Source organism: Meriones unguiculatus (assembly GCF_030254825.1).
Source record: "Meriones unguiculatus strain TT.TT164.6M chromosome Y unlocalized genomic scaffold, Bangor_MerUng_6.1 ChrY_unordered_Scaffold_25, whole genome shotgun sequence".
Taxonomy (NCBI): domain Eukaryota; kingdom Metazoa; phylum Chordata; class Mammalia; order Rodentia; family Muridae; genus Meriones; species Meriones unguiculatus.
In genome coordinates, this window is record NW_026843710.1 from 15,442,646 (window position 1) to 15,586,824 (window position 144,179).

Below are 144,179 nucleotides of genomic sequence, written 5' to 3' on the forward strand. Positions count from 1 at the left end.
CCTCAGAGCTCTGGGAAGCCTGCAGAGAGGAGTCAGGAAGAGTGTCACAAGTAGACAGAATTGAGACACAAGGAGAACAGCGTCTTGAAAATCAGGATGAAGAAGGAAGATGATGCAGCCAGCCTCAATGAGAACTGATAAGCTAGGGTCAAAAAGAAGGGGAATGAAGACCTCCCCTATCAGGGGAATTTTGGAAAGGAAAAAGGTGTAGAAGAAGGAGAGTGGGTGGGACTAGAAGAAGAAGAGAGAGCAGGCAGCAGAGGTGATACAAAGGGAACAGATCCTAATAAATAAATACTTAAGAAAAACTGTGATCAAGGTGATGAAGGATAGAGCTCTTCAGGACTTATGGCTTCTCCTTGGGAGTGGTGCCAGTGTTAAGCAAGGATGAATTCAGTTTTCTTTAAGAAACTTGTCACTCTCCTTATAAGGAGAGTTAAAATTTGAAGTTTTTAAAATGTTAATTATATGTAGTTGGTTATTGTTACAAGATTGTGATATACCTAAATTTATTATCTATCACTCAAGGAAATTTGTAAATCTTATATTAAAATAAAATATACGTTCAGGACAATGTGAAAAACAAAAGAAACTTGTCACTGAGACTCTGATCATGTTCCAATGAGTAGATGAACAACACATAATTTAATTGATGCATTAAAAAATTTTTTTTCATGTGACACAAAGTTAGGATTTTGAACCTGGGATCAATGGAAAAGGAGTTTAATGTTTCTGTTATGAAATTACAATGGCTTTTAACATGGAGAAAACATTCTGCTAATGGAGGGCAGAGTTTGACTTTGTAAAGCATGCTTTCAAAGAACTCTTTATATAGTTGAGAATATTTGCAAGGAACTAGTGTTTATCCTGCTACCTCAGACTCCATGAGCTCAGGTGGCACCTCTGAACAAGCAGTCCTGGAACTAACACTACATTCAGAGGGTGTGTCTGGATGACCACAGCAGAAAACACAACTGCTTTTGTGTCCTAGGTATATAACACAATCTATTTCTCTGTCCTAAAAGACCGTTTTTATCTGTAAACCTCAGGAACAAAAGGAGTGCTCACTGACTACTGGTAGGACAAAGCTGCCAATCAAGATAGGTCAGACAAGGCAACTCTGTTCATAGAGGGTTGCAACACTAATGTGGAAGAGAACTATCTTTCAAATAGTTTTTTGCCCCACTGTTCTATTCTTCTATGCACTGATCTTTAGCTGTTTCAGCCAAACCAGTGTCAGGACTTTTGTTTTCCTTCTATTTTCCTTGCTTTTAAAGACTAATTATCCCAGAGAACTCTAGACCCTGCCATCCTATAATATCAATAACACGGTGAAGGTCCACTAAGGAGTACACAAATAACTGCTTAGATCAAAGTCACAACTTGGAAATTTCAGATCCAAAACCACAATATGAGACCACCTTGTCATTCAGTACATTTCCCTTAATCCATTACCACTTTAAATCTTCCCTACTTAGTAAGCAGTCCAATTAAATGAAGTAATATTATAGTTTAATTTCCTACCTGAGGTTGTCACAGAGGTAAACAGGAGCAAAGGTTTGGGATCTGGATAAAGGGATGAGATAAAGGCTTGTTTGGTTATACAAGAAAAAGTCACATGTGCAGAGGATCAGAGATAGTGAACACTTAGGAAAAGGTTTTTTTTTTTACTCATCTCCATGAAACCTCCAGATTCTCTCAGGTGCTGATTGGTTGAGTTGGAAAATGCTGTCATGCAACAGGTGAAAGCCAGTAAGATTTTCAGGTGCCATTTATTAAAAGAGCCAAGTGGACAGCCTGCTTCGGAGAAAGGCTGAGCAGCCCTTCATGCCTCAATCTGGGCAGCTGAAAGCACACAATCCAGAGATGACAGTTCCTGTTTCCAAGACTCTTAGTTCAGGAAAAGTGTCACATATTTCTTTCAAGAGTTCATTAATAAAGTCAGGTGTCCTTGACATGTGAGTTTCACTTTATCATAGATTTTATTGTTATTTTTTAAATGCCCACATATGTCTTTGGTCAGTGAATTACTTTATAGGCAAAACGTTTCCTGACCAAGGCAATTCTTTGTACAAAAATATTTAATTGGCACCTTGCTTGTATTTTAAGGACCATCCAGGATGTCACATCAGCAAGCAGTTAGTCATCTTATTGTAGTCCTTCAGCAGAACTGAGTTTCTCATATTGAACCACATGCAGTAGGCAGAGACAGGGAGACTGAGAGATATTGAGAGAGAAAGAGCTAGAGACAGATTCAGAAATCAAGAAACCGAGACCAACAGAAACAAACATAAAAAGAGACAGAGACCAACAAAGACTCCCCATTCCATATTTTCAGGCAAATGGATGGAACCAGGAGAAATCATCCTGGTGAAGTAACTAAAATGCAGAAAGACAAATATGGTATATATTGTGTTATTAGGAGGTCTCCTAACAGTGTGGAAAAAGTTCTAAAAGGCCATCTATTGTGAACAAATCATTCTTCCATTATAGGGATTAGTGTCAGTTAATTGAGTTGTTGGGCCAGTGCATCCTATGCAAATTTTCAAGCAATCAATGCTGTTGTTATTAAAATATGGTGCTCTCTGCCCTCAAATGATAGATCAGTTCCATGTTCTTCTATCCACAGAGATGCTTCCTTCCGCATCAAATGAATTGCATATAGGAACCACAGTCCAATCTTATTCAGAGAGGGATCTTAATATACCCAGCTCTAAATGGGATTTCCCTATGAAATTATCCCTGCCCTTCCCTTAGTTCTCTGCTAAGCCCATAGGAGAGGAGGTGGGAAGAGTGTCATAAGTAGAGGCAATTGAAGATACAAGATACACAATGCCTTGAGAATCAGGCCACAAACTTCTTTGTCAGCCTTCTTGACATGTGAGAATCTACAGTAAGATAGAAGGGGGAGGAGCATGGCCCCTATCAGGGAGTAGAAGAAGGAGGTTGGGTGGGATTAGGAGGAGAAGAGGGAGGGGGTTGTAGAGAGGATACAAAGTTAAATCCTAATAAATAAATAAATACATAAGAAAAACTGTCATCAAAGAGAAGTATGGAGCTCTTCAGGACTGATGGTCTCTTCTAGGGGGTGGTGTCAGGGTGCAGCAAAGATGAACTCAATTTTCTTTAAGGGACTGGCACTGAGATTTTGATCATGTTCTAGTGAATATAAGAAAAACACATATTAAAATTATGTATTTTTTTCTGTTAGGAACAAGTTTATTAGCCAATTTGCTTCAGAACCCCACCCTAAAGATGAAGAGCCAGACATGTCAGGTTAACTGTAAATTTGTTCTTTTTTATTTTATTAATTACACTTTATTAACTCTGTATCCCCCCAAAATCCCCCCCTCCTCCCCTCCTGATCCCACCCTCCCTTCCCCTTCTGCATGCATGCCCCTCCCCAAGTCCACTGATGGGGGAGGTCTTCCTCTCTTTCCTTCTGATTAAGTTTATCAGCTCTCATCATGAGTGGCTGCATTGTCATCTTCTGTGGCCTTGTAAGGCTGCTTCCCCCTCAGGGGGAGTAGATCAAAGAGCAGGCTAATCAGTTTATGTTAGAGGCAGACCCTCTTCCCATTACTATGTAACCCACTTGGACACTAAAATGCCATGGGATACATCTTGCAGGGGTTCTAGGTTATTTCCATTTATGGCACTTGGTTGGAGTATGAGTCTCTGGGAAGACCCCTGTGTTCAAATTTCTGGTTTTGTTGCTCTCCTTGTGGAGTTCCTGACATCTCCAGATCTTACTATTTCCCACTTCTTACATAAGATTCCATGCACACTACCCAAAATTTGGCCATAAGTCTCAGCATCTGCTTTGATAGTCTGCAGGGCAGAACCTTTTACAGGCCCTCTGTGGCAGGTTCCCAGGCTGTTCCTGTTTTCTTCCTCCTCTGATGGCCTTCCTCTTTGCCTTTTGGATGGGGATTGAGCATTTTAGTAAAGGTCCTCTCTCTTGATTAGTTTCTTTAGATGTACACATTTCAGTAGGTTCATCCTATATTACATGTCTATATGAGTGAGTATATACTATGTTTTAAAGAAAAAATAATTTTAGTGACTAAAGGGTAGGAATTTGAACATAGGAGCAATGGAAAGCTAGTATAATATATACTATATAAAATTACCACACAATAAAAAATAGTAATATGTTGACAACCTTTACAATTGGTTTCAACCTGGAGAAAAGATTCCACTAAAGGAGGGCAGGCCCTGCAGGCCTATTATATACATATGAATGAGAAAGTACAATTAGTGTGTACTTGAGTACTGCTCAGTTCAAAGTCACAACCTAGGAAATGTCAGATCCAAGACCACATTATGAGACCACCTTGTCATTTGGTACATTCTCCTTAATCCCACATTACCTTGAATCTTCCCTGCTTAAAGAACCTGTCCAATGAAATTAATATTAAAGTTTTTTTTCCTACCTTACATTGTCACAGAAGCAAACAGGAGTGGGATCTGGGTAAAAGGATAAGATAAAGGCTTGTTGGGTTTCACAAGAAAAAGAAAATTGTGTACAGGATCAGAGCTCCTGGGCACTGAGGAAAGATTGTTTACTCATTTCCATGGAAACCTCAAGATTCTCTCATGCACTCATTGACTGTGAGGCAGAATGGTGTCATGAAACAAGTGAAAGCCAGTAAGTGTTTCAGGAGCCAGTTATTAAAAGGGCCAAGGGGACATAAAGGGCCTGCATGAGAGAAACGCTGCACAGCCCTACATTGCCTCAATCTGTGCAGCTGAAATCACACAACCCAGAGATGACAATTTCTGTTTCCAAGACTCTTAGTTCAGGAAAAGTGTCACATAATTCTTTCAAGTGGTCATTATGAAAGTCACATGTCTTTGACATGTGAATTTCACATTATCACTGATTCTGTTACTATTTGCCAAGAGCACAGATATGTCCTCAGTCAGTGAATTACTTAGTATAAAACACTCCCCAACACAGGCAAATTTTTGAACACAAGCTGTTTAGTTGGGACCTTGCTTATACTTTTACAGAGACCATCTAGATACACATCTGCAAGCAGTCTTCTTGTGTTACTTCAGGGGAGCTGAGAGCTTTCCATATTGTACCACAAGAATCAGGCAAAGAGAAGTAGACAGAGAAAGAGAGAGAGAGAGAGGGAGAGAGAAAGAGAGAGAGAGAGAGAGAAAGAGTTAGAGAAACAGATTCATATAGAGAGACTGAGACTGACATAAACAAATACAGAAAGTGTCAGAGCCTGAGAGACAGACTCCATTCTGTCTGGTCAAAATCACAGGCATATCAACCTCAAAGCACACACTCATATCATACAAATCCAAAAGGAATTATATTATCTAACAATGCAATGCCTCAGAATACTTCCCAGTCATTGCCTCACTGAGGACTCAACATGTAAAAATGACCTTCAAGGGGATCAAATCACTGGGAAGTAGAAGAAGATAGAGGGACTTCTAGACTAAAAGAACATACTTATCCTGATAGTTTGTCATTCAATACAATGATTAAAATCCCAGAAAATTTCAAGGAATAAAGAACAGGACAGACAATCACCTTTGGGGAAAATGTGGAATATTTCAATAAGGCAGTATTACTTAGATAAGAAAATAACATCATGATATTTTCAAGCAAATGGATGGAACCAGGAAAAATCATCCTGGGTGAAGTTACTAAAAGGCAGAAAGACAAATATGGTATGTATTCACTTAGTAGGAGGTCTCCTAATAGTGAGGGTTAAGTTACAATAGGCCATCTATTGTGACCAAACCAATCTTCCACTAAGGGGATTGGGTAGCAGTTAATTGATTTGTTGGGCCAGAACATCCTATGGAAATTTTCAAGCAACCCAGGCTATTGTTATTAAAATATGTTTCTTTATGCCCTCAAATAATGGATCAGTGTCATATCTTGTATCCAAAGTGATGCTTCCTTCTGCATCAAATGGGATTGCATATAGAGACCCATAATCTGATCATATGAAGAGAGAGAGCAACCTTTTTCTAAATGGGATTTCTGTATGAAATTCTCCCACCTCTCAGAGATCTGGGAAGCCTGCAAGAGAGTTGGCAGGAAGAGTGTGTAAGTAGAGGAAATTGGGGACACAAGGAGAACAATTACCTGAAAATCAGGCCACAGAATAAGAATATGTAGTCAGCATTGTTGAGACATGACAAACTAGGGTCAGATAGAAGAATGAGGAGGACCTCCCCTATCAGGGAACTACAGAGAGGTCATAGGGGTAGAAGAATGAGGGTGGGTGACTCTGGATGGAAAATAGTGAGGGGGTTGCAGAGGAGATATGAAGTTATCAAATCATAATAAAAATATAAGAAAAACTGTGATTAATGTGATGAACTATAAAGCTCCTTAGGACTGATGGCCTCTTTTTGGGGTTGGTGTTAGAATGTGGCAAGGATGAACTCAGTTTTCTTTAAGGGACTTGGCACTGAGACTCTGATCATGTTCCAATGACTATATGAACCACACATAATAGAATTAATGTATTTTAAAGAAAAAAAAAATAGTATGACTCATGGGTAGGAATTTGAATCTGGGAGTAATGGAAAAGCAGTATAATGTATAGTATATGAAATTCACACATAATCAATAAAAATAATATGTTGACAACTTTTACAGTGACTTTTAACATGGAGAAAAAATTCCACTAAAGGAGGGCAGAGTTTGATTTTGTAAGACATGCTTTTCAGGAACTCATTATGTAGCAGAGAATCCTAGATATGAACTAGTGGTTACCCAGATATCTCAGAACACAGTGACACTTTTGAACAAGAAGTTCTGGTAATAACACTATGTTTAGATCATTTGTCTGCAATACAACAAGAAACACTTGTGCACTTGTATCCTTGGTATATAACAGGGACCCATTTCTCCATCCTAAATGACCAGTTTTAATTGTTAAGTCGAGGAGCAGGAAGATTGCCCACTGACCACTGAGTAGGACACAACGATTGATCCAGCTAGATCAGCCAAGGCAACACTGCTCATAGAGGATTGGCAATGCTAGCGTGGAACAGCACCTGCTGTAAAAGAGTTTATTGCCTCCCAGTTCACCTTTTACATACAAAGATCTTTCTTTGTTTCAGCCAAACCAGTCACAATAATTGTCTGGTTTCCTTGTCTTCTCTGCTCTTACAGACAAACTACCCCAGAGCCTGCCAGCCTATTATATCAACAAGAATGTGAAGGTACATTTAGTGAGTACACTAGTAACTGCTCAGTTCAAAGTCACAACCTAGGAAATGTCAGATCCAAGACCACAGTAGGAGAATACCTTGTCATTCAGTACATTTCCCTTAATCCCACCTCACTTTGAAGCTTCCCAACTTTGGAAACTGTCCAGTTAAATAATATCAAAGTTTCATTTCATACTTCATATTGTCATAGAGGTAAACAGGAGTAAATATGTGGGATCTGGATAAAGGGATGAGATAAATGCTTGTTGGGTTTCATAAGAAACAGTAAATTGTGCACAGGATCAGAGGTACTGAACATTGAGGAAAGTTTGTATGCTCATATTTCCTCCTTTCATTTCCTCCTTTACACATTTCCTTTCCCTTCTCTATGCATGCCCCTCCACAATTCCACTGATAGGTGTGGTCTTCCTCTCCGTTCTTCTGATCCTAGACTATCAGATCTCATCAGGTGTGGTTGCATTGTCTTCCTCTGTAATAAGACTTCTGCTAAGGCTGCTCCCCCATCAGGGTGAGATGATCAAAGAGCAGACAAATCAGTTCACGTCAGAGGCAGTCCTTGTTCCTATTATTATGGAAGCCCCTTGGATAGGGAAATACCATGGGCTACATCTGTGCAGGAGTTCAAGGTTTTCTCCATGCCTGCTAATTGTTTAGAGTATGAATTTCAGGAAAGACCCCTGTGCTCATTTTTTTTTTTGTTCTGTTGCTCTCCTTGTGGAGCTCCTGTCCTCTCCAGATCTTCCTATTTCCCACTTTTTTCATTAGATTCCATGCACTCTTCCCAACAGTTACCCATAAGTCTCAGGATCTGCTTTGATAGTCCATAGGGCATAGACTTTCAGAGGCCCTCCATGGCAGGCTCCTAACTTGTTCCCTGTTTTCTCATTCTAATTTCCATCCTCTTTGCCTTTCAACATGTGGATTGAGCATTTTAGCCAGAGTCCTCCATTTTAATTAATTTCTTTAGATGTACAGATTTTAGTAGATTAATCTTATATTATATGTGTACATGAGTGATTTTAAACCATGTTTGTCTTTCTGCTTCTGGGATTTTTCACTCAGGATGAACTTTTTCAGTTCCCACCATTGACATGTAAATTTCATGTTTTCCTAGTTTTTTGTTTGTTTGTTTGTTTGTTTTTCTAAATAATATTCCATTGGGTAGATATACCACAATTTCTGTATCCATTTTTCAGTTGGGCTGCATCTGTATTTTCTGTTGTTTGTTTTTTTTTTTTTTTATTGTTTTTTTTTTTTCCAGATTCTGGCTATTACAAATACAGCTGATACAAATCTGGCTGAGCAAATGTCCTTATTGTGTACTTGAGCCTATTTTGGATATATGCCTAGGAATGGTATACCTGGATCTTCAGGAAGTGCTATTCCTAGTTGTCTCATAAAGCACCAGATTGACATCCAGAGTGGTTATACAAGTTTACATTCACACCAGAAGTTTTGGGTTCCCCTTTGTCCACAATCTTTACAGCGTGTGTGTTGTCATTTGAGGTTTTGATCTTGTCCATTCTGATAGGTGTAAGGTGAAATCCCAGGGTCATTTTGATTTGCATTTCCCTAATGGTTAATGACTGTGAGCATTTCTTTCAGTATTTCTCATCCATTCGATATTCCTCTATCGAAAATTCTCTGTTTAGCTCTGTCCCCCAATTTTTTATTAGACTACTTGATTTGTTGCTTTTCAACTTCTTTAGTTCTTTATATGTACTGGATATTAGACCACTGTCACATAGAGGCTTGGGAAATATTCTTCCCTAATCTGTAGGCATTCCTTTTGTTTTGATGACAGCATCTTTTCCTTTACAGAAGCTTTTCCATTTCATAAGTCACCATTTACTGATTGTTGCTTTGAGAGCCTGTCAAGTTGATGTTATATTCAGGAAGTTGTCTCCTGTGGCAATAAATTCAAGGCTTTCCCCGACTTTTATTTCTAAGAGATTTAATGTGTGTGATTTTATGTTGAGGTCTTTGATCCACTTGGACTTTAGTTTTGTGCAGGCTGTTAAGAATGGAACTATTTGCATTTTTCTACATGTAAACATCCAGTTACACAAGCAGCATTTGTTGAAGATGCTATCTTTTCTCCATAGTATAGTTTTGGCATCTTTGTCAAAACTTAGGTGTCCATAAGTATGTAGTTTATTTTCGTGTCTTCTCTTTGGTTCCATTGATCCACCATTCTGTTTCTATGTGAGTGCCATGCAGTTTTTATTACTATTACTCTATAATACAACTTGATATCAGGGATGTAGCTAACAGAAGATCTTTTATAGTAGAGGATTGTTTTAACAATTTTGGGTTTCTTGTTTATCCATATGAAGTTGAGATTTATTCTTTCATAGACTGTAAAGAATCGTGTTGGTAATTTGATGGGAATTGCATTACTCTGTAGATTTCTTTTAGTAAGATGGCTATTTTTACTATGGTAATTCTGGCAAGCCATGAGAATGTGAGATCTTTCCAACTTCTGATATCTCCTTCTAATTCTTTCTTCAGAGACTTGAATTTTTTTCATACAAGACTTTCACTTGGTTGTTTAGGGTCATACCAAATTACTTTATGTCTTTGACCAAATATAAGAACACATCAATGATATCATCCACTATGTCCAAGTAGGGTTCATCTCAGTTATGCAGGGGTGATCCACCATATTAAAAAAAAAATAAAAGAAAAAAAAAACATGATATTCTCCTTAGATGCTGAAAAAGAATTTGACAAAATCCAACATCCATTCATGTTTAAAGTATTGGAGAGATAGGAGATAGAAGGCACATATTTAAATATAGTAAATAAAATATACAGCAATCCTATAGGCAACATTAAGCTAAATGAAGAGTATCTTAATGAAATCCCACTGCAATCAGGGATAAGGCAGGGCTGCTCACACTCTCCATACCTCTTTAACATACTTCTAGGAGCCCTTGTTAGCACAGTAAGAAAATTGAAGGAGATCAAGAGAATACAAATTGGAAAGGGTGAAATCAAAGTAGCACTACTTGCAGATGATATGATAGTATATCTGACTGTGACCCCAAAAATTTGACCAGAGAACTCCAATACCTGAAAAACATATTCAGCAAAGTAGCTGGATAGAAAATTAACTTAAAAAAAATCAGTAGCCCTCCGGTATACATAATATAAAAATGCTGAAAAAGAAATTAGGGGAAAAATATTATTTAACAAGGCCATACCTCCTGTCACTAACCAGACAATTCCTCATTGGAGACTCCATCTGTAATTAGATGGGCTTCGAGTGGACATTGCAAATCAAATCACCAGGAAGTGGAAGACTGTAAACCCCAGGATGAGGAGGTTTCCTCACTGACCACTGAGTAGGACACAGCTGCCAATCCAGTCAGGTCAGCCAAAGCAACTGTGCTCATTGAGGTTTGTCAACAATATCGTTGAGCCACACCAGGTGTCAAATACTTTATGCCCCTCAGTTCTCCTTTACACCAACTGATATTTCTCTAGTTCAGCCAGAATAGTCTCAGGAATTGTTAGGTTTTCTGCTCTTTTCTCTGCTCTAAAGACTCAATATCCTAGGAAACCCTAGACCTTGCCTACCTATTATAACAATAAAAATGTAAAGGTACATTTAGTGAGTACAGGAGTAACTGCTCATTTCAAAGTCACAACCTAGAAAATTTCAGATCCACTACCACAGAAGAAGACCACCTTGTCATTTGGTACATTCCTCTTAATCCCACATCATTTTGAAGCTTCCCTACATAGGAAGTTGTCCAGTTAAATAAATATTAAAGTTTTATTTCTTACCTTAGATTGTCAAAAAGGTAACCAGGGGTAAAGGTGTGGGATCTGGATAAAGGGATGAGATAAAGGCTTGTTGAGTTTCACAAGAAAAAAATTCTGAACAGGATCAAAGATACTGGACACTGAGGAAAGTTTTTTCTACTAATCTCCATGGAAGCCTCAAGATTCTCTCAGGTGCTGATTGGCTGAGAGGGAGAATGTCATGAAACAGGTGAAAGCCAGTAAGATTTTTAGGAGCCATTTATTAAAAGGGCCAAGTGTACAGCCTGCATGAGAAATGCTGTGCAGCCGTACATGCCTCATTCTGGGCACCTGAAAGCACACAACACAGTGGCAACAGTTCCTGTTTCCAAGGCTCTTAGTTCAGGAAAAATGTCACATATTTCTTTCAAGTGCTTATTAATAAAGTCATGTGTCCTTGACATTTAATTTCACATTATCACAGATTCCACTACTATTTGTTAAATGCACAGATATATCTTCAATCAGTGAATTACTTACTGGAAAATGCTCCTTGAGCAAACAAATCTTTTAACAAAAAGCTTTTAATTAGGACCTTAAATTTTTTTTAAAGAAATCCCACTGCAATCAGGGATAAGGCAAGGCTGCCCACTCTCTCCATATCTCTTTAATACACTTCTAGTAGCCCTTGCTAGAGCAGTAAGACAATGGAAGGAGATCAAGTCTCCTTGTCATTTGGTACATTCCCCTATGTACATTCAGTACATATTTTTATATGTATATTTTTACAGAGAAAATCCATGATGTCACTACAGCAAGCAGTCATTGTGAAAACAAAAGATTAAAAATCAGCAGTTTTTATTAAAGTCTAAGGCCTGAACTAGCTGGGTGAGGTCCATTAATGCCCTGAGGAAAAGAAACTGTCATATTGCATTCTTTCCCTATTCACTAGAGATGCAGTTGTTAGGAAACTGGCCCATCCCCCAAGGGAGGGACACCAGATCATTAATGGTTTAGGGACCTTCCTATCAATTCAAGATGCAGCATTTTGACCAATAGATGCTTGCCAGGCAGTAATTGCCCCTGCCTTGGTCATGCTGGGAGGGACCAGAATCTTTAAATCACACAACTAACCTGAGCATGGGGCTCCAGGCTCTCATTGCTTTTGTGGTTTTTGATGTGAGCCCAAGATGCAGCTTATAATGATTTATAATACAAAATATCCTCATGTGGTTTGAAACAAACACGGGTCCTGGTGGTAGTATTTGAGGGTATCATGATTCACGTATAACAGGTCTTGGTCCGGGATACCCAAGACCTCCCAGGACTCTTGAGCTGTAGGATCAGAAGCTCAGGTAAGCTCATTTTTCTTGGCCAAGTTCTATCCTTTTAATTTGTGTATTTTTGAAATCTCAAGTAGTATACAGTGAGTGGGCAGTGATTGGTAGTGTCACAGTACACTGGCGGACAAACCAGCAGACTGAGGCCACAGGGATCTTGGGAGACCTCCCAGATCCCAGCAGGGAAGTACTCCCCAATAGCACTGTGAGGGACATGGGATCCCAAATCGGTTTGATAGTCCTAGAAAGTGGGTTGCTCCCATGGAGACAGGAAGTACTGGTGGAATCTCTTGTTTTTTCTCTATGTTTCACTGGTAAGTTGTTTTGCCCAGTTCACAAACCCCAAAAGACCAGGAATAAACAGACACCCCTGTAAATACACTAGGTTCTTTTTATTGTAAATTACAAGCTGCAGCTTGGGCCCACACCCCTCCACTGCCAAAGTGGTGGGAGCCGAGCCCACTATTCCCAGCTTGGTTGGGTGATTCAAAGATTCCAGTCCCTCTCAACATGCCAATCATCCCAAGGCAGGGACGATTCATGCCTGGCAAGCATCTTTTGGTCAAAACGCTACATTTCGAAATGATTGGCTATAGGAAGGTCCGCAAACCTTTAATGATCTGTTGTCCCTCCTTAGGGGGATGGGCCAGTTTCCTAGCAACTGTATCTCTAGTGAGTGAGGAAAGAATGCAGTATGGCAGGTTCTTCAACTCAGGGTATTAATGGACCTCACCCAGATAGTTTAGGCCTTAAACTTAAATAATAATTGCTGATTTTTAATCTTTTGGTCTCTTATTCCCCCATTCTCATTATTATTTGAAGACCTAATCTTGGGTCTTCCATATATGACCCCTTGAATCCTATAGATTTACTTTTTTGCAATGGGATCTGAGTACCATCAGTATATTGCTTCAAAACATTTTTCCAGATCAAATAATACTCTAGATTTTTATGATCTAAACTTCTATCTCCTCAGACCCTACTAACCTACATATTTTATATCCATTTATTTATCTTAAGACACAGGGGGATGACATAAATTCTGTGAGCAAGGTTAACCTGTATTTCTTTTGAAATAAGAGATCTAGTACCTAGTAGTTTATACTGGCTAAGGAACTGATCAATGAGCAAACAGTGGATCTAATTCTCTGCTCTCTACCTGCAAAGCTATCATAAGCTTAGCCTAGCAATCAAAGTAATCAGACCTGAGAAGAATAAAATATAAGATAAATAAATATACCAATCCTTGTGCCAATCAAAATGACAGAGATGTCTAGTTAGTCCATCCCCTAGGAAGTGTCTCTGGCTCTTGTGGTCTGGCATCATGAGCAGAGGCAGTCCAGCCAGGCACATATGAGAGACTGCCTCTGTGGAAAGAGGAGCATGAGAGATTGACCTCACCTTGCCTTTCACAATATGAAATAATGACTCTCCAGGTGTCCATGGTTTTGTCCACAGTTTTGGCTGGGCCATAGAAGTGGGCCAGTTGAGGCAGTATTGCCCAGTGGTTAACATACCACAATTTGGGGTCACCATCATCAGTAGTGCCCAAATCTTCTCGGAGACCTTGGTGGAGCTACTGCCAGGATTTTGGGACTCTGTCACAATACACTGACACATGTTAAAATGCCAGATTCATCAGGTCTCTGACAAGCTTGAGGGCCAGCATATCTGAGTTACTCTTTGTCTTTATCATCTGCTTTAAACTTTGTCCTATAAAACAGAATGCTGTAATCTCTAATTCTGGCATATTCCTAAAATGCATTTTTAGAACTATATTTTAAGTAGCCTAGGCTTAACTTTAAAAAAAACCTAAACAAAGAGACTAGATAAGGCTCAACTGCAGTGTTTAGCATAACTTAGCTAACTTAGAATAGTAATCTGCTCTTTCTGAACTAAAAGTAAAACAAAACTTTTAATCAGGTACAGTTTATAAAGAGGCTAGCAAATCTTGCACTAAAATTGAACAGTAAAAAGCTTTGCACTTAGCACTAAGTGCACTTAGTTCAGATGACTGATCATAACTGAGACCCTAAACAAAGATAATCACAAACTCATGGCTCTACCATCTTTACCTCTGTTCCAGCATGGCAGCTGGCCACCTGTAACTGAACTCTGCTGGGAGCCTTAAACAAATATGGCAGCAAAAAAAAAAAAAAAAAAAAAAACAGTTCCACCCTCTATCCCAGAACCATCATGGCAGCTAGATATGTGTTAGCATAGGCTGTGACTGACAATACCAAACATAGCCATTAAGGGTTACTGATAGCATTGTTACCTCCCATAACCAAAAGTCATAACATTATGATCAAATAAATATTAGAACCCACTGCATAACAGAATAGTACAGAACAATTTTAAACTATATGAATTATTCTAGCCATACCAAACCTATCAGCCTTAAAAAAGCACAAAAAAAGCATTTTGCATGGAAGAATCACCAGCCTTTTCAATGAATTATAACATATTTTTAAATACATTTTTCCTCAAATCATATTAACTCTGGCTTTTTATAATACTTTCACTAACCTTCTGCAACATTCTATATATACCTTCAGGTTCCTAGCTTCATTCTTCTGGTTTAACCAGACATTCTTATTTTAGACAATTTATTTATTTATTTTTTTAAATATCACTTGTTTTTTCCCTTGGATTCATAAAAAATAAAACCTCTCACCAAAATCCTTTCCATTCTGACATGATCATGCTGGAGGCCAGTGACCACAATTTATTTTTTATAGGCAAAGCAAAACCAAATTACATTAATATAAAAAGAAGTTCTGAAACTGCCAAATTCTTTTTCTACAATTACTTTCCTATAGCAGATATGGTAGTCCAAGATCACATAAACAAACTCTAAGGAATTTAGAACAAGTTTTAAGAAACTTGGTGAAACTTACTTATTTCTCTGTCTCAAGGTGAAGACCAGGGTGGGAACATATTTTCCCATAAACAAAGAAGCTTAACAAGCAAACAAGTCTCCACAAGATACAATTGTAATACTGCAATTTTCTCAATTAGTCCAAACCATATGGCTTAGATTTATTTAGTAAAATAAATAAGCACCAATGTTTTATTTATTTATTTATGTACTTATTTATTTATTTATTTATTTTTGCTTCTCCTGCAAAGAATCGAGAAACTTTTAAAAATTCTGTTAGACTACCCAAGATCATTGTCATACCCAAATGCCTGATAAACTTTAAACATTTTATAGCCTTGAACATTTAAACACTTTCTATAACCTGTTTTGCTATATTAAAATTAAGTAACCCTTTTGTAGGAGAGAAATGTCACAAAGTATGACCATAATTGTAAAGATCAAAACCAGATTTTAAAACCAGAATTCACCAGTGAAAACAATCCAATCTCTAAAGCCAATGCCAATTTAAAATAATCCTTCCTTTTAATCTAGAAGGAAACATGTGGCTACCAAGATGGCAGAGCCATACCACGTGGCAGCTATATTGTTGCCTTTAAACATATGTGTTTATTAATCTTATAAACACATAAGCACACATATTTATTTTTAAACAAGTTTGAATTTAACCTAAACATATCCAATTATTTTTGATCATGTTAACCATGACCCACAGAGCATGAGAATAATCAAAGACAGACATGATGACCATACATACAAAAACAAACAAATACTGCATAGACATTGAGACAAAAAAAAAAAAAAAAAAAAAAAAAAAACCAAACCAAAACAAAACAAAAAAAAAAACCCAGCTGTCCAAATTTCCTGGACCAAAACTGATTCTTCTGAGGCAGGCCCAACATAGTGATTCCTCCTGCTGCTACACCCAGTGGGTGCAGGAGGCATGGGCCCTGATGCCCCAGGAGACACCTAGTGGTGCTCACTTGGACCAGCCAGTCTGGACCTGTGAGAGAAGGCCTTCCAGAGTTTACAGTGTGGAGGGGTAACTATGCCCTGCCCTGGAGCTGGGAGTACAAGCTCAACCTGCTCCTCCATGTTGGAAGTGTGTCTGGCAAAGGTCTAAAGATTTCACTCCCAACAGACACACTAAAAAAACAAAACAGACTAGACAGATTACCCACCAAAATACTGATGAAGCCAGAGGTGTCCCCCTGAATTTCGGTAGCTGTGACCACCAGTTTGATCACATTGATCATGTCTTGCTACCCAGATACTGACACCCCGAGCTCTGAGGAATTTTCAGAATAGAGAACAAAGTACTGCACATACAGACATTGTACAGAGACATTTAGACACTTAAGGCCAGCATAAAAAAACTCCAGGTCAGGTTCCTGGAGTCTTGGTGCAGGAGTCTTGGTCAGTGGGAGCAGAGTGCTCTGTGCCCAGGTTAGTTGGGTTATTCAAAGATTTTGGTCCCTCCAAACATGCCCAAGGCAGGGAGATCTCTGCCTGGCAAGCATCTTTTGGTCAAAATGCTACATTTTGAAATGATTGGCTATAGGAAGGTCCCAAACCATTAATGATCTGGTGTCCCTCCTTAAGGGGATGGGCCAGTTTCCTAGCAACTGTATCTCCAGTGAGAAAATAAAGCACTTAAAAAGAAGTGCTGGAGGAAGTTTTGTCTTTCTGTTTAAATTTATGTAATGCCTATCATGTTGTTTTTGACTAATCTTATGCTCTGTAGGTCATGGTTAATTGATCAAAAATAATTGGGTATGTTTAAAGTTTAAATTCAGACTTGTTTAAAAAATATATATGTAACTATGTGTTTATGAGGTCTATGAAGGAATATGTTTAAATAGCAACTTATAGGTTGCCAGGTGGTACATGATGTGCCTCACCACCATCTTGAAATTGCCAAGTGCACTGCAATATGATCTTGATGGTCACATGGTTTGGGTGTGAAAAAAGAAAAGAGAACCTTAGTCAAATAATTTTTGTTTCACTCTAGATTAATGAGTTATTTTATGTTGGTATTAGTTTTAAAAATTAAATAGTTTGCACTGTTAAATTCTGGTTTTAAAATCTGGTTTTGGCTTTTAAAATTATGGTTATGCCTTGAGACTTCTCTCCTACAAAAATGGGTACTTTATTTTGATATTGCAAAAACAGGTTTTAGAAAATGTTTAAATGTTTAAGGCTATAAAATGTTTAAAGTTTATCAGGCATTTTAGACAATGATCTTGGGCAGTCTAACAAAATTTGAAACAGTTTCTCAATCATTTTGGGGAGAAAAAATGGTATTTATTTTATTAATTATACTATATGAAACCAAGCCATATGGTTTGCACTAATTGAGAAAATTACAGTTTTCATAGTGTATCTTGTGGAGAGCTGTTTGTTTGTTAAGCTGCTTTGTTTGTTGAAAAAAAAAAATGTATCCTCCCTGGTCCTCTTCTTGAGTCAGAGAAAAAAAGAATTTTAATCAAGTTCCTTAAAATTTGTTCTAAATTCCTTAGAGTTTGTTTATGTAACCTTAGACCACATCTGCTACATGGAAGTAATTTAAAAAAAAAAAAAGAATTTGGCAGTTTCAGACCTTCTTTTGTATTAATATGACTTGTTTTTGCTTTGCCTATAAAAAACAAATTGTGGATGCTGGGCTCCAGCAGGATCATGTCAGGATGGATAGGATTTTGATGAGAGTTTTTTATGTTTTCTAAAAATTAGAGAGAGAGCAAGTGGTATTAAAGAAAAGAATAGCTTGTCTAAAGTAAGAATGTCTGGTTAAGCCAGAAGAATGAAGCTAGGAACCTGAAGTTATATATAATATTGCAAAAGATTAGTGTATGTATAAATAATCAGAGAGTAAATATGATTTGAGAAAGAACTGTATTTAAAAATATGCTGTACTTCATTTCAAGGCTGGTGATTCTGCACTGCAAAATGTTTTCTCATGCTCTTTTAAGGGGGAAGAATTCTGGCTGATCAGTTTGGTGTGGCCAAAATATTTAATACAGTTTAAAATTTTGTTATGTGGTTGGGTCTGGGGCTTGTTTAGTTACAATGTTAGAACCTTTTGTTATCAGGGATTATGGATGCTCCACAGTGTTTGCTTTCAGTACCTAATGGTATGTTTTATTTTTCCAGCCAGAGCTGTGGCATCAGGTGGCTAAGCCACCATGTTGGTTCAGAGATGAAGGGAGTAGAACCATCATTGTTTTGGTGCCATCTTTGTTTAGGGCAGCTAGCTGTATTCAGTTACCTGTTTAGTGCTAAGTGCAACTTTTGTCCTTTAAGCTTTTTACTGTTCACTTTTATTGCAAGTGGTAGGATCAGCATGATTTGCTAACTTCTCTATAAACTGTATCTGATTAAAAGGTTTGCTCTGATTTTAGTTCAGAAAGAGCAGATTTAAAGTTATGCTAACAACTGTAGTTGGTTAAAATGTTGACTTTGAACCTAGTGTCTTTGTTTAGGTTTTTTAAAGTTAAGCCTAAGATGGGTAACTATAAAGTTTGCCTATGTAGATTTACTTAAAATATATAGTTCCAAAACAGGCATCTTAGGAATATGCTAGAATTAGATTATAGCATTCTGTTTTATAGGACACAGTTTAGAACCGTTGATAAAGATAGACAATGAGTAACTCAGACATTCTGCCCCTCAAGCTTGTCAGAGATCTGATGAATCTGGCATTTTAACATGTGCAAGCTTATTGTGACAGAGTCCCAAAATCCTGGCAGTAGCTCCCCCAAGACCTCTAAGAAGATTTGAGTATGACAGATGATGGCTACACTGGATTGTGCTATGCTAACCATTGGGCAATACTGCCTCAATGGCCCACTGTTAGAGCCCAGCCTAAACTGTGGACAAAGCCATGGACACCTACAGAGCCATTATTTCACAATGCAAGAGGGAAAGTAAGGTCAATCTCTCATGTTCCTCTTTCCACAAAAGCAGTCTCTCATCTTTTGTGTCAAACAGCTGGACTACCTCTACTCATGATGCCAGGGGACCACAGGAACCAGGGACACTTCCTAGGGGATGGACTAACTAGACATCTCATTCATTTTGATTGGCACATAGATTGGTATATATAATTTATCCTTCTCAGGTCTCTGGTTACTTTGAAAGCTATGCTAAGCTAATGGTAGCTTTGCAGCTAAAGAGCAGACAATTAGACCACTGTTAGCTCATTGGTCAGTTCATTAGCTAGCTAGAACTACTAGGTTCTAGATCTCTTACTTAAAAAGAAAAACAGAAGCAGCCTTACCAGGCCACAGAAGATGACAATGCAGCCACTTCTGATGTGATCTGATAGACTAAGATCAGAAGGAAGGAGAAGAGGATCTCCCCAATTAGTGGACTTGGGGAGGAGCATACATGAAGAAGGGAAAGGGAGGGTAAGATCAGGAAGGGAGAAGGAGGGGCTTATGGGGTGATACCAAGTGAATAATGTGTAATTAATAAAAATTTAAAAAAAAAGAAAAAAACAGAAAAACAGGTTTGCCTTGCTCACAGAATTCATGTCAGTTGCCTTTGTCTTAAGATATATAGCTGGATAAAATGATAAGGAGTTTAATGTTTTAAGGTATATAAATATGAGGTAAAAATAGAAAAATAATTTAAAGCATATTAAAATTTTGAGATACTTTATATTCCACACCCCCCTTACTCCTGTTGTACTTATAAGATTTCAGAAGTTCAAAGTTTTGGCATTGATCAATAGAGTTCTGATAAGTTAATTGAGCACTAACTGCTTACTTTTCAGTCACCAACTTGAGATTTTAATTTTCTTTGGTAGTTTTCTAAACATAGATTTAAAGGTGTTTCTCATCATGCTAAAAACATCTTTTTAATGTGTATATCTGACCCCAAAGCCATAGCCTTTACTATAGTATTCTTAATATCTGCCATTTCTGAGGTAGACAGGATTTAGGAATATCTTAAACATATTTCTTCTCTTGCTTTGTTAAGGAAAGTCCAAGCATCCAGGGTTTAGCAATAAATCCATGAATGTATTTTCACCTAACTTCCCATGTGAACATGGAGATGGGGGTAAAAGTAGATACTGAGTGTACAAAATATGGACTAGCTCCATTACTGGCTGATTTCCAACAGCTGTGCCTACAGAAGAAGTGTTAGACTTCCAAACTGTGGACATCCTTAAGTTGTTTATAAAGGTTATAAAACAAAGAGCTAAATGATACTCATTCAGTGGGATGCAATTTTACCCATTACTTTCAGAATGTTGCTGACATGTTACTTTTCTAGTTTTTTGTTTGTTTTTTTTTTTTTTTTAATATATTTTCTTTTGTGTACCAAAATATTCATATGAGGTTCAGGAAATCAAAAAGTTATATGACCTGGATATGGCAGAGGAGTTTTTCCCTGGTCTTGGGATTCCTCACTTTTCACATTTAATAGGAAAATTTTAACTTCTGTCTCCCATCTAAATCTAGCAGATTTCACCTGTTTGACTCTGTTCCAGGATCAGCTATGGACTGCAAGCTGAAATGTGGACTTCCTGAAATCTGACATGTTTGCTCCCTGCCTCTTCTGGTGGATCAACTAACCAGATTCTTCTGAGGAATGCCCCATTGCCCAGCCTTTGACTGGCATTTCAGCCTTCCTACCCCTGATGCCAATGGTCCTACATCAGCACTTAAGCAATTTTAGAAGAAGCTGCAGATTCAGCCACATCAGCCAAGGCAAACAAGCTCATAGAGGGTTGGCAACACTTGTGTGAAACAGGACCAGCTGTCAAACCCTCAGTTCTCAATTTACATATAAAAATATTTTTTGCAGTTTCCACCAAAGATGGCCCAGGAATTGTCTTGTTTCCTTCTCTTTTTGCTGCTTCAGGAGTCACTATCACAGGGAAACCTAGTCCCTGTCAGCCCATTATATCAATAAGAATGTGAAGGTACATTTAGTGATTACATGAGTAACTGCTCAGTTCAAAGGCACAACCTAGGAAATGTCAGATTCAAGACCACAATAGGAATCCACCTTGTCATTCTGCAAATTCCCCTTAATCCCACATCACTTTTAAGCTTTCTCATTTAGGAAGCTGTCCAATTAAATAAACAGTAAAATATCTTTTCCTACTTGATATTGTCACAGAGGTAAACAGGAGTAAAAGGTATGGGATCTGGATAAAGAGATCAGATAAACACTTGCTGGGTTTCAAAAGAACAAGTCATATATGCACAGGATCAGAGATACAAGACACTGAGAAAAGTTTGTTATTCACCTTCATGGCAACGTCAAGAGCCTCTCATGTGCTGATTGGCTAAGAGGAAGAATGATGTCAAGAAACAGGTGAAAGGCAGTAAGATTTTCAATAACCATTTATTAAAAGGGCCAAATAGACAGCCTGCTTGAGAGAAAGGCTGAGCATCCCTAAATGCCTTAATCTGGGCAGCAGAAAGCACTCAACCCAGAGATGTCAGTTCCTGTGTCCAACACTGTTAGTTCAGGAAAAGTGTCACATATTTCTTTCAAGTGGTCATTAATAAAGTATCTTGTCCTTGCCATGTCAGTTTCACATTATCACTGATTCCATTATAATTTGTTAAATGCTCAGATATGTTTATAGTCAGTGAATTAATTACTGGGAAATTGCTGCCTTAACATGGGAAATCTTTAAACAAAAAGAGTTTAATTGAGTACTTGCTTATATTTTGAAAAAGACCATTCCTGATATTATGTCTGCAAGCAGTCATCTTGTTGTAGCTTTCATCAGAACTGTAAGATTTCATACTAAACCACAAGTGGCAGACTGAGAGAGAAAAAAACTAGAGGGACAGATTCAAAGTAAAGAGACCAAGACCAATAAGATCAATAATATAAAGATACATAGACGCCTTTCAGTGTGGTCACAATCATTTGCATATCAACCTCAAAGCACACACTCCTACAATATAACTCAAATAGAAATTACATTACCTGACAAGGCCACACATCCTAAACCTTCCCAGATATGTCCTTACTACTTACTACATACTACAAATATGGTATGTATTTACTTATGAGGTGGTCTCCTAAAAGTGGTGGTTAAAGTTCAAATAGGCCATCTATTGTGATCAAACCAGGGTTCCACTAGGGGATTTGGGTGGCAGTTAATTGAGTTTTTGGGCCAGAGCATTCTATGGAAATTTTCAAGCAACCCACACTGTAGTTATTAAAATACATTGCTCTGTGCCCTCAACTGATAGATCAATGCCATGTTTTTGGATTCATAGAGGTGTTACCTTCTGCATCACATGGGATTGCATACAGATACCCATAGTCTGATATGCAGAGAGAGACCTTAAAACAGCCAGTTCTAAATGGAATTTTGAAATGAAATTCTCCATCCACTCGGAGCTATGGTAAGCATGCAGGAGAGGAGGTAGGAAGAGTGTCAAAAGTAGAGGGAATTGAGGACAAAAGGAGAACAATGACCTGGTGGGAATCAGGCTCTAGAGGAAGATGATGCAGCCAGCCTTGGTGAGAACTGAGAAGCTCAGGTCAGATAGAAGGGGGAGGATACCCCCCTGTCAGGGAACTAGAACAAGGGCCTAGGGTTACAAAAAGAAGGGGGGTGGTAATGGAAGGAGAAGAATGAGGGGGCAGCAGAGGAAATAAAATGTGAACAAATCATAAATGCATACATAAAAAAAAACAACTGTGATCAAGATGATGAAGTGTAAAGCTCTTCAGGACTTATGGTTAGTACCTGGGGGTCTCCCAGAGTGCAACAAGAATGAACTCAGTTGGCCATAAGTGTCAGTGTCTGCTTTGATAGTCTTTAGGGCAGAGCCTTTATGAGGCCTTCTGTGGCAAGCTCCTAACTTGTTGCCTGTTTTCTCCTTTTACTGATGCCTATTCTCTTTGCCTTCCAGGATGTGGATTGATCATTTAAGCCAGAGTCTTGCCTCTTGTTTAGTTTCTGTATGTGTAAAGATTTTAGTAATTTTATCCTATAGTATATGTTCATATGAGTGAGTATATACCATGTGTGTCTTTCTGTTTCTGGGATCACTCACTCATCTTTTCCAGTTCCAACAATTAACATGCAATTTTCAAGATTTGTTTGTTTTTTTTTTTAATTGCTGAGAAATATTCCATTGTGTAGATGTACCACAATTTCTGTATCCATTCTTCAGTAATGGGGCATCTGGTTTTTTTTCCAGGTTCTAGCTTTTACAAATAAAGCTGCTACAAACATGTTTGGGCAAATGTCCTTATTGTGTATTTGAGCCTCTTGGAAATATGCCTAGAGGTGGATAGCTGAATCTTGAGGAAGTGCTATTCCTAGTTGTTTGAGAAAGCACCAGATTGATTTTCAGAATGGTTGTACAAGTTTACTTTCCCAACATCAGTGGAGTAAGGTTCCCCTTTGTCCACAATTTCTCCAGCATGTGCTGTCACTTGAGCTTTTGATCTTGACCATTCTGATGGGTATAAGGTGAAATCTCAGGGTTGTTTTGATTTGCATTTCCCTAATGGCTAATGATGGTGAGCATTTCTTTCAGTGTTTCTGCTTCTATTGAAAATTACTTGTTTAGCTCTGTTCCCCATTTTTTAATTGGATTAATTGATTTGTTGCTTTTCAACTTCTTTAGTTCTTTATATGTACTGGATATTAGACCTCTGTCACATAGAAGCTTGGGAAATATTCTTTCTCGATCTGTAGGCATTCCTTCTGTTTTGATGACAGTGTCCTTTCCTTTACAGGAGCTTTTCTGTTTCATGAGGTCTCATTTACTCATTGGTGCTCTTGGAGCCTCTGCTGTTGGTGTTCTGTTTAGGAAGTTGTCTCCTGTCACAATGAGTTCAAGACTCTTCCTCACGTGTTTTGTAACCAATTTAATGTGCCTGGTTGTATGTTGAGATCTTTGATCCACTTAGACTTTAGTTTTGTGCAGGCTGATAAGTATGGATCTATTTTCCTTTTTCTACAAGTAGACATATAGTTATACCAGCACAATTGGTTGAAAATGATATATTTTTCCATTGTATGGTTTTGGCATTTTTGTAAAAAATCAGGTGTCCATAAGTTTGTGAGTTTATTTTTGGGTTTTCTATTTATTTCAATTGAACCACCATTCTGTTTCTACCCCAGTTCCATTCAGTTTTTATTACTGTTGTTGTATCAAACAGCTTGAGATCATGGATGGAGATAGATTGGACTACCTTTTATTATAGAGGATTGTTTTTTCAATTCTAGGTTTCTTATTTTTTGATATGAAGTTGAGAATTATTCTTTCAAGTCTATAAAGAATTGTGTTGGTAATTTGATGGGAATTGCATTGAATCTGTATATTGCTTTTGTTAAGATGACCATTTTTACTATGTTAATTTTGCCAAGCCATGAGAATGGGAGATCTTTCCAACTTCTGATATCTTCTTCTAATTCTTTCTTCAAAGAATTGAAAATTTTTTCATACAACTTTTTGAGTTGCTTGCTTATGGTCATACCATGGTACTTTATGTCTTTGACTGAATACCTGAATACAAGAACACAAGTAGGCTCAATCCCAGCTATGCAGGGGTTGTTCAATATATGTATATTCTTCAATGTACCCAACATATTAAAAAATGAAAGAAAAAACCACACATTCTCTTTAGATGCTGAAAAAGCATTTGTTAAAGTCTAACATCCATTCATTTAAAATATTGGAGAGATCAGAGATACAAGGCACATATGTACACATAGTAAAGGCAATATAGAGCAAGCTTATAGCTGACTAAACAGAGAGAAACTATATCAAACTAAACAGAGAGAAACTTAATGTAATCACACTGAAATCAGAGACAAAGCAATGCTTCCCACTCTCTTGATATTTCTTCAACATAGTCTGGAAGTCCTTGCTAGAGCAGTAAGACAAATCAAGGAGATAGAAGGGATAAAAATCATAAAGGAAGAAGTCAAACTGTCAAATATTTTATTTCCCCTTAGTTCTCCTTTTTCACTCAATAATCTTTCTCTGTTCCAGCCAAACCAGTCCCAGGAATTGTCTGGTCTCCTTCTATTTTCCCTGCTCTTAAACTCAATACCATAGGGAACCCTAGCCACTGCCGCCTATTATGTCAACAAGAATGTGAAGGTACATTTAGTGAGTCAAGAGTATCTGCTCAGTTTAAAATCACAACCTAGGAAATGTTATATCCAAAACAACCTTGTTATTGGGTACTTTCCCCTTATTCCAAAATCACTTTGAAGCTTCCCTACTTAGGAAACTCTCCAATTAAATATTAAATTTTCATTTCCCAACTAACATTTTCATAGAGTTAAAGATTAGCAAAGTTGCAGGATCTGGATTAAAGGATGAGATAAAGGTTTTTGGTTTGCAGAAGAAAATGTCACATGTGCACAGAATAACAGATACAGGACACCGAGGAAATATTGTTTATTCATCTCTGTGGAAACCTCAAGATTCTCTCAAGTGCAAATTGGCTGAGAGGGAGAATGATGTCATGAAATAGGTGAAAGCCAGTAAGAGTATCAGGAACCAGTTATTAAAAGGGCCAAATAGACAGCCTGCTGGAGAGAAGGGTGGTCAGCCCTCCATGACTCAGTTTGGACAGCTAAAGGCAACAACAGAGAGATGACAGTTACTGTGTCCAAGACTAACTGTCACGTATTTCTTTCAAGTGGGCGTTAATAAAGTCACCTGTCCTTGACATGAGACTTTCACATTATCACAGATTCCATTATTGTTTGTTAAATGCACCAATATGTCCTCAGTTAGTGAATTGCTCACTTGGAAAATGTTCTCTGATCAAGGCAACATGTTCTACAAAAATATTTCATTTGGGCCTTGCTTATGTTTTGACAGGGGATGATGTATACAGCTCTTCATGACTGATGACTTCTTCTTTGGGGCAATGCCATTATGTAGCAAGTATGACTCAGTTTTCTTTAAGGGACTTGGCACTGAGACTCTGATCATGTTCCAATGAGTATATGAAGAACACATATTTCAACTGATATATTTTTAAAAATTGACACATGGATAGGAATTTGAACATGGGAGCATTGGAAAAGGAGTGTAATGTACATAATATGAAATTCCCACATAAGCAATAAAAATAATATGTTGACAACTTTTACAATGACTTTTAACATGTTGAAAAAATTTCTGCTAAAGAAGGACAGAGTTTGACTTTGTAAGGCATGCTCTCCAATAACTCATTTTGTATCACAGAATCCTAGCCATGAACTAGTGGTTAGGCAACTCACTCAGACCCCACGAGCTTAGGTGGCACCTCTAAACAAACATTTCTGGCACTAACACTACATTTAGAGGGTTTGTCTGGAGGACCATAGCAAGAAACAGACCTGCTCTTTTGTCCTAGACATACAGCAGACACATTGCACTGTCCTGAAGTCCCAGTTTTAACTGTAACCCCTAGGAACAAGAGGGTTCCTCATTGACCACTGAGTAGGACACAACTGCCAGTCTAGGCACCCAAGGCAACCTTGCTCAACACTAGTGTAGAACAGCACCGGCTGTCAAATAATTTATTGTCTTTTAGTTCTCGGCTACACACATCAATCTTTCTGTTTCAGCCAAACCAGTCTAAGAAATTTTCTGGTTTCCTTCTCATTTTCCTCAAGACTCTCTCAGGTACAGATTGGCTAGAAGGGAGAATGATGTCAAGAAACAGGTGAAGGCCAGTAAGAGTTTCAGGAGCCAGTTATTAATGAGGTCAAGTGGACAAAATTCTTGTGAGAGAGGCTGAGCAGCCCTACATGCCTTATTCAGGGCAACTGAAAGCACAAAACCAGAGTGGTTGTAAAACTTTACATTCCCACCAGCATGGGAAGAGGGTTTCCCTTTCTCCACAACCTCTTCAGCATGTGTTGTTTCTCATCTTGGCCATTCTGATGGGTGTAAGGTGAAATCTCAAGGTCATTTTGATTTGCATTTCCCTAATGGCAAATCACATTGAGCATTTCTTTAAGTGTTTCTCTGGCATTCAATATTCCTCTACAGAGAGTTCTTTGTTTGGCTCTGTTCTCCAATTTTTAATTGGATTCCTTGGTTTGCCTCTTTTCAGCTTCTTTAGTTCTTTATACTAGATATTAGCCCTCTGTTATACTGGAAATCATTCTGGCACTTTCTCAACCAACTAGGAATAAGACTTCCTCAAGATCCAGCCATACCACTCCTAGGCATATATCCAAACAAGGCTCAAGTACACAATATGGACATTTGCTCAACCATGTTTGTAGTAGGTCTATTTTTAATAGAAGCTGGAAACCACCCTCGTACCCCTCAAATGAGGAATGGATGCAGAAATTGTGGTACATCTACATAATGGAATATTACTAAGCAATGAAAAAAAAAACAAAAGGAAAACATGAAATTTGCAGGTAAATAGTGGGACCTGGAAAGAGTCATCCTGAGTGAGCTGTCCCAGAAGCAGAAAGACACATGGTATATAATTGCTCATATAGACATGTAATATAGTATAAACCTACTAAAATTGTACATCTAAAGAAACTAATCAAGAGAGAGGACCCTAACTAAAACAGTCAATCCCCATCCTGAAAGGCAAAGATTATGGACATCAGAAGAAGAAAACAGGAAACATGATAGGAACCTGCCACAGAAGGCCTTTGAAAGGTTCTGCCCTTCAGACTATCAAAGCAGTTCCTGAGACTTATGACAAACTGTTGGGCAGAGTGTATGGAACCTTATGTAAGAAGTGGGAAATAATAAGATCTAGAGAGGACAAGAACTCTACATGGAGAGTAACAGAACCTGAAAATTTGAACACAAGGGTCTCCCTGAGAGTCATACTCCCACCAAGTATTATGCATGGAGATAACCTAGCACCCCTGCACAGATGTAGCCCATGGCAATTCAGTGTCCAAGTGGTCTCCATAGTAATGGGAACAAGTTCTGCCTCTGACATAATCTGATTGGCCTGCTCTTTGATCACCTCCCCCTGAGGGGGGAACAGGCTTTCCAGGCCACAGAAGATGAGAACGAAGACACTCCTGATGTGATCTCATAGACTAAGATCAGAAGGAAGGAGAGGAGAACCTCCCCTATCAGTGGACTTGGGGAAAGGCATGTGTTAATTTGGGGAGGGAGGGTGGAATTGGGAGGGGAGGAGGGAAGGGTTTATGGGGCGATACAAAGAGAATAAAGTGCAATTAATAAAATTAAAAAAAAGAAAGGACAAAACCCAGAGATGAAAGAGCCTGTGTCCAAACTCTTAGTTTTGGAAAAATGACATATATTTCTTTCAAGTGATCAATAAAAACTCACATGTGTGTTTGACCTGTGAGTTTCACCTTATCACAGATTACATTAGTATTTGATAATGCACATGTATGTCCTCAGTCAGTGAATTACTTACTTTGAAAATTCTTTCTGAAGAAGGCAATTCTTTGAACAAAAACAATTTAATTGGAACCTTGCTTATATCTTTACAGAGACCATCGATGATGTCATGCCAGCAAGCAATCATCTTGTTGTTGTCTTTCAGCAGAACTAATAGCTTTTCATAATGAACTAGAAGTAGCAGGCAGAGAGAGGGAGACATACAGAGACAGAGAAAGAGGAAGACAGATTCAGAAATAGAGAGACTGAGCCCAACAGAACAAAAGATACAAAATGACAGAGACCCAGAGACAGAGACTCCATTCTGTCTGGTCACTTTCATTGGCATATCAACTTCAAAGGACACCATCCTATATCAAAACGCTAATTGAATTATATTATCTAACAAAGCCCTTATTCCTACCCCTCTTGAAACACATTTCTTCACTGGGGACTAAAAATGTAAATAGTTGAGATTCAGGGAGACATTGCAATAGAAATCACCAGGAAGCAGAAGATGATGGAGGGACTTCTATGCTAAATGAACATAGTAAATCAATAGTTTGTTATTCAATACAAAGATTAAAGTCACAACAACTTCCAAGTTCTAAAGAACAGGACTGACAATCTCCTTTGGGGAAAATGTGGAATATTTCCATAAGGAAGTATTATTTTGATAAGAAAATGACATCATGATATTTTCAGGCAAATTGATGGAAGCAGGAAAAATCATCCTGGGTGAAGTAAATAAATGTAGAAAGAGAAATATGTCATGTATTCACTGTCTAGGAAGTCTTCTAATGGTGCTGGATAAAATTCCAACAGGCTATCTCTTGTGACCAAACTAGTCTTGATTGGGTGGCAATGAATTGAGTTATTGCACCAGGGTATTCCATGGAAATTTTCAAACTACTCAGGCTGTTGTTATTAAAATAAGTTTCTCTCTGCCCTAAATGATAGATCAATGCCATGTTCTTGTATCCACAGAGATGCTTCCTTCTGCATCAAATAGGATTGCATACAGACACTCACAGTATGATATTATGCAGAGACAGACATTAAAACACCCAGCAATGAATGGTATTTCCCTATCAAATTCTCCCTTCCCTCAGCAATCTGAGAAGTCTGCAGGAGAGGAAGCAGGAAGAGTGTCGTAAGTAGAGGCAATTGAGTACACAAGGAGAACAATGCCCTGTGAATTAGGCTGAAGAGAAAGATGATATAACCAGACATGTAAAGACCTGATTAGCTAGGGTCAGATACAAGGGGGAGGAGGACCTCTCCTATCAGGGAACTCTAGAAAGGTCCTAGGAGTAGAAGAAGAAGGGTATGTTGGTTTGAAGGAGAAGAGGAAGGGGGAACAGAAGGAGTACAATGTAAATAAGTTGTAATAAATACATAAGAAAAAATGTGGTCAAGGGGATGAAGAATAGAGCTCTTCTGTACTAATAGCTTCTTCTTGGGGGTGGTCCTAGGTTGTGACAAGGATGAACTCAGGTTTCTTTAAGGAACATTGCACTAAGACTCTGATCATATTCCAATTAGTAGATGAAAAACACATACTTGAATTGATCTATTTTAAAGAAAAAAATTACTGTGACATATGGGAAAGAATTTGAACCTGGGAGAAATGGAAAAGTAATATATATGAAATTCCCACATAATCAATAAAAATAATAGGTTGACAACTTTAAAAAATGATTTTTAATATGGAGAAAAGATTCCTCTCAAGGATTGCAGAGTTGGCTTTGTAAGGCATGTTTTCCAGGAACTCATTATATAGCAGAGAATCCTAGATGTAAACTAGTGTTTACCCAGCTACCTTAGACCCCATGAACTTAGGTGGCACCTCTCAGCAAGCAATCATGGCAGTAACACTATATTTAGAGGGTTTACTGGAGGAAACACAGCTGCTTTTCTGCCCTATACATATAACATGGACCCATTTTTCTGTCCTGAAGGCCCAGTTTTAACTTTAAACCCCTGGATCAAGAGGGTTGCTTACTGACTACAGAGTAGGACAGAGCTTCAAATCCAACTAAGTCAGCCAAGGCAATTGTGCTCATAGAGGGTTAGCAACAATACTGTGGAACATCATGAGCTGTCAAAGAGTTTATTGCCCCTTAGTCCTACTTTCATGTACACTGATTTTTTTTTGTTTGTTTCAGCTAACAATTCCCAGGAATTTTCTGGTTTGCGTCTCTTTTCCTGCTCTTAAAGACTCAATACCTCAGGGAACCCTAGACACTGCCAGCTTATTATGTCAATAAGAATGTGAAGGTACATTTAGTAAGTGAGTAACTGCTCAGTTCAAAGTCACAACCAAGGATATTTCAGATATAAGAACACAGTAGAAACCACCTTGTCATTCAGTACATTCCCCTTAATCCCACATCACTTTAAAGCTTCCCACTTAGGAAGTTCTCCAATTAAATAAACATTAAAGTTTCATTTCCTACCTGACATTGTCACAGAGGTAAACAGGAGTAAATGTATGGGATTTCAATAAAGGGAGGAGATAATGGCTTGTTGGTTTTCCCAAAAAAAAAAAAAAAAAAAAACATGTCGCATGTGCACAGGATCATTGATACTGGACACTGAGGAAAGTTTGTTTAATCATCTCCATGGAAATCTCAAGATTCTCTCAGGTAAAGATTGGCCAAGAGGGAGAATGTTGTCAAGAAATAGGTGAAAGCCAGTTAGAATTTCAGGAGTCAGTTATTAATGAGGCCAAGTGGACAGTGTGTGTGAGAAAGGATGAGCAGTCATACATGGCTCAATCTGGGAAGCTGAAAGCACAGGTCAAAGAGATGATAGTTCCTGTGTCCAAGACTATTAGTTCAGGAAAAGTGTGACAGATTTCTTTAAAGTAGTCATTAATAAAGTTACTTGTCTTTGACATGTTAGTTTAAAATTATCACAGATAATATTGTTTGTTAAATGCACAGATATGACCTCAGTAAGTGAATTACTTACTGGGAAAATACTCCGTGACCAATGCAACACTTTGAACAAAAAGCATTTAATTGGAACCTTTCATATATGTTTAAAAAGACCATCAAAGATTGCACGTCAATAAGCAGTTATCTTGTTGTTGTTCTTCTGCATAACAGAGCTTTTCATACTGAACCACAAGCTGCAGACAGAGAAAGGGAGACAGAGAAAGAGCTAGAGAAATAGAATCAGAAATAGAGAGAGAGGGATCAACAGAAACCAAGATATAAAGTGGCAGAGACTGAGAGATCTCTTATCTCTCCATTCTGTGTGCTCACTTTCATTGGCCTATCAAACTCACAGCAAACCCTTCTATAATATAACTACAATAGGAATTACATTACCAAACAAGGCCATAAATCCTAACCCTTCCCAGACATTTCTCTACTGGAGATTCCACCTGTAAATAGAGGAGCTTAAAAATGACATTGCAATTCAAATCACCAGGATTGGAAGAAGATGGAAGGACTTCTGGGTTAAAAGAACATAGTTATATTAATAGTTTCTCATTCAATACTAGGCGTAAAGTCCCAGCAACTTCCAAGGACAAAAGAACTGGACTGACAATCTCCTTTGGGTAAAATGTGAAATATCTCCATTAAGGAGTATTTTTCAGCTAAGAAAATGACATCATGATATTTTCGGGAAAATCGATGGAACCAGGCACAATCGTTGTGGGTTACTAAAATGCTGAAAGACAAACATGGTATGTAGTCACTAATTAGGAGGTCTACTAAGATAAAGATCCAATATCCATCTATTGTGACCAAACCAGCCTTTCACTAGGGGGACTGTGTGGCAACTAATTGATTTGTTGGGCCAGTGCATCCTACCAGACTCTTGTTATTAAAATATGTTTCTCTCTGCCCTCAACTGATAGATCAGTGTGATATTCTTGTTTACACAGAAATGCTTTCTTCTGCCTCAAATGTGCTTGCATACAGAAACCCAAGTAAAATATTATGCAGAGAGAGGCCTTAAAACACCCAGTTCTAAATGGGATTTCCCCTCCCCTTATAGCACCGGGAAGCCTGCAGGAGAAGAGGCATGAAGAATGTCAGAATGAGAGGGAATTCAGGACACAAGGAGAACAATGCCCTGAGAATCAGACTGCAGAGGAAGATGATGGAGCAAGCCTTGATGAGACCTGATAGGCTAGAGTCAGCTAGAAGGAGGAGAAGAACCTCCACTATCAGGGAACTGGAGAAAAGGCATAGCTGTAAGAAAGGGAGCCTGGGTGGTAATGGAAGGAGATGAGGAAGGGGGCAACAGAGGAGATACAAAGTAAACAAATCGCAATAAATTAATTTTACATAGTAAAAACTGTGATCAAGGTGATGAAGTATAGAGCTCTTCAGGATTGATGGCTTCTTTTTTGGGGGTGGTAAAAGAGGGTGGCAAGGATGAACTCAGTTTTCTTTAAGGGACTTGGCACTGAGACTCTGTTCATGTTCCAGTGAGTAGATGAACAGTACGTACTTGAAGTGATGTAATTTAAAGAAAAAAAAATTTAGTGTGACACATGGGAAGGATTTTGAATCTGGAAACAATGGAAAAGGATCGTATTGTATGTTACGTGAAATTATTACATAATCAATAAAAATAGTATGTTGACAACTTTTACAATGACTTGGAGAAAACATTCCCATTAAGGACGGCAAAGTTTGACTTGTAAGACATGCTTTCCAGGAATTCATTATGTAGCAGAGTACCCGAGCCATGAACTAGTGTTCATCCAGTAACCTCAGACCCCAAAAGCTCAGGTGGCATCTCTAAATTATCAGTCCTTGCACTAACACTACATGCAGAGGGTTTGTCTGGAGAACCACAGCAGGAAACACAGCTACTCTTGTGTCCTAGGCATACAACACAACATGGCACCTTTCACTGTCCTCAGGGCTCAGTTTTAACTCTAAAACCCAGGACCAGGAGGATTGTTCACTCTCCCCTGTGTACAACACAGCTGCCAATCCTGTCTAGTCAGCCAAGGCAACCCTGCTCATAGAGGGTTGCCAAAACTAGTGTGGCATAACACCATCTGTCAAAGAGTCTATTGCCCCTCAGTTCTCCTTTTATGTACACTGATCTTTCTCTCTTCCAGCCAATCCAGTGCCAGGAATTATCTGGTTTCCTTCTCCTTTCCATGCTCTTAAAGACTCAATACCCTAGGGAACCCTGAACCCTGAGATCCTATTATACCAATAAAAATGTGAAGTTCCATTTAGTGATTTCACAAGTAACTGCTCAGTTCATAGTCACAACCTAGGAAATTTCAGATCCAAGATCACACTAGGATCCCACCTTGTCATTTGGTACATTCCCCTAAATCCAACATCACTTTGAAGATTCCCCATTTAGGAAGCTATCCAATTCAATAAACATTAAAGTTTAATTTCCTTTTTGTCATTGTCACAGAGATACACAGTAGTAAACATGTGGGATCTCAATAAAGAAATGAGATAAAGGCTTGTTGGGTTTCACAAGAAAGAATCACAGGAACAGAGATACTGGAAAATGAGAAAAGTTTGCTTATTCGAGTCCATGGAATCCTCAAGATTATCTCAGGTGCTGACTGGCTGAGAGGGAGAATGATGTCATGCAACAGGTGAAAGCCAGTAAGAGTTTCAAGAGCCAGATATTAAGTGGTCCAAGTAAACAATGTGGTTAAGAGAAAGGCTGAGCAGCCCTACATGCCTGAGTCTGGCTAGCTGAAAGCAAACAACCTAGAGATGACTGTCCCTTTGTTGAAGATTTAGTTAAGGAAAAGTGTCTCATATTTCTTTAAAGTGGTCATTAAAAAAGCCATGTGTCCGTGACTTGTGGATTTCACACCATCACAGATTCTACTATTATTTGTTAAATTCACAGATATGTCCTCAGTCAGTGAATTAATTACAGAGAAAACCATCCCTGACCAAGGCTAATTTTTGAAGAAAAAGCATTTAATTGGTACCTTACTTATATGTTTACAGAGGCCATCTAGGATGTCAAGTCAGTAAGCTTTCATCTTGCTGTAGTCCTTCAGCAGAACTGAAATCTTTTCATACTGAAACTAAAAGTGGCAGGCAGAGAGAGGCAGACAGAAACAGAGAAAGAGAGAAAGAGATAGAGAGACAAATTCAGAAATAGACCAAGACTGACAGAAAAATGATATAAAGTGAAAGAGACCAAGAGACTCTATTAGGTCTGATCCATTTTATCGTCATATCAACCTCAAAGCACACCCTCCTATATAATATAACTCCAAAAGGAATTATATTATCTAACAAGGCCATAACAAGACATTTCCTCTCTGGGTACTCCACTCTTAAATAGATGAGCTACATGTTTACATTGTATTTCAAATCACCAGGAAGTGGAAGAAGATGGAGGGACTTCTAGGCTAAAAAAAAAAAACAAAATATAGTTATCCTGAATATTTGTCATTCAATACGATGACTAAAGTCCTAGCAACTTCCAAGGACAAAAGAACAGGAATGACAATCTACTTTGAGAAAAATTTGGATTAATTCATAACAGAGTATAATTCTGTGAAATAAAATGACATCATGATATTTTCAGGCAAATTGATAACCAGGAGAAATCATCCTAGGTAAGATAACTAAAATGCAGAAAGACAAATATTTTATATATTTACTTAATAGGAGGTCTCCTAATAGTGGGGGATAAAATTCAAATAGGCCATCTATTGGGATCAAAACAGTCTTCAACTATGGGGATTGGTTGGCAGTTAATTGAGATGTTGGGCCAGGGCATCCTTTGGAAAATTTCAAGCTACAGATGCTGTGGTTATTAAAATATGTAAAATTCTGTGCTGAAACCATTTGGCCCTGGGCTTTTTTTGGATGGGAGACTTTTGATTACCACTTCTATTTCCTTAGGGGATATAGGAGTCTTTAATTGATTTACCTGTTCTTGATACAGCTTTGGTAAGTGGAATCGAACAAGAAAATTGACTATTTCTTTTAGATATTCAAATTTTGTGACATATAGACTTTTGAAGTAAGTCCTAATGATTGTTTGGATTTCCTCAGTGTCTGTAGTTATGTCCCCTTTTCATTGCTGATTTTGTTGATTTTGATGGTATCTCTCTGACTTTTAGTTAGTTTGGCAAAGGTCTTGTCTACCTTGTTAATTTTATCAAGAGAGCCAGTCTTGGTTTTTATTGATTCTTTGAATTGTTTTATTTGTTTCTAATTGATTGATTTCAGTCCTGAGTTTGATTATTTCCAGCCATCTACTCCTCTTTGGTGTGTCTGCTTCTTTGTTTTTCTAGGGCTTTTAAGTGAGCCATTAAGTTGCTTGCATGAGATGTTTTGAATTACTCCTTGAAGGCACTTTAGTGCTATGAACTTTCCCATATTGTGATTTCACAACATTATTATGATATCACAATAATATTATAATGATATCATAATGATATGATAAAATAATTGTGGTATGACATCACAGTGGAATTTTAACATCATGCTTATATGACATCACAAAGCTATTATGACCTCATAATTTTATTATGACCTCACAAGGCTACTATAACCTCAAAATGAATTATGATCTCAACATGGAATTATGACACCTCAAAGGTATTATGACATCACAATTCTATTATGATATTACAAAGCTATCATGACATTGCAGTGGGATGACATCTAAATGATATTATGAAAACACAATCATATGACATCACAGTGGTGTATGGTTTCACAATGGTATGATGACATCTCAATGGTTTGGGGACTTCACAATGTTATTTTGACTTCACAATGCAATCATGACCTCAAAATGGTATTTTGACATCACAATGCTGTTAACACATCACAAAGACATCATGACGTCAATATACATCATTTCATTCCAATGCTATTCTGAAATAACAATGCTATTATGACATCAGAATGCTTAATATGACATCACGAAAGTATTGTATCATCATAGTCTTGTTAAGATGTCACAATGCTATGATTACATCAAAATGGTGTCATGACATACCAATGGTATTATTACAAAGCAATGCTATTATAACATCACAATGCTATTATGACTTCACAACAGGGTGAGTTCACAATGGTATTATGACATCACAATGCTATTATGACATTATAATGTTATTATGACATGATTGTGTTAGGACAACACAATGGGATTTGATATTACAATGCTATTATGACATCACAGTGCTATTATGACCTCAAAAGGATATTATTATGTCAAAATGCCATCATGATATCACAGTGTTATTATGACATCACAATGCTCTATGACCGCAAAATGGTATTAAGTCATCACAATACTATTATGATGTCACAATTGTGTTATGACTTCACAATTCTATTATGACATTACAATGCTATTATGATATGGCAATGGTATGACATCTCAATTCTGTAGTGATATCACAATGGTAATATGGCATCAGAATTCTATTATGATTTCACAATGCTGTTATTATATCTCAATGCTATTATAACATCATAATGATATGATGTCACAATTGTATATGACATGATTGTGTTATGATATCACAATGGAACTATGACTTACAATGCTATTATGACTTCACAACTTTATGAATTTACAATATTATGACATCTCATTTCTATGATTATATCACAATGCTATTATGACCTCAATAATGAATTATGACATCGTAAGATATGACATCTCTATGCTAATTTTATAATGATATCACAATGCTATTTTGACCTCAATAATAAATTATAACATCACAATGCTATGATATTTATATGTTATTTGACATCACAATGATATAATATTACAATAGTGTTGATATCACAATGTTATTATGACTTCATAATGCTATTATGATATCTCAATGGTATTACAAATTCACAATTATATGATATCACAATGCCATTATGACATCAATATATTATGATGACATCACAATGCTATGACAACATTTTTTGATATGATAGTACAATTCTATTATGACTTCTCAAAGGTATGACTTTACAATGGTTTTAGAACATGTCAAGCTATGAAGATATCACAATGCTATTATGACACTATCACAATAATTTTATGACTTCGCCATGCTATTATAACATTACAATACTACTATGGCATCACTATGGCATTATGACTTTATAATGATATTTTGACATCACCATGCTATATCACAATGGTATTACAACATGGATGTGGTATGTCATCAGAATGGATATTTAATATCAAAATTCTATGACGACTTCCCAAGCTATTACTTCACAATGCTGTGATGACATCCCAATGCTACTATGAAATCACAATGGCATCATGCCATCACAATGGCATCATATCAAAATTATTCATGACTTCCCAATGCTATTATGACATCACAATACTATTATGACATGATTATGGTATGACATCCCAATGTAATTTTGACATGACATCAGAAAGCTATTATGACATTGCAATATTATTATAACATCACAATGCTATTATTACTTCATAACAGTATGAATTCAAAATGGTATTAGGACATCACAATGACATGATATCACAATGCTATTGTGACATCAGAATATTATTTGACATCCAAAGTTATTATGACATTAGAATACTGTTAATTTGCTCCTGCACGAGGTAAATCCTCTGATTGAATACCATCAAGCCTCCTTTTAGTTGAGCATTAATTCCTTTTTGTACATCTAAGGCATGAGCTACATTGGCTAAAAGATTATTCAGGGTCTGAGCAGTCTGCACAATATGACTCATGGCTAATGCCGCAGTGGTAGCTCCAACAGCCGCCAATGAGATGGCAGTAACAATTGCAGCTGTAATTCCAAGATCCCTTTTCTGTCTGAAGAGAGTCATAGCGTGAGGGGCATCCACGGGCACAGGCACCCAGCGAGGCATGCGAGTAACCAGGGCATACCTAAATTCACTAGCATTCCAGCATTGGATAAAAAAGCAAATATCATTACCACAATTACTTGGCTCTATCTGGCTAATAATGAATAAAAATGGGGGATATAAACAAACACTGTACTCAGGGTCATCCGGTTTTGACCCAGAGAAGAGCATGTCTGATTGCATGCGGGTTGATACCCCAGGTCCCACCTCTGAGAAAAAGGTATCAGACAGGTCTGATGCTCTTTGGGTGGATGACACCTAAATGAACATCAGTACAAAGTCCCAATTTATTTCTAATATCAGAGATCAGACCTCTACTCTTGCCTGATGCGTCTAAAACAAAAAAAAGGGGAACTGTAGAGAGCTGCGTAATGCCACGCCTTAAAGATTGAGCTGGTTTCCGCCTTCCACCTTCCCGATGGTGAGTGCTCTCTGTCATGAACAATTCCACATTTGGCTAAGGCTGAGGATCTGGCTTGCTTCCATGTATGTGGACCTATCTGCATTGCCCACGTGGCATGCTGGGGTTGGCTACCCAGAGGCTATTTACGCTGTGGGCTGGCTTTCCCCAGGGTCAGATGATTGTTCAAGGTTCCTGAATAAACTGCATTGAAAAAAAAATAGTGTTAAGATACCACAATCCTATGGTGACATCAAATTAGTATCATGACATCCCAATGGTATTATGACTAAGCAATGTTATTATAACATTGCAATGCTATTATGACTTCACAAATGGATGAGTTCATAATGGTATTATGACACCACAATGCTATTATGACATCACAATGGTATTATGTATATCACATGGAATAATGACATTACAATGCTTTTATGATATCACAATTGTATGACATCTCTGTTGTATGTGTCGATTAATATTTACTTTTGATATATCTTATGGTAAAGCTGCTGTTAATCCTCTAGTGATGTATAACCAAATCACCACACAGATTCTGATTTTATTTAGTTAACCTAGAACACAATGCTGGCCAATAGTTAACTCCCTCCTAAACCTCCAAACCCTAATAATTTCCTAACATTTAGATTTTACCCATTTCACTTACTTTTTTCACTTACAAAAATTAAGATTTTTGTAAAACCTTAATTCTGGTTCATTCTCCATTTATTCCTACTTCCCCTTCCATCTCAGCTCTCCTAGTTCTGCCCTTGCCCTTGTTTCCTCCCACTCATTTCCTGTACTCTGGCTCCTCTGCTCTTTCCTGTCATCTGGCTCCTACCCTCTCTTTGCTCAACATTCTGGCTAGTTACTTTATTTTGGCCTGTTTACACAGAGTTGAGACAGGATTCTTAGAATAACTATCAAAATGCAGTATCCGGATTGAAACCAGAGAGTAGGGGGTAGAAATCAGCATTTGAATGAACAAGTCTATGGTGTATATATTTCCAAAGTACATTTTACCAACATTTCCCCCTTTAAGTTCAATAAAAGTCTCCTTTAATTTCAATACAACAATAATTATGAAATTATGAAAACTTTAAGGAAAAATCTACATGTGCAATGTACAGTCTGTGTGTATGTAGCAACTTAGGAGAAAGTATCCAATTGTCCTATCTATGTTGACAAGTTTAGAGTTCTATACCTAAATTGACTATGAAAGCATTTCTCAACTTCTAAACAACTTAAGTTTTTTTTGTGACACTATAACTATTTGGTCTTTAACACTGTCAGAGACTTGAGAAGGAATTAAATTAGTTACTAAAGTAAATAGTAAGTAAAGTAAGTAAGTAAATAGTAAGTTGCATGTTAGCAGCTTCCAAAAAATAAAAAACAAAATTTCAGAAACAGTTTGTTGCCTGAACAGTCACCCATAACTCTCTGTAACATTGGAGCACCATCTTCAACTTTTTGGCGCAGAATATTTGACAGACATATAGGTGAAGGAGGGAGGAACTATTTAGGACTTGCTTAATGTTTCTTGGTGGAGTCTGGTAAAGGTATGACATCTTAATGCTATGATGACATCCCAATGTTATGACATCACAATGCTATTATGATATCACAATTGGATGACACCTCAATGCTATTATGACATAATTGTGGTATGACATCAAATGGAATTTTGACATCACAATGCTAAAACAACATGACAATACTATTACTATAAGATAGTTTCATGAAATCACAATGGAATTATGAAATACTATTACGACACAACAATGATACTATGCAATCACAAAGGTATTTCATCTCAATGCTATTATGAAATCACAATAGTATTATGATGTAAAATGCTATTATGATATCACATGGTATTTTGATGTCATAATGCTATAATGACTGCAAAATGGTATTATGACAACACAATGCTATTATGCTATCACAATGGCGTTATGACTTCACAATGCTCTTATGACATGAGAATGGTAGTATGACTTCATAATGTTAATATTACATCAGAATGCTATTATGACATGACAATATTATGACAAGATTGTGTTATTACATCACAATGGATTTTTGTCATAAAAATGCTATTGTGACTTCACAACAGTAAGGCTTTACAGTCATATAGGACATCACAATGCTATAAGGACAGCACAATGGCATCATGACATCAAAATTCAACAATACATCCCAATGCTATTATAGCATCACAAAGATATTATGACATGATTGAGGTATGACATCACAATGCTATGATGATCACAATGTGATTTGGATATTATAATGCTATTATGACATCACAATGGTATGATATTTAAATGCAGTTATGACAAAACAATGATCAGATATCACAATAGTGTTATGACATCCCAATGGTGTTATAACATTACTATGCTATTATCATATTTCAATGATATTACAATTTCAAAAAGATAAGAAATCACAATGCTATTATGACCTGATAATTCTACTATGACAACAAAATGCTATTATGATATCACAATGATATCAAAACATGATTGTAGTATGACATCACAATGGAATTTTGACTTCAAAATGCTAGTATGACTTTACAATGATATTAGGACATCACATTGCTATTATGAAATCACAATGGCATCATTACATCAAAATTCATCATGACATCCTAATGTTATTATGACAGCACAATTCTCAATTCTATTAAGACATGATAGTGGTATAACATCACACTGGAATTTTGATGTCACAATGGTTTGCTATCACAATAGTGTTATGACTCACAATGCTATTTTGATATTACAATGCTTTGTGACATGATAATATGACATCACAATGCTACTATGACATCACAATTCTATTATGATGTCACCATGTTATAATATCATCAAAATGCTATAATGATATCACAATGTCATTATGACATCAAAATTTATCATGACATCCCAATGCCATTATGCAGCACAATACAATTACAACATGATTGTGGTATGATATCACAATAGAATTTTGATATCAAAATTGTATTATGCTATCACAATACTGTTATGACATCACAATGCTATTATGACATCACAATGGGAATATGACATCACAATGGCATTATGAATTCTGAATAGTATAGTATTAGAACATCACAAAGTTGTTATGATATCACAATGCTATTATGATACCGAAAATTTAAGGAATATGAACTAAAGAAAATTAGGACCAGGGCTGGAGATGTGGCTCAGAGAGAGCAAGCATAGAGACAACATCAAGCTAAATGGACAGAAACTTAAAGCATTCCCATTGAAATCAGAGACAAGGCAAGGCTGCCCACCCTCTCCATATCTTTTCAACATAGTTTTGGAAGTCCTTGCTAGAGCAATAAGACAATTTAAGGGGATGAAGGGAATACAAACCAGAAAAAAAAGTCAAAGTATCACTGTTTGCAGATGAAATGATAGTATACCTGAGTGAAACCAAAAATTCTACCAGGGAACTCCTACAGCTGATAAACACATTCAGCACAGTGGCTGGATACAAAATTAACTCAAAAATATCAGTAAGCCTCCTATATACAAGAGTAAAAGGGCTTAGAATGAAATCAGCGACACAAAAGGAATTATATTATCTAACAAGACCATACCTCCTAACCCTACCCAGACATTTCCTCACAGGGCACTCAACATGTAAATAGATGGACTTCAAGGGGACATTGCAATTCAAATCAACAGGAAGTAGAAGATTGAGGGACTTCTAGACTAAAAGTACATTGTTATTCTCAAAGTTTTTCATTCAATATAATGATTAGGATGTGTCGTAATTGTGGGGGATTAAATTCCAATAAGGCATCTATTGTGACCAAACCAGTCTTCCACTAGGTCGATTAGATGGCAGCTAATTGAGTTGTTGGGCCAGGGCATCATACAGGAATTGTCAAACAACCCAGGCTGTTGTTTTCAAAATATGTTGCTCCTTGCCCTCAAATGATAGATCAGTGCAATGTTCACTTTCTGCATCAAAAGGGATTGCAAACAGAGACTCACAGTCTGATATCATGAACAGGCTCTCTGATCACCTCCTCCTCAGGATTACAGCCTTGGGATGGGGATTGATTATTATAGCCAGAGTCTTCCTTTTGATTAATTTCTATAGATGTATAGATTTTAGTAGGTTTATCCTATATTATATGTCTATATGAGTGAGTATATAACATGTGCCCATGTGCGTCTTTCTGCTTCTGGGATAGCTCACTCAGGATGATCATTTCCCGTTGCCACTTCTGACTTGCAAATTTCATGATTTCCTTCTTTTTTATTGTTGAGTAATATTCTATTGTGTAGATTTAACACAATTTCTGTATCCATTTTTCAGTTGGGGGGCACATGGTTTGTTTCCAGGTTTCGCTTACAAATAAAGCTGATACAAACATGTTTGGGCAAATGTGTATTTGAGGCTATTTTGGATATATGCCTAGGAGTGGTATAGTTGGATCTTGAGGAAGAGCTATTCCTAGTTGTCTGAGAAAGCACCAGATGGATTTCAAGAGTGGTTGTACATGTTTACATTCCCACCAGCAGGGTAGGATGGTTTTACTTTCTGCAATCTCTTCAGCATGTATTGTCACTTCTTTTTTTGATCTTGGACATTCTGATGGGTATAAGGTGAAATCTCAGGGTCGTTTTGAATTGCATTTCCTAAATCTCTAATGAAGGTGAGCATTTTTTAAGTGTTTCTCTGCCATTAGATATTCTTCCATTGAGAATTCTCTGTTTAGCTCTGTTCCCCATTTTTAAATTGAATTACTTGATTTGTTGCTTTTCAACTTGTTTAGTTCTTTATATATACTGGATATTGGCCCTCTGTCACATAGAGGCTTGGTAAATATTTTTTCCCAATCTAGGCATTCGTTTTGTTTAGATGACAGTGTCCTTTGCTTTACAGAAGCTTTTCAGTTTCATGAAGTCCCACTAATTGTTATTCTTAGAGCCTACCCAGTTGGTGTTCTATTCAGGCAGTTTTCTCCTGTGCCAAAAAGTTCCAGGCTTTTTCCCACTCTTTCTTCTAACTGATTTAATCTGTCTGATTTTATGTTGAGGTCTTTGATCCACTTGGGCTTTACTTTTGTGCAGGCTGATAAATATGGATCTATTTGCATTTTTCTACATGTAGACATCCAGTTACACCAGCAGCATTTGTTGAAGATGCCATCTTTTATCCATTGTATGGTTTTGGCATCTTTGACAAAACTCAGGTATCCATAAGTGTGGGTCTTCTCTTCAGTTCCATTTATCTACCATTCTGTTTCTATGACAGTACTATGCAGTTTTTATTACTGTTGCTCTATGGTACAGCTTGAGAACAGGGAAGGAGATACCTCCAGAAGATCTTTTATTGTAGAGGATTGTTTTAGCAAATCTGGGTTTCTTGTTTTTCCATATGAAGCTGAGAATTTTTCTTACAAGGTCTTTAAAGATTTGTGTTGGTAATTTGATGGGAATTGCATTAAATCTGTAGATTGGTTTTGGTAAGATGGCCATTTTTACTACATTAATCCTGCCAAGACATGAGCATAGGAGATCTTTCCAATTTTTGATATCTTCTTCTAATTCTTTCTTCAGAGACTTGAAATTTTTTTTTCATACAAGTCTTTGACCTCCTTGGTTATGGTCACACTAAGGTACATTGTCTTTCACCAAATATAACAAAATGACAAAGATATTTTTCAATATGACCAAGTAGGCTTCATCCCAGTTTCAATATATGGATTTCCATCAATGTGATCCACCATATTAACAAACTGAAAGAAAAAATCACATGATAATCTCCTCAAATGCCAGAAAAGCATTTGACAAAATCCAACATTCATTCATGTTTAAAGTATTAGAGAGATCAGGATACAAGGCACATATCTAATAATGCCAATATACAGGATTTCCCTATGAAATTCTCCCTCCCCTCAGAGCTCTGGGAAGCATGCAGGATGCAAGAAGAGTATCATAATTAGATGGAATTGAGGACACAAGGAGAACAGGAGAATCAGGCCTCAGAGGAATATGATGCAGCCAGCCTTGATGAGACATGATAAGCTAGGGTCAGATATGAGGATGAGGTGGACCTCCCATCTCAGGGAAATAGAGAAAGGGCATTGGGTTAGAAGAAGTAGGGTAATTAGGACTGGAATGAGAAGTGGGAGGGGGCAGCAGAGAAGATACAATGTGAAGAGATCACAACTAATAAGCACATAAGAAATACTGTGATCAAGATGATGAAGTATAGATGCCATGGACTGGCCCAGTCGGGCTCCTGTCATCCCTGGGAGAACAAGGCTTTGGACAGGAAGACACAGTTTTGGCAATGAATTGACAGACAGAGACACCTTGATGGTTTTGACTCTGCTGCAACTTTACTGAAATCAAGCTAGTATTTTTATGCAAAAGGCACCTTAAAATTGGCATACTTCCCAGAACATTCAGACTTTTCACCAAGAATATAAAGTTTACATTTTAACTCAAAATGCAGTCAAACCTAAAGCAGTGCCCACAAGTAATCTTGGCCTAAAAACTTTTTGATCAGAGCAAACAAAGATTAAAAAAGAAACATTAAATGCAGTTTCATTATTGCTAACCAATGAAAAGGAAAGTCAGAGGCCTGCCAAAGTCCCTCTCTATATCAAAATCTAACTACACCTTTGTTAAACATCCTCCCATATGTCCTGCTAAAGATTTATGATCTTCCCTAGAAAGAAGGCATTGAAGGGAGGGGAAACTCTCATGAGCTGCACTTCTCATGCTATTATTTCTTAAGAAGGAGCCTATTATTTTTTCACTATTCTTAATGCCTATTAATACTAAATCTAATTTATTACTTTTTAAACTTATTATTTTTATTAAAGCCTTTAACAATCTAATAATGATAAATTTCTTTATAAGGTTAGTTGTACTATTACATGAGTCACAGAGAAAAATCAAAGAATTCATTATTCCAGCCCCAGAGCCATAACTGAAAAAGCGTAGAAATCCCAGAACACGTCTCTTTTCCAAGTGGCATGATTTTGCCAGGGACCTTCCAGGGGGCGAATTTCCAGAGAAAGCATATCCCCTGCCCTGTAGCTTATGCTTCTATGGCGACAGTGTGCAGGTGTTGGCATATAGACCTCTTCTGGACTGATGGCCTCTTTGTGGGGATAATCTCAGGATATGGCAAGGATGAACTCGTGTTTCCTTAAGGGACTTTGCACTGAAACTCTAATCCTGTTTCAATGAGTAGATGAAAACCACATACATGAATTCATGTACTTTAAAAAAAAATTACTCTTACTCACGGGAAGGAATTTGAACATGGGAGCATGGAAAACTAGTATATTATATGAATCTCCCATATAATCAATAAAAAATTATAGGTTAATAACTTTTATAATGACTTTAAACATGGAGAAAAGATTCTTCTCAAGGAGGGTAGATTTTTACTTTGTAAGGCATTATTTTTAGAAATTCATTATGTAGCAGAGAATCCTACCTATGAATTATTGTTACTCAGCTACCTTAAACCTCATGAGCTCAGGTGGCACCTTAGATCAAGCAGTCCTGGCACTAAAACTAGAGCCTGTACTGTTTGAGAAAGTTGTCTCCTGTGCAAATGAGTTCATGGCTCTTCCCCACTTTTTCTTCTAACTGATTCAATGGTTTTATATTGAGGTTTTTGATCCACTTGGACTTTAGTTTTGTGCAGGCTGATATGTATGAATTCATTTGCATTTTTCTACATGTAGACATACAGTTAAACCAGCACCATTTGTTGAAGATGCTATCTTTTTTCCATTGTATGGTTTTGGTACCATTGTCAAAATTCAGGTGTCCATAAGTGTGTGCGTTTATTTCTCTTTTTCTATTCAGTTTCATTACTCCACCATTCTGTTTCTATGCCAGTACCATGCACTTTTTATTACTATTGCTCTATACTACAGCTTGAGATCAAGGATGGAGATACCTCCTGAAGATATTTTATTGAGATGATTTTTTTTTTTAGCAATTCTGGGTTTCTTGTTTTTCCATAGGAAATTGAGAATTTTTCTTTCAAGGTCTGTAAAGAATTGTATTGGTAATTTGATGGGAATTGCATTGAATCTGTAGATTGCCTTTGGTATGATGGCCAAACCATGAGAATAGGAGATCTTTACATCTTCTGATATCTTCCTCTAATTCTTTCTCAAGAGACTTGAATTTTTTTTCATACAAGTATTTGACTTTCTTGGTTAGGGCCCTACCAAGGTCTTTTATGTCTTTGACTGAATACAAGAACACATGAAAGATACCATCCTCTATGACTAAGTAGGCTTCATCCCAGGTATGCAGGGGGAGTTCAATATGCAGATATCAAACAATTTAATCCCCCATATTAAAAAAGGAAAAAAAAATATGATAATCTCCTTAAATGCTAAAAAAGCATTTGACAAAATCCAACATACATTCATTATTAAACTATTGGAGATATCAGGGATACAAAGCACATATCTAAATATAGTAAAGGCAACATAGAGCAAGCATATAACCAACATCAAAGTATACTGAGAGAAACTTAGAGCAAACCCACTGAAATCAGGGAGAAGGCAAAGCAGCCCACTCTCTCCATATTTCTTCAACATTGTTCTGGAAGTCCTTGCTAGAGCAATAAGACAATTGAAGGAGGTCAAGGGGATACAAATAGGAAAGGAAAAAAAATCAAAGTATCACTGTGTGTATATCATATGTTATCTGCATAACATTTACCTACCAAACATGTACCAGGGAACATCTACAGCTGATAAACACCTTCAGCAATGTGGCTGGATATTAAATTAACTCAAGTAAATCAGTAGTCCTCAGGTATACATAGATAAAAGGCTGAGAAAGAAATTAGGGAAACAAAAGGAATTATGCATTCTAACAAGTCTATACCTCCTAACCCTAACCAGACCTTTCCTCACTGGGAACTCTACATGTAAATAGTCAAGCTTCAAGTGGACATTGCAATTCCAAAGCATTTGACAAAGTCCAACACCCATTCATGTTTAAAGTCTTGGAGAAATCAGGGATACAAGGAACATATCTAAACATAGTAAAGGCAATATACAGCAAGCCTATAGGCAACATCAAACTCAATGGAGAGAAACTAAAATCAGTACCACTGAAATCAGGGAGAAGACAAGGCTGCCCACTCTCACCATACCTCTTCAACATAGTACTTGAAGTCCTAACCAGAGCAATAAGACAACTAAAGGAGATCAAAGGGATACAAATTGGAAAGGAAGAGGTCAAAGTGTCACTATTTGCAGATGATATGATAGTATATATGAGTGACCACAAAAATTCAACCAGAGAACTCCTCCAGCTGATAAACACCTTCAGCAAAGTGGCAGGATACAAAATCAACTCAAAACAAAAAAATCAGAAGCCCTCCTATATACCAAAGACAAAAGGGCCAAAAAAGAAATCAGGGAAGCAACACCCTTCACAATAGCTACTAATAACATAAAGTACCTTGGGGTGACACTAACCAAGCAAGTGAAAGACCTGTTTGAAAAAAATCTTCAAGTCTCTGAAGAAAGAAATTGAAGATGATATCAGAAGATGGAAAGATCTCCATTGCTCATGGATTGGTAGGATTAACATTGTGAAAATGGTCATTCTGCCAAAAGCAATCTACAGATTCAATGCAATTCCCACCAAAATACCAACTCAATTCTTTACAGACCTTGAAAAAAAGATTCCAAGCTTCAAATGGAGAAACAAAAAAACAAGAATCTCCAAAACGATCCTGTAGAACAACAGATCATCTGGAGGTATCTTCATCCCTGATCTCAAGCTGTACTACAGGGCAACAGTACTAAAAACTGCATGGTATTGGCATAAAAACTGGAAGGAGGATCAATGGAACCACATAGAAGACCCAGAAATAAACCCACACACCTATGAATACTCTATTTTTGACAAAGAACCCAAAACCATTCAATGGAAAAAAGACAGCATCTTCAACAAATGGTGCTGGTCCAACTGAATGTCTACATGCAGAAAAATGAAAATAGATCCATAGTTATCACCGTGCACAAAACTAAAGTCCAAGTGGATCAAAGATGGATCAAAGACCTCAACATAAAACCAGATACTCTAAATCTGTTAGAAGAAATAGTGAGGAACAGCTTAGAACTCATTGGCACAGGAGACAACATCCTGAACAGAACACCAATAGCACAGGCTCTAAGAGCAACAATCAATGAATGGGACCTCATGAAACTGAAAAGCTTCTGCAAAGCAAAGGACACCGTCATCAAAACAAAATGACTGCCTACAGATTGGGAAGAATCTTCCCTAACATTTTATCTGACAGAGGACTAATATCTAGTATATACAAACAACTAAAGAAGCTGAAAAGCAGCAAACCAAGTAAGCCAATTAAAAAATGGGAAACAGAGCTAAACAGAGAATTCTCGACAGAGGAATACCGAATGGCAGAAAAACACTTACCTCATTAGCCATCAGGGAGATGCAAATTAAAACGAACCTGAGATTTCACCTCACACCCAGTAGAATGGCCAAGATGAAAAACTCAAGTGACAACACATGCTGGAGAGGTTGTGGAGAAAGGGGAACCCTCCTCCACTGCTGGTGGGAATGTAAACTGGTACAACCACTTTGGAAATCTATCTGGCGCTTTATCAGACAATTAGGAGTAGTGCTTCCTCAAGACTCAGCTATACCACTGCTAGGTATATACCCAAACTTAGCTCAAGTACACAAAAGGGATATTTGCTCAACCATGTTTATAGCAGCTTTATTTGTAATAGCCAGAACTTGGAAACAACCTAGATGTCCATCAATGGAAAAATGGATACAGAAATTGTTGAAATGCTATTATGACATTATTGTGGTATGATATCATAATGGAATTATGACCTCAAAATGCTATTTTGACATCACAATGGTATTATGACATCACAATATTATGTCTTCACAATGGTATGACATCCCAATAGTATTATTATTTCACAATGCTATTATGACTTCGCAATGCTATCATGACATCACAACGGTATTTTTGACATCACAATGTTGTAACACATCAGCGGTATATGACAACACAATGATATGACATAACAATGTTTTTGTGACATCTCAAATATATTATGATATCACAATTGTATTATGACATCACAATTTTTATATGACATCTCAATGGTGTTATGTCATCTCAGTCGTGTCATGAAATCTCAGTGCTATTATGACTTCAAAATGCTGTTAGGATATCTGCTTTTATGTCATTATATGATATGATAGCACAATGGAATTATAACAACCCATTAGTAATATAACAAAATATTGCAGTTATGAAATGACAATGATATTCTGACATAACATGAGTATTATCATATCACAATGTTATTATGACATCACAATGTTGTTTGACATAAAAATGGCAATATAACATCACCGTAGTATTATGACATCAAAATGCTATAATCACATCACATTCATATTTCATCTCAATACTATTATATATCACAGTTTTATCACATAACAATGGTTTTATGGCTTCACAATGATAGAACATGCCAATGCTATTGTGACATCACAATACTCTTATGATATCACAATGATATTATAACATCATAGTGCTCAGATAAAATCACAGTGGTATGACATCCCAATTATATTATGATTTCAAAATAATTTTATAATATCACCATCATATGAAGACACTACTATTAGGACATCACAATGATAGTATAAAATGATTGTGTTATGACATCACAATGGAATTAGGACATCACAGTGCTTTGATGACATCACACTGCTATCATGACTTTATAATGCTTTGGTGACATGATTGTGGTATGTATCACAATGGAATTTTGCTTTGATGACATCCCATAGCTATTATGACATCACAATTATTAGGTGCTGATTGACTGCTAGGGAGAATGATGTCATGAAGCAAGTTAAAGCTATTAGGAGTTTCAGAAGCCAATTGTTAAAAGGGCCAAATGGACAAAGTGCTTGAAAAGAAGGCTGAGCAGCACTACATGACTTAATCTGAGCAGCTGAAAGAACACAACCCTGAGATGACATTTTCTGTGTACAACACTCTTAGTTCTGTTAAACTTAGTTTCTTTCAAGTAGCCATTAATAAAGTCAGGTAGCTGTTGTAAGAATCTAATAATATATACTATGGATTCACCTTTTAGTAAAGTTGTTGTTAATCCAAAACAGCTGAATAACCAAATCACCACACAGAGACTGGGTTTATTTAGTTAATCTAGAACAAAATGCTGGACAATAATTACTCCCACCTAAAACTCCAAGCCCTCTAGTTTCCTAAAATTTAGATTTCCCACATAATACTTGCTTTTAGTGATATCTTAGGTCTGGTTCATGCTTCAAGTCCTCCAAGCTCTCTCCTCCAGCTTCCACTACAAGCTCTCCTTGCCCTTTCTCTTCCAACTCATTTCCTGCTTTCTAGCTCCCGAGCTATTTCCCATCCTCTGGCTCTCCCCTTAGCCCAACATTGTGGCTAGTAGTTTTATTTTGTAATGTCTACACACATTTGAGACAGGATGCTGAGAATAATTATCACAATGCAATATTCAGATTGAAATCAGAGAGTGGGGGGAGAAATCAGCATTTGAATGAACAAGGGTAAGGTATATACATTTCAAAAGAACATTATACCAACATTTCCACCTTTAAGTTCAATAAAAGGGTCCTTTTCTTTCAATACAATAATGATTATGAAAATTTTAGATAAAATCTACATTCACCATGTCTAGTTTATGTGCATTTGCAATTTAGGAGAAACTATATGATTATCCTATATATCTTGACAAGTTAAAAGTTCTATACCAAAATTAACTTTTATCCTTATTGATACTACCTATATGAAAGGATTTCTTGACTTTTAAACAACTTAATCCTAAATGTGGTACTATGAGTATTTGGCCTTTAACCCAATAAATCTCTGGATTTGAGAAGTAATAAAATTAGTTACTTGAGTAAATAGGAAGTGCATCTTAGCAGCTTCCAAGATATAAAAAAAATTGTCAGAAACATTTTGCTACCTGAACACTTACCCATAACTCTATAAAGTTGGAGCATCATTTTCAGCCTTGTGGCTCAGAATATTTGACAGACATATATGTAAAACAGGAACTACTTAGGACTTGCTTACTCTGTCTTGTCAGAGTTCATCAGTCAACTTGTCCTGTATTAGCTTGCTCATTTTTGGCAGAATTTTTCTGTCGAGAAGTGAGGGTATTTTCTTTATCCAAGTGGCTCGATTGCCACATTTGAGGCCATGTCTATATGGAGGTTCTTTGATGCTCATTGTCTTCTTTCAGGCAGACAGGGTGTTGCCAGTAGATGACCTGTCTCATTGTCAAATAATTTTTAAAATAAAAATATTTTTAAATGCCACATTCTATAGATCTCTGAAGTTTTTGAAGACTACCTATCTTTATATAATAAATAGATCTGTCTACAAAATCATATGTATCTGTTAAACCTAGGATGTATACACCTGTGATAAATTAGACTAGTGTCTGTCATGACGATGGGTTCAATAACCAGCAAATAACTTGCATTACCTAATACCCTAACCAGTATTTAATACCAGTTTAAAAGTATTGGAAGTAACCTTGAATTTGTATCAATATACCAAATCTTATACCAATGTATCAAAAATAGAACTATTTTTGAATCAATATACAAAATCCTGTACTAGAGTTAAAATTAACCTAATTTGAGAATAACTAATAAAACTGTAAATTGAGTAGATTCAATAATCTACCTTCTTTTCCATTCCTATAAGATTTCCCTGTATATTCCTTGTTTCACTTTGAATAGCCATTAATAATAAACATCTACCAATGACAATAAAATTTCATAGCCATAGCAAACAACCAAAACCTAACCAACTAAGGTAAATTGGATGCTGTTCTCATGAATTTCTTCTAGTTGACATTTTGGACATGTAGTAATCCTGTAGGGGGCCCGAATAAAGTTGGGGAAAAAACATTTAATTAAGCAAGCAATAACATTTGTGGCCCAGTCTTTGAATGTTGAGAAACTTCAGGCTTAATAAAAGTCCTCTTTGGAACAGTCTAAAATGTTGGACCAAGTAAAATTAATAGCTTTCTTCAAAGGTTTTTGAGACTTTGATGAGAAACGGGCTTTGATGAGAAACAGCAATTGAAGCAGTTTAGGTGGGAACAAGTAGAATGACAGAACACAGAAGATGCTGGAACAGATGAGTCAATGTCTCAGCATGCTGAAGAATTATTCTCTTAGGTTTGATCCAGCATCTCTGCTGTCCAGTTCTTTTGCTCTGCAAATATATAATTTTTCAAAAGCATGATAGTTTTAAAATTAAAATATATGAGATGGGCAGGATGAATCTAAACTGTAAGCCAATTTTATCTATGCAAATTAAAAGGTTAGCATAATACACTTTGAGGATATTATTGCCAAGGAATTATTGGCCAAGTATTGTTGAAGTTTTTAGCTGGAGACACATTTTATGTCTCAGTTTTAGGGTGGTTCCCAAGTAAAGAGATGAGAGCAATATGTTACCATTATTATTACGTTGAAATCAAAACAAGGTTGGAGAGATTAAAATATCTTTTTGGGCTCTTGCATGCCTGTAGTATTTGGCCATGTTGCTGCCTATTTCACCAGAGAAGCTTCCCATTAGAGAGACAAGTTGGTTGCCTTGAGCAATAGAAAATGCATTTTTAAGTAAATTTATATAACCTACTTTTAAATGTAGAATGTAGGCATGCCATAGGTATCTTGTACCTATTTAGAGGGTTAGCCCTAGAATTTAATATATGTTGTAGTTACTTGTCCTATTCCCTTGTTTTTATAGAATGAGTAATTGTGCCTTTATAGCCAAACTTTATTTAAACCCCCTCTTACCTTTAGCATTTAAGCATACCCTAGGCATCTTGTACCTGGGCTTTACATTGATATTGGCTATTTTTTGGTTTGCCCTTTTTTTTTTATACAGATTGGTCAGTTATGCCTTCATAGACGAATTTTATATAAACTCCATTAGCATTAGCATGTAAACTTTCTTACCCTTAGCATTTAACTATATCCTAGGCATCGTGTACCTGGACTTTACATTGATAGTGTCTATTTTTTGGCTTGCTGCATTTTTATACAGAGTGGACAGTTATGCCTTTATAGCTGAACTTTATTTAGACTCTCTTAGTATTAGTATATAAACTCTCTTACATTTAGTGTTAAGTATTTCCTAGGCATCTTGTACCTGGATTTTACATTGGTTTTGGCTATCTTTGACTTCCCCCCCCCCTTTTTTTTGATATAGGATTGACAATATTGTTTTTTAAACACATGAAATAATTTTTGAGTTTTTAGGATTAAACTAGGTTGGCATATACTTTGCCATCTTTAAACCTCTTGTGTCTCTTTTACATAGGCATGATCAACATTTTACCCTGTGAAAATGGCTCACATTTAAAAGGATAAGGAATTTTTCAGAGCAGTGTAACATTATTCTCTTTACATAAACCTAAAACGATGTGAATCCTACCTTTAGAGCAATCCTAGAGGGGACAGGGAGCCCCACAGGTCCAAATATATCTGAGCACAGGGGTCTTCAATGAGACTGTTTATCCAACCAAGGACCATGCAAGGATATAACCTACAACCTCTGCTCAGACATAGCTCATGGTTGCTTAGTATCCAAGTGGGTTCCCTAGTCACGGGGACAGGAATTGTTTCTGACATGAACTCCTGAGCTTAAATGGAATTAAGACAAAAGAATAACAATGCCCTGAGAATCATGCCACAGAGGAAGATTATTCAGCTAGCCTTGATGAGATGTGATAAGCTAGTGTCAGATGGAAGGGGGAGGAGGACCTCTCCAAACAGGGAACTAGAGAAATGGCATAGGGTTAGAAGATGGAGGGTGGATGGGACTGGAAGGAGAAGAGGGAGTGGGCTGCACAGGGGATACAAAGTGAACAAATCATAATAAATAAATACATAAGAAAAACTGTGATTAAGTTGATGAAGTACAGTGCTCTTCAGGACTGATGGCTTCTTATTGGGGGTGTACAGTACCAGGGTGAGGTAACAATGAATTCTCATTTCTTTAAGGGACTTGATATGGAGACTGATCATGTTCCAATGAGTATATGAACAACACATAATTCACTTGATGTATTTTAAAGAAAAAAAATAGTGAGACACATTGTTGGGATCAGTAAGCCGGCATCTCTATGGCCAGCCCAAGGGACCTGACAAACCATTTATCCAGCATTAGTTAAGCCACCAGACCACGTGCTGATCACCTGGAACTACCTGCACATGCTCTGGGTCACCGTATAAGAGAACTCCTGGAGCTCCCCACTCTTCTGCCTCTTCTGCCTCTTCTCTCTGAGACCCCTTTTCCCTTCCCCTAATAAACCTCCCACATGGAACCAGTCTTGTGGTGTGATTTGTGAACCTGTCATATAATCTTCACAGACCCACATTTCCTAACATTTGTGCATTTTGGCCCGGACATGTTCGCTCCAGTGAGCACATGAGTGGGAGTACAGTCACCTCACCAGGGTTGCTGGAGACCTATTTTGCTCCAAACCCACCTGAGATCTGCACTTTCAGGTTACCAGATCACTACCAAGGCATCCAACACTGGAAGGACTGGTGAGTTTCCCTTTTGGTCAGCATAAATGTTTCTCTGGGCAAGAATGACTTTTGAGAGTCCAGCACCTTCCCACTGCTTTTTAAAGCACAGGAACCCCCAAATACAGCCTTTACTGACCACAGTTGATCCCTATTGCTAGACCCCATCTCTATTAGGGCCTCAGTTTTCCCTGGGAGAGCTCTCCCTGTCCCACATTGTCTCTTCTCCTTCCCTCTTGCTCACTCAACTCTCTCTCTCTCGAATTTTTCTCTCGACTTCCTCACTCATGGGAAGACCTAGCTAGGCAGCTGTGTGCTCTTGGCCTTGCATTCTGGCATTGTGCCCTGGTCCCTGGCCAAAAGCTGACAGGCTATTGGATCAGGAAGGACACTTCTTGTTAGAGTCTCACCTTCTTTTGGGTAGCCTTTAGAAGGTCATGTCTCTCTCAACTCCCGATGGGTAATGCCCAGATCCAGCCTGTCACTTCAGTCTCTCTACTGGGATGTCTTCTGGAGAATTTTAAGACTTTGCATTTGAAACCGCAGTTAAAAATGTCCAAACTCAAAAGCCTCTGTAATAAAACTTGGCTTACATACTCTTTAGGTAAGGGTCCAAATTGGATGATTAATGGCACATTAAATCCCAATATCTTAAGGGATCTTCTTAATTACTGTCAGCAATCTGGTAAATGGAAGGAGGTACCCTACATTCAAGCTTTCTTCTCCTCTGGAAACCTCCTTTCTGCTTCTCCTGTTCTCCCACTCAACTCTTCCTAATCATAAAATCTGGCCTGAAGAGTTCTCTACTTTGACTCAGTGGATGAAGCTCTACCCTGCCTCCATCAACCTGCTGTCTCTCCAGAATCTTCACAACCTCAGGTGCCTACCCCATCCTCTCCCCCTCCTGCTCCTCAAGAATCCTCACACCCTCCTGATCCTTCTCCTTCCCCTTCTACTCTTTCTTCCTCTCCTTCAGTTTCTCCAAAACCCTCTCTCCCTTCTCCAGCACTCTGGCACCCACTTTCACCCCACCAACTATCAGCCCATCTACAATCCATTCCCACTCTATAGCAAAGTCTGATACCTCTACTCAACATATGCCCCCTTCTAATCCTTTCCTTGAGGGAAGTGGCAGGTATAGACGGCTTAATTAGGGTGCACGTTCCCTTCTCATTAACTGAATTTTCTCAAGTAGAAAAGATATTAGGATTCTATACCTCTAATCCTGCTAGCTTTATTAAAGAATTTCAATATCTCACTCAATCTTATAGGCTCACCTTCCATGTTATTTATATGATCCTTTCCAATAACCTATTATCTGAGGAACACAGGTGAGTTTGGAACAGGCTAGAAGGCATGCAGATGAGGTTCACCAAACAAATACTTCACACCCTGTTGGAGCTGAGGAGGTACCCAACAAAGATCCACATTGGAATTACAATACCCCGGGAGGCATTCTAGTTAGGTATCAGTTTACAACCTGCCTTCTAGCTGGTCTCAGCAGGGCTGCCCTTAAGCCAGTTAATTATAAAAAGCTCCAGGAGATCATCCAGGACAAAAATAAATACCTGTCTCAATTCCTAGAGCACCTTACAAAGACTCTCTTACAACACATGAATCTAGGCCCTGAAAGTATGGAGGGCAGACAACTCTTGATGAACTATTTCTTCTCCCAAAGTTACCCTAACATCAGGGCTAAGCTTAAATCCAGGGACCTCTGACTCTGCAGGCAGAAGTCTTAGCTCTGGCCTTTAAGGTGTTCCATGGGAGAGATGAAAAAGTCCACAGACAAAAATACCAAATGCTGGCCCAGGCCATCCAACCAGTCTTGGCTACTACCCAGGCTCCCTTGCCTTCTAAGTCACAAGGATCACTGGATCCCTGTTTCAAATGTGTTCAAAAAGGTCACTGGGCCAAGACTTGCCCTATCCCCCAAAAGCCACCAGGGCCATGTCCAAAATGCCACCAAGAGGGACATTGGGGTGTTGACTGACACTGTTTCTCCCATGATATGGGAGCATCACTCCCAGATTGCCCTCCAGCCAATCCTAGGCCTGACTGTGGATGACTGAAAGTGCCAAGGTTCCCTTGACCCAACCACTGTCATCACTAACAGTGAGCCACATGTAATTATGATGCCATCTCCTCCCTTGTGGACACCAGAGCCACTTACTGCTATACCCACACCAGTGTCGCATAAGCTATAGCATAGCTTATACTAGCATAAGCTACAGGGCAGGGGGATATGATTTCTCTGGAATAAGCCCCCTGGAAGGTCCCTGGCAAACTCATCCACTTGGAAAAGGGATGCGTTCTGAGATTATTACGCTTCTTCAGTTGTGGCTCTGGGGCTGGAATAATGAATTCTTTGATCTTTCTCTGTGACACCTGAGACAGCACAACTAACTTTATAAAAAAAATTGTCAGTAGTAGATTGTTAAAGGCTTTAATAAAAAATAAGCTTAAGGAAAGTAATGAATTAGATTTAGTATTAATAGGCATTAAGAATAGTGAAATAATAATAGGCTCCTTCTTAAGAAATAATAGCATGAGAGGTGCAGCTGGCGGGAGTTTCCCCCTTCCTTCAGTGCCTTGATCCTAGGGAAGATTATAAATCTTGGGCAGGACATATGGGAGGAGGGTTGACAAAGGTGTAGTTAGATTTTGATATAGAGAGGGACTTTGGCAGGCATCTGACTTAGCTCCTGACTTTCCTCTTCACTGGTTAGCAATAATGAAACTATATTAGAGGTTTCTTTTCCTTTCTTAGCTCTGATCAAAAAGTTTTTAGGCCAAGATTACTTGTGGGTACTGCTTTATGTTTGACTGCATTTTGAGTTAAAATGTAAACTTTGTATTCTTGGTAAAAGTCTGAATGTTCTGGGAAGTATGCCAATTTTAAGGTGCCTTTTGTATAAAAATACTAGCTTGATTTCAGTAAAGTTGCAGCAGAGTCAAAACCATCAAGGTGTCTCTGTATGTCAATTCTTCGCCAAAACCATGTCTTCCTGTCCAAAGCCTTATTCTCCCAAGGACGACAGGAGCCTGACTGGGCCAGTCAGTGGCAACTTACTCAGTCATAATGAAGTACTGGGGACCAATCTCTCCTTGTAGTTCCTCTATTGTCATGGGAGGCTGACAGCCTTGCCAGCCTTGCCAGACTCCACCACTTAATTGTGTTTTTAGGGGAGTTCCCTTGACTCATTCCTTTTTAGTAACGCCAGCCTGTCCAGTTCCCCTAATGGGAAAGGACTATTTAGCCAAAGTAGGAGATTCTATTTCTTTTATTCCACCCATACTCTTGAGCCAAAGCTTGCCAGAATCCTCTCTCCTCCTCATCCTAGCCACCTTACCTATCAGTTCTAACATGTCACTTCCCTTAAGAGCCTCTCAAGTGGACCCCCAAGTCTGGGATATCCAAAACCCCTCTGTGGCTAGGCACCATTCCCCCTTAGCCATTAAAAGACTCGACCCCACCCGGTATATTGGTATATTGTTCAGGCTCAATACCCTCTTTCTCTTAAGAGTCTTAGGGGACTTAAGCCTATTATCTCTGACCTTCTAAGAAAAAAACTCCTCTGCCCCACTTTCTCTCCTTTTAACACCCCCATCCTCGCAGTTAAAAAGCCCAATGAAACCTTTTGCCTGGTTCAAGATCTCCACCTACTAAATTCTGCAGTCATTCCTCTCTACACTGTTGTAGCTAACCCTTATACCCTCCTCTCCACTATTCCCTCAGGCACTTCCCATTTCTCAGTTCTGGATCTCAAGGATTTATTTTTCTCCATTCCCTTATACACGCAGTCAAAAATATCTTTGCCTTCACCTGGACTGACCCTGACACCCTGGTCTCTACTCAGGTTACCTGGACTGTTTTACCCCAGAGATTCTGGGACAGCCCACATCTTTTAGACCAGGCCCTAGTCTCTGATCTACTCTCCTTATCTCTCCATAAATCTAAACTTATACAGTATGTAGATGACCTTCTCCTCTGTAGCCCATTCCTACAAGTTAACCAAATTAACACTTCTGCTCTTCTAAATTTCCTATCCAGCAGGGGCTATTGAATCTCACCCTCCAAAGTCCAGCTATCCACTCCTAAGGTCATTTACCTGGGACTAACAATAACTCCAACCATCAAGGGTATCACCCTAGACAGAAAAGACCTAATACAGCCGCTGGTAGTTTCCTCTAATAAAGAAGAAATATTAACGTTTCTGGGAATGGCCGATTTCTTATGGTCCTGGGGCCCCTCCATTTTCCTTCTTGCCTATCCCTTATATGAGGTGGCTGTGTTAGGTCCTTTGCATGAACTCCTTCTAAAACCTTTTACTAAGCCTTTTCAGAGGTTCCAAAAGGCTCTTCTTGAGGACACAGCCTTACATCTTCCAGACCTAACCTGTCCCTTCTCACTTTATATAACAGAAAAAGAGGGATATGCCCTCTGGGCCCTGGGCCACCAATTGGGACCCTCCTTTGCACCTGTAGCATATCTATCAAAAATATAGACCTGACAATCCAAAGATGGATGCCCATACTGGTCTTGCCAAATCCACTCACCAGCACAGAGGAAGCTCCTTCACCTGTATAAAAAGACCTCTACTTATACATTTAAGACCCATGGGATGCCAGATGGGAAGCAGGTGTCCTTGGAAAACTGTACTGCCTCTACACACCCAATATACTGATAAGTACTATCCATAGCCAGAAAAAATATGTCCCAATTACACAAAATCTGGGAATGGGAGAAGAAGAAAAGATAATTAAACCCTTCTCTAAGATTATTACCTCTCTAACATCCCCTCTCATGGATAACACAAACCTGTCATTTAATCTCCTACTTTAGACTCTGACCTTGGCCTACAAGCTCCTTAATGTGACCCAACTGGGCCATTTTAAAGCTTGCTGGCTGTGTGTGCCACAGGGGATCAAGTCAGAGGTATCACTTATAGCCTCTGCAGTGATTATGTCACGCAACCTCACTTCACCATTTACTAATTGTCCTGACTCTGATGTTGCAACAACCCCCTTCCTTTCTCATATCACCCTCTTTGGCATGGCAAGCAGTTTCAAGGCATCTGGGACACACTTTGTAGTTATGCTAAGTTCCTTAGACTGTAATAAAACTGTAATCCTTGAAACCTCATCCCAACCCCAATGCCCTACCGCCAATAACATCTTGATTCTTTGTGGCACTCATGTATACCATTGTCTGTCTGCTTGTTGTTCAGGAGTTTGAGCTCTGCTACTCCTCTTCCCTGAGCTGGAGGTGATAAATGAAAGAGAGCCCCTACCAATCCTGGTTGTGGACTCAAAAGCTGCCCAGCAGGGGAAGAGGGCAATTCAAATACTACCCCTGCTGGCTGTTGCAGGAATCAAGGTATCTCTAGGGACCAGAACAGAAGGATTAGTCACCTCACTAACTTTGTACTATCAGCTTTCTTCCCAGTTCATCCAGGACCTCCAAAAAATGGCTCAGACAATACTAACCCTCCAAGGACAGATTGACTCGCTGGCAGCAGTAGAACTTCAAAACTGATGTGGATTGGATCTCCTCAGAGCTAAAGAAGGTGGCCTTTGCCTCTTCCTCTAGAAGGAATGCTGTTTTTATGTCAACCAGTCTGGTATAGTAAAGGACAAAAACCAGCAACTCCAGACAGATTTACAAAAACAAAAGGAAGAGCTGGAGGCATCTAGCTCTTGGGCCTTTTAGAATCCCATATGGAATGGATTCTGCCCCTTATCTTAGCTCTCGTGCTACTCTTTCTGCTTTTGCTTTTTCTGCCTTGCTTAATTAACTTACTCTCTACATTCTCCTGAAAACAAATGCAAAAAATCTCTAGCCAAACCATTAATCAGTTACTCTTACAGGATTATCAACCTCTACCCACAAAGCCAGATGACTATGACTGCAATGGTGGGGACCAGCTGTACCCCAAGAAGGACAACGCCCCTAATCAGCAGGAAGTAGATTGAAGAGCAAAAGTATTCCCTGTGCCCTTTCCCCACCATCACCTCTTCTGACTACTCACTTTTTAACAAAACAAAAAGGGAGAAATGTTGGGATCAGTAAGCAGGCATCTCTACAGCCAGCCCCAAGGGACCTGACAAACCAGTTATCAGGGATTTGTGAAGACACCAGACCACATGCTGACCACCTGGAACTACCTGCACATGCCCTGGGTCACCAAATAAGAGAACACCTGGAGTCCCCCCCCCTTCTGCCTCTTCTCTCTTCGACCTCTTTTCCCTTCCCCTAATAAACCTCCCATGTGGAACCAGTCTCATGGTGTGATTTGTGAACCCATCGTGTTATCTTCACAGATGCACATTTCCTAACACACATGGGAAGCTATTTGTACCTGGAAGCAATGGAAAAGAAATATAATTTAGATTATATGAAATTACCACAAAAGCAATAAAATATGTTGACAACTTTAATAATGACATTAACTTGAAGAAAAGATTCTGCTAAAAATGTCTGAGTTTGACTTTGTAAGGCATGCTTTCCAGGAACTCTTTATGTAAAAGAGAATGCGCGCAATGAAGAAGTGGTTACTCAGCTACCTTTGACATCATAAGCTCAGATGACACGTCTGAACAAGCAGACCTGGCATGAACACTACATGTAGAGGATTTGTCTGGAGGACCACAGGAGGAACACAGCTGCTCTTGTATCCTAGGCATATAACACTGACCCATTTATATGTCCTGAAGGAAAAATTTTTAAGTGAAATCCCCAGGACAAGGAGGGTTCCTCACTGACCACTGAGTAGGACAGAACTGCACATCTAGCCAGGTCAGCCAAGAAAACCCTGCTTGCAGAGGGTTGGCAAAACAAGTGTGGTATAAAGCAATAGTTGTCAGAGATTTTATTGCCCTTCAATTCTCTTTTTACACTCATTTCCTTTCTCTGTTTCAGCCAAACCAGTCCCAGGAGTTGTCTCATTTTCTTTCCCTGCTTTTAAAGAGTAAATAAACCAGGAGAACCTACACCCTGCCAAATTATTACATCAATAAAATATGTAGGTCCATTAAGTGAGTATGCCAGTAAATGCTCAGGTCAAAGTCACAACCTAGGATATTTCAGATCCAAGACAACAGTAGGAGACCACCTCATCATTCGGTACATTCCCCCTAATCCCATATCACTTTGAAGCTTCCTTACTTAGGAAGCTGCCCAATTAAAAAAGTAAGATTAAAATTTAATTTCCTACCTGACTGTCACAGAGCTAAACAGGATGTTAAGGTGTGGGATCTGGATAAAGTGATGAGATAAAGACTTGCTGGGTTTCAGAAGATAAAGTCATATGTACACACAGTCAGAGATACTGGACACTGAGGAAATTTTGTTCATGCATCTCCATGGAAACCCCAAGATTTTCTCAGATGCTGATTGGCTGAGAGGGAAAATGATGTCAAGAAACAGGTGAAAGCCAGTAAGAGTTTTTGGAGCCAGTTATTAAATGGGCCAAGTGGACAGACTGCTTGAGAGAAAGGCTGAGCAGATCTGTGTCAAATTGGGCAGCTGAGAGCACACAATCCAGAGATGACAGTTCCTGTGTCCAAGATTCTTAGTTAAGGAAAATGGTCATATATTTAATTCAACTGTTCATTAAACATTCAGGTGGCCTTGACATGTGAGCTTCACAATTATCAAAGATTCCTTTATTATTTATTGAATGCACAGATATGCCCTTACTCAGTGAATTACTTACTTTGAAAATGCTCCTTGACAAAGGCAAATATTTAAATAAAAAGGTTTTAATTGGTACCTTGATTAATTTTTAGAGAGATGAACCATGATGTCAAGTGAGCCAGGAGATAACTTGTTGTAATCCTTCAGCAGAACTGAGAAGTTTTTATACTAAACCAAAAGCAGCAGGCTGAGAGAGGGACACTGAGAGAGACAGAGAGAGTAAGTGCTAGAGAGAATATTCAGAAATAGAGAGAACTGAGATCAACAGAAACAAAGATTTAAACTGATAAGGACCATGAGACAGGGACTCAATTTTGTCAGGTCACTTTCACTGACATAACAGACTCAAAGCATACACTCCTACAATATAACTCCAATAGGAATTATATTATCTAATAAGGCCATACCTCCTAACACTTCCCAGATATTTCCTTACTGGGGACTCCATATGTAAATAGATGAGCTTCAAGAGAACAATGCAATTCAAATCACCAGGAAGTGGAAAAAGATGAAGGTACTTCTAGGCTAAAGGAATATAGTTATCTAGATAGTTTTTCATTCAGTAGAATGATTAAAGTCCCAGCAACTTCTAAGGACTAAAGAACAGGACTGACAATATTCTTTGAGGAAAATGTGGAATATTTCCATAAGAGAATGTTTTTCAGCTAAGAAAATGACATCATTATATTTTCAGGCAAATGGGTGGAACCAGGAAAATCATCCTGGGTGAAGTAACTAAAATGTAGATGGAAAATATGGTATGTATTCACTTATTAGGTAGTCTCCTAATATTGTGTGATAAAGTACCAATAGGCCATCTATTGTGACCAAGCCAGTGTTCTGCTAAGCAGAATGGGTGACAGTTAATTGAGTTTTTGGGCTTGGCATCCTAAGTAAATTCAAGCAACCCAGGCTGATTTCATTAAAGTATGCTGCTCTCTGCCCTCAACTGATAGATCAGTACCATGATCTTATACCCACATAGATCCTTCATTTTGCATCAAATGGTATTGTATACAGAGACCCACAGTCCTTTATTATGCAGACCTTCAAACACCCAGCTCTAAATGGCATTTCTCTATGAAATTCTCTGTCCCCTCAAAGCTCTGGGAAACCTCCAGTAGAGGAGGCAGGAAGAGTGTCATAAGTACAGAGCATTGAGGACACAAGGAGAACAATGTCTTGAGAATCAGGCCACAGAGGAAGATGATACAGAAAGCCTTGATGAGACCTGATAAGCTAGGGTCATATAGAAGGGAGAGAAGTGCCTCCCCTATCAGGGAACTAGAGAACAGGAATAGTGGTAGATTAAGGAGAGTGGGTTGGACTGGAATGATTAGAGTAGGCAGCAGCAGAAGGGATATAAAATGAACAAAACTTAATTAATAATCACATAAGAAGAACAGTGATCAAGGTGATGAAGTATAGAGCTCCACAGGACTGATACCTTCTTCTTGGGGATGGCGTCAGATTGCAACAAGGATGAACTCAGTTTTCTTTAAGGACTTGCCACTGAGACTCTGATCATATTTCAATGAATATATGAACAACATTTACTTCAAGTGATGTATTTTAAAGAAAAAAATATTTTAGTGTGACACATGTGTAGGAATTTGAACCTGGGAGCAATGTATATGTACTGTAATATTATTTGTATGAAATTCCAACATAATCAAAAGAATAATATGTTGACAATATTTACAATGACTTTTGACATGGAAAAATGATTCTGCTAATGGAGGGCAGGGTTTGACTTTGTAAGGCATGCTATTCAGGTTTGTCTAAAGGACCACAGCAGGAAACAGCTGTTCTTATGTCCTTGGCATATAACAGGGACTCATTTCTCTGTCCTGAAGGCCAAGTTTTAACTGTAAACCCCAGGACATGGAGGATTACTCAGATTGGCACATAGTTGCTGAAATGGACAGGGCAGTCAAGGTTACCCTTTCATTGATGGTTGCCAAATCTAGTGTCATACAGCCACAGCTGTAAAAAATTTTATTGCTCCTCAGTTCTGCTTTCACACTCAATCATCTTACTCTGTTTCAGCCAAACAAGTCCCAGGAATTGTGTGGTTTCCTACTGTTTTCGCTGCTCCTAAAGACTCTACAGCAGGAAAACCTAGGCACTGCCAGCCTATAATATCAATAAGATGTGAAGGTACATTTAGTGAATACAACAGTAACTGCTCAGTTCTAAGTCACAACCTACAAAATTTCAGATCAAAGACCACAGTAGGAGACCACATTGTCATTCTGTACATTCCTCTTAATCCTACTTCATTTTGAAGCTTTCCTACTTAGGAAGTCTTCCAATTAAATAAACATTTAAGTTTCATTTCCTACCTGAGAATGTCACAGAGGTAAACAGGAGTAAAGGTATGGGATTGGATAGAGATGAGATAAAGGATTGTTGGGTGTCACAAGAAAAAGTCAAGTGTGTGGAGAGCCGGGGTTTGGTTGCCATGGTGGTGGCTTCCAGCCTCAAAACCATTATGACCGTTATGACCGTTGGGCAACCATCATCACGAGCCCAGCCCGGGGCATCATATGGGGTGATGGGTGAGCAGCCAATCGGGATGATACATCATCTCACACCATTTTGGTGCGAGCAGGACTTATATAAACAGTGCCACTTCGGGGACTCGGGGTTGTCCTCCTTTCATCGTTTGACTGCAATAAAGCTTGCTGCAGAAGGATCCTGTTGTTCGCGTGCGTTCTTGCTGGCAAGACAACCACGCGGCTCGCAACATTTGGTGCCAAAACCCGGGAACCTGCCATCGCCAGTGCCAAGGAGACGCCTCGTTCGCAGGGAGGATTCAGAACTGCAGCAGCGAGATAAGTTCTGAGAGGCATGTTTGGTCTTGATTTATCTCATCTTTCACTTCAGCTAGCAGAAGCCTTTATTGCTTTCTCTGTTGTGACCATTGCCCTCGTCCTCTTTCTTTTGGTTTTGTACAAGCTTAAGGGTGACCTCGAAAGGAAAGAAATTAACGGAAAGCTAAGAGTAGGCACTAAGGGAGTGTTAGAGGAGATACAAGACAGCATGTCAGAAACAGAATGTGACAAAATATTAGGGGCCCCAATGGATAGAAATAAAGACGTCTCAAGAAAAAAAGGCCCTTCTGCAGATGTTAAAGCCACAGGAAGGATGGATGTTTCCAAAGATGTCCCTAAGGATAAAGACCCTTCCACAGACAGTAAAGCCGCGGGAGTGAAAGGCAAGGGAAAGAACGCCCTGGGAGAGAAACATGATAAGGAGAAGAAAAAATCTAAAAAGGAGCCTCTCTATCCGACAAAAAAACTAGAGGCTTTAGAAATTGGCAATTCTGAGTCGGAGGAGTTAAGTCCCTGCGAGGGGTCAGAGGAAGAAGCAGCTTGCTATGAGGAAGAACAATACCACCTGGATCCACCTTGATAAGCGGCCACTACTGAGAAACAGGAAGCGTGCACTTTCTCGATCGGCTGCTCCTGTTGTCCCTAGTGATTTTTAAAAATTATTAGGTGATATAAATTGGCTTAGGCCATTTTTAAAGATTCCTTCTGCTGAATTAAAACCCCTATTTGATATTTTGGAAGGGGATGTTCATATTTCTTCACCCAGAGCCTTAACACTGGCTGCAAGCCGCACCCTGCAAGTGGTAGAAAATGCTTTACAAGATGCCCAATTAAAACGTGTAGATAAAACTAAGACCTTTGACCTCTGTGTTATTAAAACTAAACATTTACCAACTGCTGTATTATGGCAAGATGGACTCTTATTGTGGGTTCATCCCAATGCTTCTCCTGCAAAAATTATTAAATGGTATCCAGATGTAGTTGCTCAACTTGCACTACGAGGGTTAAAAGCCGCCATTACATACTTTGGGAAGGAGCCAAAGTTCTTAATAGTGCCTTATACAGCTCATGAGGTTCAGGTATTGACTGCTACCTCTGATACTTGGGTGGTGCTAGTTACCTCCTTTAGTGGCTTGATTTATAATCATTACCCTCGACACCCTGTTTTGCAATTTGCTTTAACTCAGGAGGTAGTCTTCCCGCATGTAACGTCCCAGAAACCACTTCAGGATGGACTGGTAGTTTATACAGATGGGTCAAAAACAGGAGTAGGAGCTTATGTGGTTAATAATAAAGTTGTTTCTAATCAATACCATGAGACTTCGCCTCAAATTGTGGAATGTTTAGTAGTGTTAGAAGTTTTGACAAAATTTCCAGGTCCTTTAAATATTGTTTCTGATTCTAGTTATGTGGTAAATGCAACCAAAATTTTAGAGGCTGCTGGATTGATCAAGGCATCTAGCCATCTTGCAAAAATTTTTCAAAAAATTCAGTTTGTCTTAATTATCAGAAAATCCCCTGTTTTTATTACACATATTAGGGCTCACTCAGGTCTACCGGGACCCATGTCCCATGGAAATGACCTGGCAGATCGAGCCACAAAGATGATTGCATTTGCCCTCCTCTCAAATTTGGAATTGGCTAAAGAGTTTCATAAGAAATTTCATGTGACAGCTGAAACACTGCGTCATCGATTTGACATAACTAGAAAGGAAGCTAGAGATATTGTAACCCAATGTCAAAATTGTTGTCAGTTCTTACCTATGTCTCATGTTGGGATTAATCCCAGAGGAATCTGTCTGCTACAAGTGTGGCAGATAGATGTTACTCACATTTCATTTTTTGGTAAACTTCAATATTTACATGTTTCTGTTGATACTTGCTCTGGAGTTATGTTTGCTTCTCCCCTGACTGGAGAAAAGGCAGCCCATGTTATTCAACATTGCCTAGAGGCATGGAGTGCCTGGGGAAAGCCCAAAATTCTAAAAACTGACAATGGGCCAGCCTACACTTCTCAGAAATTTGGACAGTTTTGTCATCAAATGGGAGTGACCCACCTAACAGGTCTCCCATATAACCCTCAGGGACAGCGTATTATTGAACGTGCTCATCGCACTCTAAAATCCTACTTAATAAAACAAAAAGGGAGAGTCAAGGAGGCTCTGCCCTCAGTGCCACAAGTGACTGTTTCCTTGGCACTCTTTACTCTCAATTTTTTTTTTTTTAATTTGGACAGTCAGGGCCACTCGGCGGCTGATCGCCACTGCTTAGAGCCTGATAGGCCTAAGGAAATGGTCAAATGGAAGGATGTCTTGACTGGTCAATGGAAAGGCCCGGATCCTATCTTAATAAGATCCAGGGGAGCTGTCTGCGTTTTCCCACAGGAAGAAAACAATCCATTCTGGGTACCGGAGTGCCTCACGCGAAAGCTCACGGCAGCTGAAGATGATCTTTCAACGAATATACCTGCAACTAATTCCAGTTCTTGCTTGGATCCTTCTAAATCAGGTTCCTAGTATTGTGGGGGTACAACGTTGGGCCATTTTTTCTGCATTCCCGAAGCCTATGCCAGTCAGACATAACTCATTGTTTTTTCCTAAATTTTTCTCGTCCAATACAAATCAGACGGTTTTTCTGCCTAGTCCTGTCTGTGTTTATTCCCCTTTTTTACTTGTTTTGTCCAATAATTCTTTTAGAAATTGTACCAATGAGACATGCTGGTATTCGCAATATTGGAATGCCAGGCATTACGCTCGTGCCCTGGTTGTTAGAGTCCTGCAGTGGATCCCAATCCCTGTGGAGACTCCATCCACCCTCTCCCTGTTTAGACAGAAGAAAGACTTTGGCATCACCACAGCCGTTGTTACTGCCATCGCTGACTGCAGTCGGCTTGGCAATGGCAAATTCAGTCCAAACAAGCACAACAGTAAATCAATTGTCGGCAGGTGTGGCTGAAGCCATAAACCTTCATGCATCTGCTAGCGCACAATTAAAAGGCAGATTGATAGTTCTTAACCAGCGTCTGAATCTTGTGGAAGAAAGAATAGATATTTTATCTCAATTGGCTCAATTAGGATGTGAAAGAAAAATAGGAGCACTTTGTATTACCAGTGTACAATATGAAAATCTTACCCGAGCTGCTAATTTGTCCAGGAAATTGTCCCTATATCTTGCAGGAAATTGGTCAGAAGGATTTGAAGAAACGAAGAGCTAAGGGTGGCGGTGGCGACCATTCTACTTGAGTGGATTTATCGCTCACAGATGGCTTCTTCCGCCTTTTCTTATTTTAAGGAATGGGTGTGCGTTGGGATGTTTGGCGCTGCCCTGTGCTGTGGTTTAATATTTGTCCTCTTGTTGTTCTGCAAACTCAAAACCCAACAAAAATGTGACAAGGTGGTGATCGTACAGGCGCTAGCCGCTCTGGAACAAGGCACCTCCCCCGATATTTGCTTATCCATGCTGAAAAATTAATGTTTGACAAGGTTGCTTCTGTCTTTGCAAGCACATGCCACAATCTGGATTTACAGCCCTTGCACTCCCTGGGGATGTTTCCCATTGCACAGGGATGGGTGTAAATCACAATTTTTCTCTTGCCAAACGATCTGGAAAGTCAGTGACGGAAGAGTGCAAATAAGTCTTCACCGACCTAAGACAGGACAGCCTCACAGTGAGGAGGTTGCTCCAATGACAGGCAACGGCTGAAGCATTGCCTTCCACCAGGCTCAGACGTTGGCTTTCTGGCATAATGCTGTATTGACAGTAGGAAGCTTACTGTTCAAACAAAATAAAAAAGGGGGAGATGTGGAGAGCCGGGGTTTGGTTGCCATGGTGGTGGCTTCCACCCTCAAAAACGTTATGACCATTATGACCTTTGGACAACCGTCCTCACGAGCCCAGCCCGGGGCGTCATATGGGGTGATAGGTGAGCAGCCAATCAGGGGATGATAGGTCATCTCACACCACATTGGTGTGAGCAGGGCTTATATAAACAGTGCCACTTCGGGGACTCGGTGTCTTCCTCCTTTCATCATCTGACTGAAATAAAGCTTGCTGCAGAAGGATCCTGTTGTTCGCGTGAGTTCTTGATGGTGAGACGACCACGCGGCTCACAACACAAGTGAGTCAGGATCAGAGATTCTGGACACTGAGGAAAGTTTGATTACTCATCACCATGGAAACCTCAAGATTCCCTCAGGTGCTGATTGGCTGAGAGGGAGAATGATATCATGAAACAGGTGAAAGCCAGTTAGAGATTCAGGAGCCAGTCATTACAAGAAAAATTGGCACATATTTAAAGTGGTCATTAATAAAATCATGTATCTTTGACATGTGAGATTCACATTATCACAGATTCCATTATTATTTGTTTAATGTACAGACATGTCCTTATTCAGTGAATTATTGTGAGGGGAAACTCTCGCTGACAAAGGTAAATCTTTGAACACAATGGGTTTAATTGGGACCTTTTTATATTTTTACAGAGACCATCTAGGAATACTTCTGCAAACAGTCATTGTGTTGTAGTATTTCAGGAGAACTGAGAGCTTTTCATACTTTACCAAAAGTGGCAGGCAGAGAGAGGTTGACAGAGAGAGAGAGAAAAAGAGAGAGAGAGAGAGCACTAGAGAGACAGATTAAGATAGAGGGACCAAGGCTTAAATAAAGAAATATATAAAATGACAAAGACTGAGAGACAGAGATTCCATTCTGTCTGGTAACTTTGCTTAGCATATCAACCTCAAAGCACACCCTCGTATATTATAACTCCAACAGGAATTATATTATCCAAAAGATCATCACTCCTAATCTATACAAGACATTTCCTCACTGGGGACTCCACATGTAAATAGAGAGCATCAAAGGGACATTGCAATTCAAATTACCAGGAAGTGGAAGAAGATAGAGGGACTTCTAGGCTAAAAGAACATACTTATCTTGATATATATTTTTTTTCATTCATTAAAAAGACTGAAGTCCAGTCAACTTCCTTGGTCTAAAGATCAGGAATGGCAATCTCCTTTGGGGAAAATGTGGATTATTTCCACAATGGAGTATTATTCAACTAAGAAAATGACATCATGAACATTTTGAGGCAAATTGATGGAAACAGGAAAAATCATCCTGGGTGAAGTAACTAAAATGCAAAAAGACAAATATGGTATGTATTCACTTATTAGGAGGTCTCCTAATATTGGGGATTAAGTTTCAAAAGGCAATTTATTGTGATCAAACCACTCTTCCAAAAGGGGAATTGTGTGGTAGTGAAATATGTTGTTGGTCCAGGACATTCCATGAAAATTTTCAAGCAACCCAGTCGGTTGTTATTAAAATATGTTGCTCCCTGCCCTCCAGTGATAGATGAGTGACATGTTATTGGATCCACAGAGATGCTTCCTTCTGCATCAAATGGGATTGCATACAGAGACTCACAGTCAGATATTATGCAGACAGTTTGACCTTAAAACACCCAACTCTGAATGGAATTTCCTTATGAAATTCTCCCTCCTCTCAGAGCTCTAGGCATCCTGCAGGAGAGAAGCCAGGAAGTGTGTCATAAATAGAGGGAATTGACACATGGAAAAAAATGCATGTGATTCAGGCCAGAGAGGAAGATGATCTAGCCAGCCATGAAGAGATGTGATAAGCTCTGTTCAGATAGAAGAAGGAGGACAGTCTCCTCTATCAGGGAACTACAGAAAAGCACAGGGGTAGTAGAAGGTGGCTGGGTAGGACTGGAAGGAGAAGGGGAGTAGGCAATAGAGGGGATACAAAATGAACCAATTGTAATAAGTAAATATTTAAGAAAAGCTGTGATAAAGGTGATGAAGTATAGGGCTCTACAGGACTGATGTTTTCTTCTTGGGGTGGTACCAGGGTGTAGAAAGGATGAACTCAGTTATTTTTTAAGGGACATGTCACTGAGAATCTGATCAAGTTCCAATGAATAAATAAATAACACATATTTCTATTGATGTATTTTAAAGGGAAAAAATAGTGTGATACATGGGTAGGAATTTGAACCTGGGAGCAATAGAAAATGAGTGTAATGTATATTACATGAAATTCTCACAAAATCAAAAGAATAATATGTTGACAACTTTTACAATGACTTTTAATATGGAGAAAAGATTCCACTAATGGAGGACAGAGTTTGACTTTGTAAGGTATGCTTTCCAGGAACTCATTATGTAGCAGAGAATTCTAGACATAAACTAGTGTTTACCCAGCTACCTCAGACATCATGAGCTCAGGTGGCACCTCTGAACAAGCAGTCCTCACACTAACACTACATTTACATGTTTGTCTTGAGGAACTCAGCAAGAAAAGCAACTGCTCTTCTGTTCTAGACCTATAACATGTACACATTTCTCTGTCCTGAAGGCCAAGTTTGAACTTTAAACCCCAGGACCAGCACAGTTCCTCACTGATCCCTGAGTAGGACACAGCTGCCAATCCAGCCAGATCACCCATGCAAACCTGTTCATAGAGGGTTGGGAAAACTAGTGTGGAAGAGCACAGGCTCTTAAAGAGTTTATTGCCCGTTAGTTCTCCTTTGACACTCACAGATCTTTCTTTATTTCAGCCAAATGAATCCCGGGTTTCCTTCTCTTTCACCCGCTTGTTTTCTTTTTCTTTTTTCTTTTTCTTTTTGAATGACTACAAAGGGAAGTGTTTTTATCTCTCTCCTTCATGAGACAATAATGCACTATTGGTGACCCAGCAGTAACTGCTAATTATCTATACACAGAATACAAAATGATAGAAACATATATTGGACCATTTTAGAAATTCTGTACTAATCCTAAACTAAAATTAATGAGGTTTTTTTTTAAAAAATGAAACACAAGCCAGTAATTCAAGTAGAAATTTTTGAATTTAAGTATCTTTTTTTCTTTTCTTTTTCTTTGTCCCTGCTTTTAAAGACTCAATATCCTAGGAAACCCTAATATCTGCTATCCTATAATATCAATAAGAATGTGAAGGTACATTTATTGAGTACACAAGTAACAGCTCAGTTCTAAGTCACAACCTAGGTAATTTTGGATCCAAGACCACATTATGAGACCACCTTGTCATTCATTCCTTATATTCACCTTAATCCTATATCACTTTGAAGCTTCCCTACTTAGGAAACTGTCCAATTAAATAAACATTAAAGATTCATTTCCTACCTGATATTGTCACAGAGGTTAACAGGAGTAAATGTGTGGGATCTGGATAAAGGAATGAGATAAGGCTTGTTGGGTTTCACAAGAAAAAGTCAGGTGTGAACAGTATCAGAGGTACTGACACTGATGAAAGATTGTTTACTTCACTCCATGGAAATCTCAGTCTTCTATCACCTGCTGATTGGCTGAGAGGAAGAATGATGTCATAAAGAAGGTGAGAGCCAGTAAGAGTTTCAGGAGCCAGTTAATAAAAGGCCCAAGTGGATGGCCTGCTTGGGAGAAAGGCTGAGAAGCCCTACATGCCTCAATCTGGGCAGCTGAAAGCATACCACCCAGAGATGACAATTACTGTGTCCAAGACACTTAATTCAGGAATATTGTAACATATTTCTTTCAAGTGGTCATTAATAAAGTCAGGTTCCTTTGACATGTGAGTTACACATTATCACAGATACAATTATTATTTGTTAAATAAACAGGTGTGTCCTCAGTGAATTACTTATTGGGAAAATACTCCCTGACCAAGGCAACTCTTTGAACAAAAAGCTCTTTTTTTATTAATTACACTTTATTCATTTTGTATCCCCCCATAAGCCCTTCCCTTCTCTCCTCCTGATCCAACCCCACCCTTTCTGCATTCATGTCTCTACCCAAGTCCACTGATAGGGAAGGTCCTCCTCTCCTTTCTGATCTTAGTCTATCAGTTCTCATCAGAAGTGGCTGCATTGTCAGGGTTCTAGGTTATCTCCAGGAATAGTCCTTGGTTGGAGTGAGTCTCTAGAAAGTTCCCTATGTTCAAATTTTCTTGTTCTGTTGCTCTTCTTGTGGAGTTTCTGTCCTCTCCAGCTCTTACTATTTCCCAATTCTTACATAAAATTCCATTCACTCTGCATGTCAGTTGGCCATCAAGGCTCAGCATCTGCTTTCACAGTTTACATGGCAGAGGCTTTCAGAGGCCCTCTGTGGCAGGTTCTGAGGTTGTTTCCTGTTTTCTTCTTCTGGGTTTCAGAGGCCCTCTGTAGCAGTTTCCTAGGTTGTTTCCTGTTTTCTTCTCCTTCTGATATCCATCCTCTTTGCCTTTCAGGATAGGGATTGAAAATTTTAGTTATGGTCCTCTCTTTTGCTTAGTATGTTTAGATATACAGATTTTAGTGGGTTTATTCTATGTTGTATGTTTATATGAGTGAGTATATACCATCTGTGTAATTTTTGCTTCTGGGACAACTCACTCAGGATGATCCTTTCCAGGTCCCACCATTTACCTGCAAATTTCATGATTTCCTTATTTTTCATTGCTGAGTAATAGTCTATTTTATAGATGTACAACAGTTTCTGCATCCATTCTTCAGTTGAGGGGCATCTGGGCTGTTTTCAGCTTCTGCCTATTACAAATAAAGCTGCTACAAACATGGTTGAGCAAATGTCCTTTTTGTGTACTTGAGCCTCTTTTGGGTATATGCCTAGAAGTGGTATGACTGGATCTTGAGGAAGCGCTATTTCTAGTTGTCTGAGAAAGTGCCAGATTGATTTCCAGAGTGGTTGTAAAAGTTCACACTCCTACCATCAGTGGAGAAGGGTTCCCCTTTCTCCACAACCTCTCCAGCATGTGTTGTCACTTGAGTTTTTGATCTTGACCATTCTCATAGGTGTAAGGTGAAATCTCAGGGTTGTCTTGATTTGCATTTCCCTAATGGCTAATGAGGTTGAGTATTTCTTTAAGTGCTTCTCTGCCATTCCATATTCCTCTACAGAAAATTCTCTGTTTAGCTCTGTTCCCCATTTTTTAAGTGGATTACTTGGTTTGCTGCTTTTCAGCTTCTTTAGTTCTTTATATATACTGGATATGAGTCCTCTGTCACATAAAGGATTGGTGAAGATTCTTTCCCAATCTGTAAGTAGTCATTTTGTTTCGATGACTGTGTCCTTTGCTTTACAGAAGCTTTTCAGTTTCATGAGGTCCCATTTATTGATTGTTGCTCTTAGAGCCTGTGCTGTTGGTGTTCTGTTCAGGAAGTTTTCTCCTGTACCAATGAGTTCTAGGGTATTCCCCACTTTTTTTTCTAGCTGATTTAATGTGACTGGTTTTATGTTGAGGTCTTTGATCCACTTCGACTTCAGTTTTGTGCAGGGTGATAAGTATGGATCTATTTTCATTTTTTTACATGTAGACATCCAGTTGTACCAGCACCATTTGTTGAAGATGCTATCTTTTTTTCATTGTATGGTTTTGGCATCTTTGTCAAAAATCAGGTGTCCATAAGTGTGTGGGTTTATTTCTGGGTCTTCTGTTCAGTTCCATTGATCCACCATCCTGTTTCTATGCCAGTACCATGCAGTTTTTATAACTGTTGCTCTATAGTACAGCTTGAGATCAGGGATGAAGATACCTCCAGAAGATCTTTTATTGTAGAGGATTGTTTTAGCAATTCTTAGTTTCTTGTTATTCCATACAAAGTTGATAAACACCTTCAGGTAAGTGGCCAGATACAAAATTAACTCAAAAAAATCAGTAGCACTCCTGTATACAAAAGACAAAGGGGCTGAGAAAGAAATTAGAGAAACAACACCCTTCACAATTGCCACAAATGACATAAAGTACCTTGGTGTAACCCTAATCAAGCAAGTCAAAGGCTTGTATGAGAAAAATTTCAAGTCTCTAAAGAATGAAATAGTAGAAGATATCAGAAGGTAAAAAGATTTTCCATGCTCATGGCTTGGCAGGATTAACATAGTAAAAATGGCCATCTTACCAAAAGCAATCTACAGATTTAATGTAATTCCCATCAAATTGCCAACACAATTCTTTACAGACCTGGAAAGAAAAATTCAGAAAAACCTATTAATTAGGACCTTGCTTATATTTTAACAGAGACCATCCATGATGTCCTGTCAGCAAGCAGTTATCTTTTTGTAGAATTTGAGACGAACTGAGAGATTTTCATATTGAACCACATGCAGCAATGAAGAGAGAGGGAGACTGATAGAGATAAGAGAGATAGAGATAGAGAGAAAGATTTAGAAATAAAGATAACAACACCTATAGAAACAAAGTTTAAAGTGACAGAGACTGAGAGACTGAGAGGAAAAGAATCCATTCTGTCTGGTCACTTTCATTGGAACATCAACCTCAAAGCACACCCTCCTATAATATAACCTCAATAGGAATTTTAATATCTAACGTGGCCATAAGTCCTAATGTTTCACATACATTTCATCACTAGGGACTCTACATGTAAATAGAGAGCTTCAAGCAGACAATGCAATTCAAATCACCAGGAAGTGAAAGATGTTGGAGGGATTTCAAGGCTAAAAGAACATAGTTATCCTGATAGTTTGTCATAAAATACAATGATTAAAGTCCCAGCAACTTCCAAATTATAAAGAACAGGACTGACAATCTTCTCTGGGAAAAAACGTGGAATATTTCCATAACAAAGTATTATTCAGCAAAAAAAAAAAAAAAAAAAAAAAAAAAAAAAATGACATCAAGATATATCAGGCAAATGGATGGAACCAGGAAAAATCATACTGGGTGAAGTAACTACAATGCAGAAAGACAAAAACAGATATGTATTCACTTATTAGATAGTCTCTTAAAAGTGGGGGATAAAGTTGCAATAGGCCACCTATTGGGACCTTCCTTGTGTTCCAGTAGGAGAATTTGGTGGCTTTTAATTGAGATGTTGGAAAAGGCTATTCTCAGAAATATTCAAGTACACAGGCTGTTGTTATTAAAATATGTTGCTCTCTACACTCAGCTGAAAGATCAGTGCCATGTTTTTGCATCCACAGAAATGTTGCCTTCTGCATCAAATGCTATTGCATACACAGATCCAGAGTCTGATATTATGCAGAAAGAGAGACCTTAAAACACCCAACTCTAAATGGGATTTCACTATGAAACTCACCCTCACTTCAGATTTCTGGGAAGCTTACAGAAGAGGAGGCAAGAAGGGTGTCATAATTAGAGACAATTGAAGACACAAGGAGAACAATGTCCTGAGAATTAGGCCATACAGGAAGATGATGCAGCCAGCCTTGGTGATACCTGATAAGCTAGTGTCAGGCAGAAGGGGGAGGAAGGCCTCTCTTATCAGGGAACTACAGAAAGGGCATAGGGGTAGATGGAGGAGGCTGGGTGGGACTGGAAGGAGAAGGAGAGGACAGCAGAAGGGATACAAAGTGAACACATCATAATAAATAAATACATAAGTAAAACTGTGATTAAGGTGATGAAGTATAGAGGTCTTCAGGACTGATGTCTTCTTCTTCTTCTTCTTAGGGGTGGTGACATGGTGTGGTAAGGATGAACTCTGTTTTCTTTAATGGCCTTGGCACTGAGACTCTGAACAAATTCCAATGAGTATATGCACAATGGTATTATTAACTCATATGCTATTATGACTTCACAATAGTATTATGAGATCACAATTCTATTATGACATCACATTGATATTATGACATCACAATGCTACTATGACAGTAAAAGTTTATTATGACATCTCACTTGCATTATGTTATTACAACAGTGTCATGACATCTTGTTGAGAGCCGCATGATCGTCTCGCCGGCAGAAATGCACGCAGACACAAGGATCCTCCCGCAACAAAATCTTTATTACAGTCACACGATGAAAAGAGGAGAGGAGAGAGAGCCCCGATGTGGTGCTGTTTATATAAGCCCAGGTCGCACCTAAGTGACGTGTCAATACCCTGATTGGCTGCTCACTCTTTACCCCGCCTGATGACTCGGGCCCAGCGTGCTTAGCGTGCTTACGCAATTTTCGCATGTGTACTGGAGGCTGTTTACAGTTTTGAGGGTGGAATGTCAACGCCATCTAGTGGCATCTGAGTCTCAGCTCTCCACATCCCCTTTTGTTTTAATAAATGAAAACTGCCTTAAAGCCTATATAAGCACGGTACAAGAGGGCCCTAAGCTCAATCAAGCGAACTCCTTCTTTGGGGAGTAAACGATCAAGAGCTTTAGATTACTTCCTTACCCCACCAGGTGCAATGGAAACAAGTCCTCTCGGTGCAGGGGCTAAGGGAGAAGATTAACGAAGGAGGTGACACCCATTCCCATGCAATGGAATAAAATTCCAGGGAGTGCAAGGGCTGTCATTCTCCTATTTAGGTACCATAGCCGCTTAGGCAAAGGCAAACATTGAGACTTGGATCACTCATCGACTCAGTGCACTGGGTAAAACCCCTGAGGTGCATCGACTGAGTGTCACAGTCTGTTTTAATTTTTTAACATGGATAACCAAATTTTTGGGAGATGATCCTTGTTCCAAGGCTGCTAGTTCTTGCGCGATTGCAACCTAGTCATGTTTGTTTTGGGTATTGAGTTTGCAGAACAACCAGAGTAAAAATACTAAGCCATGACATAGTGCTGCACCAAACATTCCAACCCCCACCCAATCTTAAAGTAAGAAAAGGCGGAAGAAACCCAGGGTAATAAGCCATCAGTGGGCAATGAATCCACTCGAGTAGAATTAGTGGTCATCCTCGCCGCCCTTGATTCTTCAAGCAGTAGCAGGTATATCTGTTGAAAGATCATCTTCAGCTGTCACGAGCTTTTGCGTGAGGCGCTCCAGTACCCAGAATGAATTGTTTTCTTCCTGTGGGAAAACACAGACAGCTCCCCTGGATCTTATTAAAATAGGATCTGGGCCTTTCCACTGACCAATTGATCATTTCCTTGGGCCTATTAGGCCCTGAGCAGTGGCGATCAGCCGCCGAATGGCCTTGACTGTCCAAATTTAAAAAATTGAGTGTGAAGAGTTCCAAGGAAATGGTCACTTGTGGCACTGAGGGCAGAGCCTCCTGGACTCCTCCCTTTTGTTTTATTAAGTAGGATTTTCGGGTGTGGTGAGCACGTTCAATAATACCCTGACTTTGAGGGTTATATGGGAGACCGGTTAGATGGGTTATTTCCATCTGATGACAAAACTGTCTAAATTTTTGAGAAGTATAGGCTGGCCCATTGTCAGTTTTTAGAATTTTGGGCTTTCCCCAGGCACTCCATGCCTCTAGGCAATGTTGAATAACATGGGCTGCCTTTTCTCCAGTCAGGGGAGAAGCAAACATAACTCCAGAGCAAGTATCAACAGAAACATGTAAATATTGAAATTTACCAAAAAATGAAATGTGGGTAACATCCATATGCCACACTTGTAGTGGACAGATTCCTCTGGGATTAATCCCAACATGAGGCATAGGTAAGAACTGACAACAATTTTGACATTGGGTAACAATATCTCTAGCTTCTTTTCTAGTTATGTCAAATCGATGACGCAATGTCTCAGCTGTAACATGAAACCTTTTATGAAATTCCTTAGCCAATTCTAAATTTGAAAGGAGGGCAAATGCAATCATCTTTGTGGCTCGATCTGCCAGGTCGTTTCCATGGGACATGGGCCCCGGTAGACCGGAATGAGCCCTAATAAGTGTAATGAAAACAGGGGATCTTCTGGTAATTAAGGCAAACTGAATCCTTTGAAAAATTTTTGCAAGCTTGCTAGATGCTTTAATTAATCCAGCAGCCTCTAAGATTTTGGTTGCATTTACCACATAACTAGAATCAGAAACAATATTTAAAGGACCTGGAAATTTTTCCAAAACTTCTAGCACTACTAAACATTCCACAATTTGAGGCGAGGTCTCATGATATTGCTTAGAAACAACTTTATTATTAACCACATAAGCTCCTATTCCTGTTTTTGACCCATCTGTATAAACTACCAGTCCATCCTGAACTGGTTTTTGGGACGTTACATGTGGGAAGACTACCTCCTGAGTTAAAGCAAATTGTAAAATAGGATGTCTTGGGTAATGATTATCAATTAAACCACTAAAGAAGGTAACTAGCACTGCCCAAGTATCAGAGGTAGCAGTTAATACCTGAACTTGGTGAGCCGTATAAGGCACTATTAAAGACTTTGGCTCCTTCCCAAAGTATGTAATGGCTGTTTTTAACCCACGAAGTGAGAGTTAAGCGACTGCATCTGGATACCATTCAATAATTTTTGTAGGAGAAGCATTGGGATGAACCCACACTAAGGGTCCATCTTGCCATAAGACAGCAGTTGGTAAATGTTTAGTTTTAATGACACACAGGTCAAAGGTCTTAGTTTCATCTACACGTTTTAATTGGGCATCCTGTAAAGCGTTTTCTACCACTTGCAGGGCGTGGCTTGCAGCCGGTGTGGTGTTAAGGCTCTGGGTGAAGAAATATGAGCATCCCCTTCCAAAATATCAAATAGGGGTTTCAATTCAGCAGAAGGAATCTTTAAAAACGGCCGAAGCCAATTTATATCAACTAATAGTTTTTGAAAATGATTTAAGGTATGTAAATGATCCCTGCGAATTTCTATTTTTTGAGGGACTATTCGTTCTGGATAAATAACAGTCCCTAGAAAGGAACCTACCTCTGAAATTTGGACCTTTTCAGTGGCAATATGCAATCCCCATTGTTGCAGGGTTTTTTGCAACAAAGGATACGCATCTTGTAAGATGGCTAACTCCTCATGGCACAAGAGAATATCATCCATATAATGAATCAGCAACAAGGAAGGAAATTGCTGTCTAACTGGTTTAAGGGCCATCTGTACATACAATTGACACATGGTGGGGCTATTAGCCATGCCTTGAGGTAGAACTGTCCACTGATATCTTTGGTCTGGCTCATGATGATTAACAGCAGGTAGGGTAAAGGCAAATCTCTGTCTGTCTCTTGGGCACAATGGAATAGAGAAAAAACAATCCTTGATGTCTATTATTATAATTCTCCATTGCTTAGGCAGGGCTGAAAGCAGAGGCAAGCCTCGTTGCACTGTTCCAAATAATCACATCTGTGCATTAATAGCCCTCAGGTCATGGAGAAGCCTCCACTTTCCTGATTTCTTTTTTATAACAAAAATAGGTGTATTCCAGGGGGAAGTAGATGGTTCCAAATGACCAAGCTGTACCTGTTCTTTATCCAGCCTTGTAGCGGCTTCTAGCTTTTCAGAGGAAAGGGGCCATTGAGGAACCCATACGGCTTCCTCTGTGAGCCAAGATATGGGCATGGAACCCTCAATGGCGGTTAATGAAAACCCAGGCCTTGTTTTCCTGTATTATTTTCCTGTGAAATCGGGTGCAATCTCCTTTGTTCCTGTTTACCAAGGCCTTTTCCTTCCTTATAACCCATCCTTTTTATTATATCAATTGCTTGTTGAGAGTACTCATTGGTCAATGCTAATCCTAAATCCTGCAAAATATCTCTTCCCCAGAGATTGACAGGGAAAGGAAGAACATATGGTATGAAACTTCCTGTTTAACCTTCCGGTGCTTGCCACCTCAAAGAACATGAACTAACTGCAGGGCTGGCCTCATATCCCAACCCTTGTAAGGAGTGGGATGATTGTGTAACAGGCCATGCCTTAGGCCACCAGGTAGAAGAAATAATGCTTTTATCAGCCCCTGTGTCCAAAATACCAGTAAAACCTTTTCCTTCTATTTGTAATTGTAAGGTAGGCCTGGTCTTAAGATCAACTACCAAATGAGCAAAGTCTGTTCCTGTGGAACCGTGTCCTTTTGCGCCCCTTGGTGTTTCGTTAGATGGAAAACAGTCATGAAGACTTGGGAGGAGGACTAATTGAGCTATCCTATCTCGAGGAGAAATAGACAATACGCCTTGGTGGCAGGAACAAAGCACCTGGAGCTGTCCCGTAAAATCCTGATCTAAAATTCCAGGATGGACCATAAGTCCTTTTAAAGTGAGAGAGGAGCGACCCAAAATAAGACTGATACTTCCTTCAGGCAGGGGACCTTCAAACTCCACTGGGACAGGTTGCACCCCCATGTGTGGCATTAATAAGAATTGGGAGGTGGAACGGAGGTAAAGGCCTGCTGCTCCTCTTGTCGTTCTACAGATGGATAAGCCCTCCTGTTGTCTGTCTGTGTCCTATTTTTTCTGAAGCCCTTAGACTTGGGGCCCTGAAATCCGTTTTTTGGAATATTTTCATTCCTCTCATCAGGGGGGGTTTCATGCTGGATAAGCTTTCCCTGAATATCTCTATTTGAACAGCATTCATTAGACCAGTGATTGCCCTTTTTACACTTAGGGCAAAGTCCAGGAACATTCTTTTGCATAGACACACGACAGTCTCTTTTAAAATGACCCATTTTGCCACAATTAAAACAAACTTTATTATTTTCAGAACTTGGGCCGTTATTGTTTTGTAATATGGCTGCCGCCAGGCCAGTGTTGGTAAGTGGGCCTCCGAGTCCTCGGCAAACCTGTATCCAGTCTGTCCGTCTTTTGTTCCTTCTGGGGGTAATGACTGCCTTACATTCTGGTGAAGCATTTTCATCCACCAGTTGTTCTATCATTGGCCGTACCCTTTCCGGGTCTCCAAATATCCTGCCTGCTGCATCCATCATTCTGGCCACAAATTCTGGGAATGACTCCTGAGGACCCTGGATAATTTTTGTTAAATGGCCCTCGGTCCCACCCTTCTTTGAAAGGGCCTTCCATGCTTTAATTGCAGCAGCAGATATTTGGCCATACACTCCCCAATCATAATCTGTCTTGCTGGACATGCGGACCTTGTCCTGTTAGTAGCTCAAATGTCCAGCGTCGTTGATTGTCTTCTGCATTGGCATTAGCCCTAGCTTGGGATTGACAGCCATCATACCATAGGGCTTTCCATTCCAAATACACTCCCATATTAGGGAGGGCACCTTTCACTACAGTCTTCCAATCATTTGGGGTCATTGCTGTAGAGCCTAGCCTCTCAAGCTGCATAATTGTGAAATTAGCATCCACCCTGTACTTATTAACTTACTCTGCCAGTTCCTTGACTAGAGGGTAATCTACAGGCATGTGGACACGGCCTCCCTCCACATCTTCAAATACTGGAAAAGTCTGAAAAATTTTGTGTCTGTCTTCCGTTGAAAAGAAGGAATCAGGACAGTGCCTCCCGGTGTAGGATGGGAGAGCACTAGAGACAACGGGAGTGGCCGACTGAGAAAGTGCGCCCTTCCTGTTCCTCATACTACTTTGCTTTTGATATAATAGTAATGGCCGCTCATCCGGATGGTATCGTTTTTCCTCATAGCAGGCTGCTTCCCCCTCCAAGTCCTCTTTGCCTGAGGGATATAGCTGCTCAAATTCCAGGGCATTCTTTCCCTTACCTCTCACTTCCGTGGCTTTAACATCCACATCTTTTTTTCTTAGAGACGTCTCTATTTCTATCTATTGGGGCCCCTAATCTTTCACGTCCTGTTTCTGGCATTTTGTCTCACATCTCCCCTACCCTTAGCCTTTTGCTAATCCCTTTCCTTCCGAGGCAGCCCTCAAGTTTGCACGAAACCAAAAAAAGGAGAGCTATGGCAGCTATCACAGCAGGGAAGGCCATAAGGGCTTCTGCTAGCCGAAATGAGAAACGAGATAAATCGAGATCGAACATGTCTCTCAGGACAAACCTCAACGTTGTGGTTTCTGAATTCCTCCAGGCAAACGGGCGCTCTCCTCGGTACCGGTGGTTTTCCCGGATTTCGGCACCAGATGTTGGGAGCCACGTGATTGTCTGGCCAGCAGAAACACACGCGGACACAAGGATCCTCCCGCAACAAAATCTTTATTAGAGTCTCACGATGAAAAGAGGAGAGGAGAGAGAGAGCACCGATGTGGTGCTGTTTATATAAGCCCGGGTCGCACCTAAGTGACGTGTCAATACCCTGATTGGCTGCTCACTCTTTACCCCGCCTGATGACTCGGGCCCAGCGTGCTTAGCGTGCTTACGCAATTTTCGCATGTGTACTGGAGGCTGTTTACAGTTTTGAGGGTGGAATGTCAACGCCATCTAGTGGCGTCTGAGTCTCAGCTCTCCACAACATCTCAGTGCTATTATGACTTCACAATGAAAGTAGGACATCACACTGCTATTATGACATCATATAGAATAATATCACAATGGATTTATAACATCACAATAATATTATAACACAACAATGCAATTATGACATGTCAATGCTATCCTGATATCACATGAGTATTATCATATCACAATGGTATTGTGAGATCACAATGGTATTATAAGATTATAGTGGTAATAAAACATCAAAATGCTATAATGCCATCATGATGTCACTTCAATACTATTTTAACATCACAGTTTTATGCCATCACAGTGGTTTTATGACTTCACATTTGATTATAACCTCACCATGCTATTAGAATATCACAACATGATTGTGGTATGACATCACAATGATATTAGGACATCACAATACTCTGATGACTTCACAATGCTATTAACATCATGACATCCCAATGCTATTAAGAAGTCCCAATGATATTACAACATCACAATGCTATTATGACATGATTTTGTTATGACATCACAATTGAATTATGACATTACAATGCTATCATGACTTCAAAAAGATATGACTTTACAATGATAATAGGATATCTCAATGCTATGATGAGATCACAATCCTATTTGAGATTACCATGCTATGATGACATCACAATGCAATGACATCATATCATATAATATTAAAATGAAATTATGACATCACAATGGTATAATGACATCACAATGTTATTTTATCATCAAAATGCTTTTTTTAAACAGCAATAAAACATTTTAATGTGAACAATTAGTAAAATTATTTTTACCAATAAAGAAAGTGTTCTAGTCAACACTTTTTTCTTACCTACTAAACAATATTAATTTCCATTTTAAGTTAATTTATTTTTCCTTGACTCTTTCTTTTTTTTTTAATTTAAAATTTTATTTTTATTTATTTTTTTTCAATGCAGTTTATTCAGGAACCTTGAACAATCCTCGGACCCCACAGCTTAAATAGCCTCTGGGTAGCCAACCCAGGCGTGCCACGTGGGCAATGCAGATGGGTCCACATACATGGAAGCAAGCCAGATCCTCAGCCTTAGCCAAATGTGGAATTGTTTGTGACAGAGAGCACTCACCATCGGGAAGGTCGAAGGCGGAAACCAGCTCCATCTTTAAGGCATAGCATTCCACAGCTCTCTACCGTTCCCCCTTTTTGTTTTAGATGCATCAGGCAAGAGTAGAGGTCTGATCTCTGATATTAGAAATAAATTGGGACTTTGTACCGATGTTCGTTTAGGTGTCATCCACTCAAAGAGCATCAGACCCATCTGATACCTTTTTCTCAGAGGCGGGACCTGGGGCATCAACCCGCATGCAATCAGACATGCTCTTCTCTGGGTCCAAAGCGGCTGACCCTGAGTGCAGTGCTTAGCCTCGCATCCTGAGCATAACATTTTAGCTTTTTATGGTATCCAACCATGCTTGGGGAGAATGTCCTGCTTCAATGGCTGTAAAGGCCTGAATGATCATGGCTGCATCACACTGTTGTGAGACTCTAATCTTGCATATATACCACAGGCAAACCAAAGAGACCAACACCAGAAGGCCTGCTAATGCTCCCATGCCCGCCCATTCCTTCAGATGATTCATGGTTGCAGCAATCCATGATGATAATCCTGTGGCTAGTCCTGCGTCCACTCTGGTAGAATTTACTGTGACAATGGCTGCTCTCAGCTGCTCCATCGTAGTATCGAATTCTCCAGTCCAATTACCTAAAATATAGCTCGACAATTGTTTAGACAGATTTGCAGCACAGGAAAAATTCTCGTGTTATATGCTAGTGACTCAAAGTCCAGCATATTTTCATTGACATACAAGTTGAGCAATTTGCCATAGGGTAACAATTTGCTCCTGCACGAGGTCAATCCTCTGATTGAACATCATCAAGCTTCCTTTTAGTTGAGCATTAGTTCCTTTATGTATAACTAAGGCATGAGCTACTTTGGCTAAATGATTGTTCAGGGTCTGAGCAGTCAGTCCTGTATGACTCATGGCTAATGTCCCGGTGGTAGCTCCACAGCCGCCAATGAGATGGTAGTAACAATGGTGGCTGTAGTTCCAAGATCCCTTTTCTGTCTGAAGAGAGTCATAGTGTGAGGGGCATCAATGGGCACAGGCACGCAGTGAGGCATGTGAGTAACCAGGGCATACCTAAATTTACTAGCATCAAAATGGTTTTTTGATATCACAATGGTATTATGACTTCACAATGGTATTTTGACATCACAATATTATGAGGACATAACAATGGATTATGATATCACAAAAATCTTATGATATCCCTATCCTATTATGAAATCACAAACAATAATGATATCATATGGTATAATATCATAATTGAATTATAGCATCATAATCCTATGATGATATCTTAATGCTTTATGATATCCCAATGCTATTATGAGATCACAATGGTATTCTGACTTCAAAATGCTATTATGACATCACAAAGCTATGAAGATATCACAGTGGTATTATGACATCCTACTGCTATTATAACATCACAATGCTACCGTTATATCACAATGCTATCATGACATCACAAAACGATGATGACATCACAATATTATTTTTTACAATGCTTTGATGACATCACAGTGCTATTATGATATCAAAAGGGCATTACCACACCATAATACTATGCTGATATCACAATGCTCTCATGACATTACAATGGTATTATGATATCACAATGGTCTTATGACACCACAATATTAGGACATTACAATGCTAGGATGACATCACAATGGTATTATGATATCACCATGCTATTATGATATGACAATGCAATGATGGAATCAAAACAGTAGTATGATATCACACCACAATGGTATGATGACATCACATTGGTATTATGACATCACAATTTCATTATGACATCCTGATCATAATGACACCACCTTGTTGTCATGAAATCTCAAGGCTATTATGACATTAAAATGGTATGATGTTAGAAAGGTTTTATGACATCATAATGTTATTTTGACATCACCATGATATTATTACATCAAATTAGTATCAAGACATCCCAATGATTTTATGATTTTACAATGGTGTTAAGACAACACAATGGTATTATGATTTACGATGACATTATAACAGCACACATTGTTAAGACAACACAATGCTATTATGACACCGATATTTTAAGGAATATGAACTAAAGAAAATTGGACCTAGGGCTAGAGATGAGGCTCAAAGGTTTAGAGCACTGTTTACTGTTACAGATGTCTTTCTTCAATTTCCAGTATCCCCATGATATCTCACAACCATATATAATGAGATCTGGTGCCCTCTTTCAGCATGTCAGCACAAAACTGTATATGTGTGTGTGTGTGTGTGTGTGTGTGTGTGTGTGTTAAGTAAATTGTTTATACAATGTTATTTTGTAATCTATATAATTTATCCTGTTCATTCAAATGTGTCATGGAAATACCACTGTAAAGCTTATTCTATGTATCACCTGTCTCAAGTTTGTGTAAACATGTCACCATTTGTTCTCTGTATTTTCAATAAAACAACCAGCTAAAATGCTGAGCAATTTAGAGGATAGGGTGAGATACCCTGGTCTAAAGTAGCAGGAATAGGAAGGAAGCAGGGGAGGAGAGGTGGAAAATCAGGAGATGTCTTGGAACCATGTGGAGAGATGGACTGTACCTAAAATATGACTAAAAGCACATATAACAAGTGAAATATGAATGGAAGGAATCTATAAGGACTTGGATGTTTAGGATGGAAAAACTATTGCCTTTAAGAACATTCCACAATGTTAGGAGACCTCCTAATTAGTGATATATACCATATTTGTCTTTTTGAATTTTAGTAACTTGACCAAGGATGATTTTTCTTGTTCCAACAATTTGCCTGAAAATATCATAATGTCATTTTCTTAGATGAATAATACTCCATTATAAAAATATTCCAAATTTTCCCCCAAAATATTTTCAATCTTGTTCTTTAATCCTTGGAATTTGTTGGGATTTTAATCATTGTATTTAATGACTGACTATCAGCATAACTCTATTCTTTCTGCATAGGAGTCTACCCATCTACTTCTACTTCAGGATGTTTTGAATTTCAAATCCCTTTGAAGCTCATCTATTTACATGTTTAGTGACCAGTGAGGAAATGTCTGGGAATGGTTAGGAGGTTGACTTTGTTAGACAATATATTATCTTTTGTTTCCCCGATTTCTTTTTCAGCTCTTTTATCTTGTGTATACAGGAGGGCTATTATTTTTTGAGTTAATTTTGTATCCAGTCACTATGTTGAAGAGATTTGGAGAGATCAGGCAGCCTTGCCTTGTCCCTGATTTCAGTTGGATTGCTTTGAATTTCTCTGTTTAGTTTGATGTTGGTTATATGCTTTATATCCCTGATATCTCCAATACTTTAAATATAAATGGAGGTTGGATTTGTCAAATGCTTTTTCAGTATCTAAGATTACCAGATTTTTTTTTTTTTAGTTTGTTAATATGGTGGATCACATTGATGGAATTCCATATATTGAACCACCCTTGCATACCTGGGATGAAGCCTACTGGTCATAGTGGATGATATCTTTTATGTGTTTTTATATTCAGTCAAAGACATAGGTATGACCCTAACCAAGCAAGCCAAAGACTTGTATGAAAAAAAAATTCAAATCTCTGAAGAAAGAATTAGAAGGTGTCAGAAGATGGAATATCTCTCGTGCTTATGGCTTGGCAGGCTTAACATTAAAAATTGGCAATCTAAGTGATTTAGTGTGTCTAGTTTTATGTTGAGGTCTTTGATCTTTAGTTTTGTGCAGGGTGATAAGTATGGATCTATTTGCATTTTTCTACATGTAGAACTCCAGTTAGACCAGCGCGATTTGTTGAAGATGCTGTCTTTTTTCCATTGAATGGATTTGGCATCTTTGTCAAAAATCAGGTGTCCATAAGTGTGTGGGTTTATTTCTGGGTCTTCTAGTCAATTCACTTGATCCACCAGTCTGTTTCTATGCCAGTACCATGCAGTTTTTTAGTATTGTTGCTCTATAGTACAGCTTGAGATGAGGGATGGAGATACCTCCTGAAGATCTTTTACTATCGAGAATTGTTTTAGCAATTCTGGGTTTCTTGTTGTTCCATATGAAGATGAGGATTTTGCTTTCCAGGTCTGTAAAGAATTGTGTTGGTAATTTGATGGGTATTGCATTGAATCTGTAGATTGATTTTGGTAAGATGGCTATTTTACTATGTTAATCCTGCCAAGCCATGAGCATGGGAGAACTTTCTATCTTTTGATATCTTCTTCTAATTATTTCTTCAGAGACTGGAAATTTTTTTTCATGCAAGTCTTTGACTTGCTTGGTTAGGTTCAAAAGTGGGGCATACCCTTGAACGCATTTGTGCAGGAGACAATTTCCTGAACAGAACACCAACAGCACAAGCTCTAAGATCAACAATCAATAAATGGGACCTCATGAAACTGAAAAGCGTCTGTAAAGTAAAGGATACTGTCCTCAGAAAAAAACAACAGTCTACAGATTGGGAAAAGATCTTCACCAACCCTATATCTGACAAAGGGCTAATATCCAGTATATATAAAGAACTAAAGAAGTTAAAGAGCAAAAAATCAAATAATCCAATTTAAAAAATGAGGTACAGAGCTAAATAGAGAATTCTCTGCAGTGGAATATCGAATGGTGGAGAAACACTTAAAGAAATGCTCAACCTCATTAGCCATCAGGGAAATGAAAATCAAAACAACCCTAATGTTTCACCTTACACCCATCAGGATGGCTAAGATCAAGAACTCAAGAGACAACACATGCTGGAGAGGTTGTGGAGAAAGGGGAACCCTCCTCCACTGCTGGGGGAATGTAATCTTGTACATCTACACAAAGGAGTATTACTCACCAATAATAAAACAAAACAAGGAAATTATGAAATTTGCAGGTAAATGTTAGGATCTGGAAAAGGTCATCCTAGAGCTATCCTAGAAGCAAAGGGATGAACCCAGTATATACTCACTAATATATACATATAATATAGGATAAACCCACTAAAATATGTACACCTAAAAAAAATCAAGAGGGAGAACTCTTGCTAAAATGCTCAATTCCTATCCAGAAAGGCAAAGAGGCTGAGCATCAGAAGAAGGAGAAAAGAGAGCACAAGTCAGGCGCCTGACACAGAGGACCTCTGAAAAGCTCTGCCCTTCAGACTATCAATGTAGGTACTGAGACTTATGGGCAACCTTTGGGCAGAGCACAGGGAATCTTAGGAAAGAAGTGGAAAACAGTGAGATCTGGAGAGGACAGGAACTCCACAAGGAGAGCAACAGAACCAAAAAATCTGAGCACAGGGGTCTTTCTTGAGACTGCTATTCCAACCAAGGACTATGCATGGAGATAACCCCTGCACAGATGTAGCCCATGGCAGTTCAGTATCCAAGTGGGTTTCATTGTGATAGTAACAGGGACTGTCTCTGACATGAACTGATTGGCCTGCTCTTTAATTACCTTCTCCTGATGGGGAAGCAGCATTACAGGGCACAGAAGAAGACAATGCAGCCACTCCTGATGAAAACTAATTGACAATTGACTAGGATAAGAAGGAAGGAAAGAAGTCCTCCTTTATCAGTGGACTTGGGGAGGTGCATGCATGCAGAGGGTGGAGGAAGGAAGTGATTGGGATAGGAGGAGGAAGGGAACCATGGGGGAATACAAACTGAATAAACTGTAATTAATAAAGAAAAATATAATAAAATAAATAAAAAGAAAAATGGCCATCTTATGAAAAGCAATCTACATATTTAAAGCAATTCCCATCAAATTACCAACAGGATTTTTTACAGAACTTGAAAGAAAAAATCTCAACTTCATATGGAAAAAGAAAAAAAGAAAGAAAGAAAGAAAAAAAAAAACAGAATTTCTAAAATACTCCATAACAGTAAAAGATCTCCTGGAGGAAAACTATACTATCGAACAACTGTAATAAACACTGCATGGTACTGGCATAGAAACAAAATGGTTGATCAATGGAACTGATCAAACAACCCAGAAACAAACACACTTATGGACGCCTGATTTTTGAAAAAGATTCAAAAATCATACAACGGAAAAAAGATAGCATCTTCAACAAATGGTGCTGGTCTAACTGGATGTCTACATGTAGAAAAATGCAAATAGATCCATAATTATCACCTCCACAAAACTAAAGTCCAAGTGAATCAAAGACATCAAATTAAAAAGAGATATATTAAATTGGTTTGAAGAAAAAGTGGGAAAGAGCCTTTAATTCATTGGCACAGGAGACAACTTCCTGAACAGAACAGCAACAGCATAGGCTCTAAGAGCAACAATCAGTAAATGGGACCTCATGAAACTGAAAAGCTTCTGTAAAGCAAAGGACAAAAGAAACAAATATCTACAGATTGAGACTCTTCATAAACCCTTTATATGACAGAGGCTAATATCCAGTATATGTAAAAGACTAAAGAAGTTGAAAAGCAACAAAATGAACGGCAGAGAAACACTGAAAGAAATGTGCAACATCATTCGCCATCAGGGAAATGCAAATCAAAACATCCTTGATATTTCACCTTACAACTATGTAAGATTACACCTTAAGAGAATGGCCAAGATCAAAAACTCAAGTGACAGCACATGCTACAGAGACTGTGGAGAAAATGGAAATTTTCTCCCTGCTGGCGGGAATGTAAACTTGTACAACCACTCAGGAAATCAATATGGCACTTACTCAGACAACTAGGAATAATGTTTCATCAACATCCAGCTATATGACTCCTAGGCATATATCCAAAAGAACCTCAAGTACACAATAAGGACATTTACCCAACCACATCTGTAGCAGCTTTATTTGTAATAGCTAGACAATTGAAACAATCCAGATGCCCTTCCCCAAGTGAAAATGGATACAGAAATTGTGATACATCTACACAATGGAATATAACTCAAAAATAAAAAAAAAGAAAGTTATAAAATTTGCAGGTCAATTGTGGGAACTAGAAAGGATCATCCTGAATGTCCTATCCCAGAAGCAGAAAGGCACATGGCATATACTCACTCATATAGATATAATATAGTATAAATCTACTAAAATCTGTACATCAAAAGAAAACTAATCAAGAGGGAGGAGTCTGGCTAAAATGCTTAATCCCCATCCAAAAAGGCAAAAAGGATGGACATCAGAAGTAGCAGAAAACATGGAACAAGTCAGGAGCCTGCCACAGAGGGACTCTGAAAGGCTCTGCCCTGCAGACTATCAATGCAGATGCTGAAACATATGGCTAACTCCTGGGCAGAGTGCATGGAATCTAATGAAAGAAGTGGCAACTAGAAAAAGCTGGAGAGGCCAGGAGCTCCACAAGGAGATAAAAAAAAAAATTCTGAGCACAGGGATCTTTCCTGAAACTCATATTCCAACCATGTACCATATAAGGAGAAAACCTAGAACCTCTGTACAGATGTAGCCCATGGCAGTTCAGTGTCCATGTGGGTTCCATAATAATGGGAAGAGGGACTGCCTCTGAAATGAGCTGATTGGGCTATTCTTTAATCACCTCACCCTGATGTGGTAGCAGCCTTACTAGGTCACAGAAAAAGGAAATACAGCCACTCCTGATGAGATCTGATAGATAAGGATCAGAACAAAGGAGAGGAAGCCCTCCCCTTTCAGTGGACTTGTGGAGGGCATGTGTGGAGGATGGGGATGGAAGGTGGGCTTGGCAGCATGTGGGGTTTTATGGGGGAAAACAAAGTGAATAAAGTTTAATTAATAAAAATTAAAATAAAAATATTAAAAAACATAATTTGTTTTGGAATTTTTATTATAGGGGGGTGTGCTTCAAGCTTGATATGCCAATGAAAGTGACCAGACAGAATGCTATCTCTGTCTCTAGGTCTCTGTCATTTTATATCTTTGTTTCTGATGGCCTCGGTCTCTATTTCTGAATATGTCTCTCTAGATCTCTCTGTCTGTCTCTTTCAGTCTCCTCTCTGGCTTCTGCTTGTGGTTCAGTATGAAAAGCTCTCAGTTTTGGTGAAGGACTACAACAAGGTGACTGCAAGCTGACTTAACATCATGGATGGTCTCTTTAAAAATACAAGCAATGTCACAATTAAACACTTTTTCTTCAAAAACTTGCCTTGTTCAGGGAGTATTTTTACAGAAAATAAGTCACTGACTGAGGACATATCTGTGCATTTAACAATTAATAATTGAATCTCTGATAATGTGAAACTCAGAATTCAAGTACATGTGACTTTCTTAATGACCATTTGAAAGAAATATGTGGTGCTCACTTAGGCAGCAAATATATCAAAATTGGAACAATACAGAGAAAATTAGCACGATCCCTTCTTAAGGATGACATGAAAATTTATGTAGCGTTCCATATTTTTGTTGGAGAAATTAAAGAAAAAACTAAGAAGAAATTGTGGAGAGAAAAACTGAAGGAAGAAAACAGGAACTACAGAGGTAAGCATAGCCAATATACTACAAGAGATGGAAGAAAGAATCTTAGGTGTGGAAAATAAAATGGAAGAAATCAAAGTAACTTTAAAAGAAAATGCTAAATATGAAAATTTCCTGACACAGACCATCCAAGAAATTCAAGAAAAAAATTAATTGACAAAGCCTAAGAATAAGAGGAATAGAGGGAAAAAAAGATTCCCTCCTCCAAGGCCCAGAAAATATTTTTAACAAAATCATTGAAGAAAATTTCTCCAACTTAAAGGAGAGGCCAATAAGAATATAAGAGGTCTACATAACATCCAGTAAATTAGTCCAGAAAAGAAAACCTTCACACAACCTAATAATCAAAAAAGTAAATTCACAAAAAAAAAAGAAGAAGAAAAATACTAAAAGATGCAAGAGAAAAAGGCCAAGTAACATAATGGCAAACCCCATGAGAATCACACCTTACTTCTCAACAGAGACTATGAAAACCAGAAAGGCCTGGATGAATATCATGCAAGCCCTAAGAGAACAGAGATGTCAGTCCATGCTACTATACCCAGAAAAACTCTCCATCCTCATAGATAGAGAAAACAAGATATTCAATGACAGGAACAAATTTCAACAATACCTACATACAAATCTAGTGTTAAAGAATATACTAGAAGAAAAAAAAATACAACCCAAGAAAACTAGCTACTTTCAAGAAAACACTGGATAAAATTAACTTTTCTAGAGTAAAGCAAAAACCAAACAAGCACACAAACTTATTACCACAGCCAACATCAAAATTGAAGGATCAAACAGCCACTGGTCATTAGTCTCTCTCAGTAGCAGTGGACTCAATTCTCCAATAAAAAGACCCAGACTAACAGAATGGATGCATAAACAAGACCTAGAAATTGTTGCATAGAGAAACACATTTAAGTCACAAAGATAAACATTACCTGAGTGTAAAGGGCTGGCTTTCCAAGCAAATGGACCCAAATAAGCAAGCAGGAGTAGCCTTTCTAATAGCTGAGAAAATAGACTTTTAACAAAAATTAATAAAAAAGAGATAGGCAAGGACACTTCATACTCATCAAGGAAAAATTCCAACATCATCAAGAAGAAATCACAGTTCAGAACATCTACGCCCCAAATACAAGGGCACCCACAAATGTAAAAGAAACACTGATAAAACTTAAACCACACATATATCCCCAAACATTAATAGTGGGAGACCTCAACACTCCACAATCAAGAAAACACAGGTCAACAAAACAGTACTTAAGCAATGAAACAATGTCTCTTACAGAGGTAGTGAATCAAATGGACCTAACAGATATTTAGAGAACAATAGACCCAATGACAGAAGAATTTGCCTTTAACTCAGCATCTCATGGAACATTCTCCAAAATAGACCATAGGTCACAATGCAAGCATCAACAGATACAAAACGATTGAAATAATCCCTTGTATCTTATCTGACCATCATGGAATAAAGCTGGACCTCAACATCAACAAAAATAGCAAAAAACATACACACACATGGAAACTGAACAACTTGCTACCAAATGACAGCTGGGTCTGGGAAGAAATCAAGAAATTAAAGTCTTCCAAGAATTCAATGAATATGAAGGCACAACATATCCAAACTTATGGGAAACAATGAAAGCAGTCCTAAGAGGAAAGTTCATAGTGCCAAGTGCCTTTAAGAAGTAATTTGAGACATCTTATTCAAGCAAATTAATGGCTGATCTCCAAACCCTAGGAAAAAAAAAAAAAAAGAAGCAGAAACACCAAAAAGGAGCAGATGGCAGGAAATTACCAAACACATCATTGAAATCAATAAATTAGAAAGAAATAAAACAATTCAAAGAATCAATGAAACCAAGAGCTGGTTCTTTGAGAAAATGAAAAAGACAAACAAACCCTTATCCAAACTAACTAAAAGGCAGAGAGACACCATCCAAATCAACAAAATCAGAACTGAAAAAAGGGGGACCTGACATCAGACACTGAGGAAATTCAAATAATCTTTAGGACTTAATTCAAAAATCTATATTTCACAAAAGTTGAAAATCTAAAAGAAATGGACAATTTTCTTGATCGATTCCACTTACCAAAGCTGAATCAAGACCAGGTAAATCAATTAAATAGTCCTATATACCCTAAGGAAGTAGAAGCGGTCATCAAAAATTTTCCATGCAAAACGACCTAGGACTAGATAGATTCAGCCTAGGACTACCAGACCTTAACAGAAGAGCTAACTCCAGTTCACTTCAGAGAAATCTACAAAATAGAAACAGAAGGAACACTACCAAACTCATTCTATGAAGCCATAGTCACCTTGGTATCTAAACCTCACAAAGACTCAACAAGAAAAGAGAATTTCAGGCCAATTGCCCTTATGATCATTGATGTAAAAATAAAAAAAAAAGCAAAACAAATACAAGAACTTATCAAAGATATCATCCACCATAACCAAGTAGATTTCATCCCAAGTCTGCAGGGGTGGTTCAATATGAGGAAATTCATCAATGTGATCCACCATATTAACAAATTGAAGGAAAAAAAACACATGATAATCTCCTCAGATGCTGAAAAAGCATTTCACAAAATCCCATATGCAATATACAGCAATCCTATAGCCATCATCAAACTAAACATAGAGAAACTTAAGGCAATCCCACTGAAATCAGGGACAAGGCATGGCTGCCCACTCATTCCATATCTCTTCAACATAGTTCTACATGTCCTTGCTAGAGCAATTTAAAAATTTAAGGAGATTAACAGGATACTGAAAAGAAAGAAGTCAAAGTATTGCTATTTTCTGATGGAATTATAGTATGTTGAGTGACCCCAAAAATTCTAACAGCAAACTACTACAACTAATAAACATGTTCAGCAAAGTGGCAGGATACAATATTAACTAAAAAAAAAAAAAAAATCAGTAGCCCTTCTATATAGAAAAGACAAAGGGATGAGAAAGAAATTAGGGAAACAACACAATTCACAAAGCCACAAAAGACATAAAGTACCTTGGTATAATCATACCAAGCAAGTCAAAGACTTCTAAGTAAAAAACTTTCAGGTCTCTGAAGAAAGAGTAAGAATAAGATATCAGAAGATGGAAAGATCTCCCATGCTCATGGCTTCAGGTATTTAATACTGTAAAAATGGCCAACTAACCAAAAGCAATCTAAAATTCAATGCAATTCCCATCAAATAACCAACACAAATCTTTACAGAAAAAAATGAAAGAAAAATTCAAAACTTCATATGGAAAAACAAGAAGCCCAGAATTAATAAAACAATGCTCTCGAATAAAAGATCTTCTGGAGGTATCACCATCCCTGATCTTAAGCTGTACTTTAGAGCAACAGCAATAAAAACTGTGTGGTACTTTCATAGAAACAGAAAGGTGGATCACCAATAGATGATCCAGAAATAATCCAACACACTTATGGACACCTGAGCTTTGACAAAGATTCCAAAACCACAAATAGAAAATGACAGCATCTTCAACAAATGGTGCTGGTGTAACTGGATGTCTCCATGTAGAAAAATGCAAAGAGATCCACTATTTGCACAAAACTAATGTCCATGTGGATCAAAGACACCTGAGCTTTGACAAAGATTCCAAAACCACACAATAGAAAATGACAGCATCTTCAACAAATGGTGCTGGTGTAACTGGATGTCTCCATGTAGAAAAATGCAAAGAGATCCACTATTTGCACAAAACTAATGTCCATGTGGATCAAAGACATCACAATATAGCCTGACACATTAAATCAGTTGGAAGAAAAAGCCTTGTACTCATTGGCACAGGAGACAATTTCCTCAAAGAATACGATCAGCACAGGCAAAAATCAGTAAATGGGACCACGTGAAACTGAAAAGCTTTCTGAAAGCAAAGGGCACATTCATCAAAACAAAACAAATGCCTACATATTGGGAATCTTCCTCCACCTTTTATCTGACAGAGGGCTAATATTCAGTATATATAAAGAAGTAAGGAAGTTGAGAAAACACCAAATCAAGTAATCCAATTAAAATATGGAGAACAGATCTAAACAGAGAATTCTTGATAGAGGAATATCAAAAGGCAGAGAAACACTGAAAGAAATGTGCAGTGTTATTAGCTATTAGGAAATTGCAAATGAAAGGAATCTGAGATTTCACCTTACCCCCATCAGAATGGCCAAGGTAAAAAACTCAAGTAACAACACATGCTGGAGAGGTTGTGGACAAAAGGTAACCTTTCTCCAATGCTGGAGGGAATATAACGTGTACAACCACTCTGGAAATCAATCTGGTGCTTTTTAAAACAACTAGGAATCCCACTATAACACAACCTATATATCAACACAACATATATCAAAATGGGACTCAAGTACACAATAAAGATATTTGCTCAGACATGTTTGTAGCAGCTTTATTTGTAATAGCCAGACCTGGAATCAATCCAAATGCCCCTCAACTGTGAATGGATACAGAAATTGTCTCTTGAGAGGCTGTGGAGAAAGGGAAACTTTCTTCCTCCACTGCTGGTGGGAATGTAAACTTCTATAACAACTTTGAAAATCAATCTGGTGCTTTCTCAGACAACCAGGAATAATGGTTCCTCAAGATCCAGCCATACAACTCCTAGGCATATATCCAAAAGAGGTTCGAGTACACTATAAGGACATTTGGCCAACCACATTTTGTAGTAGCTTTATTTGTAATAGCCAGAAGCTGGAAAGAGCCCAGATGCCCCTCAACTAAAAAATGGATTAAGAAATTGTGGTACATCTACACAATGGAATATTACTCAGCAATGAAAAATAAGGAAATCATGAAATTTTAAGGTAATAGTGGGAATTGGAAAGATCATCCAGAGTGAGCACTCCCAGAAGCAGAAATACACAGAGTATATACTCACTCATATAGACATATAATAAAGAATGAACCTACTACAATCTGTACACCTAAAGAAACTAATCAAGAGGGAGTACCGTGAATAAATGCTCAACCCCTGTCCCAAAATGCAAAGAGGATGGATATTAGAAGTAGCAGAAAACAGAAAATGAGTTAGGAACCTGCCACAGATGGCCTCTGAAAGTCTCTGCCCTACAGACTATCAAATCAGAAGCTAAAACTTATAGCCAACTGCTGGGCAGTGTGCATGGAATCTAATGAAAGAAATGGGAAATAGTAAGATCTGGAGAGGCCAGGAACTCCACAAGGAGAGCAAATGAACCAGAAAATTTGAACACAGGCATCTTCCAAGAAACTCATACTCCAACCAAGTACCATGCATGGAGATAACCTAGAACCCCTGCACAGATGTAGCCCATGGCAGTTTAGTGTCTAAGTGGGTTACATAGTAATGGGAAGAGGGACTGCCTCTGACATAATCTAATTGGCCAGCTCTATGATCACCTCCCACTGAAGGGGGAGCATCCTTACCAGACCACACAATATGACAATGCAGCCACTCCTGATGAGATCTGATAGACTAAGAACAGAAGGAAGGAGAGGAGGACCTCTCCTATCAGTAAACTTGGGGAGGGGCATGCTTGAAGAATGGAGAGGGAGGGTGGGATCAGAGGAGAGGTGGGAGGGGCTTAAGGGGTGATACAAAGTGAATAAAATGCAATTAATAAAAACAACAATTAAAAAAAATATGCAGATCTCTGAGTTCAGGATTAATTTTATTTACATAATAAAAGCCAGGATGGCAACTCCTGCTGTTTAGACATTTGCAGAGATACTCTAAGATTCAAAATGACAAAGTTTTCCTAAGGTTACTATGTAAATTCTTTTTTCTTAATGATAGATATTATGTCCTTACTGATCTAAAAGTGGGATTTACATCATTTTTAGGTTTACATAAAGAGAGATAATGTCACAGTGATGTGGAAACTGCCATATGCTTTTAAACATGAAATAATAGTTCATTATCCCTATGTAAAAAAGATACAATATGCTTAAAAATGGCAAAGTACATGCCAACCTAGTTTAGTCTTAAAAATTCAAAAATTATATTCATATGTTTAAAAATCAAAACTGTCCATCCCATCTCAAAAAGATGGCAAGCCAGAGAGTAGCCAAAACCAATATAAAAATCCAGGTACAAGATGCCTAGAATATAATTAACACTAAGGGTAACAGAGTTTATATGCTAATGCTAACAGAGTTTATATAAAGTTCAGGTATAAAGGCATAACTGTCCAGTCTGTATAAAAAAGGAGAAAGCCAAAAAATAGCCAATATCAATCTAAAGCCCAGGTACAAGGGTATGCTTAAATGCTGAAGGTAAGAGGGAGTTAATATTAAGTGTGGCTATAAAGGCATAACTACCCATTCTATATAAAAATGGGATAAGACAAATAGATTCAATATATATAAAAATATAAACCTCAAAATAGGTACAACTATGGTATGCTTATATTCTGAATTTTTAAAGGAGTTTATATAAAGTTTACTTAAAACATGAGTTTTCTATTGATCCAGGCAACCAGCTTGCAAGAGCCCAACAGGCATGCAAGAGCCCAAAAGGATATTTTGATCTATCCTTGTTTGATTTCAACATGATAATGATTGTATGTACAATAAAAACAGTAACTTATATTTCTAATCTCTTTACATGGAAACTCTAAAACTGAATGAGACATAAAAATGTGCCTCCAGCCAAAATGTGAACAATACCTGGCCAATAAATCCTTGGCTATAATATCTTTAAAATGTATTATGTTAACCTTTTAATTGATATATATTAAACTGGCTTACAGTTTAGTTTCATCCTACACAACTCTTACATTCATAATTTTATAATTCTATAATGCTTGTAAAAAATTACATGTTTGCAGAACAAAAGAGCTGGACACCAGAGATACTGGATCAAACCTAACAGAATCATTCTTCATCATGATGAGACATTGACACATCTATTCCAGCATCTTGCATGATCCAGCATTCTGCCTATTCTTGCCTCAACTTCTTCAATTGCTGTTTCTCATCAAAGCCTGCTCCCAAAAGAACTTTGAAGAAAGCTACTAATCTTATATTTTTGGTTGTGAGCCTAGCCTTTAATGGCTGAGCCATCTCTCCAGCCCAAAAGCTACTAATCTTAATAGGTTCAGCATTTTAGACTGTCCCAAAGAGGATGTTTATTAATCCTAAAAATTCTCAACATTCAAAGACTAGACCACAAATGTTATTGTTTTTTATTTGACCATTTTTCCAATTGTATTTGGGCTACCTACAGTATTTCTACATGTCCAAATTGTCAGCTACAGGATATTCATGAGAATGGTGTCCAGTTTTCCTTAAAGGGGGTTGGGTATGTTTTTGGTTGTTTGCTCTGGCTACAAAATTTTATTGTCATTGGAAGATGTTTATTATTAATGGTCTTATTCAAAGTGAAACAAGGAATATACAGGGATATCTTATAGGAATAGAAAAAAGGTAGATTATTGAATCTACTCAACTTAGGGTTTTATTTGTTATTCTCAAATAAGGTTATTTTTAACTCATTGGTAAAGGATTTTGTACATTGATGAAAAACTAAGTCTACTTTTGATACATTGGTATAAGCTTTAAAATATTGATACAAATTCACGGTTATTTCCAATATTTTTAAACTGTTATTGAAATGGTTAGGGTATTAGGTAATGCAAGTTAATTGGTACTTAGTCAACTCATAGTCATGTCAGACACTTGTGTATTTTATCATAGGAGTATACATTCTATGTTTAACAGATAGATGCAGTTTTGTAGATAGATCAATTACCTAAAGATAGGTAGTCTTCAAAAATTTCAGAGACCTACAGATTATGGCATTTAAAAGTGTCTTTATTATTTTAAAGTTTCTTTGACAATAAGACAACTCATTTCCTGGCAGCACCCCACATACCTGAAATAAGATAACGAACATCGAAGAATCTCCATATGGAGATGGCTACAAATGTGGCAAAAAAAGTGCCACTTGAGTAAAGAAATTACACTTGCTTCACAACAGACAAATTCTGCCAAAAAAGTGCAAGCTTAAATGCAGGACAAATTGATTGTTGAACTCTGCCAAGACAGGGTAAGCAAACCCTAAATAGTTCCTGCTTCACATATCATCTGTCAAATATTCTCAGCCTGAAAGGTGAAGATGATGTTCCAATGTTATAAAGAGTTATATGAGTGACTATTCAGGCAGCAAACCATCTCTGTTAATTTTTATTTTTTGTAGGCTGTGAACATGCACTTCATATTTACTCTAACAGCTGATTTTATTTCCTTCTCAAGTCTCTGATGGGGTTGAAGACCAAAAAGTTATAGTGCCACAATCAAGCCTGAGTTGTTTAGAAGTTAAGAAATCCTTTCATATAGGTAATACCTGAGAGACCAAAAGGTTAAAAATCAGCAGATATTATTAAAGTTTAAGACCTGAACTAGCTGGGTGGAGAAGCCCAGGAATGCCCTGAGGGAAAGAACCTGCCTTACTGCATTCTTTCCCCACCCACTAGAGATACAGTTGCTAGGAAAAGGTACCATCCTCCTAGGAAGGGACACCAGATCATTAATGGTATGGGGACCTTCCTATAACCAATCAATTAAAAATGTAGCATTTTGACCAATAGATGCTTGCCAGGTAGAAATCACCCCTTCCTTGGGCATGCTGGGATGGACCAGAATCCTTAAATCATACAACTAACCTGAGCATGTGGCTCTCAGCTCCCACCTCTTCTGTGGTGGGGGATGTGGGCACAAGCTGCAGCTAGTAGTTTGTAATAAAATGAACCTCATGTATTTACAGCAGAATCTAGTTATTTCTGGTCTTTTGAGGTTTGTGAACTGGGCAGAAAAATACCAAAAGGGATAAAATTTAATTTTGCTCTAAAACTTTTAACTTGTCAAGATAGATAGGATAATCAGATAACTTTCTCCTAAGTTGCTAAATACAAATGGACTGGATATTGCACATGTAGATTTTGCGTAACAGTTTTCATAATTTCATAATTATTATTGCATTGTAAGAAAAGGAGCCTTTTATTGGATTTAAAGGGGGAAATTTTGGTATAATATTCTTTTGAAATTTATACACCTTACCCTTGTTCATTCAAATACTGATTTCTCCCCCCACCCCCAGTCTCTGGGTTCAATTCGGATATTGCATTGTGATAAACAGGCCAAAATAAAACCACTAGCCACAATGTTGTACAAAGGGAGAAGCCAGAGGACAGGAAAGAGAGGAAGAGCCAGAGGGCAGGATAGGAGTGAGAGAAAAGGGTGAGAGAGCTTGGAGAGAGAGCTGGAGGACAAATCTCGGAACTATGTGGAGATGGACTGGACATGTTTCACCAAAAATAAATATAATGGGTAAAATCTAAAAGTTAGGAAATTATGAGGGATTGGAGGTTTAGGAGGGAGTAACAATTACCCACTATTGTGTGATTGGAGGTTTAGGAGGGAGTAACAATTACCCACTATTGTGTTCTCGGTTAACTAAATAAAGCCAGTGTCATTGTGGTGATTTGCTTATACAGCTGTTTAGGATTAACAGCAAGGTTTATTAAAGATAACTGTTAGCAAATATTAATCTCACATACAAAACTTTTAGACAAGCCTGAAGGATGGGTTAGTTGGCACAAGAACAAGGGACCTTGAAAATGAGGGGTAACATGGGAAAGGCTGGTTTTTGGAGCTCTGGATGTGTAAGAAAAAAATGTACTTCTTGATGACCACCCATTCCAGGGAGGAAGACAAGGTAGGCAGGCAGTGAAATCATGGGACAGAGACATATAAGGGAGATGTTAATGACGAATTTAAAGTCAATGCTAATAAAGGTGAGGAATTGGAAGAAACATCCTTATACCCTTTAGTTTGTAAATGAAGTTTCTTCCTGGTTCCCAGTTAAAGGTAGGATCAATCTGGAGACTTGGGAAAAGAAATCTCACAAGGTAAAGAATTACTTGGGGAAATTAGAGCAGCCAAATGGGCAGAAAAAAGGACTTCTAAGGTTATTGAAAATATTCATAAAGGAGCTCATACAGGTTTGAGTAATTTGAGAGCAGAAAATAATTTAAGATCTAGATAGTGAGGATGAAATGAACTCAGAGGAAGAAACTGCCAAGTCTCATAATTCAGACTGTCCTCCTGTGCCCTCTGCCCCTGTGGCTTTCCCTGCCAAATGTGGAGGGAGAAATGGGACCACTGCAGGATGGTATTACTGTTCTCCAAGAGAAAGTCCAATTAGAAAGGGAACCAGTTCATGTATTAAGGGAATTAGGGAAATTAAAATTACAAAATAATAATAATAATAATAATAATAATAATAATAATAATAATAAAATTGGATTGTTTGCACTGGAAATTTTAATGTCTGGTTTTCATTTTTAAAATTATAAATGTGCTTTATGGTTTCATTCCTAAGGGGATGCTTTGTTTTAATATTACAAAAACAGGTTTGGGAAAAAAATTAAATATTTTAATGTTTTAAAAGCAGGTACTGTGTTTATTTTTATTTTTTTGTCTTTGTCTCTATTTTTTGTTGTTGTTGTCGATTTTGTCTGCCAGCTTTTGTTTTCGTTTCAGATTTTGGTTTGTTCCCTTGCTCGTGAGGTCTGGGAAATTGGGAAGTTTCCAATCTGGTAGATGATATCTGGAAGATGTTCCAGTTCTCAGAAAAGGGACCAGAAAGGTTCTACTCTTTTGGGAACAGGAGAGAGGGTCATTGGGATCATATTCTGTTCAATAAGAAGGCTACTGGTGTCTGTTTTCCATCTGGAAGCTGTGGAAAGGGCCACAGGGCCTCTCCTCCTTCTGGAATATATGTGTGTGGAGAGGACCCATGAGGAGTTCCACTCCTTCTGGAGTCTGTGGTACTTGTAGGGGCTGGTCAAGTCCCTGTACTTGGGTATTATGGTTACTCCAAGGTGACAATGTCAGATTTCTATGTTCCTTATGTATCTCTCTCTGTGTGTGTAGGTTTATCTGTAGACTTGGATATTTTTAGACATGAGAAAATTTGAAGCAACAACTCTGAGTTTGGTCCTGGACCATCAGAGTTAAATTCTATAAAATATTCTAAAGTTATCAGGTATTGTATATGACCTAGAACCTCTGCTCAGATGTAGCCTGTAACCAGCTACAGATGTAGCTCAGTAACCAATTGGTTTCCCATAGTGAGGGGAACAAGGTCTATTTCTATCAGGAACTCAACGACTGGCTCTTTGACCTCCCCACCCCCCAAAGGGAGGAGCAGTCCTGTTAGGCCACAGAGGAGGGCTTTGCAGCCAGTCCTGAAGATACCTGATAAAACAGGATCAGATGAATGGGGAGGAGATCCCCCCCATCAGTGGACTTGGAAAGGGGCACAGTGGAGATGAGGAAGGGAGCTTGGAACTGGGAGGGAATGAGGGAGTGGGACATGGCTGAGATACAGAGTTAATAAAATGTAACTGATAAGAAAAAAATAAAATTAAAAAATATAACCCATGGGCAGTCTAACAAAGAAATTAAAAGTTTCTCAACCCTTTGGGGGAAATTAAAAACCTTGATATTTATTTTATTAAGTTTACAAAGTAGAACCAAGCCATGACGTTTAAGTCAATTAAACAAAACTTAAGTCATTACAATATATCCTTTAAGAAAATAACTATAAAATATGTTGTTCTTCATTTAAAAAGCCTGGAGATTCTTCAATGCAAAATGTTTGCTTATGCTCTTTTACAGGGAAAAAAGGACTACACTTCCATGTTAGCCCAGGATTATGCAGGGTTGTATACATATCATTGTTAACTTTTATATAAAATATATGCCTTGTTGCTAGTAATGAAATGATTTAATGCTGTTTCTTTCTTGGCTATAGATTTGGTATGGACAGAATAGTTCATTTTTGCTGAGGGCTACATGTTAAATTTACTTCCATGTTTAATGTTAAATAAAACTTTTGTCCTTTAATTTTTTGCTATTGAGTTTTAATACAATATGATAGGATTAATAAGATTTACTAGCCACTTTATAAATTATGTTTAATTAAAAGTTTTGTTTTGATTTTAGCTTAAAAAGTGCATATTTAAAGTCATGCTAAAGATTATAGTTAAGTGCAAGATTGAGATTTACCTAGTCTCTTCATTTAGGTTGTTTTTTAAGGTTAAATCTAAAATGGGTCACCATAAAGTTTTCCTATATAAACATACCTAAAATTTGGTTCTAAAAAATATATTTAAAGAAAAAGTATGCCAAAACCAAGATAACAAGATCCTGTCTTATAGGATGAAGTTTAGAGCAGATGATAAAGGTAGACAAAGAGTAACTCAAGCATGCTGGCCCTCAGATTTGTCAGAGATGAAATAAATATGGCATTTTAACATATATAAGCTTATTATGACAGAATCCAAATGGTTGCACACACACACACACACACACACACACACACAAGCAAAAAAAAATAATTCATTTTTTATAGGGGCATCCTATATTTTTTCCATTTAAAACAAAAGTTAGCCCATTTCTTGCTATATTAACAGTATTTACTGATGGTTCATTATCTGGTGTTGCTGCCTATGCTTATAAAAGAAAAACAATATATTTTCCAGTGATTAACAACTCTATGAAAATAGCAGAGTTATGTGAAGTATTGGCTGTGTTTCAAAGTTTTAAAAAGCAGTCTTTGAACATTTTTACAGATAGTGCATATGTAGCTCAGTTTTTGCCTTGGTTAAAGAATGCAGGTCAAATTCAGCCATCTCCTGCTAGAATTTTAGTTTTACAAATTCAAAATTTGATACAAAAAAAAATTTCCCTTTTTTATAGGACATTTGAGTGCTCATTCTAAGTTGCCAGGACCCCTCTCTAAAGGAAATCCATTGCTATATAAAATCTCCAAAGCATATTGTTCACAGTTAAAAAGAGCCTAGGATGCTCATAATATGCATAATCTTAATAGTCAAACCTTGAGAATTAAGTGTGTATTGACTAAGGAACAGGCCTGTAGTATAGTTAAGGCTTGCAGTACTTGTCCTCAATTTCACCCTGTTCTTCATTTGAGAGTCAATCCTAAAGGATGGTTTCCAAATCAGTTTTGGCAAATGGATATTACTCATATTCCTGAATTTAAACAATTAAAATATATACAGGTTTGCCTAGATACCTATTCTGGATTTATTTTTGCCATGCCTCAACAAGGAAAAGCTGAAAAGAATGTTATTTCTCCTTGTCTACAGGCTTTTAATGTTTTAGGAGTTCCTAAGCAATTCAAACTGGACAATTGTACAGGATATACTAGCAAGTCATTTATAAGATTTTGTCAACAGTTTCAAGTTTTTCATATAACTAAAATAACTTACAATGCTCAAAGACAAGGCATGTTAGAACATACCCGCTATACAATTAAGATTTATTTAGAAGGAATAAGGAAGGGTGAGCTACTTCCCTGGACACCTAAGAATCATTATAACCATGTTGTTTTTATTCTGAATATTTAAAATTTGGATAAGCATGGTAAATCTGCAGCAGATAGATATTGGCTCAGAGAAACCAAGAAAATTTTGCTAAAGTAAAATGCAGGAATCCTTTACCAAATCAATGGCATGGACCCAACCCTATACTCACATGGGGATGAGGATCTGTTTGTCTTTTCCACAGGAAATTAATGCAGTTCAATGGCTACTGGAAAATCTGGCATGACAAGTGGACGAAGAGTTTTCTCCTGTTAACGATAATGATTACAATGAAGACCCCTCCAGTCTTTATGACTGTTGATTGGGCTTACATTGCTAATTCATCTGTACCACATCCAGTTTCCTAGGATGATCCAGAAGTCCTTGTTTATGTCAACAATGCTTGGTTTTAGGGTTTTTCTGCTTTTGAAGGAAAACAAGTAAAACAGACTCTTAAATTTTCAGGAATAGGGAGAGATCATCTTCTTTGTTTTAACAGAGAGAGTAATTATCAGGACAGCTTACCAGTGTCCCATGTCTAGGTCATAGGTCGGAATGCCTACAACTTTAATGTTGAGAAGGCAGCTGAAAACTCCCTTTGGAAACAGGCAGAGGGGAACATTGGTGGGATATTATTGTCCCTTCCTCAGGGAGTTAAGTATGACAGTCTTACAATTCCAATGAGTTACCCACCCTTTGAGAAAAGGGATCAACATACCTGTCTTCCACTGATGGTTCCTTGGACACGATGCATCAGATAAATGCCCACCATCTACTCCTTGGACTCTGACCCTGTATTTACAGTCATGGACTGGACTGGTTTATCCTCAAGGGCATTAAGAATTTTGCATCTGTTTTAGAAAAATACTTTGGTGCTGGACTTTGAAGAAATTCAAATTCAAATTGGCAAACCTATGTATGGAAATTGGGGGATGCGTTGGGATATATTGGTATTCTCTCTGGGAATAAAAGCAGCTTTGCTAAATTATTCAAGTATACTTCTGTTTTCGCATGTGTTAATCCTCCTTATTTACTGCTACTTGGAAAAATTGTAGTAAGAAGTTTTAAGGACAATGATACCTATTCAATTGAATGTATGTATTACAATCTTAATAATTGTGGTAGTGCTAATAATAATACTCTTTCAGTATTAGTTGTTAAGCAACCTGCTTTTGTTATGATTCCTGTTAAGAGTTCTTATTCTTGGTATGATGAAACAGAATTTAATTGGACTCAGGTTCAGAATTACATTGCTGGTATTTGGTCTAGCAAAAACTTCTCATTGGATATGTTAAAGATGAGAAATAAGATCCATAATATACAATTTGCCAAGAAACCAAAGTTAGAATTGGCCAATACAGCCTGGGATATATTTAGTAGCCTTAGGATGTGCTTTCCATCCTTTGACTCTGTGCTTAAGTGGGGACTGATACTTTCAGGAATGGGTTTGTTGGCCTGTGCCTGCATTCCTTTTGTGCTACAGTTACTTTTTCAACAACTTCAATGCATACAAATGCAGTTGCATGAATTGAAAATAAAGATCTCTAACAACCTCATTTAATATGGAGGTAAGTCAATTACATGTAAGAGTAAAATAGTGGTTTTTCCAACCTAAGACAGAGGCTCATAAAAATTGCATCCCAGACCTTGATGATGAGTAAGGAAAAATGCACATTTTTCCAATCTAAGACAGGCTCTCCATAAAATAAAGAAGGAAAAACTGAAGGAGTCTAGTAATTGTAATTCTGCCTCTTTGCCATGGCAGATGTGGGTCTTATGCAAGTTCCATGTCTCAGTGACTGTCCTTGGTGGTCTCTGCAAGTAGGGTGTTCTGAGCCTGATAAGTAGATAGCAAGCTCCCTACAACCTTGGGAAACAGAGAACAAACCTGAGTGAAATCCTGGATGCCTTGCCAGGTGGCACAGATGTATTGCTATTGTGAAAAAAAATTCCTTGTACCCTTTGTTTTTTATGCACTGTTGCATGTTCAGTAAACTGAGACTTGATCAGGAATTTTTCTTGTCTTCATTCATCTCATCTCTTTCCCCCCATTTACAATCCCTCTTTCATGTGGACCCTGTTAGACTAGCCTGCAGGACTTGTAGGTTACCTTCTCTTTTCCCTGCTCTTAAGGACTCATTACCCCAGACCCTAGACCCTGCCATTGTATTATATCAATAAGAATATAAAGATACATTTAGTCAGTATACTAGTAACTGCTCAGTTCAAAGTCACAACCCAAGAAAATTTAGATCCAAGACCACAGTAAGAGACCACCTTGTTATTCGACACGTCCCCTTAATCCCACATTCCCAGATATTTACTCACTGGGGAGAAAGCACTAGAGAGACAGATTCCTAAATAGAGAGACCTAGACCAACAGAAACAAAGATATAATGTGACAGAGACTGAGAGACAGAGACCCCATTCTGTCTGGTCACTTTCTTTGAGAAAACAACCTCACCGCAAACCCTACTATAATATGACTCCAATAGGAATTAAATTATATAACAGTGGCATGCCTCCTATTCCATCCCAGACATTTCCTTACTGGGGAAACCCACATGTAAATAGATTAGCTTAAAGAGGACAGTGGAATTCAAATCACCAGAAGTGGAAGAAAATGGAGGAACTTCTAGGCTAAAAGAACATAGTTATCTGGAAAGTTTGTCATTCAATACAATTAATAAAGTCCCAGCACCCTTCAAGGACTAAAGAACATGACAGACAAACTCCTTGGGGAAAATTTGGAATACTTCCATAATGGAGGATTCTTCAGCAAATAAAATGATATCATATTTTCTGGCAAAATGATGGAATTAGAAAAAATCATCCTGGGTGAAGTAACTAAAATGCAAAAAGACAAATATGTTATGTATTCACTTATTAGGAGATCTACTAATATTGAGGGATAAAGTGAAGAAACCAGTGTCCCTTGAGGGAGATCAGGTGTCAGTTAATTGAGTTGTGGGTCCAGGGCTTCCTTCGGGAATTTTCCAGCAACCCAGGATATTGTTATTAAAATATGTTGCTCTCTCCCCCAAAAGATAGATCAGTGCAATGTTACTTCTGCATCAAATTGGATTGCATAGTGAGAACCATAGTTGGTTATTATACAGAGAGAGAACTTAAAACATACATTATGAAATTATCCCTCCTCTTAGAGCTCTAGGAAGACTACAGGACAAGGAACAAGACACAAGACATGGAACTTACATAAGACCCACATAATTAGAGGACACAGGAACAAAACCCTGAGAATCAGACCACAGAGGAAGATGATATAGCCAGCCATGATGAGACCTGATTAGCTAGAGTCAGTTAGAAGGGGGATGAGGACATCACTTATCACAGAAGTTTATAAAGGGCCTAAGGGTAGGAGAAGGACTGTAGGAAGAACTGGAAGAAAAAAAGAGGGAGCATCAAAGGGAAAACAAAGTGAATAAATCATAATAAATAAATACATAAGAAAAACTCTGATCAAGGAGATGAAGTATAGGGCTTTTCAGGAATGATGGCTTCTTTGGGTGATGTCAGTGTGCAACAAGGAAGAACTCAATTTTCTTTAAGAGACTTTGCACTGAAAATATAATAATGTTCTAATGAGCATATAAGCAACACATCTTAAAACTGATGAATTTTAAAGAACAATATTAGTGGGAAACATAGTAGGAATTTGAAGCTAGGAAAATGAATGTAACGTATATCACATTATATTTTTATAAGTAATAAAAATATAAATCTTGACAGCTTTTACATTGACCTTTAACATAGAGAAAAGATTCTGCTAAAGTAGTGCAGAGTTTTACTTGTAAGGCATGCTTTCCAGGAACTCATTATGTAACAGAGAATCCTAGCCAAAAATTAGTGGTTACCCAACTACCTCAGACCACATGAGCTCATGTGGCACCTCTGAACAAGCAGTCCTGGAACAACACCATGTTTAGAAGATTTGTCTTCAGGACCACAGCAGGAAACACATCTTTTCTGTCCTAGGAATATAACACAGACCTTTTCCTGTCCTGAAGGCCCAGTTTTAACTGCAATCACTAGGACAACGAGGGTTCCACATTGACCACTAAAAAGGACACAGCTTCCAATCCAGCCAGGACAATGAAGGCAAACCTGCTCATACCAGGTTGTAAACAAAGCTGTGAAACAGCACCAGCTGTGAAAGAGTTTACAGCCCCTCAGTTTTCCTTTTACAGACACTGAACTTTCAGCCAAAGCAGGCCCAGGAATTACCTGGATCCCTTCTCTTTTCCCTACTCTTAGAGACTCAGTACCCCAGAGAAACCCAGGCCATGCTAGCCTATTATATCAATAAGAATGTGGAGATACATTTAGTGCGTACATGAATGACTGCTCAATTCAAAGTTAAAACCTAGGAATTTCAGTTCCAAGAACACAATAAAGGACCACCTTTTCATTCTGTACTTTCTCCTTAATCCCACATTACTTTGAAGCTTCCCTACTTAGAAGCTGTCCAATTAAATAAAAATTTAATCTTCATTTCTTACCTGATATTGTCACAGAGGTAAACAGGAGTAAAGGTGTGGGATCTGGATAAAGGGTTGAGATAAAGGATAGTTGGGTTTCACAAGAAAAGGTCACTTGGACACAGGATCAAAGATAATGGACCTGAGGAAAGTTTGTTTACTCATCTCCAGAGAAACCTCAAAATTCTCTCAGGTACTGATTGGCTGAGAGGAAGAATGATGTCAAGCAGCAAGTTAAAGCCAGTTAAAGTTTCAGGAGCCATATATTTAAAGGGCCAAGTGGACAGCCTGCTTGAGACAAAGTGTGAGTAGCCCTACATGCTGCTATTTGGGCAGCTGAAAGCACACAACCCAGAGATCAAAGATTCTGTATCCAAGAATCTTCGTTCAGGAAAAGCATCACAATTTCTTTAAAGTGATCATTAAATAATAGGTATCTTTGACCTATGAGTTTCACTTAATCACAGGTTCCTTTAATATTTGATAATATGTCCTCAGTGAGTGAATTACTTACTGTGAAAATGATCCCTGATCAAGGCAATTATGTGAACAAAAAATGTTGAATTGAAAACTTGCTTATATTTTTATAGAGAGGATCCAAGATGTCACTTCAGCAAGCAGTGATCATCTTGTAGTCCTTCAGCAGAACTGATAGCTTTTCATACTGAACCACAAGCTGCAGGCAGAGAGAGGGAGACAGACCAACACAGAGAGAGAAAGAGCAAGAGAGCCAGATTCAGAAATAGAGAGATCAAGACCACAGAAACAAATATACAAATTGACAGACTGAGAGAGAGAGACTCAATTCTACCTAGTCACTTTCATTGGCATGTCAACCTCACAGCACACTCTCCTTTATTGTAAGTCTAATAGGAATTATATTATCTAACAAGGTCATACCTCCTAACCCTTCAGAGACATTTTCTCACTGGGTAAATAACATGTAAATAGATAAGATTAAGCGGATATTGCAATTCAAATCACCAAGAAGTGGAAAAAGATGGAGGGACTTATAGGGTAAGTGAACAAAGTTATCCTGAAAGTTTCTCATTCAATATAATGAGTAAAGTCCCTGCAACTTCCAAGTATGAAAGAATAGTACCGACAATATCCTTTTGGGAAAACATGGAATCTTTCCATAATAGAGTATTATTTATCTAAGAAAATGACATCATGATATTTGCAGGCAAAAAAAAAATGGAACCAGGAAAATTCATCCTTGACGAAGTAAATAAATGTAGAAATGGAAATATAGTGTATATTTACTTATTAGGATGTCTCCTAATAGTGGCGGATAAAATTCCAGTAGCCATCTCTTGTGACCAAACAAGACTTCCCATAGTGGAATTGGTTGGCAGTTAATTGAGTTGTTGTGCCAGGGGTAGGAATTTGAACCTGGGAACAATGAAAACATAGTATAAAACATGGAATTTCTACATAAGCAATAAAAATTGTAGGTTAAACACTTTTATAATGACTTATAACATGGAGAAATGATTCCTCTCAAGGAGTGCAGAGTTTGACTTTGTAAGGCATGCTTTCCAGGAACTCATTATGTATCAGAGAATCCTAGCCATAAATTAGTGTTACCCAGTTCCCTCAGAAGGGGCCCCAGAAGCTCAGGGGGCACCTTGGATCAAGCAGTCCTGACTCTAATACTATGTTTAGAGGGTTTGTCTGGAGGACCAGAGCAGATAACACAGTTGCTTTTTTGTCTTAGGCATATAACATGGACACATTTCTCTGTCCTGAAAGCCCAGTTTCAACTTAACCAACTGGATCAGAAGGATTGCTTACTAACTACTGAGTAGGACAGAGCCGATAATCCAGCCAGGTCAGGCAAGGCAATGGGTTGGCAACAATAGTGTGGAACAGCACCAGCTGCCAAAGAATTTATTGCCTTTCAGTTTTCCTTTTATATACACTGATCTTTCTCTGTTTTACCTAACACGTGCCAGGAATTTTCTGGTTTGCTTCTCTTTTCCTGCTCTTAAAATAGCCCAGGAAATGCTAGACCCTGCTAGCCTATTATATCAATAAGGATATAAGGTCCATTTAGTAAGTATGTGAGTAACTTCTCAGTTCAAAGTCACAACCAAGGATATTTCAGATACAAGAACACAGTAGGAGACTTTGTCATTGGGTACCTTACCCTTAATCCCACATCACTTTGAAGCTTGCCTAATTAGGAAGTGTCCAATTAAATAAACATTAAATTTTCATTTCCTACCTGACATTGTCAAAGAGGTAAATAGGAGTAAAGGTGTGGGATCTTGATAAAGGGATGAGATAAACACTTGTTGGGTTTCATAAGAAAATATCAGATGTGCACAGTGTAAGAGTTACTGGACACTGAGGAAAGTTTGTTTTCTCATCTCCATGGAAACCTGAAGATTCTCTCAGGTGCTAATTGGCTAAGAGGCAAAATGATGTCATGAAACAGATGAAAGAGATTGAGAGTTTCAAAGCCACTTATTAAAAAGGCCAACTGAACAACTTGCTTATGAGAAAGACTATGCAGCCCTACATAGTCTGGCCTCAATCTGGGCAGCAGAAAACACACAACACAGAAGGAGGGGCAAGATGGTGGTGCTGGGAGGACTCTCATTCTGAGGAGCAGCAGCAGGATCAGCACAGTGACCAGCAATCAAAACTCGCGGCCATAAAACAGAGTCATTGTGTTTCCCAGGTAAGAGGATACCCCACGGTGGGGGATTCAATCAGCTTTTAACTCACCTGGGTAAACCACAGAAGAGATCCTGGTTCCCAGACTCTTGGCTGCTGGACACCAGCCCCAGCCCCAGCCCAGAGCCACAAGCCAGTGTCTCTGGTCATGGTCCCAGACTGAACCATGTGCACCACACTATCAGAGACTGGAATTTTCAGTCGAGAGATAACTCCATGGTGCAGGAAACGATTGGGACCAACCTTAGGTCACCAAGATATCCCCTGGAAAAGACTCGGGTTCCACTGGCACCCCAGGAGCCAGCCTAGAGCCAGAGCTGGAGATCCAGGCTGCAGCACAAAGCCCTGCACACCTGATTCCCCCGCCTGAGATAGAATTGTGGGCACCAGGGCACCAGCAATTGAGTTTCACTGTCCAGAGCAAACACACAGGGAGGAAAACTTCTGTTCTGATATCAGAGCACTGAGCCAACACTGAGCACCCCACTCTGAAAAAGTCTCAGAAAAATTACCAGTTTAGGCCGGAAAGGCAGAGACTGAGCCGCCATCACTCAGCTGTGCTCCAGACACAGGCAGTTTCTGCAGCCAGCCAGCTGACAGAGACCAAGCAGTGCACAACAGGACAAAGAGAGAGAGAGAGAGAGAGAGAGAGAGAGAGAGAGAGAGAGAGACTAAATTCTCTGTCTCCAGAGAATCCACGGGGAAGGAAGGAAACTATACTGACTTAAATCACCAATCCTTCCCTGGAAAAAGTCTAGCAAAGACCAGCGGGGCCGAGCCTTCATCACTCAGCTATGCTCCAGACACAGGCACAAACAGTTGCTACGCACCAGACTACAAGAGATGGAAGAAAGAATCTTAGGTGTAGAAGATACAATGGAAGAAATCAATGTATCTGTCAAAGAAAATGTTAAATCCAAAAAATTCCTGACACAGACTGTCCAAGAAATCCAAGACAATATGAAAAGACAAAACCTAAGAATAATAGGTATAGAGGAAAAAGAAGACTCCCTTCTCCAAAGCCCAGAAAATATTTTCAACAAAATCATTGAAGAAAATTTCCCAAAGTTAAAGGAGAGGCCGATAAGAATACATGAAGCCCACAGAACACCCAACAAATTTGACCAGAAAAGAAAATCCTCCTGCCACATAATAATCAAAACAGTAAGTATCCAGAACAAAGAAAAAATACTAAAAGCTGCAAGGGAAAAAGGCCAAGTAACATATAATGGCAAACCCATTAGAATCACACCTGACTTTTCAACAGAGACTATGAAAGCCAGAAGGGCCTGGACGGATATCATGCAGACCCTAAGAGAACACAGATGTCAGCACACGCTACTATACCCCGCCAAACACCCTAGACTGAGAAAACAAGATATTCAATGACAAAAACAAATTTCAACAATATCTACAAATAAATCCAGCATTACAGAAGACACTAGAAGGGAAAATACAACCACCAAAAAAAAAAAAAAAGTTTTTTTCCAAGAAAACACAGGAAATAAATAACCTTACTACAGTTAATCAAAAAGCAACCAAGCACACAACCGTATGACCACAGCCAACATCAAAACCAAGGGATTTAACAGCCACTGGTCATTAATCTCTCTCAACGTCAATGGACTCAACTCTCCAATAAAAAGGCACAGATTAACAGAATGGATACTTAAACAAAACCCAGCAATCTGTTGCATACAAGAAACACATCTAAGACACAAAGATAGATATTACCTGAGGGTAAAGGGTTGGAAGATTGCTTTCCAAGCAAATGGAACCAAGAAGCTAGCAGGAGTAGCCATTCTAATATCTGATAAAATAGAATTTCAACCAAAATTAATAAAAAGAAATGGGGAAGGACACTACATACTCATCAAAGGAAAATTCCACCAGGAAGACATCATAATCCTGAACATCTATGCCCCAAATACAAGAGCACCCACATTTGTTAAAGAAACATTGATAAAAATTAAACCACATATAGATCCCCACATATTAATAGTGGGAGACTTCAACACCCCACTCTCAACAAAGGACAGGTCAATAAAACAGATATTAAACAAAGAAACAATGTCTCACACAGAGGTCATGAATCAAATGGACCTAACAGACATATACAGAGCTTTACACCCAAGCACAAAAGAATTTACCTTCTTCTCAGCACCTCATGGAACCTTCTCCAAAATAGACCATATAGTTGGTCACAAAGCAAGCCTCAACAAATACAAGAAGATTGAAATAATCCCTTTTATCTTGTCTGATCATCACGGAATAAAGGTGGACCTCAACAATAACAGAAATGATAGAAAGCCTACACACACATGGAAACTGAACAACTTGTTACTAAATGACAGCTGGGTCAGAGAAGAAATAAAGAAAGAAATTAAAGTCTAGAAATCAAAGAAAATGAAGAAACAACATACCCAAACTTTCATTGTGGGACACAATGAAAGCAGTGCTAAGAGGAAAGTTCATAGCACTAAGTGCCTTCAAGAAGAAATTTGAGACAGTGCATTCAAGCAACTTAATGGCTCACTTAAAAACCCTAGAAAAAGAAGAAGCAGACACACCAAGAAGAAGCAGACAGCTGGAAATAATCAAATCAGGACTGAAATCAATCAATTAGAAATAAATAAAACAATTCAAAGAATCAATGAAACCAAAAGCTGGTTCTTTGAAAAAATCAACAAGATCAACAAACCCTTAGCCAAGCTAACTAAAAGGCAAAGAGACACCATCCAAATTAACAAAATCAGAAATGAAAAGGGGGACATAACTAAAAACACTGAAGAATTCCAAGCATTAGGACTTACTTAAAAAGTATATATGCAACAAAATTTGAAAATTTAAATGAAATGGACAATTTTCTTGATTGATTCCACTTACCAAAGGTAAATCAGGACCAGGTAAATCAATTAAATAGTCCTATATCCCCCAAGGAAATAGAAGCAGTCATCGAAAGTCTCCCATCCAAAAAAAGCCCAGGACCAGATGGCTTCAGCGCAGAATTCTACCAGACCTACAATGAAAAACTAACACCAAATCTCTTCAACCTATTCCACAAAAGAGAAACAGAATGAACATTACCAAACTCATTCTATGAAGCCACAGTCACCTTGGTACCTAAACCTCACAAAGACTCAACAAAGAAAGAGAATTTCAGGCCAATTTCCCTTATGAACATTGAAGCAAAAATACTTCACAAAATACTTACAAACCGAATTCAAGAACACATCAAAGATATTAGCCATTATGACCAAGTAGGCTTCATCCCAGGTATACAGGGGTGGTTCAATATAGGGAAATCCATCAATGTGAACCACCATATTAACAAACTGAAAGAAAAAAAAAAACATGATAATCTCCCTAGATGCTGAAAAAGCATTTGACAAAATCCAACATCCATTCATGTTTAAAATATTGAAGAGATCAGGGATACAAGGCACATATCTAAACATAGTAAAGGTGATATACAGCAAGCCTATAAACTAAATGAAGAGAAAGTTAAAGCAATCCCACTAAAATCAGGGACAAGGCAAGGCTGCCCACTCTCCCCATATCTCTTTAACATAGTGCTGGAAGTCCTTGCTAGAGCAATAAGACAGTTGAAGGAGATCAAGGGGATACAGATTGGAAAGGAAGAAGTCAAATTATCACTATTTGCAGATGATATGATAGTATATGAGAGTGACCCCAAACACTCTACCAGGGAACACCTACAGCTGATAAACACCTTCAGCAAAGTGGCCGGATACAAAATTAATTCAAAAAAATCAGTAGCCCTCCTGTATACAAAAGACAAAAGGGCTGAGAAAGAAATTATGGAAACAACACCCTTCACAATAGCCACAAATAACATAAGGTACCTCGGAGTAACCCTAACCAAGGAAGTCAAAGACTTGTATGAAAAAAATTTCAAGTCTCTGAAGAAAGAATTAGAAGAAGATATGAGAAGATGGAAAGATGTCCCATGCTCATGGCTTGGCAGGATTAACATAGTAAAAATGGCCATCTTACAAAAAGCCATCTACAGATTCAATGCAATTCCCATCAAATTACCAACACAATTCTTTACAGACCTGGAAAGAAAAATTCTCAACTTCACATGGAATAACAAGAAACCCAGAATTGCTAAAATAATCCTCTAGGATAAAATATCTTCTGAACATATCTCCATCCCTGATGTTAAGTTGTACTATATAGCAACAGTTTTAAAAACTGCATGGTACTGGCATAGAAACAGAATGGTGAATCAATGGAACCAAACAGAGGTCCCAGAAATAAATCCATACACTTTGGACACCTGATCTTTGACAAAGATGCCAAAACCATTCAATGGAAAAAAGATAGCATCTTCAACAAATGGTGCAGTTTCAACTGGATGTCTACATGTAGAAAAATGAAAATAGACCCATAGTTATCACCCTGCACAAAACTGAAGTCTAAGTGGATCAAAGACCTCAACATAAAACCAGACACATTAAATTGGCTTGAAAAAAAAGTGGGTAATACCCTAGAACTCATTGGTACAGGAGAAAACTTCCTGAAAAGATCACCAACAGCACAGGCTCTAAGAGCAACAACCAATAAATGGGATCTCATGAAACTGAAAAGCTTCTGTAAAGCAAAGGAAACAGTCATCAAAACAAAGCAACCGCCTACAGATTGGGAAAGAATCTTCACCAACCCTTTATCTGAGAGAGGACTCATATCCAGTATAAATAAAGAACTAAAGAAGCTAAAAAGCAGCAAACCAAGTAATCCACTTAAAAAATGGGGAACAGAGCTAAACAGAGAATTCTCTGTAGAGGAATACCGAATGGCAGAGACGCACTTAAAGAAATGTTCAACCTCACTAGTCATTAGAGAAATGAAAATCAAAACAACCCTGAGATTTAACCTTACACCCATGAGAATGGCCAAGATCAAAAACTCAAGTGACAACACATGCTGGAGAGGTTGTCCACTGATGATGGAAATGTAAACTTGTACAACCACTCTGGAAATCAATCTGGCGCTTTCTCAGACAACTAGGAATAACGCTTCCTCAAGATCCAGTCATACCACTCCTGGGCATATATCCAAAAGAGGCTCAAGTACACAAAAAAGTCACTTGCTCAACCATGTTTGTAGCAGCTTTCTTTGTAATAGCCAGAAGTTGGAAACAACCCAGATGCCCCTCAACTGAAGAATGGATGCAGAAATTGTGGTACATTTACACAATGGAATATTACTCAGCAATGAAAAATATGGAAATCATGAAATTTGCAGGTAAATGGTGGGATCTGGAACGATCATCCTGAGTGAGTTATCCCAGAAGCAAAAAGACACACATGGTATATACTCACTCATATAGACATACAACATAGGACAAACCCACTAAAACCTGTGCATCTAAAGAAACTAAACAAGAGAGAGGACCCTTACTGAAATGTCCAATCCCTATCTGGAAAGGCAAAGAGGATGGACATCAGAAGAAGAAGAAAACAGGAAACAACCTAGGAACAGAGGGCCTCTGAAAGCCTCTGCCCTACAGACTATCAAAGCAGATGCTGAGCCTGATGGGCAACTGTTGGGCAGAGTGAATGGAATTTTATGTAAGAACTGGGAAATAGTAAGAGCTGGAGAGGACAGGGTCTCCACAAGGAGAGCAACAGAACAAGAAAATTTGAACACAGGGAACTTCCCAGAGACTCATACTTCAACCAAGGACTATTCATAGAGATAACCCCGAACCCCTGCACAGATGTAGCCCAGGGCAGTTCAGAGTCCAATTGGGTTACATAGTAATGTGAAGAGGAACTGCCTCTGACATAATCTGATTGGCCTGCTCTTTGATCACCTCCCCCTGGAGGGGAGCAGCCTAACCAGGCCATAGTAGAGGACAATGCAGCCACTTTTGATGTGAACTGATAGACTAAGATCAGAAAGGAGAGGAGAACCTCCCCTATCAGTGGACTTGGGGAGTGGCATGCAAGCAGAGGGAGGAGGGAGGGTGGGCTTGGGAGGGGAGGAGGGAGGGGCTTATGGGGGGATGCAGAATGAATAAAGTGTAAATGATGAAAAATTAAAAAAAGGGGAAAAATAATTTAAGAACCTCAAAGGACTTTCAAAAGTGGAGGAAAACATGTAGTTAGTCAATTTACATGGAGCATGTCCTACCCCTGGGGGCAATGGTCTTCTGAACCTACTCAGACCTCGGACTCCACCACTGCTAGTTCTAGAACTGATGCAGGATGTTCCAATGAGGGGGTTAAGGCTTCTCATAATATTTCCTATAAGCCCACACCTGTTTGTTTATAACCCCCATTTTTATTCATTATTAGCCAGATAGAACTAAGTAATTGTGGTAATGATACTTGCTTTTTTGCCCAATGCTGGAATGCTAGTGAATTTAGGTATTCCCTAGTTACTCGCATGCCTTGCTGGGTGCCTGTGCCCATTGATGCCCCTCATGCTATGACTCTCTTCAGACAGAAAAGGGATCTTGGAACTACAGCCACCATTGTTACTGCCATCTCCTTGGCGGCTGTTGGAGCTACCACTGTGGCATTAGCCATGAGTCATACTGTGCAATCTGCTCAGACCCTGAATAATCTTTTAGCTAATGTACCTCATGCCTTAGATGTACAAAAAGGAATTAATGCTCAACTAAAAGGAAGCTTGATGGTGTTCAATCAGAGGATTGACCTCGTGCAGGAGCAAATTGTTACCCTATGGCAAATCACACAACTTGGCTGTCAATGGAAGTATGCTGGACTTTGTGTCACTAGCATACAATATGAGAATTTTTCCCGTGCTGCAAATCTGTCTAAACAATTGTCGAGCTATATTTTAGGTAATTGGACTGGAGAATTCGATACTACGATGGATCAGCTGAGAGTGGCCATTGTCACGGTAAATTCTACCAGAGTGGACGCAGGACTAGCCACAGGATTATCATCATGGATTGCTGCAGCCATGAATTATCTGAAGGAATGGGCGGGCATGGGAGCGTTAGCAGGCCTTCTGGTGTTGGTCTCCTTGGTTTGCCTGTGGTAAAAATGCAAGATTAGTGTCTCACAACAGAGTAATGCAGCCATGACCATTCAGGCCTTTACAGCCATTGAAGCAGGACAGTCTCCCCAAGCATGGTTGGCTACCATAAAAAGCTAAAATGTTATGCTCAGGATTCGAGGCTAAGCACTGCACTCAGGGTCAGCCACTTTCGACTCAGAGAAGAGCAAGTCTGATTGCATTTGGGTTGATGCCCCAGGTCCTGCCTCTGAGAAAAAGGTATCAGACAGGTCTGATGCTTTTTGGGTGGAATACTCCTAAATGAACATCAGTACAAAGTCCCAATTTATTTCTAATATCAGAGATCAGACCTGATGCGTCTAAAATAAAAAGGGGGAAATGTAGAGAGATGCAATGCTGCGCCTTAAAGATGGAGCTGGTTTCTGCCTTCCACCTTCCCGATGGTGAGTGCTCTCTGTCAGGAACAATTCCACATTTTGCTAAGGCTGAAGATCTGGCTTGCTTCCATGTATGTGGACCTATCTGCATTGCCCACTTCACACACTGGGGTTGGCTACCCAGAGGCTATTTAAGCTGTGGGCTGGCTTTCCCCAGGGCCAGATGATTGTTCAATGTTCCTGAATAAACTGCATTGAAAAAAAATTATTGTCATAATAAAATTTTGATGGCATAAAATAATTGAGATGAAATAAAAGTATTGTGATGTCATCTTATTGTGTTGTCATACTATTGAAATATCATTCCATTGTGAAGTCATAATAGCATTGAGGTGTCACAAAGAATTGTGTTGTCATATTGGCATTGTGATGATGTAATACCATTGTGATGTCATAATACCATGGTGATTTCATATTAGCATTGTAAAATCATAATAGCTTTGTGATGTCATACAATTGTGTTGTGATAATACCTTTGAGATTTTTGAAAAATTGTGAAGTCATAATAGAATTATGATTTACATACCACAATCATGTTGTAATAACATTTTAATGTCATCATGCCATTGTGATGTCAAAATTTCATTGTGATGTCATACCACAATCATGTTGTAATAGTGTTTCGTTGTACTATTGTGATGTCATAATAACATTGGGATATCATAATAGCATTGTGGAGTCAAAATACCATTGTGATGTCATAGTAGCACTGTGAAATAATACCTTTGTGATGTTGTACCATTGTCATGTCATTATATCATTGTGGTATCATAATAGCAAAGAGATGTCATATGAGCATTGTGATGTCGTAATACCATTGTGAAAAAATAATACTGTTGTGATTTCATATGAGCAGTGTGATGTCATAATACTATGTTTCAGGTCATACTGCCATTGTGCTGTCAAATGTTCCATTGTGATGTCACTCCACAATGATATTGGAATAGCATTGTGGTATCATAATACAATTGTGAAGTCATACTATCGTTATGATGTCAAAGTGTCACTGTGATATCATAATAGCATGTTGAGATCATAATGAATTTGTGATTTCAAAATTCCACTGTGATGTCATAATGACAGTATGAAGCCATAATAGACTGGTGATGTCATAATAGCTTTGAGATATCATGACATCATTGTGATGATATAATACCACTGAGATGTCATAATAAATTTATGTCATAATAGCATTGTGACGTCTTAATATCCTTGTGATGTCATAAAAGCATATTGAGGTCATAACCCCAATTTTGATGTCATAATACCATTGTGATATCATCAGAGCCTTGTGATTTGTCATAACATTACAGGTATAATGTTCTTTTGAAATGTATACATCTTTCCCTTGTTCATTCAAATGCTGATTTATACTGCTCACTCTCTGGTTTCTATTGGGATATTGCATTGTGTTACTTATTCTATGCATCCTTTCTCAATTTTGTGTAAACAGGCCAGAATAAATCAACTAGCCACAATATTGAGTGAAGGGAGGAGTCAGATGGCATCAAATGATAGGGAGTAGGGAGGAGAGACGGCAAGGGAGCAGAGCTTGTATAGTGGGAGGAAGGATATTGCAAAAGCATGGAGAGAATGAACCAGACCTAAGACTTCACAAAAAGCAAATATAATGGGTAAAATCCAAATGTTAGGAAACTATGAGGGCTTGAAGGTTTAGCAGGGAGTAAATATTGACCAGCATGTGTTCTAAGTTAATTAAATAAGCCCAGTCTCTCTGTGGTGAATTGGTTATATAACTATTTAGAATTAACAGCAAGCATTAAAAAAAAAGGTAAAGCAATAGTAAATATTAATCATCACCTACAACATAATACCATTGTGAAGCCATTATACTATTTTTATGTCATAACACAATTGTGTTGTCATGTCATTGTGATGATATAATAACATTGTGATGTCATATTAGCATTGTGATTTCAAAATAACATTGTGATTTCATTTTAGCATTCTGATATGATATCATTGTGAAGTAATAAAAGCATTGTGATGATGTAAAAGTATTTTGAGATCATAATGCCACTGTGAAGTGAAAATTGCACTGTGATGTCATACCACAATGAAGTCTAATAGCACTGTGATGCCATGATTTTGATATAACAAAATGTGATTCCATGATAGCATTGTGATGTCATAAGTGCATTGCTATGTTATATTATTATAGTGATGTTATAATTTCACTGTGATATCATACCATATGAGGTCATAACACCATTGTGATATCATAATAGCATTGTGATGTCATAATATCAATGTGATGTTATAATAGCATATTGAGACGATAACCCCATTGAGATGTCATACTAGCATTGTGATGTCAAAATTCCATTTTTCTGTCATTCCAGGCAATTTTATTACTGACCTCTTAAAAGAAATATGTGACACTATTCCTGAATTAAGAGTCTTGGACAGGAACTATCAATGCTGTGTAGTGTGTTATCAGCTTGATCAGATTGATGTATGTAGGGCTGATCATGCTTTCTCTCCAGCAAGCTATGTCCCACTCAGTGGTCATTGATCAATCCTCCTGGTCCTGGGGTTTACAGTTACACCTGGGCCTTCAACAGATAAATGGGTCCACAATATGTGCCTATGAAACAAGAGCAGCTGTGTTTCCTTTAGTGGTACTCCAGACAAACCCTCTAAATGTAGTGTTAATGTTTGTTCAGCGGAATATTTTCTCCATTTTCATAGTCATTCCATAAGTTGACAACATATAATTTTACTGATTATGTGGGAATATCATAAAATATACAATACACTCCTTTTCAATTGCTACCAGATTCAAATTCACAAGCACGTGTCACACTAATTTTTGTTGTTGTTGTTTAAAATACACCAATTCAATTATGTGTTGTTCATCTACTCATTGGAACATGATCAGAATCTCAGTCCAAGTCCCTTAAAGAAAACAGAGTTCATCCTTGCTGTACCCTGCAACCACCTCCAAGAGGAAATCATCAGTCCTTAAGAGGTCTATACCTCATCCCCTTGATGACAGCTTTTCTTTCATATTTGTTTATTATGACTTGTTCACTATGTATCACCTGTGCTGCCCCTCACTCTTCTCCTTCCAGACCCACACAACCTCCTTCTTCTAACCCTTTGCCCTCTCTCTAGTTCCATGATAGGGAAGTTCCTCCTTCCCCTTCTATCTGACCCTAGCTTTTCAGGTCTCACCAGGACTGGCTGCATCATCTAACTCTACAGCCTGATTCTCAGGGCATTGTTCTTCTTGTGTCCTCAATTCCCTCTACTTATGACACTTTTCCTACCTCCTCCCCTGCAGGCTTCCCAGAGCTCTGAGGGGAGGGAGAATTTCATAGGGAAATTCCATTTAGAGCTGGGTGTTTTAAGGTCTCTCTCTGCACAATATCGGACTGTGGGTCTCTGCATGAAATCCCATCTCTGTGGATCCAAGATTATGGCACTGATCTATCAGTTGATGGCAGAGAGCAATATATTTAAATAACAATAGCCTGGGTTGCTTGAAAATTTCTGTATGATACCCTGGCCAAAGAATTAAATTCCGATATTGAAACACTTGTTTGGTCACAATAGATGGCCTATTGAAAATTTATCCCCCACAATTAGGAGACTTCATAATAAGTGAATAAATACCATATTTGCCTCTCTAAATTTTAGGGACTTCACCCAGGATGTTTTTTTCTGATTCCATCCATTTCCCTGAAAATATCATGCTGTCATTTTCTTAACTGAATGATGCTTCTTTATTCAGTTAAGAATTCAGTAAATATTCCACATTTTCGCCAAAGATTGTCAGTCCCATCTTTATACCTTGGAAGTTGCTGAAACTTTAATCATTTTATTGAATGAAAAACTATCTTGATAACTATGTTCTTTTAGCCTAGAAGTCCCTCCATGTTCTTCCACTTCCTATGTTTTAAATTGCAATGTCTCCCAAAATTATCAATTTACATGTTAGGTCCCCAGTAAGCAAATGTCAGGAAAGGGTTATAATGTATGGCCTTGTTAAATAATACAATTCCTATTGGAGTTATGTTATAGGAGGGTGTTCATTGAGATTGATATGCAATGAAAGTGACCAGAGAGAATAGAGTTTCAGTCTCTCAGTCTCTGTCACTTTTTATGTTTGATTCTGTTGGTCTCTGTCTGTACTTCTCTGAATCTGTCTCTCTAGCTCTTTCTATCTCTGTCTACATTTCTCTGCCTGCTGCTTGTTGTATAAAAACTCTCAGTTCTGCTGAAGGTCTACCACAAGATGATTATTGCTGACATGACATCCTGGATGGTCTCTGTAAAACTAAAGACAAGGACCCAATTAAATGCTTTTTGTTCAAAGATTTGTTTGGTCAGGGAGCATTTTCTTGGTAAGTAATTCAGTGACTGAGGACATATCTGTGCATTTAAAAAATAATAGTGGAATCTGTGATAATGTGAAAGTCACATATCCAGGACAAGTGACTTTATTAATTACAAGTTACACTTTTCCTGAACTAAGAGTCTTGGACACAGAAACTGTCATCTCTGAGATGTGTGCTTTTAGCTGCCCAGTTTGAGGCATGTAAAACTGCTCAGAATTTTCTCAAGCAGGCTGTCCTTTTGGCCCTTTTAATAACTGTTTTTGAAATTCTTACTAGCTTTCAACTGTTTCATTGCATCATTCTGCCTCTCAGACAACTAGCAACTAGAGAATATTGAGATTTCCATGAAGGTATTTCCTCAGTGTCCAGTATCTCTTTTGCATTTGTGACATTTTCTTATGAAACACAAGGAAATCCCATTTAGAGCTGGGAGTTTTAAGGTCTCTGTCTGTGTAATATTGGACTGTGGGTGTTTTTGGCATAATCTTTTGAAATGTATACACCTTACCCTTGTTCATTCAAATGTTGAATTCTCCTCCCCTCACAGTCTCTGGTTTCAATCTGGATATTGCATTTTGATATTTATTCTAAGCATCCTGTCTCAACTGTATGTGAAAACAGGCCAAAATAAAACAACTAGACACAATTTTGTGCAAAGAGAAGAGCCAGAGAACAGGAAAAAGGGGAGTAGACAGAGAGAAGGAAATGATTGGGGGGGAAGGGATGAGAAGAGAGCTAGGAGAGAGAGCTCTAGGAAAAGTCTTGGAATGGCCACATGGAGGGGTGGACTGGGCCTAAAAGGAAGTATAATGTGGTGAAAACTAAATGTTAGGAAAGTCTGAGGGCTTGGACTTTTAGGATGGAGTAACTATTGCTCAGCATTTTGTTCTTGGTTAACTATATAAATCCAGTATCTGTGTGATGATTTGGGTGTACAGCTATTTCGGATTAACATCAGCATTACTAAAATATAATTGTTAGTAAATATTAATCATCATCTACAACAAATGGCACCCAACTAATCTAAGTATCCACACTCCTTAAATCATATTATTTCATAATTTGGTAGGGGAATAAGCTCCCAGTGATAAAACCTAAAAACTCCCAGATCTATTACTGTGTCTTTAAGAGAGACTCTTAATACAGTCCAGGATCAAAAGACAGCCTTCTGTTTGCAGACATAAGACTTAACAAAACTGCCTGCTGCTGCAGGTTAACTAAGGGGTAAACAAGTATGTCTCCTTCATACTGTGGCTGGCTCAACTGACTGAGCTCCACAGCCATGGCAGGAAAGAAAGGAACTGGAGGCAGATAACCCTCTAGTCAGAGTTTGGCCTAAAGTACACCTAAAATAAAATAAAATAAAGAATTGCCATGGCAGGTGTTATTTTAATCCCTTTTGGCTTCATTTGGCTGTCACAGTAACAGATCTGTTTGCAGTATATTTAATGGTCTTGGTTCTTCCCCATGCCTTCTCCAAGAAAGTAGAAGGAGAAAATGAAGAAGAAAAAGCAAGGTTTGGAATACTGAGTTACAGACCAGAAAAAGGGCACTCATTTTAGGAATTAAATTAATAACAGCTAAAATTCAAAGCTCTCTGGTTGCAATATATTTGTCAGCTCTTTCTAGTAAGGGTCCTCCAATTTAATGAAACATCTCAACTAAAATAACCAACTGTGCTTTGTTTGTAACAGCATAAATTGGCACAACAGACCCCAAACTTAAAATTTTCTTGTCTCTTTGATTGATTTTCATTTAAAGGCTTTGAGTTACACTGATACTGATTTGAAAAAAAAAGGTATATATATATGAATATATATAAATAAATATACATATATACATATATATGTTCATATATATACATATATATACGCATATGAACAAGTGAGTGAAGGCATATGCCTTTCTTTCCAACACAAAGTAAAAAGAAACAGGCCTGTATCTGAGTTCAGCATCAAGGTAATTTACATAATAAAAACCAGGATGTTAACTCCTGCTGTTTAACCATTTACGGAGTTAGTCTAAGACTCAAATGGTAAACTTAAAGTTACCATGTACATTCTTTTTTCTTAATAATAGATATTGTATCCTTACTGGTCTAAAGGCTGGATTTACATAAATTTTAGGTTTATGTAAAGAGAGATGTCGTCACACTGCTCTGAAAACTGCCTTATCCTTTTAAACGTGAAACATTTTCACAGGGGAAAAATGTTGGTCATGCATATGTAAAAAAGACACAAGAGGCTTAAAGATGGCAAAGTACATGTCAACCTACTTTAGTCCTAAAAACTCAAAAATTATATTCATATGTTTAATGAACAAAACTGTCTATCCCATATCAAAAAGGAGGCAAGGCAAAGATAGCCAAAACCAATGTAAAAACCGAGATACAAAATGCTCAGGGATATACTTAAATGCTAATGCTAAGAGAGTTTATATAAAGTTCAGCTATAAAGGCATAACTGCCCATCCTGTCTAAAAAAGGGGCAAGCCGAAAAACAGCCACTCTCCATGTAAAGCCCAGGTAGAAGATGCCTAGGGTATTTTCAAATGCTAATTGTAAAAGAAAATTAAAATAAAGTTTGGCTATAAAGGCATAACTGCCCATTCTATAAAAAAAAGGGGGGGATAGGACAAATAGCTACAATATATATAAATATCTGGGGCTAAACTCTAAACAGATATAAGATACCTACAGTATGTTTATACTCTAAATTAAAAAGGAGTTTACGTAAAGTTATTTGAAACATGTGTTGCTCAAGGCAACCAGCTTTTCTCTGTAGTGGGAGGTTTCTCTAGGTAAATAGGTAGCAGCTTGGCTTAATACAACAGGCACATAAGAACCCAAATCTATTCAACCTTGTTTTGATTTCAAGATGAAAATGATTGTATTTTCTATAAAAATAGTAATTTATATTGTTCTGATCCCTTTACATGGGAACAACTCTAAAACTGAGACATAAAATATGTCTCCAGAATCCCAACAATATTGGCCAATAATCCTTGGCTATAATATCCTCAAAATGTATTATGTTAATCTTTTAATTGCATAGATAAAATTCGCTTAAAGTTTAGGTTCATCCTGCATATCTCATATATTCATAATTTTAGAGCACTATAATGCTTGTGAGAAATTATATGTTTGCAGAACAAAAGAACTGGACAACAGAGATGCTGGATCAAAATAACAGAATCATTTTCAGCATGCTGAGACAATGATACATCTGTTCCAGCATCTTGCATATTCCAGCATTCTTCCTGTTCCTGCCTCAACTGCTTCAATTGCTGTTTCTCATCAAAGCCTGCTCCCAAAAGATCTTTGAAGGAAGCTACTAATCCTAATTAGCCCAGCATTTCAGATTGTTCCAAAGAAGACTCTTATTAAGCCTGAAATATCTCAATATTCAAAGACTTGACCACAAATGCTATTGCTTGCTTCATGAACCAATTTTTTTCCAATTTTATTTTGGCCCCCTGCGAGATTTCTATATGTCCAAAATGTCAGCTAGAAGAAATCCTGTAATTTTCCTTAAAGGGGGTTGGGTATGTTTTTGGTTGTTTGCTATGACTATGAAATTTTATTGTAATTGGGAGATGTTTGTTATTAATGTTCTTATTGAAAGTGAAACATGGAATATACAGGGATATATTTTAGGAATAGAAAAAAAAGGTAGATTATTGAATCTACTCAATTTACGGTTTTATTTGTTATTCTCAAGGTTAATTTTAACTCTGGAATAGGATTTGTGTATTGATGCAAAATAAGTATTCTTGATACATTGCTTTAGTATATTGGTAGAAGTCAAGGTTACTTCCAATACTTTTAAACTGCTATTAAAAAATGGTTAGGATATTAGGTATGCAAGTTGATTGCTAGTTATTCAACTCATACTCATGCCAGACACTAGTTTAATTTATCACAGGAGTATACATCCTAGGGGTAACAGATAGATATGATTTTGTAGACAGACCAATAATATAAAGATAGGTAGTCTTCAAACCTTCAGAGACTTACAGAATATGGCATTTTAAAGGGTCCTTATTATTTTTAGGATTCTTTGAAAATGTGACAAGTCATTTCCTGGCAGCATCCTGACTCAAAGACAATGAGCATTGAAGAACCTCCATATGGAGTTGTCAACAAATGTGGCAAACAAACCAGTTGACTAAAGAAAATACCCTTCCTTCACAACAGAAAAATTCTGCCAAAAATGGACAAGATTAAATGCAGGACAAGTCATCTGCTGTGTTCTGCCAAGACAGGGTAAGCAAGTCCTAAATAGTTCTTCCCTCACATATATGTCTGTCAAATATTCTGAGCCAGAGGCTGAAGATGTTGGTCCAAGTTACACAGAGTTATGGGTGACTGTTCAGGCAGCAAACAGTTTCTGTCATTATTTTTATTTTTTGGAGGCTGCTAACATGCAATTCCTATTTACTCTAAAAACAAATTTAATTCCTTCTCAACTCTGATGAGATTGAAGACCAAATAGATATAGTGCCACAAATAAACTTAAGTTGTTTAGAAGTTAAGAAACCCTTTCTTATAGATAATACCAATAAGGATAAAAGTTAATTTAGGTGTAGAACTTTTAACATGTCAAGAGAGATGAGATAATTCTCCTAAGTTGCTAAATACATATGGACTAGACATTGCACATGCAGATTTTACCTAAAAGTTTTCATAATTTCATAACTATTATTGTATTAAAAGAAAGGAGCCTGTTATTGGACTTAAAGGGGGAAATGTTGGTATAATGTTCTTTTGAAATGTATACACGTTATCCTTAATCATTCAAATGCTGATTTCTCCCCCAACTCTCTGCTGTCAATCTGGAAATTTCATTTTGAAACTTATTCTAAGAATCCTGTCTCAACTGTGTGTAAACAGGCCAAAATAAAACAACTAGCCACAATGTTGTGCAAAGGGAGGAGCCAGAGGACAGGAAAGAGAGGAGGAGCTGGAGGGAAGGAAATGAGGGGGAGGAGAAGGGGTGAGAGAGAGTTAGAAGAGAGAGCTGTAGGAAAGGTCTTGGAATGGCCACATGGAGAGAAGGATTGGACCTAATATATCACTAAAAGCACGTATAATGTGTTGAAATCTAAATGTTAGTAAACTATGAAGGCTTGGATGTTTAGGATTGCCAAGCATTGTGTTCTAGGTTAACTAATTAACCCAGTCTCTGTGTGATGATTTTGGTATGCAGCTTTTATGACTAACAGAAGCATTACCAGAAGATAAATCAATAGTAAATATTAATACAGTTACATACAAATGCATCTCTGAAAGGAATCCCATTTGAGGCAGAAGGAACCATTTTTGTGGATACAAAAACATGGCACTGACCTATCAGTTGAGGGCAGAGAGCAACATATTTAATTAACAACAGCCTGGGTTGCCTAAAAATGTTTGTAGGATGTGCTGGCCCAACAACTTAATTCAGTGCCACAAAATCTCTCTAGTGGAAGATTGGTTTAGTCACAATAGGTGACCTATTGGAACATTATCTACCACTATTAGTAGACCTCCTAATAAGTGAATACATACCCTATTTGTCTTTCTGCATTTTATTTACTTCAAATAGGATGATATTTCCTGGTACCATCCATTTGTCTGAAAATAACATAATGTCATTTTCTTAGCTAAATAATACCCATTATTGAAAATATTCACATTTTCCCCAAAGGAGATTGACTGTCCTGTTCTTTAGAACTTGGAAGTTGCTGGGACTTTAATCATTGTATTGAATGAGAAAGTATCAAGATAATTGTGTTCTTTTAGCCTAGAAGTCATTCTATCTTCTTCCACTTCCTGGGGATTTGAATTACACTGTCCACTTGAAGCTTATCTATTTATTTGTTTTGTCCCTAGTGAGGAAATGTCTGGTGAGGGATAGGAAGTATGGCCTTTTTAGATAATATAATTCCTATTGGAGTTATATTGGAAGAAGTTGTGCTTTGAAAATGATATGCAAATTAAAGTGACTAGACAGAATAGAGTCACTCTAGGTCTCTGTCAATGTATATCCTTGTTTCTTTCAGTCAAAGTCTCTATTTCTCAATCTGTCTCTCTAGTTTTTCTCTATTTCTCTCAGTCTCCCTCTCTGTGCCTGCCTCTTGTGGTCCAGGATGAAAATCTCTCAGTTCTGCTGAAGGACTACAACAGGATGATGGCTGGCTGACATCATATCCTGGATGGTCTCTGTAAACAATTTTAAGCACAGTCCCAATTAAATGTTTTTGTTCAAAGAGTTGCCTTGGTCAGGGAGCATTTTCCCAGTAAGTATTTCATTGACTTAGGACATATTTGTGCAATTAACAATTAATAATGGAATCAGTGATAATGTGAAAGTCACATGTCAAGGACACATGACTTTATTAATGTCCATTTAAAAGAAATATGTGACATTTTTCCTAAACTAAGAGTCTATTCACAATTGTTATCTCTGCATTGTGTGCTTTCAGATGCCCAGATTGAGGCATATAGGCATGCTCTGCCTTTCTCTCAAGCATGCTGTCTACTTGACAATTTTAATACCTGGGTCCTGAAACCCTTACTGGCTATCACCTGTTTCAAGACATCATTCTCTCTCTCATCCAATCAGCACCTGAAAGTATTTTCACTTTTCCATGGAGATGAGTAAACAAATTTTTCTTAGTTTCCAGTATCTCTGATCATGTGCACCTGTGATTTTTTCTTGTGAACCCCAATGAGCCTTTATCTCATCACTTTATCCAGATCCCACACATTTATTCCTGTTTACTTCTGTGACAATGTCATGTAGGAAATCAAAATTTAATGTTTATTTAATTAGACAGCTTCCTAAGTAGGAAAGCTTCAAAGTGATTTGGAATTAAGGGGAATGTACAGAATGACAATGTGGTCTCCTACTGGGGTCTTGGATCTGAAATTTCCTAGGATGTGACTTTGAACTGAGCAGTTCCTTGCATACTCACTAAATGTACTTTCACATGCTTATTGAAATAGGCTGGCTGGGTCTAGGGTTCCATGGGGTATTGATTATTCAAGAGCAGGGAAAAGAGAAGAAAACCAGACAGTTCCTGGGATTTGTTTGGCTCAAAAAGAGAAAGATGTGTGAATGTAAAAGGAGAACTGAGCAGCAATAAACTATTTGACTGCTAATGATGTTCCACACTACTGATGCCAAAACTCTATAAGCAGGGTTTCCTTAGAGTACCTGGTTGGATTGAGAGCTGTGTAATACTTAGTGGTCAGTGAGTAATCCTCCTGGTCCTGGGGTTTACAGTTAAAACTGGGCCTTCAGGACAGAGACATGAGTCCATGTTATATGCCTAGGATAAAAGAGGAGCTGTGTTTCTTTCAGTGGTCCTCCATACAAACCCTCTAAACATTGTGTTAGTGCCAGGACTGCTTGTTGGGATATCATACCTGAACTCATGGGGTTTGAGGTAGCTGGGTAACCACTAATTCATGGTTAGGATTCTCTGGTACATAATGAATTCCTGGAAAGCATGCCTTACAAAGTCAAACTCTGTGCTCCTTTAAAGGAAATTTTTCTCAATGTTAAAAGTCTTTGTAAATGTTGTGAACATGATATTTTCATTGTTTATGTGGTAATTTCATTTAACACATATTACACTCCTTTTCCATTACTCCGAGGTTCAAATTCCTACCCATATGGTACACTAAAATAATATAAATAATAATAATAATTTTTCTTCAATTCAACTATGCTTTGTTCATATACTCTTTGGAACATGAAGAAAATCCCAGAGCCACATCCCTTAAACTAAACTGAGTTTATCCTTACCATACACTGGCAACACTCCCAAGAAGAAGCCATCAGTCCTGAAGGGCCTTGATCACAGTTTTTCTTATGTATTTATTTATTACAATTTCTTCAATTTGTATCCCCTCTGTTGCACCCTCCCATTTTTCGAATTCCACCCACCATACTTCTTCTACTGTAATGCCCTTTCTCTACTTCCCTGATAGGGTAGGTCCTCCTCCTTCTTCTGTCTGACCCTAGATCATCAGGTCTCAGCAAGGCTGGCTGCATCATCATTCTCTGAGGCTTGATCCTCAGGGCATGTTCTCCTCAATTCCCTCTAATTATGACAGTCTTGCAGCATTCTTTCCTGCAGATTCAGAGAGGTCTGAGGGGAGGGAGAATTACATAGGGCAGTCCCATTTAAAGCTGAGTGTTTTAAGGTATCTCTCTCTCTCTCTCTACATATTAAAAGACTGTGGGCCTTGTATGTAATTCCATTTGATGAAGAAGGAATCATCTGTGTGGATACAAGGACATGGCAATAATCTATCAGTTGAGGGTAGAGAGTAACATATTTTGAAAACAACAGCCTGGGTTGCTTGAAAATTTGCATAGGATACCCTGTCCCAACAACTCAATTAACTGCCACCCAATCTCCCTAGTAGAAGATTTATTTATTCAATGGCCTTTTGGAACTTTTCCCCACACTGTTAGGAGACCATCTAATAACTGAATATATACCATATTTGTCTTTTTGCATTTTAGTAACATCACACAGGATGATTATTTTTACATCCAATCATTTGACTGAAAATATCATGATGTCATTTTCATAGCTGAAAAATATTCCCTTGAGGAAATATTCCACATTTTCCCCCAAAGAAATGGTCAGTCCTGTTCTTTAGTCCTTGGAAGTTGATGGGACTTTAATCATTATATTGAATGACAAACTGTCAGGATAACTATGTTATTTTTGCCTACAAGGCCCTCCATTTTATTCTACTTCCTGGTGATTTGAATTGCAAATCCACTTGAAGCTCTTCAATTTACATGTTTAATTCCCAGTGAGGAAATGTCTGGGAAGGGTTAGGATGTATGGCCTTGATAGATAATATAATCACTTTCATTTCCCTAATATCTTTTTTTTTGTTTTTATTTTTTTATTACTTATTACATTTTTTATTAATTACACTTTTTCATTTTGTATCCCCCCCATAAGCCCCTCCTTTCTCCCCTCCTGATCCCAACCTCCCTCCCCTTTCTGCATGCATGCCACTCCGCAAGTCCACTGATAGGGGAGGTTCTCCTCTCCTTTCTGATCTTAGTCTATCAGTTCACATCAAAAGTGGCTGCACTGTCCTCTACTGTGGCCTGGTAAGGCTGCTCCCCTCTCAGGGGGAGGTGATCAAAGAGCAGGCCAATCAGATTATGTCAGGGGCAGTACCTCTTCCCATTACTGTGTAACCCACTTGAACACTAAACTGCCATAGGCTACATATGTGCAGGCGTTCTAGGTTATCTCCATGAATAGTCCTTGATTGGAATATGAGTCTCTGGGAAGTTCCCTGTGTTCAAATTTTCTTGTTCTGTTGCTCTCCTTGTGGAGACCCTGTCCTTTCCAGCTCTTACTATTTCCCAGTTCTTACATAAAATTCCATTCACTCTGCCCAACAGTTGCCCATCAGGCTCAGCATCTGCTTTGATAGTCTGCAGGGCAGAGGCTTTCAGAGGCCCTCTGTGGTAGGTTCCTAGTTTGTTTCCTATTTTCTTCTTCTGGCTTTCAGAAGCCCTCTGTAGAAGGATACTAGGTTGTTTCCTATTTTCTTCTTCTTCTGATGTCCATCATCTTTGCCTTTCAGGTTGGGATTGAACCTTTTCGTTAGGGTCCTCTCTCTTGCTTAGTTTCTTTAGATGCACAGATTTTAATGGGTTTGTCCTTTGTTGTATGTCTATATGAGTGAGCATATACCATGTGTGTCTTTTTGCTTCTGGGACAACTCACTCAGGATGATCCTTTCAAGGTCATACAATTTACCTGCAAATTTCATGATTTCCTTATTTTTCATTGCTGAGTAATACTCCATTGTATAGATTGAACAAAATTCCTGCATCCATTCTTCAGTTGAAGGGCATCTGGGTTGTTTCAAGCTTCTGGCTAATACAAATAAAGCTGCTACAAACATGGTTGAGCAAATGTCCTTTTTGTATACTTGAGCCACTTTTGGATATATGCCCAGGAGTGGTATAGCTGGATCTTGGGGAAGTGCTATTCCTAGTTGTCTGAGAAAGCGCCAGATTGATTTCCAGAGGTTGTACAAGTTTACATTCCCACCATCAGTGGAGAACGGTTCCCCTTTCTCCACAACCTCTCCAGCATGTGTTGTCACTTGACTTTTTGATATTGGCCATTGGAATTGCATTGAAATCACAGGGTTGTTTTGATTTGCATTTCCCTAATGGCTAATGAGGATGAGGATTTCTTTAAGTGCTTCTCTGCCATTCGATATTCCTCTACAGAGAATTCTCTGTTTAGCTCTGTTCCCCAATTTTTAAGTGGATGACTTGGTTTACTACTTTTCAGCTGCTTTAGTTCTTTATATATACTGGATAAGAGTCCTCTATCACATAAAGGGTTGGTGAAGATTCTTTCCCAATCTGTAGGCAGTCTCTTTGTTTTGATGACTGTGTCCTTTGCTTTGCAGATGCTTTTCAGTTACATGAGTTCCCATTTAATGAATATTGCTCTTAGAGCCTGTGCTGTTCTGTTCAGAAAGTTTTCTCCTGTACCAATGAGTTCTAGGGTATTCCCCAGTTTTTTTTTGTTTGTTTTTTTTTTTTTTCTAGCGGATTTAATATGTCTGATTTTATGTTGAGGTCTTTGATCCACTTGGACTTCAGTTTTGTGCAGGGTGATAAGTATGGATTTATTTTTATTTTTCTACATGTAGACAACCAGTTGAACTAGCACCATTTGTTGAAGATGCTATCTTTTTTCCATTGAATGGTTTTTGGCATCTTTGTCAAAGATCAGGTGTCCATAAGTGTGTGGGTTTATTTCTGGGACCTCTGTTTGGTTCCATTGATTCACCATTCTGTTTCTATGCCAGTACCATGCAGTTTTTAAAACTGTTGCTCTATAGTACAACTTAAGATCAGGAATGGAGATACCTCCAGAAGGTATTTTATTGTAGAGGATTGTTTTAGCAATTCTGGGTTTCTTGTTATTCCATATGAAGTTGAGAATTTTTCTTTCCAGGTCTGTAAAGAATTGTGTTGGTAATATGATGGGCATTGCATTAAATCTGTAGATTGCTTTTGGTAAGATGGCCATTTTTACTATGTTAATCCTGCCAAGCCATAACATGGGAGATCTTTCCATCTTCTGATATCTTCTTCTAATTCTTTCTTCAGAGACTGGAAATTTTTTTCATACAAGTCTTTGACTTCCTTGGTTAGGGTTACTCCGAGGTACCTTATGTCATTTGTGGCTATTTTGAAGGGTGCTGTTTCCTTAAGTTCGTGGTAGAGTTTTTTTGTCACTCATGTATACTATCATATCATCTGCAAAGATTGATAATTTGACTTCTTTTTTTCCAATCTGTATCCCCTTGATCTCCTTCAACTGTCTTTTTGCTCTAGCAAGGACTTCCAGAGCTATGTTGAAGAGACATGGAGAGAGTGGGCAGCCTTGCCTTGTCCATGATTTCAGTGGGATTGCTTTAAGTTTCTCTCAGGTCTGTTTGATGTTATCTATAGGTTTGCTGTATATCGCCTTTACTATGTTTAGATATGTGCCTTGTATCCCTGATCTCTCCAATATTTAAACATGAATGGATGTTGGATTTTGTCAAAGGCTTTTTCAGCATCTAGGGAGATTATCATGTTTTTTTTTTTTCTTTCAGTTTGTTAATATGGTGGATCACATTGATGGATTTCTTTATGTTGAACCACCCCTGCATACCTGGGATGAAGCCTACTTTGTCATCTTGGATGATATCTTTAATGTGTTCTTATATTCGGTTTGTGACTATTTTGTTGACTATTTTTGCATCAATGTTCATGAGGGAGATTGGCCTGAAGTTCTATTTTTTTGTTGGGTTTTTGTGAGGTTTAGTTACCAAGGTGACTGTGGCTTCATAGAATGAGTTTGGTAATGTTCATTCTGTTTCTCTTTTGTGGAACAGTTTGAAGAGAACTGAATTAGCTCTTTTTTGAATGTCTGGTAGAATTCTGCACTGAAACCATCAGGTCCTGGGCTTGTTTTTTTGGATGGGAGACTTTCAATGACTGCTTCTATTTCCTTGGGGGATATAGGACTATTTAATTGATTTACCTGGTCCTGATTTAGTTTTGGTAAGTGGAATTGATCAAGAAAATTGTCCATTTCATTTAAATTTTCAAATTTTGTTGCGTATAGACTTTTGAAGTAAGTCCTAATGATTGCTTGGATTTCCTCAATATCTGTAGTTATGTCCCCCTTTTCATTTCTGATTTTGTTTATTTGGATGGTGTCTCTCTGCCTTTTAGTTAGCTTCGCTAAGAGTTTGTCTATCTTGTTGATTTTCTCAAAGGACCAGCTCTTGGTTTCATTGATTCTTTGAATTGTTTTATTTTTTTCTAAGTGATCGAATTCAGCCCTGAGTTTGATTATTTCCAGCCGTCTACTCCTTTTTGGTGTGTCTGCTTCTTCTTTTTCTAGGGTTTTTAAGTGAGCCATTAAGTTGCTTGAATGCACTGTCTCAAATTTCTTCTTGAAGGCACTTAGTGCTATGAACTTTCCTCTTAGCACTGCCTCCATTGTGTCCCACAATTTTGGGTATGTTGTGTCTTCATTTTCATTGAGTTCTAGGAAGATTTTAATTTCTGTCTTTATTTCTTCTCTGACCCAGCTGTCTTTTAGTAGCAAGTTGTTCAGTTTCCGTATAGGTGTAGGCTTTTTGCTATTTCTGTTTTTATTGAGGTTCAGCTTTATTCCATGGTGATCAGAGAGGATATAAGAGATTGTTTCAATCTTCTTGTATCTATTGAGGTTTGCTTTGTGACCAACTATGTGGTCTATTTTGGAGAAGGTTCCATGAGGTGCTGAGAAGAAGGTAAATTCTTTTGTGTTTGGGTGTAAGGTTCTGTAAATGTCTGTTAGGTCCATTTGATTCATGACCTCTATTAGAGATATTGTTTCTTTGTTTAATTTCTGTTTACTTGACCTATCCTTTGTTGAGAGTGGGGTGTTGAAGTCTCCCAGTATTATTGTGTGGTGATCTATGTGTGGTTTAAGTTTTATCAATGTTTCTTTCACAAATGTGGGTGCCCTTGTATTTGGGGCATAGATGTTCAGTATTGTGATGTCTCCTGGGTGGAATTTTCCCTTGATGAGTATGTTGTGTCCTTCCCCATCTCTTTTTATTAATTTTGGTTGAAAGTCTATTTTATCAGATATTAGAATGGCTACTCCTGCTTGCTTCTTGCATCCATTTGCTTGGAAAGCCGTCTTCTATCCCTTTACCCTCAGGTAATATGTATCTTCGTGACTTAGGTGTGTTTCTTGTATACAACAGATTACTGGGTTTCGTTTATGCATCCATTTTGTTAGTCTGTGTCTTTTTATTGGAGAATTGAGTCCATTGATATTGAGAGAGATTAATGACCAGTGGCTGTTAGATCCTTTGAATTTGATGTTGGATGTGGTCATACGGTTGTGTGCTTGGTTGCTTTTTGTTTAACTGTAGTAGGGTTATTTATTTCCTGTGTTTTCTTTTTTTTTTCCCTGTGTTTTCTTGAATGTAGCTAGTTTTCTTGGGTTGTATTTTCCCTTCTAGTGTCTTCTTTAATGCTGGATTTGTTTGCAGGTATTGTTGAAATTTGTTTTTGTCATTGAATATCTTGTTTTCTCGGTCTATGAGGACTGAGAGTTTTGATGTGTATAGTAGCCTGGGCTGACATCTGTGTTCTCTTAGGTTCTGCATGATATCCGTCCAGGCCCTTCTGTCTTTCATAATCTCTGTTGAAAAGTCAGGTGTGATTTTAACGTGTTTGCCATTATATGTTACTTGGCCCTTTTTTCTTGCAGCTTTTAGTATTTTTTCTTTGTTCTGTATACTTACGGTTTTGATTATTATGTGGTGGGAGGATTTTCTTTTCTGGTCTAATTTATTGGGTGTTCTATAGGCCTCTTGTATTCTTATTGGCCTCTCCTTTAAGTTGGGAAAATTTTCTTCAATGATTTTGTTGAAAATATATTCTGGGCCTTTGTGCAGGGAATCTTCTTCTTTGTTTATTCCTATTATTCTTAGGTTCTGTCTTTTTATGTTGTCTTGGATTTCTTGGATGGTCTGTGTCAGGAATTTTTTAGATTTAACATTTTCTTTGACAGATACATCTATTTCTTCCAATTGTATATTCCACACCTGAGATCCTGAGATTCTTTCTTCCATTTCTTGTGGCCTATTGGTTATGCTAACCTCTGTAGTTCCTGCTTTCTTCCCTAAGTTCTTTCTCTCCACAGTTTTTTCCATTTGTGTGTTTTTTTTAATTTTTCCTATTCTATCTTCAGGTCTTGAGCTATTTTGTTGGTTTCCTTCACCTGTCTGACTGTATTTTCGTGTTTTTCCTTCTACTCCTTCAGCTGTTTGTTTGAACAATCCACTGTTTCTTTTATTTTCTTCAGTGATTTAAGCATTTCCTCTCTAAAGGCCACAGACTGTTTGGCTGCAGCTTCCTCTAATTCTTTTCGTATTTTATTTGTTTCCTCTGTTATCTTCTTCATGAGCATAGATGTTAGGTCATCTCCTTGAAATTCAATTATGCTGGGGTGTCTATGGCTATTTGCCCCTGGATAACTGGGTTCTGGAGATGCCATATTGTTCTGCCTTTCGTTGGTTGAACTTTTATGCTGTCCTCTACCCATTGGGCTATCTTAGTTGTTTGAATTGTGTTTCTGGTTGTTCCTGGACTCTTGTAGTGGAGAGAATCCCTTTGGCAAGAAGATGCTTTTTCCTGAAGGAAGCCTTCCCAGCTTTTTGGGTATAGTCACTGGATGTCAGGTGTTTTTCAGGAGTTTCTACAGCTCACTTGAGGCATAGAGACCTGGGTGGTAACTGTGGTTCCTGATTAGTCAAAGGGCTCTCCTTTCACCAGGGGAAGTCTTTGAGACAGCTGCCCTCCTTCTGGATTTCTTGCTGTAAATTTAGTGATCAGCTGCTGTAACCTGTGTGTCCCATGGTTTGGTCAGTTTTGTTAGGGATAACTGGTTGCCCCTTGGAGAAGTATCTGGGGGTTGATCTCAGGGTTCTCGGTCTTTTGTAGGTCTGAGGTTGGGGCTCTGTGCCCCAGAACCCAAGAGGTAATCTCTGGTGGGTGAGTACTGCTGTTCTGGTAACAGCAGGCTATCTATGGCACAGCAGTTCCCTGGGTTTGACCAGTCTGTGGGACCTTTTCCAGGGATATACTGGGTTGCCTAAGTTCATCCCCTTTGCTTCATTCCTTGTTCCTTGTGAGGGTTTCTCCAGACAGTGACTCTATGACTCTGGTGTCTTGGGCCACACAGTTCTGTCTGTAAGGAGTAGTTGATACAAAGCAGGCCTCTGGGCTGGTAGAGTGTGCACACACCTGTTAGTCTGCGGAAGCTGGGTTCACAATATCTCTGTGTTCCCTGCTTGGGCCCAGTTCTGTGATGGCTGGGCATACTTGCCTGTTTGCCATCTGCTGTCTGTTAGACATTCCCCAGGCAAAGCCTAGGTGACCCCAGCAGCATGGTTTCTTACTTCCCTGTGGGGCCCTCTCCAGACACAGGTTCCTAGTCCCTGTTGCAGTGGGGCGCGCAGCTCATCTCTACTTGTGAGCTGGGCGCGCAGCTCTCTGTACAGTGGAAGCTTTGTTTTGATGGTGTTGGGTACCCCTGGTCACCAAGACCTTCCAGGGAAAGACTTGGTGACCCTTGTTCAGACTGGCAACTTTGCTTCCCCGTGGGGTTTTCTTGTGACTGGAACTCCCAGTCTCAGGCACCCTTGTGCCCACCGATCAGCCTGGGAAAGTGATCTGGACACGCAGGTGTATGGCTCCAGTCCAGAGACCCAAAGCCAGCATTACCTGGGATTTCTCCCGGGTTCTGGCTGGGCAGCCGAGAGTGGACCCGACTGCTTCCCACGCTGTGGGAGCATCCCCTCACCTGGGAAACATGACTGCTGTGGTTTTAGGGCCCAGAGTTAAGTCTCCTGGTCACGGCACGGAGAGTGCTGTCCTGCTTCTCAGACACAGAGCTCTCCTGGTGCTGCCATCTTGGCTCCCCCCCCCCAATTTCTTTTTTGGCCAATTTATCTCTTGTATGCGGGAGGGCTACTGAATTTTTTTGAGTTAATTTTGTATTCTGTCAGTTTGCTGAAGTGTTTTTCAGCTGTTGGAGTTCCCATGTAGAACTTTGGGGGTCACTGAGGTTTGCTATCTTATCATTTGCAAATAATGATACTTTGACTTCTTCATTTCTGATTTCTGTTCACTTGATCACCTTCAATTGTCTTATTGCTCTAGCAACGACTTCCTTTACTATGTTGAAGAGATATGGAGAGAGTGGGCAGCCTTAACTTGTCTCTGATTTCAATGGGATTGCTGTAATTTTCTCTCAGTTTAGCTGGATGTTGGCTATAGGCTTGCTATATATTGCCCTTACTATATTTAGATATGTGCATTGTATCCCTCATCTTTCTAATACTTTAAACATGAATGGAGTTTGGATTTTGTGAAATGCTTTTTCAGCATCTAAGGAGATTGTCATGTGTTTTTTTTTTTTTCCTTTCATTTTTCTAATATTGTGGATAATATTGATAGATTACTTTATACTGAACCACCCCTGTATACCACGGATGATGCCAACTTGGTCATAATGGATGACATTTTTGATGTGTTCTTGAATTTGCTCAAAGACATAAGGTACTTTGGTGTGACCCTGACCAAGGAAGTCAAAGACTTGTATGAAAAAAAAAATTCACGTTTCTGAAGAAAGAATTAGAAGAAGATATTAGAAGATGGAAAGATCTCCCATGCTCATGGCTTGTCAGAATTAACATACTGAAAATGGCCATCTTACCAAAAGCAATCTACAGATTCAATGCAATTTCCATCAAATTACTAACACAATTCTCTATAGACCTTGAAAAAAAAGTTCTCAACTTCTTATGGAAAAATAAGAAACCCAGAATTGCTAAAACAATCCTCTACAATAAAAGATCTTCTGGAGGTATCACCATCCCTGATCTCAAGTTGTACTATAGAGCAACAGTAATAAAAACTGCATAGAACTGACATAGAAACAGAATGATGGATCAATGGAACTGAATAGAAGAAACAGAAACCAACCGACACACTTAATGACCCCTGAATTTTGATAAAGATGCCACAACCATACAATGGAAAATAGATTGAATCTTCAACAAATGGTTCTGGTCCAACTGATTGTCTACATGTAGAAAAGTGCAAATAGATCCATACTTATCACACTGCACAAAACTAATGTCCAAGTGATCAAAGACCTCAAAATAAAACAAGAAACATTAAATCGGTGAAAAGAAAAACTGGGGAAGAGCCTTGAATTCATTGACACAGACGACAACTCCCTAAACAGAATACCAACAGCACAGACTCTAGAGCAAAAATCTATAAAAAGAGACCTCATGAAACAGAAAAAATTCTGTAAAATAAAGAAAACTGTCATCAAAACAAAACTAATGCCTACAGATTGGGAAAGAATTTTCACCAAGCCTCTGTGTGACAGAGGCCTAATATTCAGTATATATGAAGAACCAAGAAAGTTGAAAAGCTACAAATCAAATAATCTAAGTAAAAAAAATGGGGAACATAGCTAAGCAGAGAATTCTTGAAAGAGGAATATTGAATGGCAGAGAAATATTAAAGAAATGAACAATGTCATTAGCCCTCCGGAAATGCAAATCAAAAGGACCCAGAGATTTCACCTTATACCCATCAGAATGGCCAAGGTTAAAAATTCAAGTGACAACACATGCTGGAGAGGTTGTGGAAAAAGGGGAGCCCTCCTCCAGTGTTTGTCAGAATGTAAACTTATACCACCACTCTGGAAATCAATCTAGTGTTGTATGAGAAAACTAGGAATAGTGTTTCCTCAAGATCCAACTATACCACTCCTAGACATATAACCAAAAGAGGCTCAAGTACACAATAAGAATATTTGCTTAACCATGTTTGTAACAGCTCTATTTCTAATAGCCAGAACGTGAAAACAACCCTGATGCCCCCCAGCAATTCTGTATTTCCACATATGGAAATTGTGGTACATCTACACTATGGAATATTGCTCAGCAATAAAAAGCAAGGAAATCATGAAATTTGCAGGTAAATTGTGGGACCTGGAAAAGATTATTCTGAGTGAGCTACCCAGAAGCAGAAAGACACACATGCTATATTCTCACTCATATAGACATACAATATAAGATGAACCTACTAAAATCTCTACACCTAAAGAAACTAATCAAGTGGGAGGACTCTTGCTAACAGCCTCAATTCCTAT

The 144,179-nt window shown here is 38.3% G+C and overlaps 1 non-coding gene across 1 annotated transcript; it reads left to right on the plus strand.

The window, feature by feature from the left end:
* Positions 1–93,321: 93,321 nt before the first annotated feature.
* On the plus strand, positions 93,322–93,428 carry LOC132651841 (U6 spliceosomal RNA). Its single transcript, XR_009589401.1, has one exon. It is a non-coding gene; the product is annotated as a U6 spliceosomal RNA (small nuclear RNA).
* Positions 93,429–144,179: the final 50,751 nt, after the last annotated feature.